Source organism: Pseudophryne corroboree, chromosome 12 (genome assembly GCF_028390025.1).
Source record: "Pseudophryne corroboree isolate aPseCor3 chromosome 12, aPseCor3.hap2, whole genome shotgun sequence".
Classification (NCBI taxonomy): Eukaryota; Metazoa; Chordata; class Amphibia; order Anura; family Myobatrachidae; genus Pseudophryne; species Pseudophryne corroboree.
In genome coordinates, this window is record NC_086455.1 from 163,062,944 (window position 1) to 163,176,680 (window position 113,737).

Sequence of the window (113,737 nt, forward strand, 5' to 3'; positions counted from 1 at the left end):
GAATGTGTTATACATATTTTGTCTATTGGCGGTCACTGGGATGCTCGGTGTATTTTATGCCAGTCACTGGGATGTTCTCTGTAATTGGGTATATGTTGATTGGATGGGTGTAGTACTGCTGACCAGCGGTCTCCTGACTGCCGGTCAGCTTACCGACGCCGGGATCCCGGCGGGGAGGGGCGAGTGCAGCAAGCCCCTTGCGGGCTCGGTGGCGACCTGTGGTCGCCACGGGTTCTATTCCCCCTCTATGGGTGTCGTGGACACCCACGAGTGGAAATAGTCCCTGTTGGTCGGCATGCCGACCGTCGGGATAGTGACCCGTCGGGCTGGTGGAGGAGGTCATGTGACTGTCGGTCAGCTGACCGGCGGTCACATGAATACCACCCGATTGGATATTAGGGGATAGCCCTGGAGCCACTTAGCTCATGTCTTTCCCCATTCACCGCACACTGTGATAGGACTGCAGCAGACCTTGTCATTGTGCCCACTCCCATAGTGATAGGGTGACAACTCAGGCATAGTTGTCCACCCTCCCCTATACTGCGGGAGACTCCCGGCTCACTGCAGAGTCTCCCCTACCACCACACACAGCAGCAAGGTAAGAGCTGGATAGGAGGGGGATGGGGCACAGAGACATGGAGAGTGGGGACTCTGGGGGCTGATAATACTTATATAGGGGGAGGGGGACAGAGAGATATGGAGTGTGGGGACTCTGGGGGCTGATAACACTGCAATGGCAGACACCTCTCCTTCAGCTGCTTTCTAAAACTGTTTTTTTTTAATATCAGTTTTTGGTAAATACATTTGAAGTTGCTGCTGCTACTTGGAAGGCGTGGCTTTCACTGGGTGTGTCCTATGTCCTTCTCTTGGTTCTATGGTGGTATTTTCTATTTATTCCCAGCCCCGAGGTTTGGGTCACATGATGATGGAGGCGCAGTCCAGTGACATCATCAACAGGGACCCGGCCCAGAAGTTGACCAACAGAGTGAGGTGGTCTCTGCACTACATTAAGATAAATAATGTACACTATGGGCGGGATGAACCAAGATGGCGGGCACATTCCGCCACAATTCGCATCGATATTAATCTTATACGTACTAACATTTGCGATTAGTGCTCCCTGCGTTACCTGCTGTGACGGGGGGAGAGGGTATGCGGTGGTCTGTGTCACCTCCTAGTGTCTGCAGCCAGTCCTCCTCCTCTTCCTCCTCCCTGCAGCCGGAAGGACAGCTGGCTGTGGTACTGGTGGAGGAGGTTGGGATCCGGGAGCACCTCGGGAGGCTGCCAGCTCAAAGGTATGGGGGGTCCAGCATGAGCGTCGCTGGACGGTGGAGGGATGCGGTAAGAAGCCTGTTAGAGGGTAATGCCCTTCTGTAGGCTTCTATAGAGCAATGCCCAAAATAACTGTCATTACCCACCACATCGATTAGCGGGCGGACAGAGCTTAGTACATTTGACAATGCGGTAAAAACCTAGAAAACAAGCTTTTTACAGCATTTTTCCTTTAGTACATCCCACCCTATGTATTATACAGCTTGATGAAAGAGTAAGATCTGAAACGTTGCAAATCTGCGGTGGTGAGCAGTTGATTTTGTGATGTCACAACTCACAACTCACAAGCCCTGTGAGTGCTGCCTGTTCTACGGGAAATTTTGGATGCATTTGAGGAGAGCACCAAGGCACATTTTCAACGGATTAAGTAGGAGTGCCAATCTGATTGTGCACTTTGCACTGATAGTAAAAAAAAAAACGTTGCACTGACAGTATAAAAGCACACACACTGGTCCCCACAGGTAAAACAAAAACACACACATAGACATTGATAGGAAAAACCACACACATATGGGTTCCGATAGAAAAAAAATAATACACACATAGCCCCCCCCCCGAAAAACAACAACACACACACACATAGGCCCCCAAGGGGAAAAATAAAAACCACACATGGGCACCAACAGGAAAACACACACACACATAGGCCCCCACAGGAGCAACACCATACATTCATTTTGCCTAGATTTTTAGTCTAGAGTTAATTAATAATCATTAATGGTGCACAAGAATGGATTTTCCCTGCTTGTCAAGGCTGACTTGTCCCTTTCCTTAATGGAAACACGTTGTCGCTCTTAGCCAGAAAGAACTGTCATTTTGCAACTTTCCAGTTAATTGGTGCAACAAACGTATCCCTTACTCAGCTCCAAAAGTCCCTATTCCTGACTGTAACGTTAACTCTTGGCCTGACTTGGAATAACAGTACACAGTATACTGCCGGTCTCTGTGGAGCAGAGTCTTCTGATCCCTGTGATACTGACGCAATTACTGCCTGTGCTGTGTGCTGCGTACCAGAGATGCCTAGGGGCTCTGAGGAGGAGGCGCCAACAGGCCCGCCTGTGCTGTGAGATAAACAGCTGCGTAACCACCATTGAGGTTAACTGGACGATGGTTATCTCGCAATCTCCATTGTCGCGGACGCTATTGATTGCAGCCGCTATTCACCAGGAACCTCACAGCTACAGACAAAGGGGGTCATTCCGAGTTGTCGCTACCTGCTTTCGGTCGATACCCAGCGATCAGGTAAAAAATAGGCAGTTCTGCGTATGGGGCGCAATGCGCACGCGCGTCGTACTATTACAACGAACGATGTAGTTTTGCACAGGGTCTAGCGATGCTTTGTGTCGCACTGCTGGCCGCAGAGTGATTGACAGGAAGTGGGCGTTTCTGGGAGGCATTCAGGGAGTGTTCATAAAAACGCAGGCATGCCAGGAAAAATGCAGGCGTGGCTGGGCGAACGCAGGGCGTGTTCGTGACGTCAAAACAGGAACTGAACAGTCTGAAGTGATCGCAAGCACTGAGTAGGTTTTGAGCTACTCTAAAACTGCACAAAATTATTTTGTAGCCGCTCTGCGATCTTTTAGTTTGCACTTCTGCTAAGCTAAAATACACTCCCACTGGGCGGCGGCATAGCGTTTGCATGGCTGCTAAAAACAGCTAGCGAGCGAACAACTCGGAATGACTACCTGTGGGAGACGGCATAGCGTTTGCGCGGCTGCTAAAAACTGCTAGCGAGCGATCAACTCGGAATGACTGAGCCATAACTATGTTTCTGTTGCAAACAGGGCAGATAAGCCATTTTTATGTACAATATGTATTTATACAATACACTTCCTGCTTGTGGTGTGCTGTAGCTGTATCCTCCATTCAGATGAATCCACAGCAGTGTGTTCTATTACAGTACAGTAAGTCTGCATGCTGGCACTTGTTCTCCCCTCATGGTATCCGGATGACTGGTCTACATTAATGGTCTATGATCGGAAGGTTGACTGTGTCTATACAGACTTGCAATTAGGTCAACAGTGTTAAAAGGTCGACGCTGAAAATGTCAACACAAAAATGTTGGCTTTTTGGTGATTTTTAGGGTAAGGTTTAGGCTAAAATGAGCAATAAAAGCACGTCAACATTTTTGTGTCTACCCTTTCAATGTGTCAACCTTTTAACCTTGTCGGCCTAATTTCATGCCTACATAGACACTGTCCATTTAATGTCCGTCGACCTTCTGATTGTAGATCAAGGTAATGTAGACCAGACATACCACCCCTGACTGATCCTGGTCTCCGGCCACAATGTCTGCGGTGTCCTCTGGGCACTTGTATGCAGCACTTTCTGGAACGCTTTGTGCACTCCGTAGTGCTGGAGTGTGCCGTGTTGTGAGACGGTAGCCCTGGCATCTCCCATTGTGAAACACAGTCTCTCAGATAATGGCCCTCATTCCGAGTTGATCGCTCGCTAGCTACTTTTAGCAGCCGAGCAAACGCATAGTCGCCGCCCACTGGGGAGTGTATTTTCACTTTGCAAGTGTGCGATCGCCTGTGCAGCCGAGCGCAGCAAAAACAGTTTGTGCAGTTTCTGAGTAGCTCTGGACTTACTCAGCCGCTGCGATCACTTCAGCCTGTCCGGGGCCAGAGTTGACGCCAGACACCCGCCCTGCAAGCGCTTGGACACGCCTGAGTTTTTCCTACCACTCCCAGGAAACGGTCAGTTGACACCCACAAATGCCCTCTTCCTGTGAATCTTCTTGCGATCGGCTGTGCGAATGGAATCTTCGCTAAATCCATCGCCCATCACTGATCTTCTAAGTACCTGTATGATGCACCTGCGCATTGCGGTGCATGCGCAGTTTTGCCGTTTTTTTACCTGATCGCTGTGCTGCGAAAATCAGCAGCGAGCGATCAACTCGGAATGACCCCCAATATGTGGTCTGGCACGTACGCCTCTGGCCATGTTTTGCTAGGCATGGCATGGTCCATCACATGTTTATTTGCCTTGTCCATTACATTACACATTTAATACGGCTTACTAATGAGTTTATCCAGAAAGTTACATAATTTGGAAAATGAATGACTGCACTATATATATATTGTCCTGCATAATTCAGACTAATGTGCCAGATTGGATTAGCATCAGTTAGCCTTCTTCTTTATTGTGGGGATGGGGCAGACTACTGGGAGGTCATGTGAAGGGGTGCACAATGTAGTGGAAGGTCAGGCGAATGGAGCACTGTGTAGAGGAAGGTCAGGTGAACAAGGGCACTGTGTAGCAGAGGGTCAGGTGAATGGGGCACTGTGTAGCAGAGGGTCTGTGTAGAGGGTCAGGTGAATGGGGCACTGTGTAGAGGAAGGTCAGGTGAATGAGGACACTGTGTAGCAGAGGGTCAGGTGAATGAGGACACTGTGTAGCAGAGGGTCAGGTGAATGGATGCACTGCGTAGCAGATGGTCTGTGTAGAGGGTCAGGTGAATGGGGCACTGTGTAGAGGAAGGTCAGGTGAATGAGGACACTGTGTAGCAGAGGGTCAGGTGAATGAGGACACTGTGTAACAGAGGGCTTGTGTAGAGGGTCAGGTGAATGGGGCACTGTGTAGAGGAAGGTCAGGTGAATGAGGACACTGTGTAGCAGAGGGTCAGGTGAATGAGGACACTGTAGCAGAGGGTCATCAGCGCACTATGTAGCAGAGGGTCAGGTGAATGAGAACACTGTGTAGCAGGGGGTCAGGTGAATGGAGGCACTCTGTAGCAGAGGGTCAGGTGAATGAGGACACTGTGTAGCAGAGGGTCAGGTGAATGGGGGCACTCTGTATCAGAGAATCAGGTGAATGAGGGCACTGTGTAGCAGAGAGTAAGGTGAATAAGGGCACTGTGTAGCAGAGGGTCAGGTGAATGAGGACACTGTAGCAGGGGGTCAGGTGAATGAGGACACTGTGTAGAGGAAGGTCAGGTGAATAAGGACACTGTAGCAAGGGGCACTGTGTACAGGAAGGTCAGTTGAATGAAGACACTGTAGCAGAGGGTCAGGTGAATGAGGACACTGTAGCAGAGGGTCAGGTGAATGAGGACACTGTAGCAGAGGCTCAGGTGAATGAGGGCACTGTGTAGAGGAAGGTCAGGTGAATGAGGACACTCTGTAGCAGAGGGTCAGGTGAATGAGGGCACTGTGTAGCAGAGGGTCAGGTGAATTAGGGCACTGTGTAGAGGAAGGTCAGGTGAATGAGGGCACTGTGTAGCAGAGGGTCAAGTGAATGGATGCACACTGTAGCAGAGGGTCAGGTGAATGAGGGCACTGTGTAGCAGAGGGTCAGGTGAATGGATGCACTGTGTAGCAGAGGGTCAGGTAAATGGATGCACTGTGTAGCAGAGGGTCTGTGTAGAGGGTCAGGTGAATGGGGCACTGTGTAGAGGAAGGTCAGGTGAATGAGGGCACTGTGTAGCAGAAGGTCAGGTGAATGGATGCACTGTGTAGCAGAGGGTCTGTGTAAAGGGTCAGGTGAATGGGGCACTGTGTAGAGGAAGGTCAGGTGAATGAGGACACTGTGTAGCAGAGGGTCAGGTGAATGAGGGAACTGTGTAGAGGAAGGTCAGGAGAATGAGGCCACTGTGTAGCAGAAGGTCAGGTGAATGGGGGCACTGTAGCAGAGGGTCAGGTGAATGAGGGCACTATGTAGCAGAGGGTCAGGTGAATGAGGACACTGTAGCAGAGGGTCAGGTGAATGAGGACACTGTGTAGCAGGAGGTCAGGTGAATGGGGGCACTCTGTAGCAGAGGGTCAGGTGAATGAGGACACTGTGTAGCAGAGGGTCAGGTGAATGGGGACACTGTGTAGCAGAGGGTCAGGTGAATGGGGGCACTCTGTAGCAGAGGGTCAGGTGAATGAGGGCACTGTGTAGCAGAGAGTAAGGTGAATAAGGGCACTGTGTAGCAGAGGGTCAGGTGAATGAGGACACTGTAGCAGGGGGTCAGGTGAATGAGGACACTGTAGCAGGGGGTCAGGTGAATGAGGACACTGTGTAGAGGAAGGTCAGGTGAATAAGGACACTGTAGCAGAGAGTCAGGTGAAAGGGGCACTGTGTACAGGAAGGTCAGGTGAATGAGGACCCTGTAGCAGAGGGTCAGGTGAATGAGGACACTGTAGCAGAGGCTCAGGTGAATGAGGGCACTGTGTAGAGGAAGGTCAGGTGAATGAGGGCACTCTGTAGCAGAGGGTCAGGTGAATGAGGGCACTGTGTAGCAGAGGATCAGGTGAATGAGGGCACTGTGCAGAGGAAGGTCAGATGAATGAGGGCACTGTGTAGCAGAGGGTCAGGTGAATGGATGCACTGTGTAGCAGAGGGTCAGGTGAATGAGGGCACTGTGTAGCAGAGGGTCAGGTGAATGGATGCACTGTGTAGCAGAGGGTCAGGTGAACGAGGGCACTGTGTAGCAGAGGGTCAGTTGAATGGATGCACTGTGTAGCAGAGGGTCTGTGTAGAGGGTCAGGTGAATGGGGCACTGTGTAGAGGAAGGTCAGGTGAATGAGGGCACTGTGTAGCAGAGGGTCAGGTGAATGGATGCACTGTGTAGCAGAGGGTCTGTGTAGAGGGTTTAGGTGAATGGGGCACTGTGTAGAGGAAGGTCAGGTGAATGAGGACACTGTGTAGCAGAGGGTCAGGTGAATGAGGGAACTGTGTAACAGAGGGTCAGGTGAATGGGGCACTGTGTAGAGGAAGGTCAGGTGAATGAGGACACTGTAGCTGAGGGTCAGGTGAATGGGGGCACTGTAGCAGAGGGTCAGGTGAATGAGGGCACTATGCAGCAGAGGGTCAGGTGAATGAGGACACTGTAGCAGAAGGTCAGGTGAATGAGGACACTGTGTAGCAGAGGGTCAGGTGAATGAGGACACTGTGTAGCAGAGGGTCAGGTGAATGGGGGCACTGTGTAGCAGAGGGTCAGGTGAATGAGGGCACTGTGTAGCAGAGAGTAAGGTGAATAAGGGCACTGTGTAGCAGAGGGTCAGTGAATGAGGACACTGTAGCAGGGGGTCAGGTGAATGGGGACACTGTGTAGAGGAAGGTCAGGTGAATAAGGACACTGTAGCAGAGAGTCAGGTGAAAGAGGCACTGTGTACAGGAAGGTCAGTTGAATGAGGACACTGTAGCAGAGGGTCAGGTGAATGAGGACACTGTAGCAGAGGGTCAGGTGAATGAGGACACTGTGTAGAGGAAGGTCAGGTGAATGAGGGCACTCTGTAGCAGAGGGTCAGGTGAATGAGGGCACTGTGTAGCAGAGGGTCAGGTGAATGAGGGCACTGTGTAGAGGAAGGTCAGGTGAATGAGGGCACTGTGTAGCAGAGAGTCAGGTGAATGGATGCACTGTGTAGCAGAGGGTCGGGTGAATGAGGGCACTGTGTAGCAGAGGGTCAGGTGAATGGATGCACTGTGTAGCAGAGGGTCAGGTGAATGGATGCACTGTGTAGCAGAGGGTCTGTGTAGAGGGTCAGGTGAATGGGGCACTGTGTAGAGGAAGGTCAGGTGAATGAGGGCACTGTGTAGCAGAGGTAGCAGAGGGTCAGGTGAATGGATGCACTGTGTAGCAGAGGGTCTGTGTAGAGGGTCAGGTGAATGGGGCACTGTGTAGAGGAAGGTCAGGTGAATGAGGGCACTGTGTAGCAGAGGGTCAGGTGAATGGATGCACTGTGTAGCAGAGGGTCAGGTGAATGGATGCACTGTGTAGCAGAGGGTCTGTGTAGAGGGTCAGGTGAATGGGGCACTGTGTACAGGAAGGTCAGGTGAATGAGGACACTGTAGCAGAGGGTCTGGTGAATGAGGGCACTGTGTAGAGGAAGGTCAGGTGAATGAGGACACTGTGTAGCAGAGGGACAGGTGAATGAGGGCACTGTGTAGCGGAGGGTCAGGTGAATGGGGACACTGTGTAGCAGAGGGTCTGTGTAGAGGGTCAGGTGAATGGGGCACTGTGTAGAGGAAGGTCAGGTGAATGAGGGCACTGTGTAGCAGAGGGTCAGGTGAATGGATGCACTGTGTAGCAGAGGGTCTGTGTAGAGGGTCAGGTGAATGGGGCACTGTGTAGAGGAAGGTCAGGTGAATGAGGACACTGTGTAGCAGAGGGTCAGGTGAATGGGGCACTGTGTAGAGGAAGGTCAGGTGAATGAGGGCACTGTGTAGCAGAGGTAGCAGAGGGTCAGGTGAATGGATGCACTGTGTAGCAGAGGGTCTGTGTAGAGGGTCAGGTGAATGGGGCACTGTGTAGAGGAAGGTCAGGTGAATGAGGGCACTGTGTAGCAGAGGGTCAGGTGAATGGATGCACTGTGTAGCAGAGGGTCAGGTGAATGGATGCACTGTGTAGCAGAGGGTCTGTGTAGAGGGTCAGGTGAATGGGGCACTGTGTACAGGAAGGTCAGGTGAATGAGGACACTGTAGCAGAGGGTCTGGTGAATGAGGGCACTGTGTAGAGGAAGGTCAGGTGAATGAGGACACTGTGTAGCAGAGGGACAGGTGAATGAGGGCACTGTGTAGCGGAGGGTCAGGTGAATGGGGACACTGTGTAGCAGAGGGTCTGTGTAGAGGGTCAGGTGAATGGGGCACTGTGTAGAGGAAGGTCAGGTGAATGAGGGCACTGTGTAGCAGAGGGTCAGGTGAATGGATGCACTGTGTAGCAGAGGGTCTGTGTAGAGGGTCAGGTGAATGGGGCACTGTGTAGAGGAAGGTCAGGTGAATGAGGACACTGTGTAGCGGAGGGTCAGGTGAATGGGGACACTGTAGCAGAGGGTCAGGTGAATGGAGGTACTGTCTAGCAGAGGGTCTGTGTAGACCCTCTGCTACCCTCCTATCTAATCGTGCTCATCCCAGAATGCCATGCATGACGTCATCACATCTGGCATCTGAAAGAGTAGGAAATCCGGATTTATATCACTGTGCCGATTTATGCCACGACCAGACAGCGCCGAAGGTGCTCTAAAGCCGCAGCGCCACAGGCAATAACCTTATCATCCCCGCTGTCTCTCAAAATACATAAAAAATAGTAACATTTTATAATTGTTTTCTTTTTTTACTAGAAATAAAATGTTTATACTTCTCATTTACTGTGTGGCCAAGTGTGTGGGCAGCTAGTTCCCATCATACTGTCATGGTGATTGGCCTATTCTGGAGGAGGTCTGGGACAGCAGCTCCACCCACCCACTGTTCATCTGGCCCCGCCCTGCAGGAGGTGAGAAGTGAGCACACGTTGGGGAACATTTATCAATGAGTTTTAGATATTTAAAACTGGTGTCATATGATAAATGGAGCCCAGCTCCTGTCATGTGTGGTGCCAGTTAGTACAAAAGCTTGTTGCTGAGGCTGCCGGTCCATCCAGAAGGAACCCGACCCTGAGTGTGACAGCTGATGACAGTCAAAGTTGGGTGGGAAAGTGTCACAGGTAATGGGCTCGGCTGGAGATGTCAGGCTGGACCCAGATGACTCTCTGTAAGACCTGGTACATTGAGTCTATGGTTACAGACACTGCTGCCCTAGGTCTTCAGAGTGCCGGAGGTGGCGCTAGCATGGCCATCGGCACATTGGAGGTGGAAGCCCCAGGTGGCACGAGGTCAGCGGTGTCCCGTTCTTATGTTCCCAGCCGAAGCTGAAAATAATGATCTCTGAGAGTAAATGCAGACACAGGGGAGGGAGACCAGGCAGGGGGAATAGGATATCTTGTCTCTCTGGGGCAGCAGACAGCGGGCAGGTAGCAATGTCATGGGTTGTGAGTGGGAAAAGGCAGGAGGTGGCGCGGGTCAGCAGGGAGGTGGCGCGGGTGTGCAGGGAGGTGGCGTGGGTGTGTAGGGAGGGAGGTGGCGCAGGTGCGCGGGTGTGCAGGGAAGTGGCACGGGTGAGCAGGGAGGTGGCACGTGTGAGCAGGGAGGTGGCGCGGGTGAGCAGGGAGGTGGCGCGGGTGTGCAGGGAGGTGGCGCGGGTGTGCAGGGAGGGAGGTGGCGTGGGTGTGTAGGGAGGGAGGTGGCGCAGGTGCACGGGTGTGCAGGGAAGTGGCACGGGTGTGCAGGGAAGTGGCGCGGGTGAGCAGGGAGGTGGCGCGGGTGAGCAGGGAGGTGGCGCGGTTGAGCAGGGAGGTGGCGCGGTTGAGCAGGGAGGTGGCGCGGTTGAGCAGGGAAGTGGCACGGTTGAGCAGGGAGGTGGCGCGGTTGAGCAGGGAAGTGGCACGGGTGAGCAGGGAGGTGGCACGGTTGAGCAGGGAGGTGGCGCGGGTGTGCAAGGAGGTGGCGCGGGTGTGCAAGGAGGTGGCGCGGGTGTGCAGGGAGGTGGCGCGGTTGAGCAAGGAGGTAGTGCGGGTGTGCAGGGAGGTGGCGCGGTTGAGCAAGGAGGTGGCGCGGGTGTGCAGGGAGGTGGCGCGGTTGAGCAAGGAGGTAGTTCGGGTGTGCAAGGAGGTGGCGCAGGTGCGCAGGTGTGCAGAGAAGTGGCGCGGGTGAGCAGGGAAGTGCGGGCAAGTTGGCAAAGAAATGTCAGGTGTTAGAAGGCCGGAGGTTGGAGACGTGACATTGGTTTGCTGGACAAATAAAGGGCAGTGTTGTAAGATGAAAGGATGGAAATGGAGCAAGATCTCATCCATAGAAACATAGAATTTGACGGCAGATAAGAACCACTTGGCCCATCTAGTCTGCCCCTTTATTTATCCTTTAGGCAATCTCAACCCTTTTTGAACCTTAATTCTTTGTAAGGATATTCATATGCCTATCCCAAGCATTTAAATTGCTCTACCGTCTTAGCCTCTACCAGCTCTGATGGGAGGCTATTCCACTACCCTTTCTGTGAAGTAATTGACGCTAAGCTCGGTGACAGCACTTTGGCAGCTGGAGGATCACTAGAGGTTGCATATGGCTCTCTATATAACCATGGATATCCTTAAACCCTGGACTGTTAGGTTGCCTTGAGGACTGAGTTTGGGAACCACTGACATAGGCCATTCACACAGTCCATTGTGGTCATCAGGAGACCAGATTTTCCTGCTCATCCAGTGAAACAGGACAGGCTGCAGACTTATTGCTCCCAGTGGTGTGATGTGTACACTTAGCAATAAATGTCTGATAAGACTGCGCATCTAGGGCCTAATTCAGATCTGATCGCAGCAGCACGTTTGTTAGCTAATGGGCAAAACCATGCTGCACTGCAGGCGAGGCAGATGTAACATGTGCAGAGAGAGTTAGATTTGGGTGGGGTGTGTTCAATCAGCAATCTAAATTGCAGTGTAAAAATAAAGCAGCCAGTATTTACCCTGCACAGAAACAATAGAACCCACCCAAATCTAACTCTCTCTGCACGTTACACCTGCCCCACCTGCAGTGCACATGGGCCCTCATTCCGAGTTGTTCGCTCGTTATTTTTCTTCGCATCGCAGCGATTTTCCGCAAACTGCGCATGCGCAATGTTCGCACCGCTCCTGCGCCAAGTAAATTTACTAAGAAGTTTGGTATTTTACTCACGGCTTAACGGAGAAATGTCTTCGTTCTGGTGATCGGAGTGTGATTGACAGGAAGTGGGTGTTTCTGGGCGGAAACTGGCCGTTTTATGGGTGTGTGGGGAAAAACGCTGCCGTTTCTGGGAAAAACGCGGGAGTGTCTGGGCGAACGCTGGGTGTGTTTGTGACGTCAAACCAGGAATGAAACTGACTGAACTGATCGCAGTGGCAGAGTAAGTCTCGAGCTACTCAGAAACTGCAAATAAATTTCTATTCGCAATTCTGCTAATCTTGCGTTCGCAATTCTAAGCTAAGATTCACTCCCAGTAGGCGGCGGCTTAGCGTGTGCAATGCTGCTAAAAGCAGCTAGTGAGCGAACAACTCGGAATGAGGGCCCTGGTTTTGCCCATTTGCTAACACATTTGCTGCTGCAAATCAACTCTGAATTAGGCCCTTTATTGGTGGTCATTCCGAGTCCTGATATTCAAATGGCTGTTCTGATTGTACGCTGGTCTAGGACATTTATATCAGGCTTCACGTAATTGTCCGCCACCTTGATCGGAAATGGGAATAAAATGATAATCTGCACTTCGGTTTAGGAGATGAAGAAACTGCAGCATGAAACAGAATGTGTCATTCGTACAAGATGTTGCATTGGATTTTTAATTTGTTGCTATGTGCTGTTGCGTGCCCGCATCTGTTTGCTTATTTACTAAAGCTTCCATGAAGCGTTAATCAATATTGTTATCAGTACAGAGGACGTGGTATCTTAGCAACATTGCCGGATCCAGCCAAACGTCCGTCCTGTCGTTTCATTGTAATTGCATCTATGTAGAAGTGTCTCTGCTCCGGCCAGTGTTGTGTTGCGCTTATTGATCGAGTCATTTGTACACAAGTGTTGGGCTGGGCAATTCCTATCACACAAGGAAATATAAAGGATTAGGCAGCATCGCAGCACAACCGGTTCCGGCTAATGTAGTTTGCACAAACACTGCAGGCAGGGAAGGTTTGTTATAGGGAATATACAACAACAAAAAAGGGCTCAGTGGGTTCCTTGCAGGGACGTGCGGTGAGCTAAATAGCTCAGGAGGCACTGGCTAGTACCAGAGCCAGATTTACACCTGCTTCACCCCACCGCACCTCACTGGTTGCTTGCATTAGTACAAAACATAAAGACCAGCGCTCTAACCCATCCAGCCATCACAATGTGGCCCTCGTCAAAAAGTCGCTCCGATCTTTACTGTTGCCCATTTTCCTGCTTCCAACACCTCAGCTTCAAGAGCAGAGGGCCTGATGCTTAGGTAGACGCTGATTCCGCCACGATTGCGTCTTTAATTCTGCTAATGCACAGCCACTGTGTTTTGTACAGAGACGCCCACCCGTTGGCTGCTGACAATGGGGGGTCATTCAGAGTTGATCGCTAGCTGCATTTGTTCGCAGCGCAGCGATCAGGCTAAAAAACGGCAGTGCGGCGCAATGCGCATTCGCGACGTACGGGCACAACGAACTATGCAGTTTTACACAGGGTATAGCGATGCATTTCAGTCGCACTGCTGGCCGCAGAGTGATTGACATGTAGTGGGTGTTTCTGGGTGGCAACTGAACGTTTTCAGGGAGTGTTCGGAAAAACGCAGGCATTCCAAGGAAAACGCAGGCGTGGCTGGGCGAACGCTGGGCGGGTGTGTGACGTCAAATCCGGAACTGAACAGTCTGAAGGGATCGCAAGCGCTGAGGTTTTGAGCTACTCTAAAACTGCACAAAAATGTTTTTGCAGGCGCTCTGAGATACAACCGTTCGCACTTCTGCTAAGCTAAAATACACTCCCAGTGGGCGGCAGCATAGCGTTTGCACGGCTGCTAAAAACTGCTAGCGAGTGATCAACTCGGAATGACCCCCATTGTCCATTGGAACTAAGACTCCGGGACTTGTGAATCTGCGTCCAAAGACGCGGTCACCAGCAGCAACACGCCCATAAAATGCTTGCGTTTGATTAGCCACACCCCCTCCCCCATTACCTCCAGTAGATGCTCACTATCATCAGATACTAAACAGCAGAGTGACCTTGCTGCTGAAAACGATATGGCCTTTGCTGATTGATCTGTAGCTGCCTAGTGTTACTTTTTAATTATCCAGTAGTCCTGTGTTCCAGGAGCTATCATTTGACTCATTGTGTCTAATATTGACCCAGATCCTTTTGCTGAAAGTGTTTTGGGCTAATGAAAATAGCTTACATCTGCGCCTACCAGCCTCCTGACGAAGTGATATACGAAACGCGTTGGGACGTGGTCTGTCTGACGTCTCTCTCCTGCAAGTGTACTGGTGGATCTGCTCGATTCCTCGGCACGGTGGCTTGACGGGTCCTGGTCTATCTACGGCCGGACACGGTGCTTTGTCCCGGACTGCGGTAGGCGATCACAGCTACAACCTTGTGGAAATTTTCAAATCATGTGGTAATCAGCCCACAGTGTGGGTAATTAGGGTACGAGTCTTTGAATTACCTGTCCTGGATGTTACATATTGCTGTCTTATCCATTAAAGTATTGATTTGCACTATGAGCGCACCTTCTCCTCATCTTTATTTTTAGAAAACTTATCTCCTGGAGTTCGGAGTGAATATAGGAGAGACGTGCTGCGGTAATTAGACTTACCTGTGCTCCAAACCCGGACTGTTGGTCTGTGGATTGCCTATCATAGAGTCACCAGCGCACCTGTACATGCTTTTCTAAATATATATATATATATATATATACATACACACACACAGACATGAACGAGCGGCACTCACAGGACTTACATAAATGAATGGGACCTCAACCCATCAATTGCAACGTTTCGGTATTTATTACAACCGTCGTTCATGCCTGTATATGATTCAGGGGAATTCCCTATTTGAGAAGGCACCGGGCATTTATTTTGAATAACTAACTGGAGTGCCGAATGCATATCTATCTATCTATCTATCTATATATATATATATATACACACACACACACACACATCAGTTGCATTATATTATATATTTAGAAAAAAAGAAGTGGGACATTTTGGGGGCTTGCCAGCTAACGAAATCTCCTTTATTCAACTAACAACATGGAATAATGTAAACTACGCAAGAGCCTTCTGTAAATGTACTTTTCTCTAATTTATATAATGAGCAGATCAGACTTCCATGTCTCGTGGTTCCTGAAAACATTTTCGGAAATATTCTTTAATCTCTAAAACATTTATGTACAGTATTATTCTTAACCTAAAGCCATCTGTGCGGTCACAAGTTGCATTAAACCACAATGGACGTGCTATAACGTTCTTATTGAAGCTAAACAGTTCCGATATGTTGTTGAAGAGATAAACCTATAACTGACTTAATTGCATCAGATTTTAAATCATATTACTTTCAAGAAAGCTCGACCGCATATTATTTTTATGAATCAGTAAGAAAAAAAAACTAGTAGAAATACAGTAATCTTATTACATCTGAACATTTCAGTGGAATTCATTGCAAAAATGACTTATTGTGCAATAATAGAGTTACCATACTGTCTCTTTAAAATCGGGACGCTTATGGATCACACAGGTTCTGTGGCTGATTAATACCATGCAGGCTGGAACGGACGGGCATGGAACCTTCCGTACTGAATTGCCTCATATGAGGCTACCATCTTGCACATCAGGAGGATGTAAAGATGCACCGAGATTTTCAGAACGGAGCGCACCACTGACTGAATAGTCAAGGCCTTGTCCATAGGAAGGAACACCTTCTGAGACACCGTGTCCAGGATCATCCCCATGAACTGAAGCATTTGCGATGGTTCCAGGTGTGATTTCTGCAGATTGAGAATCCACCCATGATTCGTCAGTAGCCGTGTAGTCAGGGGTGATGCTTTCCAACAACCGAGCCTCAGACACCGCTTTTATGAGAAGATAGTTCAAGTATGGAATGATGTTCACACCCATCACGCAGAGTTGTAGCATCATCTCCGCCATCACCTTCGTGAACACCTGTGGTGCTGTGGGGAGACCAAAGGACAAGGCCTGAAACTGGAAGTGAGTATCCTGCAGTGGAAACCGGAGGTAAGCCTGATGAGGTGGCCATATCGGTAAATGAAGGTACGCATCCTTGATATCCAGGGATACCAGGAATTCCCCCTCCTCCAGGCCTGAAATCACCGCTCTCAGGGATTCCATCTTGAACACCCTCAGGTAAGGGTTCAGGGATTTGAGGTTCAAGATTGTTCGGACCGAACCGTCCGGTTTCGGTACCACGAACAGGCTGGTATAAAAGCCCTTGTTTCGGAGTAGAGGGGGAACTGGAACAATAACCTGCGTTTGTTGCAGTCGCTGGGTGGCCTCCAGCAGGGTGACTCTGGACACCGATGAAGCTGGTAAGCCTGATTTAAAGAATCTGTGAGGGCGCTGTTGAAACTCCAGCCGTTACCCCTGGAAGATTAGGTCTCTAACCCAAGGATCCCAACAGAATTTCTCCCAAATATGGCTGAAATACCTTAGGCAAGCGCTCCCCTGAAATACCCCTTGAAGCCGGGGCCAACAGTCAAGCGGATAGTTTGGCAGAGGCAGAGTCTGAACTCTGTTCCAGGGAACCAGCGGCTGCTGGTCTGCGTGGCTTACCTCAATTTCCTCGAGCTGCATTAGAGGCACCTCTGGCTCTGCCCCTAAATCTGGCCACACGAAAGGACTGGAGAGAGGGTCTCTGATACGCAGGTCTAGCCAGAGGTATATGATCCCAGACCGCCCTCAACCATGGTGAAGGCAAGCTTTTTTTCTCTTAAGGGGGGTACACACGGAGAGATCCGTGCTTAAATTCCCTACTCACCTGCGCCACCTACCTGCTCAGAAACAATATAACCCACCCAAATCTAACTCTCTCTGCACAAGTTACATCTGCTCCCTGCAGTGCACATGGTTTTGCCCATTAGCTAACAAATTTGCTGCTGCGATCAGGTCTGAATTACCCCCAATGTTAGTGGCACTACGTTGGTTCAGGTAAGGTTTATAGTCTGGAAACAAGGACATCCTTTACAATTCGGTATTGCTTTTCAACTGTAAACAGGACTAATTGTGACAGGGAACACTCACCAGAGGCCCAAAATTCACCAGGTATGGAGGCCACATATGGGTTCTACGGTTTAAAAAGGGTTTAGCGCTAGGCATGGAGGCCACATTTGGGTTTCTGCGGTTTGAAGAGGGTTTAGCGCTAGGTATGGAGGCCACATTTGGGTTTCTGTGGTTTGAAGAGGATTTAGCGCTAGGTATGGAGGCCACATTTGGGTTTCTGTGGTTTGAAGAGGGTTTAGTGCTACGTATAGACACATTTGCATTCTTAAGAGGGATTAGTGCACTTAAAAGGTCTCCTCTATGAGGGAAGTGGGTGGAATGGGGGTGGGGGGGGCTTCACTATGGCTGCTGAAACGTATAAACATGAATCAAGGATGATCAATATACCTAGGTAAGGTTCAGCAGCGGTCAATCTTAATATGTAGTCATTACCTCAACAGAGGCAATTTTGAAGGCTCAACAAATTATTCCTTGGATTGGGTCATTGCACAAGATGGCTGCCACCACTGCAGAGGTGGCAGATATCCATTAGAATATTGGGGCTAATTCAGACCTGATCACTAGGGTGTGTTTTTTGCATCCCTTCGATCAGGTAGTCGCCACCTGCAGGGGGAGGGGGAAATCACTGTGCAGGGGTGCGATCGCATGTGCAGGAGAGCTGCACAAACAGGAGTTTGTGCAGTCTCTGCACAGGCCAGGACTTACTCAGCCGCTGCGATGATCGGGGCCGAAGCCGACGTCAGGAATCCTCCCTCCAAACGCCTGGTACCTCCTGCGTTTTTACGGACGCTCCTCAAAAAGAGTCAGTTGCCACCCACAAAGGCCCTCTTTCTGTCAAGCTCCTTGCGTTCGCCGGTGCGATGGGATTTTTCGCACCATCCCATCGCTGCGGACCATCACACCTGCGCCATTGCAGTGCACACAGTTCAGACCTGATCGCCTGCTATGCGAAAACACACAGCCACGATCAGGAATGATTCGGCCCCATTGCCTGTTAGAGCAGTAGTACTTGCCTCTAATCCTTAAGTACCCCCAACAGGTCATTTTTCTGTGGATTTCTTTAATTATGCGTCAGTAATTATCCTACCTTCTTCCACAGCCAGAAATCCACAAACCATGACCTGTTGGGGGTTCCTGAGGACTGGGGTTGAGAATCACTGATTTAGAAACTTTAAAACACACATTGATCCAAAGTGTATTTATGTACAGTATACACTCGTTCAGATAGTTGAATGGGGATCAGCAGATGAATTGGGACAAGTATTCCGTGGAGAATTTGGTCTTTTAACACCAACAATTGGGGCGGCCAGGACATCGGATGAGCCTGGGCAATGGGTGGCATATCATTTGAGTTCTATAAATGATGAGTTTTGAAAGGAGGCTGTTGCCAGGTTTTCTAGGACAAGATTAAAAAGCTTTGATACGAGAATGAATCCTTTTAGCTGCTTGAAGAAATCTTCTAATAAGATCTTCAGACATTAATCTAAGAGCCTGCTAAGTGCCAAGACCTGCGTCTTCAGAGTACTAAGGGACGAGCCCTTGTGTGTTCCCTTCTTGAAGAAAACTCTGTACCTGATATACTACTAGACACTGGCTCAACACATCTGGAACAGCACCATATACTGAATAATATTACTGAAGGATTTCTAACTGCAACTCGGTTGTAACATAGTATCTACGGTTAAAAAAAAAAAAAAAAGACAATTGTCCATCGAGTTCAACCTATTTGTGGTCTCCTATGCAGGATTATTTGGTATAAAATTTTGACTGATGCTGATGTCTGCCGTTACGTTTTATCCCTCTTTTTATAGTAACCATAGCGCGTGATTATGCACCATAACCCTGGATATCCTTATCCATTAGGAGTTTCTCTAACCCATTCTTAAAGGTGTTGACTGAGTCCGCCATTACAACTCCCTCAAGCAGGGAATTCCAAACACGTATTGTCCTTACCGTGAAAAAGCCTTTACGCCGTATTGTGCGGAATCTCCTCTCCTACAACCTGAGCGAGTGTCCACGAGTTCTCTGTGTTGATCTAACCAAAAACAGGTCCTGCACAAGATCTGTGTATTGTCCCGATATATTTGTAGATGTTGATCATGTCCCCTCTTAGTCTCCTCTTTTCCAGTGTAAACATGCCTAGTCTTGCAAGCCTTTCCTCGTATCCCAGCGTCGCCATGCCCTTAATTAGTTTGGTCACCCGGCTCTGAACCTTTTCTAGCTCCAGGATATCCTTTTTATAGTATGGCTAGTCTTTGCCTTCTGTAGTATATGGACAGATCTCAGACTGTGGCCTGATTCCGATTTGTACGCTAAAGCTGCCGCAAATGCGATGGCTTACTCAGAGTGCTAACACGCGGAAACACTAGTTTAAACAGACTCAACGTCTATATGAGAGAGATGGGTGAAACCGGCTGCTTTACTTATCTAAGTATTGGGCACATCCGCCGGATGGACTGTACACACTGCATCATCAGCTAAACATCGGTGGCTCGCGTAGGTCCTTAATCACGCAGATAGAACTCTAACTTCCAACAAATATTCCCACTGTGGCAGCGGTGCTGCTTGAGAGAACTCCCCCTGCCTGCACAAGCCACGCCCATGACACTCCCACAGCACTGCCCCGGACACTTCCAGGACACACCCACAGCACCACCTCTTTTTGCGTTTAGTTTTGGTTACCACACAGTGTCCAGCCATATTGTCAAATGCCTGCAATGGTCTTCTCATGTACTTGCGAGTAAGTATGCAGCATTCGCTAATGCAGTTTGTGTGCACAAGAAGGGTTTCTGAGGATATTCACGCATGTGCAGTAGCAAAACGTCCACATTTGCTAATCATCAGCACTGTGTACAAATTGGAAACAGGCAATGTGTTCTGCCCAAGTTATCAATAGCTGCCCTTCATTCATTAATCGCCAGATTAGAAATGCTACTATAGTCTAATTGAAGGGGGGAAAAAACCCTCTGGAGATGTTAACGTTACCTAGGAGGTAGAAAATGGTGGATTACTCACCACAGTGTTCTTGCTTCCTTGCTCCAACCGGTCAAAGCTTTTCAGCCTCCCAACATGCAACGGGCCCGTTGCATGCTGGGAGGCCGAAAGCTTTGACCATTGGTGCAAATCCAGTGTCGCATCATCATATCCCAATGTTATTCTGTGGATAACCGGTGGACCCTGCGGGAGAAATTTATTGCATAATGTATTATAATTCTAATGAGTAATGTCTGAATAGTGCACCTGCATCTTTTTGCTTTGTGTGTGGCACTATAAGCCTCAGCAAGTTAGCAACTCTCATTGGAATGTAGTTACGCGACTGACAGTTGTGATCCCGGCGGTCAGCATACAGACGCCAGCATCCTGACCGCCGAGCTGAAATGCACGAAAAGTGACCCGTTTGGACGCCCAAACGGGACTTTTCGCGATGGCGCCCATGACTTTAGTCTGGTTTAGCTGCTTTGCGTGGCTAAACCCGTCTCTTATGGGCGCGACTAGCGCGATAACAGGGGGCCATAGAATATCGCCCCGCGATCTCCCGTCACTTTAGACGGGAGATCGGGGGCAATAATAAGATTTTACTTACCGATAAATCTATTTCTCATAGTCCGTAGTGGATGCTGGGGACTCCGTCAGGACCATGGGGAATAGCGGCTCCGCAGGAGACAGGGCACAAAAGCAAGCTTTTAGGATCACATGGTGTGTACTGGCTCCTCCCCCTATGACCCTCCTCCAAGCCTCAGTTAGGTACTGTGCCCGGACGAGCGTACACAATAAGGAAGGATCTTGAATCCCGGGTAAGACTCATACCAGCCATACCAATCACACCGTACAACTTGTGATTTGAACCCAGTTAACAGTATGATAACAATGAAGTAGCCTCTAAAAAAGATGGCTCACAACAATAATAACCCGATTTTTTTGTAACAATAACTATGTACAAGTAATGCAGACAATCCGCACTTGGGATGGGCGCCCAGCATCCACTACGGACTATGAGAAATAGATTTATCGGTAAGTAAAATCTTATTTTCTCTAACGTCCTAGTGGATGCTGGGGACTCCGTCAGGACCATGGGGATTATACCAAAGCTCCCAAACGGGCGGGAGAGTGCGGATGACTCTGCAGCACCGAATGAGAGAACTCCAGGTCCTCCTCAGCCAGGGTATCAAATTTGTAGAATTTAGCAAACGTGTTTGCCCCTGACCAAGTAGCTGCTCGGCAAAGTTGTAAAGCCGAGACCCCTCGGGCAGCCGCCCAAGATGAGCCCACCTTCCTTGTGGAATGGGCATTTACAGATTTTGGCTGTGGCAGGCCTGCCACAGAATGTGCAAGCTGAATTGTACTACAAATCCAACGAGCAATAGTCTGCTTAGAAGCAGGAGCACCCAGCTTTTTGGGTGCCTACAATATAAACAGCAAGTCAGACTTTCTGACTCCAGCCATCCTGGAATTATATATATATTTTCAGGGCCCTGACAACGTCTAGCAACTTGGAGTCCTCCAAGTCCCTAGTAGCCGCAGGCACCACAATAGGTTGTTTCAGGTGAAACGCTGACACCACCTTAGGAAGAAACTGGGGACGAGTCCGCAGTTCTGCCCTGTCCGAATGGAAAATCAAATATGGGCTTTTGTAAGACAAAGCCGCCAATTTTTACAATCGCCTGGCCGAGGCCAGGGCCAACAGCATGGTCACTTTCCATGTGAGATATTTCAAATCCACAGATTTGAGTGGTTCAAACCAATATGATTTGAGGAATCCCAACACTACGTTGAGATCCCACGGTGCCACTGGAGGCACACAAGGGCTGTATATGCAATACTCCCTTGACAAACGTCTGGACTTCAGGAACTGAAGCCAATTCTTTCTGGAAGAAAATCTATAGGGCCGAAACTTGAACCTTAATGGACCCCAATTTGAGGTTCATAGACACTCCTGTTTGCAGGAAGTGCAGAAATCGACCTAGTTGAAATTTTTTCGTGGGGCCTTCCTGGCCTCACCCACGCAACATATTTTTACCACATGTGGTGATAACGTTGTGCGGTCACCTCCTTCCTGGCTTTGACCAGGGTAGGTATGACCTCTTTCGGAATGCCTTTTCCCTTAGGATCCGGCGTTCAAACCGCCATGCCGTCAAACGCAGTCGCGGTAAGTCTTGGAACAGACAAGGTCCCTGCTGGAGCAGGTCCTTTCTTAAAGGCCGATGCCACGGTTCCTCTTGGAACAGACATGGTACTTGCTGAAAGCAAATCCCTTCTTAGCTCCCGAGGCCATTAGTCCTCTGTGAGCATCTCTTGAAGTTCCGGTTACCAAGTCCCTCTTGGCCAATCCGGAGCCACGAGTATAGTTCTTACTCCTCTATGTCTTATAATTCTCAATACCTTGGTTATGAGAAGCAGAGGAGGGAACACATACACCGACTGTTACACCCACGGTGTTACCAGGACGTCCACAGCTATCGCCTGAAGGTCTCGTGACCTGGCGCAATACCTGTCCCATTTTTTGTTCGGGCGGGACGCCATCATGTCCACCTTTGGTCTTTCCCAACGGTTCACAATCATGCGGAAAACTTCCCGATGAAGTTCCCACTCTCCCGGGTGGAGGTCGTGCCTGCTGAGGAAGTCTGCTTCCCAGTCGTCCACTCCCGGAATGAACACTGCTGACAGTGCTATCACATGATTTTCCGCCTAGCGAAAAATCCTTGCAGTTTTGCCACTGCCCTCCTGCTTCTTGTGCCGCCCTTTCTGTTTACGTGGGCGACTGCCGTGATGTTATCCCACTGGATCAATACCGGCTGACCTTGAAGCAGAGGTCTTGCTAAGCCTAGAGCATTATAAATTTGCTCTTAGCTCCAGTATATTTATGTGGAGAGAATTCTCCAGACTTGATCACACTCCTTGTGTGACTGCTCCCCAGCCTCTCAGGCTGGCCTCCGTGGTCACGAGCATCCAATCCTGAATGCCGAATCTGCGGCCCTCTAGAAGATGAGCACTCTGTAATCACCACAGGAGAGACACCCTTGTCCTTGGATATAGGGTTATCCACTGATGCATCTGAAGATGCGATCCGGACCATTTGTCCAGCAGATCCCACTGAAGAGTTCTTGCGTGAAATCTGCCGAATGGAAGTGCTTCGTAATAAGCCACCATTTTTACCAGGACTCTTGTGCAATGATGCACTGACACTTTTCCTGGTTTTAGGAGGATCCCGATTAGCTCGGATAACTCCCTGGCTTTCTCCTCTGGGAGAAACACCTTTTCCTGGACTGTGTCCAGAATCATCCCTAGGACCAGCAGACGTGTCGTCGGAACAACTGCGGTTTTGGAATATTTAGAATCCACCCGTGCTGTCGTAGAACTACTTGAGATAGTGCTACTCCGACCTCCAACTGTTCTCTGGACCTTGTTCTTATCAGGAGGTCGTCCATTTTCTTTGAAGACGAATCCTCCTTTCGGTCATTACCTTGGTAAGGACCCGGGGTGCCTTGGACAATCCAACGGCATCGTCTTGAAACTGATAGTGACAGTTCTGTACCACGAACCTGAGGTACCCTTGGTGAGAAAAAGCAAATTTTGGGACATGGAGGTAAGCATCCCTGATGTCCCGGGACACCATATAGTCCCTTTGATCTTTGCTATCACTGCTCTGAGTGACTCCATCTGGATTTGAACCCTTGTAAGTGTTCAAATTTTTCAGATTTAGAATAGGTCTCACCTAGCCTTCAGTACCACCATATAGTGTGGAGTAATACCCCTTTCCTTGTTGTCGGAGGGGTAATTTTATTATCACCTGCTGGGAATACAGCTTGTGAATTGTTTTCAATACTGCCTCCCTGTCGGAGGGAGACATTGGTACAGCAGACTACAGGAACCTGCGAGGGGGGAAACCTCTCGACATTCCAATCTGTACCCCTTGGATACTACTTGTAGGATCCAGGGGTCCTGTACGGTCCCAGCGTCATGCTGAGAACTTGGTAGAAGCGGTGGAGGGCTTCTGTTCCTGGGAATGGGCTGCCTGCTGCAGTCTTCTTCCCTTTCCTCTATCCCTGGGCAGATATGACTCTTATAGGGACGAAAGGACTGAGGCTGAAAAGACGGTGTCTTTTTCTGCAGAGATGTGACTTAGGGTAAAAAACGGTGGATTTTCCAGCAGTTGCCCTGGCCACCAGGTCCCATGGACCGACCCCAAATAACTCCTCCCCTTTATACGGCAATACATCTTTGTGCCGTTTGGAATCTGCATCACCTGACCACTGTCGTGTCCATAAACATCTTCTTGCAGATATGGACATCGCATTTACTCTTGATGCCAGAGTGCAAATATCCCTCTGCGCATCTCGCATATATAGAAATGCATCCTTTAAATGCTCTATAGTCAATAAAATACTGTCCCTGTCAAAGGTATCAATATTTTTAGTCAGGGAATCCGACCAAGCCACCTCAGCTCTGCACATCCAGGCTGAGGCGATCGCTGGTTGCAGTATAACACCAGCATGTGTGTGTATACTTTTTAGGATATTTTTCAGCCTCCTATCAGCTGGCTCCTTAAGTACGGCCCTATCCGTAGATGGTACCGCTACTTGTTCTGATAAGCGTGTGAGCGCCTTATTCACCCTGAGGGGTGTTTCCCACCGCGCCTTAACTTCTGGCGGGAAAGGGTATACCGCCAATAATTTTCTATCGGGGGAAACCCACGCATCATCACACACTTCATTTAATTTATCTGATTCAGGAAAAACTACAGGTAGTTTTTTCACCTCACACATAATACCCTTTTTTGTGGTACTTGGAGTATCAGAAATATGTAACACCTCCTTCATTGCCCTTAACGTGTGGCCCTAAAAGAAAATACGTTTGTTTCTTCACCGTCGACACTGAAATCAGTGTCCGTGTCTGTGTCGACCGACTGAGGTAAATGGGCATTTTACAGCCCCTGACAGTGTTTGAGACGCCTGGACAGATACTAATTTGTTCGCCGGCCCTCTCATGTCGTCAACCGGCTTGCAGCGTGTTGACATTGTCACGTAATTTCCATAAATAAGCCATCCATTCCGGTGTCGACTCCCTAGAGAGTGACATCACCGTTACAGGCAATTTGCTCCGCCTCCTCACCAATATTTTCCTCATACATGTCGACACACACGTACCGACATACAGCACACACATAGGGAATGCTCTGATAGAGGACAGGACCCACTAGCCCTTTGGGGAGACAGAGGGAGAGTTTGCCAGCACACACCAAAACGCTATAATTATCCAGGGACAACCTTTATATAAGTGTTCCTCCCTTATAGCATTTTAATATATATACATATCGCCAAATCAGTGCCCCCCCTCTCTGTTTTAACCCTGTTTCTGTAGTGCAGTGCAGGGGAGAGCATGGGAGCCTTCCCACCAGCCTTTCTGTGAGGGAAAATGGCGCTGTGTGCTGAGGAGAATAGGCCCCGCCCCCTTTTCGGCGGGCTTCTTCTCCGGAGTTTTAGATATCTGGCAGGGGTTAAATACATCCATATAGCCTCAAGGGCTATATGTGATGTATTTTTCGCCATACAGGTATTATACATTGCTGCCCAGGGCGCCCCCCTCCAGCGCCCTGCACCCTCCGTGACCGCTGTGTGAAGTGTGCTGACAACAATGGCGCACAGCTGCAGTGCTGTGCGCTACCTGATGAAGACAGAGTCTTCTGCCGCCTGGTTCCGGACCTCTTCATCTTCAGCGTCTGCAAGGGGGGTCGGCGGCGCGGCTCCGGGACGAACCCCAGGGCGAGCCCTGTGTTCCGACTCCCTCTGGAGCTATGTCCAGTAGCCTAAGAATCCAATCCATCCTGCACGCAGGTGAGTTGAAAATCTCTCCCCTAAGTCCCTCGATGCAGTGAGCCTGTTGCCAGCAGGACTCACTGAAAATAAAGAACCTAAAAACTTTTTCTAAGTAACTCTTTAAGAGAGCCACCTAGATTGCACCCTTCTCGGCCGGGCACAAAAACCTAACTGAGGCTTGGAGGAGGGTCATAGGGGGAGGAGCCAGTACACACCATGTGATCCTAAAAGCTTGCTTTTGTGCCCTGTCTCCTGCGGAGCCGCTATTCCCCATGGTCCTGACGGAGTCCCCAGCATCCACTAGGACGTTAGAGAAAAAAGATTTGAATCCCGCCTAACAGTCCACGCTTTAAGGAAATTCATGCTTGAACACAGACAAGGCGCTAATTTAATCACTTGTGCTCAATATGGCTATCCTTAAAACTTGGATTGCGAGTATACCTTAAGGCAGTGGTTCCCAAACTGTGTGCCGTGGCACCCTGGGGTGCCTCAGGACACTTGCAGGGGTGCCTCGGGTTGGTGGTCCAGGATCAATTAAAATGATTTATGGTTAATGTAATAGGCAAAGCCAGTGCTGGGGGCTGCCAATCATAACATGTTTGGACAAACAGAGGCAAATCCTGTCCCTCAACACACACAATTGACCCTAAGGGTGACATATAAGCACAATTTACTTAATTTAATATTTCTTTCTTAATTTATCAATAAGAAACCTTTGACCTAGGGGTGCCGTGAAAACAATTCTGATGCTCTAGGGCGCCGTGCTTGTAAAATGTTTGGGAACCACTGCCTTAAGGACAAAGTTTGGGAAACACTGGACTATTGGCTCTCTATTAAGTGTATCTGTGAATTGCAATCACTCCCAGGAGCAAAGCGGGTGGTAATCGGTGTACACTTACTCTCCCAATCCGACTATCCTGGAGAAGATTCTCTCTGTGGTTGACGCTATTGCAATTATCACCAAGAAAAGGAGATAGAATTGTCCTGGGTGGTGCATAATTAGACCTTACTAAAATAGAACGCACATTAAACCAAATATATCTAGTGTTCTCTATGCATCTATACAAGTCATTGTACAAATCTTTATTTACAACACATTTAAACTTTTCTTTAACAATTATGCTTCAAAATCCATGTACAATAAGCCGAACAAATACATAAAAACCAGATTACACAACAAAAGGAAATACATGAAGTTTCACATTGAATAGTGAACAGATAAATGCAGTATTGTTGCATTTACCAATACACTTGTGTGATGATGTCACCGTGCTGTCACAGGACAAGCGCACAGCTATCCTGGTGCTTTGCATTATCTGTGAAATACCATTAGGATAAGACCGCTGAACATCTGATTATACCAATACTTACAATACAATTGTACTGCAGTCATTTACTATTACACAGGTTGCACCATCTAACTCGCATGCTAGTAACCCCGCCGCTGTGATGCAGTAATTCAGTGGCTACGGCCTTAGCAGCCATCGTCAAGTATGCTGTGACCAGGCAGAAATTTGGTAGCGGTTTCTCAAATGGTTTTAGTGGGTTAATTCTGCCTCTGACCCGTCAGCAATCCCGCTGCATGGGATGACTTACACATCTAAGTCCTTACGGAGCTTGCTAACTGAATCCATGAAACACATCCATTGTTTAAGGTATGTGAACAGGATGTGAAGAACAGACGGAATCTTCTACAGACTGAAGACAAAGTTCCACCACAATTCCGCTCTCACGTAAACAGACAGGACAATCGTTCTTACAAGACATCTTAGTCCTTCTTAAATGCAAACGCAGACAGCTTGCTATTGGTGGACTCTAAAGGCTTGTGTTTCTTGCCCAAAGTGGCGGCCTCCTGTGTCTCTCCCTCTGGACTTTCCGCGGCCTTCCCATTCTCCGGCTCGTCCCGTTTCCTCTTCTTTGTGTCTGTGGAATCATCACCTTTGGCATTTTCTGTCCACGTCTAATAAGAGAAATTAAATTCTATTTTTTATTTCATTATTACACCCTCCCTGGATCCGAGATCGTTTACACTTCAAAATATCCGACTGATATTTATATACTGGGCTTTTTCCCCGCCGTGATATAACAGAAGGGAGCACGGGTGGTGTAATGGTTAGCATTACTGCCTCACAGCAGTGAGGTTATGGGTTCGATTCCCACCACTGCCCTGTGTGGAGTTTGTATATTCTCCCTGTGCTTACGTTTGTTTCCTCCCACATTCCAAAAATATACAAAAATTAACCTAGTGTGTGTGTGTATGCGGGCAGACTAGATGGGCCAAGCTGTTCTTATCTGCCGTCACATTCTATGGTGTAAGTTCAATACCTGACCTTACTTGTGCAGTCAACGGTCCACCATACACTGGAATAGCTCCACTTACCATCCTCTCCTCGTTAGTTAGTGCCCTGAATCGGCTCATCCCCTCCTTGATAATTTCAGACTCCTCAAGCTCAGAGTTCTCAGACAATATACTCTTCCGATTCTCATCCAACCAAAGCTGGAAGCCGGTTTTGGGTCTGCAAAGAAACGTAAAAGCATTACCAACCCCTTACACGCACACTATATATACATCCTGTGCAATAGGAGACTTTTCACCAGAAGCACTCGCGTATATTTTTAATGAGAATATGGCTAGATTAGTACTGACAAATACACTTAGGGGGAGATTCAAATGTTTGAAAAGTCGGTTGGGTGTCTATTTTTTCCCGTCTATTAGATAGGAAAAAAACAGACTCCCAACTGACTTTTCAAACATTTGAATCTCCCCCTTAAGAGTTCTATTTATTAAGCCTTGGATGGAGATAAAGGGAACTGAGATAAAGTTCCAGCTAATCAGCTCCCAACTGTCATTTTTCAAATCCAGCCTGTGACGTGGCAGTTGGATGGAGGTAAAGCACCAGCCAATCAGCTTCTAAGGCTTAGTAAATAGACCTATTAATACTTAACATATGGGAGGATAGTTATCAACCCTTGGAGAGAGATAACGTACTAACCGATCAGCTCCTAACTGCCACGTTACAAGCTGTGTTTGAAAAATGCCAGGAGCTGATTGGTTGGTACTTTATCTCTCTCCAAGGGTTGACACATCTCCCCCAGATTCATTTAGAGCAGAGGTTCTCAAACTCGGTCCTCGGGACCCCACACAGTGCATGTTTTGCAGGTCTCCTCACAGAATCGCAAGTGAAATAATTAGCTCCACCTGTGGACCTTTTAAAATGTGTCAGTGAGTAATTAATACACCTGTGCACCTGCTGGGTTACCTGCAAAACATGCACTGTGTGGGGTCCTGAGGACCGAGTTTGAGAACCTCTGATTTAGAGAATTAGAAGCCAACTGGGGTTCTATGGGAAAACAATGCACCGAGGACAGAGAAGATGAAATTATAAATTTCCAGTTTATTTTTGTCCCTTCAGCTGCAGAGATAATTCACTGACAAACACAACAGTGATGCAACATTGTACACATATGAAGCCCCGTCTCTAGTCCTTTCATGTCTCCACTGCCCATTATATTAATGTCAAGCCGCAGAGTGTTCAAATTACATTTATCCGTTACACATGTTGAGTGCCAGGCCAAAATCTGCTCCGAATTAGGGTGCGTACAAATTGTTTATGAACAGAAGTCTTGTGTCTGGGACAGACACACATTTAGCTTTAGAAAGTGGACAGGCACCGCTACGAGTGTTCCCTTAAGGCTGTCTTAGGTTACTTTCCTATTATGTAAGAGTCTCAAAAAATGACCAAGTCATCGCAGAGATACTTCATGATGAAGCCTTATCCCTGGAGGATTTCATGAAAGCTTGGAGAATAAAGTGCATCCTACCATAAACACATCTATATAAAAAGTTAAAGATTACAGTCACGCGTACGATAGAGCATTGGATGGAGTATTATTATATGCATTATCTATAGGTTGCCTGCATACACACAATGAACAGGAAAAACAGGTAGCAGCTTAATCAGACAAAGGTTAGGAGGAGGGTCCTATAGGGGAGGGAGCTGCTCAGCCAATGGGTAAAGAGGATTCACCTTGAAAGACAGCATGTTATTGCATACACAGATTTGCAGGGGCGATGGCCAGGAAACTGCTGCATATAATATTAGATGTATAACAGTAGAGGGTGGGAGAGTGGTACAGGTCGCAGGAGTGGTGCAACACAACACTGATATAAAAATAACACACAACAGAACAAGCGTGAAACCACCAGCAACACAGGGGAGTAAATAAAAAGGACATTAGAATGGAGATCTGGCAGGGAGTGGGATCAACCAACCTTTTTGGCTCTGCGCTCTCCGGGGCTGAGCTCGGAGATGAAGCCGGAATAGTTCTCTCTTTATCCTGCGTCTGTTTCACGGTGGCTTTAGGTTGGACATTTTGGAATAATGTTGCCTGGCCCTAAAAATAGAAAGAAGATACCTTGGGGTTTGATTTCCTACAATTAAATTACTGAGCACATAGTAACTGGCCCACAAATAATTTTCTGCTTCTAGGCTGGGGACAAATATAACCGATTACCAGATTAGCTCAGGTCCCTGCTGCAATAAATGGCCACATTCACCATTTTGCAGGGTAGAGATTATTTAAAAAAAAAAAAAGGACTGGACACAATATATACATATATCTCTCTAAATAGCTTATTAAAAGCGTCAAAAGAGCTCTATCTGCTTAGTTGCTCATTGCACCTGGTCATATTTCTGAGGGTGTACATGCCCTTAGCCACCGACTCTGACCTATAAACGGCAGACATTTTTACTTCATTTAGCTGCAGCAAGATCCTATTTTTGAATAACACAGGAACTGTATGGTCGGAAGTTTATAAAAATTAACACCACACTTCTAGTTTACATAAAAATACTTGCCAGGTGGGTCTCTCCGTAGTTTAAAGGGGGGGAAGAATAAGTATTGTAAAAGATTTTGGTTGGAAAACACAGAGACTTTCTCATTAATGGAGGACGCTGGGAGCCCAGCTTACAGCACGGTCTGTACGTTTGCGCACAATGACAAGACATTACGGCAGCTCGGACCAAGCTGTAAGTCTGTACAGATCACGTGTATGGAGAACACTTGTGTATATGGCATTTACTATACTTGTTTACGTTCCTAGCTCTAGAACATGTTGGAAGACGGCAAATCTAAAGAACAGAACAGTTCTATGCAAATTACCTTCTTAGGCTTCGCCCGTGGGGCGAGCGGCTTTATGACCACAGAATCTGACTTGTTCGCAGTCTGCTTTACAGCTACCGGTGGTTTCTTGGGCAGCTTACTCATGTTATCTAGGATGCGAGTGGAGTTTCCAGCCAGGGCCGGGCTTTTCTGACTTGCAGATACCTTGTGATGTACAGAAAGTAGTATAAATATTCTAAGAAATGCTGCAGAAGTGACTAAAATAATTATATATTAATATGCACCGTTACACAACAGGAAGAGACTGAATCATGACCGAGCTCTTCTTCCAGCCAAGAAGCTTGCAGTTACTGGACTAGCACAGCCCCAAGGCAGAAGGCATAGAGAATGAATGAGAGGACATGTGAGAAGTAAAAAGTCCTATTAAAAGACATCAGAGATAAATTTTGACGCAGGAATAGTCCCAGAGATATTTCCCTGTTTTAATGGAAGACTTTCACTGATGAAGCAGAAGGGCTGCCCCCGAAACGCGTCAAGCCTCACTGGAACTCTTCAATCCCTACAGGGTTACTGCATCAGGGGTCATTCCACGTGAGCCATACTAGACTGCTAAGGATTTAGCCGCTTATTGAAATTCCCAATGAGATTCCCCTTCTATTAAATACATTTCCGAAACTTTTTGCAGTAGATCGTCGACGAGCCATCTGGGCCAGGACCACACAAATTTTAAAGACATTTTAATTTTACTTAAGCTGTAAAGAAGCATTGAGGGCTGCAGAACAGGTGGATTTGTTGCTACAGAGCCCAGGAGTGCGGCACAGGGAGGGGCAGGTCTCTCTCACGTCACGTGGGTGTGCTATGACATCCCTTGGGACGCAGCCTGGGGGTCAACAAACAGGCAAAGGAAAAGACACACACAGCTCTGTAACGCGCACAGAAGGATGGGATTACACAATGGAAGCAAAGCACCTAATACCTCAATTTGCCATGTTAAAAAATAGAGACAGCTGCAGGGGTAAATGGAGGATTTTTAGAAGGGGTTTTTTCCAAACATCTGGAGTGTTTTCAGTCATGAAGATGGCAAAATCAGCTATTTAGTCTGCTTCATACAAAGTGCAGTGTATGCAATACTTCATACATACTATAACCAGTAGGAAACATAACTGAGCTTTCTAAGCACAGATTCTCCCACCTCATGGTAAGACCACAGTCTCTTCCTGCTGGCAGATGCTCTCTGGTCCGGTGCACTTATTGAGCACTCAGATTCTTATATACAGCAGACTGAGTAGGAGACGGTTTTGCTACAGCGGCTCTCTTCCATCCCTTATACTGCATGCTGTGGCCGCAGCACCACAAAATCGTTTTACAAACAACTGCTACTGTAGTCATGATTCCAGCTTATGGCCAGGTCAGGAAGGGGGAATTGCGGGCAACTGGAGTGGACTGCCCAAGTGCTGGGAGAAGCAAAAAAATAATTGGAGTATGAATGGAGTTCAGTAACACTCCAAGCTCTCAAGAATTTGGGCCAAAAGAACTCAGTGCAGAAAGGTGTTGGCCACAAAATGTGTGGCCACGGTCCGCGTGGACTTTTTGTTGATTCTAGTATAGAATAATACATCTATATTTTCAAATCAACCATGTTCAGTTATTTCCGAATGACGAAATACATCCAATTTGTTCTGCACTTTGTCTTCATTCTAGGTGAATAAATGTCTCTCAACAATAACTGCTTAGTAGTGGGCAGTGTATTACCTCTGCCCATATATTTCATTTGCTGCATTTCCTGCGATGATGCAGCCGTGCCCGTGCAAAACCCCTAAGTACAGCGGACAAGCGGCTGCATCCATAGGAAACTTATCTACGGACAAGATCATCGTGTGACGCATCTGAAGGCTTCAAAATGAGATTTCTTCAAGTTGATATCATGACTCATTCTTCATCTGACATTTCCCAGGCTAATAAATCCTATTCCTCCTGTACATAAATCATTGCAGCCTCCTCCGTCTACAATATGTATGAACGATGCACTCGATTCAGACATGGGCGCAATGCGGTTGGAGCTGCGATCCTGCACACATCAGTATATGCAACAAATGACGCAGCCACCGGGATTTGGACTGGGACGCCCACTTGCTGCATCTCAGATCTGTCTGTGCACGAAGACGCAACCATCGGTCACGCATGGCTCTGTTGAGCAGACCTACGGACGCGCCGAACGGCCGCTGGAAGCAAGACGTCAGAGCCACTTCAACTGCGTACGAAATCAGTCGCACGCTGTGACACACCCCAACATGATCGTGGCGTTCCTGTGTCTGAGTGGCCACTCCCCATTGCCGCCCACAAAACGCTCCCTGACAATCACATTGTGGATAAATTCTCGCTGCGACACCATGCGCGTGTGCGGCTTAGATGCATGAGTAATTGCTAATTGAGTAATCCCTGTAACGTCTTCCCACACTGAGCGATTATACTGGCCTGAGGTAATTTTTGCAGCAAACAGTGGGTTAGACCTTGAAAGCTTGTTTGACAAGTGTAGGGTATCGCGCTGGCCCAGGACACCCCTCACAGCGCTGTACAGTGTGCCGCTGAGCCTTCTGGAGCGCAGCCTGCCAGAGCTGCGCTCCCAACCCTTGTGCCGCCATTCTCGCCGGGGACCCGCTTACTGGCGGGCGTCAGATTCACCAATCTTCTTTCTTCTGGCTCCATTAGGGGGAGGCGGCATGCTGCGGGAGGGAGTGGTCGCCTTGGGCGGCTAATGATCATCACCCTCAGGAGCTCAGTGTCCTGTCAGCGGAGATAGTGGCCATTAACCTCTCTGGGTTGGACACTACTCCCCCCCCCCCCCTAAGTCCCACGAAGCAGGGAGGCGGTTGCCAGCACCCTGCCTGTAAAATAAACTCTAGAAAACAATAAAACTAAGAAAACTCCTATGGAGCTCCCCTAGCAGTGACCGGCTCCACCGGGCACATTTTCTAAACTGAGTCTGGTAGGAGGGGCATAGAGGGAGGAGCCAGCCCACACTGTTAAACTTTTAAAGTGCCTGTTGCTCCCAAAGGAACCGTCTATACCCCCATGGTACTAAATTGAACCCCAGCATCCTCTAGGATGTAAGAGAAAAGAGAATTTTTGGTACTTCCTGATAAATCCATTTCTCTGAATCTACTCAGGGACATTGGAGATCTCAGACAGCTGGGGGTGTGAAGGATGCAGACCGGAGGTAGCACAATATAATAAAAAAAAATTATGCACAGCTGGTTCCTCCCCATTCACAACCCCTAATCCCTCCAGTTTGAAAAACTGACGGAGAGAAGAGGTAATATGAAAAATCAGAGCCATACGGGAAGGAACCAACCGTATTAACGCGTCCAGCCACCCGGAACTATAAACATAATAATCAAACAGTTGGAACTAAATTTAACAAGAACACGCAGGCTGACAGCACCGAGGTGGGCGTCCAGTGTCCCCGAGTGGATTCAGAGAAATGGATTTATCGCTAAGTACCAAAATCCTCTTTTTCTCTTTCATCCACTAGGGGACACTGGAGATCTCAGACAGCTGGGGATGTCCCAAAGATACTCCCATGGGCGGGAGTGCAGTCCGAAGCCTGAAGAACCAACCGTCCAAACCTTTCATCTCTAGATGCAAACGTATCAAACTTGTAGATGCAAGTGAACGTTGCAGCTCTGCAAAGTTGGGTAGTGGAGGCTCCTCTAGCCACAACCCAAGAAGCACCCACTGATCTAGTGCTATGAGCACCTACCCGAAATGGAACTCTTACCACTATAAAGTGATATGCCTGCTTTATGATTAGTTGTATCCATCTGGCCAAAGTTTGTTTCGAAGCCGGCCAGCCCTTCCTGGAACCATCATACAAGACAAACAAAGCGTCTGAATTCCTAATGGAATTTGTAGCCTGTACGTATACCCATAAGGCTCTGACCACATCCAAGGCCAAGTCCCCGTCTGCCAATCCCTGGAAGGAGGGGACCACAATCGGTTGGTTTATGTGGAAACCGGAAACCACCTTAGGTAAAAACTGTGCTCTGTCTTCATGAAAAGCTAGGAAAGGACTTCTACACGACAGAGCCCCTAACTCTGATACCCTCCTCGCTGATGCTAAAGCTAGGAGTAGGGCTACCTTCCAGCTCAAGTATTTCAGATCTGCCTTTTCCAAAGGTTCGTAAACTGACGATCTCAAAATTTCTAACACCAAATTTAGATTCCACGGGGCCATGGGAGGACGAAAAGGTGGTTGTATTCTCAACACTCCCTGCAAAAATGTCTGGACCTCCTGCAAGGACGCCAGACATAGCTGAAAAAGGATCGAGAGGTCTGAGACTTGGACCTTCAAGGATCCCAATCTCAAACCACCATCCAAACCATTTTGGAGAAACCTCAAAAGCCTAGTAAGGCAGAACTCTCTGGGGTTCCAACCCTTAGACTGGCACCAGGCCATGTACTTCTTCCAGATTCTATAGTAGTGTGCTGCAGTGACTGGCTTACTTGCAGCTAACATGGTAGGAATAGCCGATTTCGGGATACAGTACCTCTGTCTCTTAGTATCCTGGTCTAAAGAACCATGCCGTCAAACGTAGATGGTTCAGATCTCGGTGAAGGAATGGGCCTTGTGACAACAGGTCCTCCCCTCTGTGGCAGTTTCCAAGGGTCTTCCGCCAGGAGTCCCCTCAGGTGCGAGTATCAACTCCTGCGAGGCCAATTTCCCGTTTGACCTTTTTTAACACTCTTGGTAAAAGGGGAAACGGCGGGAAGATGTACACTAGCTCGTATGCTCAGTGAATCACCAGTGCGTCCACCGCCAATGCTGCTGGATCCCGCGTCCTGGCCACATATCTTGGCAGCTGATGTTTGTTCCGAGAGGCCATTGGATCTATCTGCGGTAGACCCTATCGTCGTACTATTGCCTCGAACACCTGGGGGTGCAGACACCACTCCCATGGATGCATATCCTGACAACTGAGGTAGTCTGCTTCCCAATTTTCCACTCCTGCAATGAAGACTGCCGACAGGATTATGTTGCGCTCTTCTGTCCAAGACAGAATCTTTGTGGCCTCCTTTAAAGCCATGCGGCTTCTTGTTCCTCCCTGACTGTTCATGTATGCTGTCGCCGTCACATTGCCAGACTGCACTCTCACGTGCTGAGCCCGTACTAGGTCCTCCGCCAGAAGAAGTGCATTCTAAATGGCTCTTAGCTCCAGCACATTTATTGGGAGATTGGTATCCTGTGGGGACCATCTTCCCTGAAACTGATGGGTGTCCATTGCTGCTCCCCGTCCCCTGATGCTGGCATCTGTTGTCAAAATTTCCCAATTCCAGATTCCAAACCTCTTTCCCGCTGCTAGGTTCCTGTGGGCCACCACTAAATTAACGAGTTCCTGGCCTGGGGCGACAGGCGAATCCTTCGGTGAAGAAGTAAATGCATGCCTGCCCCTTGACCAACCAGATACAGCTGAAAAGGTCTGGAATGTAGTCTGCTGTATTGGAACGCTTCGAAGGATGCCACCATCTTTCCTAGAAGCCGTACACAAAGATGCAGCGAGACCATCTGGTTCTGTAGAACCTGACGTACCATTTCCTTGATGTCTCGAATCTGGTCTTCTGGGAGAAACACCTTCACCTGAATCGTATCTAAAATGAGGCTCAGGAATAGAATCCTGTTCATCAGTCGCAGATTGATTTTTTGAAATTCATGATCCAGCTGTGTCGAATCAAACTGATGAGTCATCAGACCGTCCAGATCAACTGGTCCTGAGGGGGGCCTTGATAAGGTCGTCCAGATACGGTATTATCGTGATCCCTAACGATCTCAATTTCGCTACCATGACTGCCATTATCTTTGTGAAGACCCTCGGGGCTGATGATGATAGGCCGAACGGTAGAGCTCTGAACTGGTAATGAGTGTTGCCCACTGCAAACCGTAAAAAGGCTTGGTGCGGGGTCCAAATTTGGACATGGAGGTACCATTAACTCCTGTTGCTCCAGGCTCGCAATGACTGACTGTATCGATTCCATCTTAAATCTGTAAACAGTCAGGAATTGATTTAACGCCTTTAAATTGAGGATTGGTCTGACTGACCCATCCGGTTTTGCCACTACAAAAAGATTTGAATAAAATCCCGTTCCTCTTTGAGAAGTCAGGACAGGCATAATTACTTCCATCTAAAGTAACTTGTGAATAGCCGTGTCTAATGCTTTTGCCTTCTGAGGGCACCGAGGAAGGCCCGTCGTAAAGAACAGACTGTGAGGTTGGTTCAGAAATTCTATTTTGTATCCATGGGTAATATTGTTGATCCAGATTTCTGGTGAGGTTTCGGTCCAGGTGTCTTGAAACCTTTCCAACCGTGCACCCACCATAGGAGACCCAAGGTGAGCAAGGAGACCATCATGCCACGGTCTTGTCAGAATGAATTGACACCATTCGGATAAGGTTTACGATGGCCAAAAGTATGCATTATAAACTCGAATTTACACGAACGCAACACATATAGAAAACATGTATCCCATAACCTAAAACCAAAAGAAAGCACCTTGAAAGGGTTGACTCTGCCTTGGCTGCTGGACACAATTGCCCCTGAGGAGAGAGAAGAGGAAATGGTAAATCCATTGTGTGGAGAACACAAGGCCAAGAGTGTTACTAGAGAAACCGCTTACCAGACATTACAGCGGGCTGTTCCGGCGATGTGATATTCTTGTTGGAAGAAGTTATTGCTGTGAAAAGAGGAGGGATATACAATTACACCAGCAATACGGTCAATAAACATATTGCTTCTAATTACAATAGCAGCAAATCAGCCTGCTGAGACCCAACGGGAATGAAGACAACTCAAACCACCATCCTTATACTGGAGCCTAAGTCGCAACAGTCAGACGCACGGATGTACACCACATAAGTGACTGTAGTGACATCAGCATAAAAATGCAGACGCGAACGGGGCAAGGGACGCACCGCGTCCGCATCAGACTCAGAATCAGCAATGCGTCTTAATGTTTAAGTACTAAATTACAGTTTATAAGCGATTCTAGCATTCATCATGTGTCAATTTTAATACAAAACAATTGGACTTTGATATAACAGGTCAGACATGAAAGCAGGTGGGTGGAGGAAATGTAAATATGATCGCCACTGTTGGACAAGTGATTAACCTTACAGAAGAGAGCATTACAGAAGACTTAGTGGTAGTTGCAGAGGAGCACAGCCGTGACTCCTGGAACAGACCTGTCTTTGCTCTCAGTTTGGGGGTTTCTGGAGGCTCCTCTTGTTCCGTTTCCTCATCGCCTCCCTCTCCATTCATATCCACGTCCTGCTCCTCCTGTGCTACTGCTTTTGGTTGTCCCCACTCGGTGGCAGTCCTGTTGTATCTGGAAGTACAACACAGTATTATGTTTAAAATTAAAAATACTAGTGTAGCCCGTTTTTCTGCCCGAAAAATTGACCCATTTCTGGGCGAAAACATATGGATTCGGGATAAGGTCCCAGATCCATGTGTTTTCGCAGCCGCAATCTAAAAAAAAATGGGTCAGTTATCAGAGATTTTTTGTCACCTGCCTCCGGGCTTTCGGTGTTAATTAGATAGCCCCCGTGGGATCAATTAGCTGCGATAAATTACTGTGGCTAATTGAATCCCCCCTTTGTCTAGTTTCTACAAAAGAACTATTTTTATTCAGTACAGTTTCCCTTAAATGCCTTCTCTTCCCCATAATTATCTCCCCTGTATTATTGAGTGCAAGAAACTTCTCCCAATCTCACAACACAATGACTTGACGATGTAGGACATCACCACCACTGTGGGAGGACCATTAAGTTTCCAGCAGGATGGTATTCAGCAAAGATACAGGCTCATCTAATGCTTTTTTTGGTGAAGCCAATAGCTTGCGCACAAAGTTTTATTCTGGGAACACAAAGTGACACACAATCTCTGTCCGTGCACAGGCTAGTGTAGTGCTTTATGTAATGTGCTAGCTGTAGACCGAATATACATTCTAGCCATTTGGGCAGTTAACCATATTACAGTTTATGCAATTATTCGTTGGCATGACGAGGTAACTAATGGGTATAAATCCATTAAACTTCAATAAGCACATTTTTAATGGCAAATTGCTGGCTATGAAAGAGCAATCCTACCCAGAGATCATTGTGCACGCTAACCAACTTGCTCCAAAAGGTTTGATACAGATAAAGAGATCAGTGATGTCACATTTTGAATAGCACAATTAAAAGAATGCAGGTGTACTCCAAGCTTGTTAGTTCTATGCCCCACCTCCTTTACACTGGTCAGGCAGATGAAGTTGAAACTTCGGTGAAACGCGTTACAGATGGACAGTGTAAGAAACAACAAATTTTATTTTTATATTATGCTTTATTTAATTTTACTTTTTGTATTTTGTCTTTGATGTTCCGCTGCCTATATTTAACAGCACTGAAGATTTGAAGTGAATATGATACCTTTAGTACTTTTAAAGTTGTTTTGTATGTCTATAATAGGAGTAACAATAACACCAGGAAATTGCAATCATGCGTTCCGGAAAAATGTAAATAATACCACTACTATTATAATGAAATATTTCACCGAACGGACATATAGGGGGTAATTCAGAGATGGATGCTTGTGCTCAGCGAAAGGACACAGCTGCCGTATGACAATGCGTAACGCTGCAGGCAGCGTCTGAAGGAAAAAGACATCTCCTGTCAGCATCTAAGATCAGAGAGCTGCATCCGAAGCCTCTGCATTAGCTCTGCGCCCATCGGTGGCGTTTTTGCGGCATCTCTCCAACCTAAGCTTATTTCTGACCAATCTATTTTCCCCTCACATTTGGAGGAACCAGTTCCATGAAATGAATGCGGGGGTTTCCATAAAGGGTGAGCAAGACGGACTTGTCCCTCTCTTGAAATGGACAAAATCACGCAGTTCAGGACATGATCATTCAGAAGTTGCTCGCCGCATGCAGCCATTTTTTACTGAAGACTACCCCACATCTCTTCTCCAACATGTATTATTCATGTATGCGTCAGCATTGATCATTTATCATGTCCAAAAAAAACAAAATAATGATAAAGAAAATTGTTTAGAGCCTTAAAATGTTTTTAATTGCGAAAAGACTCAACTGAATAAAATCATGGGCAACGTCAGGTAGATCCTGTACTTACAACGTCACGAAGACCAGAGACTCACACACACCTGGGAAGAGGATGACAATCCTGACGTGACAGGGATCAATAGAATGGTCTGCGCTTACATTGGAGGAGTACAGATTATCTCTAATCCCCAATCTACTAGAAACACAGCCACAGATCCAGCATATGTAATGGAAGTGGCTGCGGCAGCCGTCTTGTTTGTGGAATTAAGTGTTCTTAGTAAGCAAACGGCCTAATCTGATCAAGCATGCCTGCGAATTGTACCGAGGATCACGTGGAAGATGGAGAATTACAGCCACACGGAACCCGGGAGGGAAATTATAAGAACTGAAATGAAAAACGACAAGCATTTATTCTGTAAAACGACCTGTATACATGAGGATGTTCTGCCCACTAAAGGACACAGATACAGCCATGCCTCCCTTATAATCCGAACTCGCTGTATATCTCCCTGATGCATAGAGGGTACAGAACAGTGCCCACTGTCACCTTTCCTATATATCAGTTTATGGGGTATATTCAATTGAAGTCGAAAACTGCCGTCTGTCGAAAAGACGTCAGTTTTCGACTTTTTAAGGTCGAATCCTGATTCGACTTATTCAATATATCCCTAAATTTTTCGACAAGTCGATGAATTCGACTTGTCGAAAAGCACGTGGATCGGCGGAATAGCTGCCGATCCACGTGCTTGTGTCGAAAACGGGGCCAAAACAGACAGGTTTTGGCCCCTTATTCGACCATCTCAGTCCGACATAAAAACATGTCGGACTGAGATGAGGGATTAGAGCAGGAAAGCCGCAGGGAGACCGTCACGGGCAGCCAGGGGAGATCAGCGCTACAGCAGGATGTCACACAGCCGTGCCGCTCACGGCAGCTTCCACCCGGCTCCAGCAAGTGAGATCACGCTTGCTGGAGCCGGGTGGACACTGCCGTGAGGTCGGGCGGCTGTGTGACATCCTCCTGCAGCGCTACTGTAGCGCTGATCTCCTCCGTCTACCGCGTACCCTGCTGGTCTGCCCGCGGCTCCCCCCCCCCCTCCTCCTCCTCCTCCTCCTCTGGGTCCCTCATCTCAATTCGACTTGAAAAAGTCGAATTGAGATGAGATTTGAATAGGGGTTGTCGGATCCATTCCGACAAATGCATGTCGGAATGGATCCGACGCCAATTGAATATATCCCTATAGAACTAAAGTATGGAAAGAAGCTGCTACAGTTTTGGGGTGGGGTCACTTAATGTTCCTATCTCATTCAAACAATGTACCTTCTTAGTAGCTATTGTCTGGTGAGCTGTGGATCATTGGCTCTAGCAAAATAGGTTGACCCCATATGGTCAGCACGCAGAAGGTTGACATAAAAAGGCAGACACCACAAAAGGTCGACACATGAGTTTTTTTTAAAAGTCCTTTTGTACGTTTAACCATGATTAGTGGAATTGTGAACTCTAGTGGGCTCGCTTAGCTCACCGCGCTTCGTGCAAAGGTTTCTCGTTGCGTTCAACACAGGTTTTTATTCCCAATCGCAGTCCACGTGAAAGGTAAATGATGACTAAATTAAAAAACAAAAATGTAAAATTTAATTTTAATTACATTTTTATTAAAATTAAAAAGACTGGCTTGGAGGGGGGACATAGTGTTAGAGTTTTAAAGTGCCAGCTCCCAGTTACTGCCCACTATATCCCCATTGTAACTGCTCTCCAGTGTCCCCTAATGGATGAAGGAGAAAACAAAACTTGTGTCGACCATTTGAACCCGTCACACAAGTCGTCCAGCAGTGCCACAGGATCAGAGTTTGTAGCCCCTCACACACAGACTGTCACATGAGGTTTCCGCACGTCCCAGCCAAGAGGGACTCTCTGGGTGCACCTTATTCTTCTCCTCACCAGGGACTCTCACAGCCTCCACACTGCTGCTTCTGCACACACATAGCCAAGCTGCCTGTGCAGCCACGCCACCCAAACTATGTGGGCACTTCAGAGAGACCTCTACAGGACATGGCATAATGGGGGGGGGGGGGGGGGGGGGGGGGGGCTCCTAAGAATGCCACCTGGCTTGGGGAATTCTCACAGAGGACTCGTGGACACTCGCTCAGGTTAGAGGAGATTACGCACAATACGTCGTAAAGGCTTTTTCACGGTAAGGACAATACGTGTTTGGAATTCCCTGCCCGAGGGAGTTGTAATGGCGGAATCTGTCAACACCTTTAAGTAAGGGTTAGATAAATTCCTAATGGATAAGGATATCCAGGGGTATAGTGCAGTGTCATGCATTATAGTTACTATAAATAGGGATAAAATGCAATGGCTGACAGCAGCATCAGTCAGAAATTTTAGTCAAACCATCATGTATAGGAGACCACAAATAGGTTGAACTCGATGGACAATTGTCTTTTTTCAACCTCAGATACTATGTTACTATGTTACTTCCATGGGATCCACACCTTTCAGCATTGTGGGGCAACTTACTAATGCGGGCTCTTATAGGGAGTTCTTTATTATACATGGGCTTCCATTCCTGCTGTTCCCCTGCCCACCCCCCTCAGTGACCGACAGCGGACGCCAATGGGGGACGGGGCTTAAGCCCGGAAACACAGAGTGCTAAACGACCATATAATATCTACACGTTTCACTTAAACTAAGGCCTGGACTTATTAGTCAGAAACGTGCGGCTCCTTAGAGCCTATTTAGTAGAGATGAGTGGGTTCGGTTTTACTCAAACCTCCTTATTGGCTCACGGACGTCACGTGTTTTGGTTAGCCAATAAGAAAAATCCAGGAAAAAAAGAACTTGCGATAATTCTGGCGTTAAGAACAGAGTAAATCCGAACCCGCTCATATCTACTATTTAGAAAAATTCAAAAATGTTCCAATTTTACACATCTATTTCACATAAAATTGTATACATGAGAAACGGTGTCCGTTCTTACAGATCCTTCTCTCCTCCCCCTGTTCTGAAGATCGGAGATCACACTTGTATGAATAACAAGGGTTTATCAGACAATGGTGATCTCTGATCTCAGTTGCATCATTTGAAGAACTTATCCATAAGCCAATTCTAAAACTGCAATAAAAAAATAATTCCATCTGCCGGATCTTTTACTTGGAGGGATAAGCTACTTCCCGGAGACTTCCAGACAGGGAGAACTGTAAGGAAGACACTAAATCTGTGTATTTTATGACTTTATTAAATGCGACTTTCCAGCTAACTTCTGCACAGCAAGAGGCTGATTCAACTCCAAGCAACGTATATTCACCATGCACGTATAAGTAGGGGTGGTACGGTGACATGTTCTGCGCGTCGACAGAATGTTAACATGTACAGAATTTTGGCGCGTAACATGTCAACATACAGCTATATCAACACGATCATTATGTTGGCAGTGAACATATCGACATAATTTTTCACTATTTTAGCCTAAACTACCACTAAAATGCTATGGTGACATTTTGACTGTCGACACACACAACAACGACGTACAGTCCTGAGCATTTCTGTATGTCAACATGTTACATGTTGACAGTCTATGTCAACATTGTGACTGTAGACATTCAGTATATGGTATTCTGTACCGTACGCACACATTGTCTGGAATCACTATAGAGCATTACTCCTCTTACCTCTTTGGGGTGCGAGGCATAACGTAAGCGGTCGCGGTCTGGGAGGCCATTGTTAGGAGTGTACCGTCGGCACATCTCTCGGAATTGTCTGGTTTGTAAGAGGATGATCCGCGCAGAATATCTTCCAAATCCTGCTGGCCAGACACACAACTACTGTAGGCTGGGACACGTGTCGGCAACCCAAAGGCAGAGGCGCTATCAGACATACCCAGAAATCCGGCCGGCACTATAACCCCTTTATTTGGTTAATGTTGATCTCAAGCAACATGAATATCGGATTATAGTTATGCTGTGGTTACATTTGTATTGACAGCCATGATACGCTCAGGTAACAGGTAATCAACCTGCTGCTGTGGAACTGCACATCCCAGCATGACCTGTCACAGATTTGCTGTTAGGGAATGCTTAAACTGTGGCAGGACATGCTGGGATGTGTAGTTCCACAGCAGCTGAATACCTGGCAGTAGTTTTTTACACATGTAACGTACTTAAAACCTTTACCACTGACCACCGAACAATCATTAACTTGTATCGCAAAGTAGTCTTTATTCCTGTATGCCGCCTTAGTAAATACTGAATGACACTATGACGGCCATTACTGATAATAGGGCTGGGAGACGCTAGAAAACTTACCCAGCATTCAGCCTGCTGCGAAAATCTTCCTCCTCCTCCTCATCGCTCTGTGGCTGGGCAGATGCCAACTCTGCAGCCTTCTGCAGAACCAGCTCTCCTAGCCGCTGGGCCAGTATTAGCCTCTTAGAGCGCGAGGCGTACTTAATAGCCAGATTCATCACGTTGTGATTCATCAGCTCGGCCAGCTCCATACAGCGGAATTCACGCTCCAGTTTGCAGGACAACTGCAGAGGGTAAAAAAAGAGAAGATGACTGACTGCGTGCATGTGCAGAGCCAACCCAGAAACTGCCCAGACCAGCACGGTGCCCCCTCATACAGCCGACACTTTCAAAGAAACCCCGTACTTAAATCCCCGTACAACAATAGCACAATGCAGCCGTAGCGCTAACGTGTCCTGCTACAGAGAGGATGGAGCAGCCGCACAGAACCCTGGGTAACGGCGACTGCGGGACCCTGCTGAGCACTCAGCTAGCCAATCAAATGCAAAATAAAAGTTCTGCCAATGCATTGTAGCTTTTATGTAAACCTGTGTGAGCCCTGTCCGTCTCCTCCTGTAATACAGATTTATATTATACCGGACGTAATTATACTGACCGCAAACATCTTCATCAGCAGCTCCTGCTGCTCTTTTTGGGCCTCAATCTTAATACTTTCATCACACTCGTACCCGTTCTTGGACAAGTAGTCAGAGTGGTTAGTGAAGATGTGAGACCTCCAGTATTGCTCCTGCGCAGGGAAGAAGAAGAGAGGAAGTATCAGAGAAGAGCGGAAAAAGACAGGTCACGCCGTAGACGACTTTTCGTGTTCAAGGGTTTACAAAACGCGCTCAGCACTAGGTCCGTTATTCAAACTTGTATTTCATCGGAGAGGCCCTGCACATTGAGCTCATCTGAGAAAAGGTAATAATCTCAACGGGAGCACACAAAGCTGAAGGGGAACGAATGCTGCATAAATGACACAAACACAGGAGCCGCTCACAATGGTTCAGGAGCGTAGCAACAGAGACGTTTATTGCCGATACAAGATTAGCTAAACACCACTATGAATGGAGATCCTGCAGAACTAGCCATTGCTTCGTGAGCCATTAGACCAAGATACTGAGAAAGTAGCGTATACTCCAGACGCTTACAGTACCCATGTACATCCCATACAAGGAATAGTGTTATTTACTTGGGTGCACGGACAAACACCTGTGCTAAATAGACCCTTCTTCTGCTTTGCAGACTTGGGAAAGATCCCAGCAGTCACTAATCTTGCTGGGTTCCCCCAGGCGTGTGTGTGTGTGTACACCCCACTGCTGAGGACACACTCATTCCATACCTCCATCTGCCCCTTCTCAGTTGTGATTTGACAGTAAGGAAGCTTGAAGGGCAGTATAGCCATCGCAGGTCGGGGTAGCGTGGGGGGGAACCTGGATCCTTTGCAAGGAATGCACCTTCAAATGCAGAAGAGAAGAAAATGTAAATGAAGCAGAAATCTTATTATATCTGTAAGCGCAGCACAGTCTGGGAGAGTCGCTCTTGTCTGCCATTACTGAGAAACTTTTCTGTGCCTGAGCACCGCCATCTACAGGCAGAAAGGCAGCACTGCACCCAAACTAAACTGCAACCAACAAGAATTATGAATTTACATAACAGGTACATGCACGGAGACTATCTAGAGTATTATACACATGCAGACATTTTATTATATAAATAATACAAACATATACTGTATAATGACCCTATTGCAAGTGCATTTTCTATTTAATAATCATCTTTAATATACAATGCATTTCATCTAATAGCAAACTACTCAATTGTACCATTGCTGATGGATATATGACTCAGCTGCAAGGCCTTGCTGCATCTTGCAAAGCCCGATTACTAACCTCAGCTGCTGCGGGTTCTCATGGACACCCACAACCCAGTAGTGATCAGACTTCCCCTTGCAGTGATCCCGGGTGTTACCTACAGGTGACCAGGTATCTCCCAGCGATCTGTTCAGCAGCCGCACCACGCCTTCAGAATCTACATAACACGGGCTACCTGATCAAAGAGATGCACAAGACACACCACAGTGACCAGCATGTACTAACTATTCAGAGAGACCACACATTACACTCATTACCAGTGACCGGCATGTACTACCTGATCACACACACCACACATTACACTCATTACCAGTGACCAGCATGTACTACCTGATCACACACACCACACATTACACTCATTACCAGTGACCAGCATGTACTACCTGATCACACACACCACACATTACACTCATTACCAGTGACCAGCATGTACTACCTGATCACAGACACCACACATTACACTCATTACCAGTGACCAGCATGTACTACCTGATCACAAACACCACACATTACACTCATTACCAGTGACCAGCATGTACTACCTGACCACACACTACACATTACACTCATTACCAGTGACCGGCATGTACTACCTGACCACACACTGGGGGTCATTCCGAGTTGTTCGCGCTGTAAATTTCTTCGCATCGCAGCGATTTTCCGCTTAGTGCGCATGCGCAATGTTCGCACTGCGACTGCGCCAAGTAAATTTGCTATACAGTTAGGTATTTTACTCGCGGCTTTTTCTTCGTTCAGGCGATCGGAGTGTGATTGACAGGAAGTGGGTGTTTCTGGGCGGAAACTGGCCGTTTTATGGGAGTGTGTGAAAAAACGCTACCGTTTCTGGGAAAAACGCAGGAGTGGCTGGAGAAACGGAGGCGTGTCTGGGCGAACGCTGGGTGTGTTTGTGACGTCAAACCAGGAACGACAAGCACTGAACTGATCGCACTGGCAGAGTAAGTTTCGAGTTACTCAGAAACTGCACAGAGATGTCTTTTCGCAATATTGCGAATCTTTCGTTCGCAATTTTAAGAAGCTAAGATTCACTCCCAGTAGGCGGCGGCTTAGCGTGTGCAATGCTGCAAAAAACAGCTTGCGAGCGAACAACTCGGAATGACCCCCACTACACATTACACTCATTACCAGTGACCGGCATGTACTACCTGATCACACACACCACACATTACACTCATTACCAGTGACCAGCATGTACTACCTGGTCACACACACCACACATTACACTCATTACCAGTGACCAGCATGTACTACCTGATCACAGAGACCACACATTACCAGTGACCGGCATGTACTACCTGATCACACACCACACATTACACTCATTACCAGTGACCGGCATGTACTACCTGATCACACACACCACACATTACCAGTGACCGGCATGTACTACCTGATCACACACACCACACATTACCAGTGACCGGCATGTACTACCCGATCACACACACCACACATTACACTCATTACCAGTGACCAGCATGTACTACCTGATCACACACACCACACATTACACTCATTACCAGTGACCGGCATGTACTACCTGATCACAGAGACCACACATTACACTCATTACCAGTGACCGGCATGTACTACCTGATCACAGAGACCACACATTACCAGTGACCGGCATGTACTACCTGATCACAGAGACCACACATTACACTCATTACCAGTGACCGGCATGTACTACCTGATCACACACACCACACATTACACTCATTACCAGTGACCGGCATGTACTACCTGATCACAGAGACCACACATTACACTCATTACCAGTGACCGGCATGTACTACCTGATCACAGAGACCACACATTACACTCATTACCAGTGACCGGCATGTACTACCTGATCACAGAGACCACACATTACACTCATTACCAGTGACCGGCATGTACTACCTGATCACAGAGACCACACATTACCAGTGACCGGCATGTACTACCTGATCACAGAGACCACACATTACACTCATTACCAGTGACCGGCATGTACTACCTGATCACACACACCACACATTACACTCATTACCAGTGACCAGCATGTACTACCTGATCACAGAGACCACACATTACCAGTGACCGGCATGTACTACCTGATCACAGAGACCACACATTACACTCATTACCAGTGACCGGCATGTACTACCTGATCACACACACCACACATTACACTCATTACCAGTGACCAGCATGTACTACCTGATCACACACACCACACATTACACTCATTACCAGTGACCGGCATGTACTACCTGATCACACACACCACACATTACACTCATTACCAGTGACCGGCATGTACTACCTGATCACAGAGACCACACATTACACTCATTACCAGTGACCGGCATGTACTACCTGATCACACACACCACACATTACACTCAGCACCACAGAGCACGCCAGGCAGGGAGAGCGAGCGACAGGCATATATAACCTTTGTGGCTCTTGGTTAATGGGGTATGTTTGCAGTCCTGCCAGGCAGCTGTGGGAACTTCTTTTACGACCATAAACAGAGTGACCGTAGCAGATATCTGAGACCTGCTGCGGAACCTCCTAGTTAAATGACCACGACACTTGAAAATGCAACAATGATCAAAAAACGGGCGTGTCTAAAGGATTGGCCTCTTTTTTTATTTATTTTTTAAGCTTAATAAAACAGTCTCTTAGCGTCTTCAAGGAGGCAGGATGGCTTATAAACAATTCAGATAAACAGGGTTACTTTAATCCAAAGTACCAAAACAATAAAATTGCTCAATAATATTAAATCCCTCTCTCTAGACACAAACGTTTCTCCTAGCTGTTAAGGTTTTCATGGGAAACAACCGCTTGTCTATTTGTTGCAAGCTGTTGTTTAAATGACTTACAGTAATTATTCAAAATATAACTATAAGCCAAGCCAAATAGGAAAGCACGCCATATGGATTCATCTGCCACCTTGTGGCCAAGAGCAGAACTGCTAAATCGCATTGAACATACGAGTAGACAGGATATCACTCAGATACGCAGACAGCACTGCAGGCGCACTTGCTGCCACTTCCCGGCTCATGGTCCAGAGATGGTTAGCCAGCTAGCCACCATCTGGTTTTGGCAGTACTGAAGCACTACTTAGCAGCCTGCATCCTTAAGCCGAATGTGCGCCGTGGCACAGGCAGCTTTCCCCCTCCCTACAGAAGGAAAAAGATATACATTTAATTTTCTGGAGGGAACCCGATCTGATCTTACCTTCAGCGCTGAAGCCGAGCCAGGAGAGGTAACTCTTCTTAGACAGAGGAAGGGGTTCTCCGCGCAAGATCTGCTTCTTTCGTTTACCCAGCTCAAGAAGTTGTACCCCAAGGCACTGGTCACCATCAAAGCCGGTACCTGCAAACCGTTGAGGTGGGCAACAAAACCAGGGAATAACTGCAATGTGTTGCCCATAGAGACTGCGCTTTTGTAATTTGTTTTTTTTTTTCTACTGCAGATTATAAACTGAAAGCAGACATCTGGGCACCAACCTTAACTTTGCACTATTTCTTATAAGTGTAATCCTGTATATCTAGCAGCGCCCAACAACAAAATGGAATTAGATGCATAAAGAAAACTTATACTGTTCCATCCCGTCACTCTACAACAGAGCCACCGTCAGGCGAGCGGTAACTCTAACCAGTAGATTTTACCCATGAAATCCCAACACTTTGGGCTAGGAAGCTTTTTTACTAGTAACTATATTTTATGTTGCTCAAGAAAATTTAATGTGGTCCCTGCAACATCCTTTAAGGGGCGTAAAGACTAGGGTGGCCAATCACGGGATAGGGATCGGCAGGATCCCGGCCTAAAATTTGCTGGGATTCAATCCCGGCATTGGATCTTTCAATCCCGGGGATTTCCGGATTGGCCACCACATTAGAATTTTCTATGCTGAGCAGCACTGAGCATTGATTCCTGGGATTGAAAAAAATGTCCCAGGACTGACCACCCTAGTAAATACAAGAATTCAGGCGCACAGGAAACAGCCCTAAACCCACAACCGTAGCATGATAAAATTATGTAAAAGCCGGGAAAAAACCACTGAAATATCTGGTTCTGTGTGCAAAAGATCTTGTGATTTAGGGGGTCTATGTACGAAGCCTTGGAAAGAGATAAAATGGACGGAGATAACCCAGCTGCTGTAATTTCTCGAACACAGACTGCGACATTAAACATTGCTGAAGCATGAAATACTGTTCTGATCGCTTGCACAAGTAATACCTACCTGCCAACGGACCATACAGAATACCACCAGCATGCGTCTGAAGGTAAGTTTACTACTCAGCAGAACACAGGCACTACAGAAGCTGCTTTGTTTCTCTAAGGCCTAAGAAGCAGAACTAGACGAGGGTCCTACCTCTTTGATAGACAATGAGAAGCTGTTCCCCATGGGCTGCCATACACACAACAGGGCCGAGAAGACTGAAGATCTCCCTCTGTACGCCACCCACAGAGAAGAGGCGAAGTGACAAGGCGGTAGTAGCACAAGCCACCCAGCCCTGGCCCAGACACACAGCCTGGATGTCCTCTCCTGGGGGCAGGTCCACAATCCAATCCTTGCTGGTGTCCCAGGAGCTGAAGTGCAGGCACTGGAGTTTGCTGTATAAAGGAGAGGACAGTCAGTCAGAGCTGAAACCTTTTACAAACAGCAATAAAAAGCCCAGTCCCTATGGGGGCAATTCAATTGTTTATGCATCCTTTGCTCTACCGGGAGTGGCTGTGGGAGGTGCAAAGAGAAGGGGTTAGAAGTATACTGCTAAGGGGTGCTGGATGAGGACAGGTCTCCTTGTTGTACCTCCTGCTGTATCAGAGGGCCTGTCAATCTATGACCCAACGAGAAACATGGTTAAATAAAAACCCATTTTAAATTGAGCCCAAGCTACCCATAACTCTGCAAAGATATCACCCACCAAGAGTAACAAGTACCATAGAAGGGTCATTAAGACTGAAAGGTTCAGGACATGTACAGCAAGGTGCAGAAAATATCACTATACGTGAGGCTATGGACACAGGGAGGGATGTACTAACCTCTCCCCTGCCGCGTTATTTGGATTTTCTCAGCGCTCTCTGTATTATCTTCGCGGCTACTGGTCACCGCCCCGCTGCCCGGCGTTAGCCGTTGCTCTCCGTCTTCATTCTCCTCTCTGCCATCCGCATCATCACCGCCGCGGCCACAGATTCCTCCGCTCTCCGTAGAACTTGGTCAGCGCTGCGCTCCCCCTGTTAGCTGCGCATGCGCCCTTGTTACAGCTTCCTGGCAGGCAGCTGACAGGGGGAGCACAGCGCTGACCAAGCTCTACGGAGAGCGGAGGAATCGGTGGCCGCGGCGGTGTTGATGCGGATGGCACAGAGGGGAAAGAAGACGGGGAGCGTGGGGGAGCAACGACTAGCGCCGGGCAGCGGAGCGGTGACCAGTAGCCGCGAAGATAATACAATGAGCGCTAAGAAAAGCAAAATAATGCGTCGGGGGAGGTTAGTACATCCCGTCCACAATGTTTAAACATTCAAGGGTAGATGCATCAAGCATTGGAGAAAAAGAAAATGTAGAGTAACTTATAACATTTTTAAAAGGAAATACACAGAGATTATAGGCATGATAGAAACCCCTCAAAGTAGTCCCCAGAACACTGATCGGAGGCGGAGAAGACAGGAGCAGCTCGGGAGAGTGCAGTGCTGACCAGATGCTCACCTGGCCAGCTCATCGGTGCCCCTGCAGGCCAGCAGTACAGCTTCCTGGGAGAGATCTGCCACAGTGTGGTTCAGCGTGTTCGACAGGTGGATGGCATGGTGTATGGAGGTGTCGTGGAATTCCACGTCTATGGCATTATCCTGCTCGTCAGTGTAACAGCGGATAACTCCAATGGAATTCCACATCTGGGGAGTGAACAAGACAGGGGTTACACATCACTGAATATACCAGTGCCCTGAATGTGCACTGTGCTGTACAGAGTCACGCAGATATAGCATTTCACCATTTATTGGCTAACGTCACATTACAGTATACGCCAGTAGCGTGCGTCCTACGCTATGTGGATGTATTACATTGTTACAGCTCCCGATCTCCTGCGCTGCTCACCATAAACCGGTGCGTAAGATGTGCTGGGGTAGAACCGGGCTGGAAAGGCTTCTGCGACGGAGTTGGCATGGGGCCACAGTAAGACGGCTTGGAAGGAACAGCTCGGGCAGCGACGGAAAGCGCGTCATCATCCCCTTCCGGCTTCTCCCCATTGGCGGCTTTCAAGGATGGAACATCTTAAACAACAAGAGTCAGAATAAAACTACTACCTCCGACCAATGTCCTTGTGTCTACAGTAAGATTATAAGAGATACAGATAAACCCCCCCCCCCCCCCGCTGTTGTGGAACTACAAATTCCAGAATGCCCTGCGCAGTTTTGCTATCCGGGCGTGCCGAGATGTGTATTCCAGTGCAGCTGGAGGCGACATGTCGAGTACACTTGTCTCGCACTATACACCGTACATTTCCAACTTAAATCTGCAGCAGGCATAACGTTCCGGCTATAATGCACAATACAACGGGCCGGCATTAAATGTCAGTATAAGACAGGTGCCCTCTAACTGCCGTGTTACAGGCCGTGTATGAAAAATGACAGATAGGAGCTGATTGGCTGCTACTTTATCTATCTCCAAGCCTTAGTACATAGACCCCTGAGTCACTAAGCTGTGACTCTTGTACAGGGACCGTTGGCCTCTCTCTGGCTCCCTCGCATGTCATCCATATCAGGAGCTCTGCATACGACTGACCTGTACGGCCAGCACGTCTGGAGATTGCCAGAGAACACCAGTGACCCAGCTAAAGTGTGGGAAAAGATTCCATGGTCAAACGAGACACAAATGTAGATTTCCGATCCCAATTTAAAATACTGTGTGTGTGACGCAAGCCTAAAATTACCCCATTCCTCAGCAAACGCGCCATGAAAGCGAGGTCTGGGGGTGGCAGCATCATGATGTGGAGATGCTTTCCCTTAGCATCTTGTAAACTGACCCTTTATTTTCCTTCAATGCGGAAACCAAGGTTCTCTCCTCCCTTGTAGGAGCCACAAGACCCCAGTGATGAAGATGGCAACAGGTAAGGGTAGACCTGGCAATGACCCTGAGAGAGCATGAAACTAGGCGAAAGATAATGGGTCTGATGCCAAGTCGGACACAGCCGCGTCATCAATCTTAGTAGGGGAGGAGCTAGCCACAGTGTTAGAATTTTAAAGTGCCAGCTCCCAGTTACTGCCTACTATATCCCCATTGTAACTGCTCTCCAGTGTCCCCTAGTGGATGAAAAAGAAAAGGACATAAGAAAAAAAAACATATGCAAAAGTATTGTTATACCTATAGAGTTGTCATCGTCGTCCAAGATCCTGCTTCTTACACGGCTAGCAGTCGGCGTCAAGTGGTTGTCATCGTCTTCATTACCCTCAGATGCCTGGTGATCAATCATATCCCTATTCAAGAAGTCTTCATCATCATCATCATCGCCGTCAAAGAGCGCATCATAATCCTTGGTTGCAGCACTAGTCGCCTAGAAGTAATATGAATACAAAGGCTCATATTTTATTTTACTTACACAGATCTCCTTTCGTACATTCTGAATAGCTAAGTAACAAATACAAGGATTAGAAACATTGAATTGTGTCTATCCTAAATGTTTATTTTAGAAATTAAATCACGTTCTCCAGGTATCTGCTGAGCAATATAAATATTTTTAACAAATCACAAATTATTGATTTAGGTTTAATATACAAACAAATACAAATAATTCCTTCTAAAGCTATATGGGAGCTGTTAGCTGAGCAAACTAAACAACTGCGCCATCTGCAGGTTGTGAGTTGGCATTGCATGACAACAAAAACAACCTTCTGACAAAAAATTACAAGAGCAGGACGTTGGTATCTTCAGTGCAAAATTACTAAATTTTCATGATTACTTTTATTATTCAACAGCAAATTGGAAATGCACAGCACACTGTATATTGCTTTGTAGCTGACATACACTATGGGGTATATTCAATAAAAGTCGGATCCCTTCTGACATGCATTTGTCGGAATGCATACGACGACCCCTATTCCATGGCCGGCCAAATCAGACTGTCGGATTTGGCCGTACCCGGGGTGCTTTTCTGCCACTGCTGTCAGCGCCGGGTGCGCTGACAGCGGCGGTGGGGGGAGCAGACAGCAGCGGCTGGCAGGGGGTAGGTTACTGCAGCAGTAACCCAAGACTGCAACAAGGTATGTCCAAGGGCAGAGTCTCCCAAATCTGCATCAGCCCCTTAGAGCTGCCCCATGTCATGTCTGAGCAAGGGTGCCTATCAGAGAGTACGCTTTTCACAGCCAGAATTGCCCCAGGTAGACCGCCGTGACCTCAGCGTGCAACATCTGGAGAGAAGGTGACCTCACCTACATACGCTAGGGACAAGAGTAAGCCATCAGGGGACTATTTTATCTACCTGTCTAACATAGGAGGGACGCTCCCAATGGTAACGGCTGGATGAAAAGGAGAGGGTTCCACTCCAATGACAGATCTAGCATGACTTACCTTAGCACTGGCCGGCTTGCCCTCCCCTTTGCAGACATTCTCCAGCAGTCCCAGATTACCCTCGTTGTCGGTATAGGCCACTTGAGCCAACGTTGGGTGCCACGAGAGGCCACAAATGGTGAATCCCTTTTCATGCTTAATCCTAATAAGATCAATGCAAAGAGGTGGTGGTGAATGTTGGCGTTACAGAATAGGCACAGTGGGTAGAAATGCTGCCTTGTAACACCGGGACAAAGGTTCTAATCTGTATGTTCTCTCCATACAGCAGGTGTTCTCCAGCTTCCTCTCAGTCCAAAACTATATTCTGGAGCTATATACATGATGAAGATGAGACTTCCTCAGTGAGTTCAAGAGAAGTCTCCTAACATAAGGAACCTACTTGTTTCTTCTTAACTATACTGTAGCTTCCTGCTGCCTCCATTCCCCTCCTCACATCCTGTCACTGCCCCTGTCACATGCAGCCCTGTCCTCACTGACACATCACTCATCTCCTGATATACTCTGTGCTGCTGGGGACCCTGCTCCTCCCACTATATAACTCTCAGTCTGTGGCTGCTGCCTCCATTCCCCTCCTCACATCATGTCACTGCCCCTGTCACATGCAGCCCTATTCTCACTAATACACATCACTCATCTCCTGATATACTCTGTGCTGCTGGGGACCCTGCTCCTCCCACTATATAACTCTCAGTCTGTGGCTTCCTGCTGCCTCCATTCCCCTCCTCACATCATGCCACTGCCCCTGTCACATGCAGCCCTGCCCTCACTGACACATCCCTCATCTCCTGATATACTCTGTGCTGCTGGGTACCCTGCTCCTCCCACTATATAACTCTCAGTCTGTGGTTTCCTGCTGCCTCCATTCCCCTCCTCACATCATGCCACTGCCCCTGTCACATGCAGCCCTATTCTCACTAATACACATCACTCATCTCCTGATATACTCTGTGCTGCTGGGGACCCTGCTCCTCCCACTATATAACTCTCAGTCTGTGGCTTCCTGCTGCCTCCATTCCCCTCCTCACATCATGTCACTGTCCCTGTCACATGCAGTCCTGTCCTCACTGACACATCCCTCATCTCCCGATATACTCTGTGCTGCTGGGAGACCCTGCTCCTCCCACTATATAACTGTCTGTGTCTTCCTGCTGCCTCCATTCCCCTGCTCATATCATGTCACTTCCCCTGTCACATACAGCTCTGTCCTCACTGACACATCACTCATCTCCTGATATACTTACCTTACAATATTCTGCAGATATATCTATGGGTGTGTACCCACCTTTACAGTTGGTATAATGGTAACTGTGAGCTTGTATCACAGTAACTTACGCTACACGTGAAGTCATAGGGACTGGAGAGAAAGCATATGGTGGATAACGCAGGACTGGCCGGAGTAACCAGCTTTTAGCTAGGAATAAGTGTTATACTATACCTAGGGGGCTAGGACAATATGTAAAAATTACCTTTCAAAGCAAACTTTGCTGACCACGTTCCAAGCAACAATGCAGCCATCGATACTTCCTGCTACGATGTACTGTCCACATGGCGACCAGGTCACCACATTCAGAGGCTGAGACATAGAAGACAAGCATCATGAGACTGTGACCAAAGACACCCCACGTTTATCACAGCAGCCCTGAAGGCTCTCTCAGCAATGTTACCATTACGCTACATTACCACCTAAAGGGGCGATTCCTTTTGCGCTCCCTAAAAACAGCTGAAACTTGGGGTTGTGAACAGGAACTTTGTACTTTGGGATGGACAAACCCGCCCCTACCCCATAGAGTGTAATTCTGTATTATAGATAATTTCGCACGTCGGCTGGCTTGAAGCATAACAGCGCTATTCTAAGACCAGCTCAGCTGGCTGGCGCGGTGTAGAGTGGGCTGAACACGAAGTAACCGCTCACAGATTTAATTAGAAATGTAAAGATTAAACCCATTAATAGGTGTATTTTTAGCTTGATATTCTACTCAGACGGTTAATGGCATCTCAGGCCGAGTTAATGACAGTTCTGCACTTAGGAAATCTCTGGTGAAACAGCCCAAATAAGTGCTCTCAGTGTAATGATGTGTGAAAGGACAGTCACAATACCAACAATCACACATAGGAAGCGCTCATTACTGTAATTAATCTCCTGACGTCAAAGCATGACTGATGTGCTTGGCAGGTTAAGGGGGGAAAAGTCTGGGATGTGCCCTACAAAGTCAGCATTATGCATATATGTATATTGACGTAGTATCACACGTATGGGGCGTCGTCGCAACAATTAAGGACTAAGCATAAGGAGTTGACAAATCTAAATTTATGCAAATAAAAAATTTTTTTAGAAATACATTATATGGCATTAAACGAGGGCGACTTCCACCGCAATGATTCGATTTCAGTTTGTCGAGACATAGCTAAAAGCGAGGCAGAAGTGTGTACCAGATAAGAACAGGGGAACATTTGTTTCTAAAAGGTGAAATTAATCTATAAAATCCACAACCCAACATCTAAACTGTTCATAACGTAGCTGGAGTGTAAAAGGTGTGTGTGTGTGTGTGTGTGTGTGTGTGTGTGTGTGTGTGTGTGTGTGTCTTGCCATCATCACACACCACAGAATGCCCATCAAAGCAGACACAACCACCAATTAAAATAGTACCATTATAAAGACAAACATCTAAAACTAGCAAAGCACGACAAGTCAGTTAATGAAATTTCAAAGTGCCGAGACATGACTAATCACTAAAACGTGCAGCTCCACACAAATCTACAGATCATTTCTGCTATCTATGAGCCCGGACACCGGTCACTCACCCCGAATTCTGCAATTCCCTAGGCTGATGCAAGATAGAAACTGACAGCAAAGTAACGAGACAGATGTAGTAGGACTATGACGACACTGGATAAAAGAGCCCTTGGCTCATAATGCACATGATCCGAGTGTAAACGTTTCTTGTAAGTGGGGTTACTTGCCTTCCCAACTATTCCACTACAGCAGGGAAAAAAGTTAGTGTACGCATTTTATACAGTTAGATTGAGAAGACGCTGCATCCTACAGTAAGCGTCATTTACCTGAGTTATAAAATTATCCGATAGAGAAAACGTCATCTTCCAAGTAAATCTCTCATAAAAGTGAACGGTTTTGTCAACTGGAACAGCGAGCAGCTATGGGGAGGGGGAGAAAGGAAGGAGAAAATGTTAGAAACACAACAAACACTAAAATCTAAAACTAAAGCTGCATATACACTAGACGACGTGGTTTGTGAGCGACGTCGTCTAGTGTTTCCCCCTCCCGGACCGGGCGGCCGTACACACTGAGCAGTATGACCATTCATATCGCTCAGTGATGTCACGCAGCGGCCGGGCAGGCAGCTCCTGGACAACAGATGCACGCACGGCCGATAGCGAGGATTGATGACGGGCCGCGTGGCCGCGCATTGCTCGCCGCTGGTGGCATACACACTTGCCGAGAAAATGAGCGACGCCGCTCAGGAAGGGGGAAAAATGAGCGACGCCGCTCAGGAAGGGGGAAAACGAGCGACGCCGCTCAGGAAGGGGGAAAACGAGCGACGCCGCTCAGGAAGGGGGAAAACGAGCGACGCCGCTCAGGAAGGGGGGAAAACGAGCGACGCCGCTCAGGAAGGGGGAAAACGAGCGACGCCGCTCAGGAAGGGGGAAAACGAGCGACGCCGCTCAGGAAGGGGGGAAAACGAGCGACGTCGCTCAGGAAGGGGGAAAACGAGCGACGTCGCTCAGGAAGGGGGAAAACGAGCGACGCCGCTCAGGAAGGGGGAAAACGAGCGACGCCGCTCAGGAAGGGGGAAAACGAGCGACGCCGCTCAGGAAGGGGGAAAACGAGCGACGCCGCTCAGGAAGGGGGAAAACGAGCGACGTCGCTCAGGAAGGGGGAAAACGAGCGACGTCGCTCAGGAAGGGGGAAAACGAGCAACGTCGCTCTGGAAGGGGGAAAACGAGCAACGTCGCTCTGGAAGGGGGAAAACGAGCAACGTCGCTCTGGAAGGGGGAAAACGAGCAACGTCGCTCTGGAAGGGGGAAAACGAGCAACGCCGCTCAGGAAGGGGGAAAACGAGCAACGCCACTCAGGAAGGGGGAAAACGAGCAACGCCACTCAGGAAGGGGGAAAACGAGCAACGCCACTCAGGAAGGGGGAAAACGAGCAACGCCACTCAGGAAGGGGGAAAACGAGCAACGCCACTCAGGAAGGGGGAAAACGAGCAACGCCACTCAGGAAGGGGGAAAACGAGCGACGTCGCTCTGGAAGGGGGAAAACGAGAGACGCCGCTCAGGAAGGGGGAAAACGAGAGACGCCGCTCAGGAAGGGGGAAAACGAGAGACGCCGCTCAGGAAGGGGGAAAACGAGCGACGCCGCTCTGGAAGGGGGAAAACGAGAGACGCCGCTCAGGAAGGGGGAAAACGAGAGACGCCGCTCAGGAAGGGGGAAAACGAGCGACGCCGCTCAGGAAGGGGGAAAACGAGCGACGTCGCTCTGGAAGGGGGGAAAACGAGCGACGTCGCTCAGGAAGGGGGAAAACGAGCAACGCCGCTCAGGAAGGGGGGGAAATGAGCGATGTCGCTCATTTTCTCGGGAAGTGTGTATGCACCTTTAGACACTACTAGAATCAGATAAATTAAACACAAAACAAAAACAAACTACATTATATATTAACAGACAGCTTATATTTACACAGAAGGTAAATCACGAACGGCGATAACAAAATTATTGTTATTCATATGATCAGGATTGTATGTAATGTGCTTTCATATCTGCCCCAACACGTTCCCAACTCTCAGACCCCGGCTGCCAACTCACCCTTCCGCTCTTCGGCTGCCACTGCAGGCGGCAAATGGACTTGGCGTTGATGACATCATTACATTTCGGTAGAAGGGCCAGGTTGGCTTCACAACTCTAAAGAAAACATAAAACAAAGCATGAGGTTTATGAAAATGCAGCAGCTTTGATATTAGAAGATCATCATAACCATTCAGCTAAATCTTCCAAACTTTGTCCTGACCTGATCATCGATATTCCAAATTCTCACTGAGCCATCGCAGCTTGCTGACGCCTGGAAAGCACAACACAATGACTTGTAGATGTTGCATTTTCTGCATTCACTGGGTAACTATGTCAAAATTAAAAAAACATCCTGAAGGGTAAAGGGCACACAGGCCGTTATGTCTGCCCTGTGTGCTTCAGATCGCCCAACACTTTTCTTTTACACAGGTAAGATATGTACTACGAAGGATATGCAGCTATTAAACTCTACATATCCAGAAACCAATCCCGGACGCACAATCCATGACAAAGCATATGATCCTACCAATGGTAGCGATGGTCCAATAACCTGCCATACACTGAATGAAGGATGGGGACAACTCACAGTTCTCTGTATAAAAATCGTCAGAACAACGACCAGGAGGATCTTACAGGTTTGATGCTTGAGTCAAATGAACCCAAGGTCGCTGAGAACGGTTGTGCATCAGCCGGAATAGAACCATTATTGTTCAGAACTTGGCCGGAATAACAGTGGCTGGATTGGGGAAGCATTGCTACACCTCCACTCCCATCTTTCTACAACAGGCCTGGCCAACCTGTGGCTCTCCAGCTGTTGTGAAACTACAAGTCCCATCATGCCCTGCCACACTTTTGCTATTATGGAATGCTAAAACTGTGGCAGGGTATGCTGGGATGTGTAGTTTTACAACAGCTGGAGAGCCACAGGTTGGCCAGGCATGTTCTACACTAATAAGTCACAGATATCAAGATAAGACAGGACAGCGGCACCTCTGTGGTAACAGGCTCATTTTCTATATAGACCATCAATATAAAAGCACTGTCTAAATTTGGATCTATGTGAATGTCTTGTGTCTTCTACACAACACATGGGGGGCCATTCAGAGTTGATCGCTCGCTAGCAGTTTTTAGCAGCTGTGCAAACGCATTGTCGCCTCCCACCGGGGAGTGTATTTTCTCTTTGCAGAAGTGCGAACGCCTGTGCAGCAGAGCGCCTGCAAATACATTTTGTGCAAAACAAGACCAGCCCTGTACTTACTCTTCGTGTGCGTTGATTCTAACAATGGAAGGACGGCTTTTGACGTCACACACCCGCCCAGCCACGCCTGCGTTTTTTCAGCCACGCCTGTGTTTTTCTAAGCACTCCCTGAAAACAGTCAGTTGACACCCAGAAACGCCCACTTCATGTCAATCTTCCTACGTTCGGCCGTGCGATAGGAATGTTCGTTAGACTCTGTGCAAACCCACGATGCTCATTGTACCTGTACGACGCGCGCCTGCACATTGCGGTGCATACGCATGCCCAGATATGCTGATTTTTAGCCTGATCGCTGCGCTGCGTACAATGGCAGCTGGCGATCAACTCAGAATGACCCCCTTGGTCATTGGTACAAACAAGTCCTAGGGCGTTATGTACTGAGCAAGACAACATTGTAAAGACCAGATTAAGGTCCTAATTCATGTGCACTGCAGGGAGGGCAGATGTAACATGTGCAGAGAGAGTTAGATTTGGGTGGGGTGTGTTCAAACTGAAATCTAAATTGCAGTGTAAAAATAAAGCAGCCAGTATTTACCCTGCACAGAAACAATATAACCCACCCAAATCTAACTCTCTCTGCACATGTTATATCTGCCCCACCAGCAGTGCACATGGCTTTGCCCATTAGAGAATTTTGCGATCCTTGCTGAATTAGGCCCTAAACCTACAACAGGCTTAGGTAACCTCAATTGTTAAAGTACTAGTCCCCCGATAGCCTCTGTATTGCAGTGCATGCTGGGACCAGTGGTTCCACAAGAGCAACCAATTCAAAAGTTGCCTCCCTCTGTTTAACAATCATCATGATTTTTGTCTCCAGGACCCACGGTGCTATTAATGGTTTTCTCTAGAAAAGTATAACAAGGATAATTGCAATTTTCCCATTTTATTTTCGATTTTGCATCTAGTAAGAAACGTTCTCTTATTATCTAAAGCAGCGATGCATTCCGGACCTCTGTTAATGCTAGGTTCTGCCTGAGGCTTCACCCGCGTTGAAGTTGCCCTGTTTAGTTTTTATTTGGCTTTATATACTGTAATTGAGCACTATCATATAGGTTTCTTTGTGCATAGAGTGCACAAAATCTACAGCAGCTCATTCTTCCGATAACGCTGCATTTATTTTTGCAGTAAGCGACTCCACTCATTGTTGTCCGCCTGCATGGCACAGACAGCTTGGCATAACTATCAATGGACCGCTGGCTTCACGATTTCCTCGGCAGTCTTCCAAACAGAAAAACCGCTCATGTGAGGGAGCGACGGGGGCTGAACAATGCAACAGATTTGCAATTGCTCCAGTGAGTGAGATTAGTCATTTACCAGTGAGCAGCTTATTTTCCAGCAACCTGCAGCCTTACATAGCAATTCACACAAATTGTTGTTTCCCTTGCAAACTGTTGTTTCCCTTGCCTCTGCAGCGCTGCAACTGAAACTTGTCGCCTTCGCTGCAAGCTGTTCATCGCACTGACTATGATGGAATGAGCGCGTCATCGCTCAGACTACAGCTGTGTCCACGTATAAACTTTCCTCGTATCGCTTATGGCATAGTTTAACAGTTATGTGATGTAATAACTGTGGCACATTAGACTCCACGTAGTACTGCATAAAACGTACTACCTTGTGGCAATATTAGTGTTCATTCTAGCACCCTGCACCTTTGAAAATCCGTGCAGTTCCTCCTTCCTGCTTGGGGTGTCACTCTCTGGTGTGAAGCTTCTCAGCACACTCTGATCTGTTACTCAGTGCTGCGATACAGACCTGTGTGTGCTGAGAAGCACCAGAGCAGAGAGCGACACCCCAGGCTGGAAAGAGGAACTGCACAGGATTTGAAAAGGTGCAGGGTGCTAGAATGAACACTAAATATTATTTAGAATACTGTCAGAAAAGCTTAATCAGGGAGTTCAGCTCAGATTGGGTTTTTCTATTTGCCTCTTATCTGCCTCCTGTGTCCATTGTGTGTGTAGTTCTTTCAGCTATTGTAAATACAAACTTGCTACTTTACACTTGTGGCCTGAAGACTCTACGGCAAAAAACCCAAACCTGACTGGGCTAAACTACAGAACTTTCCTTACACGAGACCTATAATGTAATAAACCTCACCAGATATTTGTCCTTCGGATCAAAGGAAACGCTCAGAACAGGAGCCTCATGTCCGCGGAACGTCTTTTGCACACTGCTGTCGTCCACCTGCACAACTTTCACCAAGAAATCACTGAAAACAAGACGGACAATTAGTAAGAACGCTCATTAGGTCACAGCAAACGTGTGCAAACAATGGACAGAGAGAAGGCAGACAAAGCTGATATTTGTGTCTGTCTGCAAACATGCAAATTCGCAAAACACATTTAGACACAACGGTTTACCTCCGGTCACTATTTCTGTATATCTTTTATTTAAACCACTCTACATGCTGGCATTTCCGTTGACGTAACGCCTCTGTCACTTGGTGCCCTCTCGCAGCCTGTGCTAAGACAGCAGTTGGGGGTCCTCACTGACCAATTAGACACAACAGGGAAAGATCTCAGTTTTCGGTATTGCCCTATGAAATAATGGTGACCTTCTGACATCACCAGCAGATCCTGTATGCCAGGGGTATTTGACACGCCGCCGTCCAGCTGTTGTGTATCTATATATCCCAAAATGCACCGCCACAGGGCACGCTGGAATGCGCAATTCCACAACCGCTGCGGAGCCGTGTGTTCCGTACCCCTGCTGTATGTAATAGATAAATCTGGGTTTTGAAAGCTTCAGAACAGACCAAGCCCTAGATGTCTATATACAAATTTAAAAATGGATAGTTGAAACCTCCGTGGATTTTACAATACATCCCCCTCCATCTGTCTCTGTCTGCAAAAGAACCATGGCACTTTCTTTGGCTGCTACAATGTCCAGTTGAGAAAGCCAAACCTCTCCATCAGGAGCTTCCTGTTGTACAGACCATTCCCCTGGAATAACCTTCCTCAGGCAATCAGCTGCTGCATTCATTCCAATAGGGACCTTAGGTTTCTTTCTGCCCAAGATACCAGTTTGGCTGTATCCACCATCATAGCTTTACTTCTGGTGCCTTCTTGGCATTGTCTGAAGACCCCTCCGGTTCATCGCTTCTCTGCCATCTATGTCAGAATGTTCTTGGTGGTCCGGATAACCTAATGTTGTGAGATCTAAGGGGAGGTGTATCAAGCTTTGGCCAGAGATAAAGTAGAGCAGCTGCCCGACAGCAGCCACTGCCTACGTAAAGCATTGAGCAACAACAAGTAGTATCTAGTAAGACAGGCGATCAATGGCTGTATAACTAATATAAGTAATATTCATACACTCAATGCTCATACTATCAAATATGGCACAAGGGAGTCCAGCAAACAGGAACACAGGGACGGACCACGCCCTACCCAATACAGTTGTGTTTCTCAGTAGTTTATCATGCAGGGGGTTAGAGGACCGGTGCCCCAGGACATCCTTCTTAAGCCCTGAAAACTTTTTATACAGCAGGACGCCTCATACGGCACACTCGGTCATTTCAGTTTTCAGCATCTTAAACACCAGTCAAACTTTAACCCACAGTATTAACAACATATCGGAATCAGCTTTATTGGCCAGGTATACTTGCGTACACTAGGAATTTGATTTCGGTTTACAGTGCAGCAGCCAGGGGAGAACACGTAGACAAGAGGGGGAATGGGGAATATATGGAGTATACAGCTTAAGTAAAAGACCACAGTGTCCATTACAATCAGAAGTTCGGAGTAGAGCGACTGGACAGTCAGCCCAGCGATTTGGTAGGAGTTCAGCAGGTGGACTGCTTGAGGAAAGAAGCTTTGGAGGCTTCTATTGGTTCTGGTGGGAATGGCCCTGTATCTTTTTCCTGATGGCAGCAGGTTGAGCTCGCCATAGCCCTGGTGAGGTGGATCATTGACTATCCTGGTCGCCCTTTTTTTTTTGGCTCTGGACCGGTACAGATCGTGGACAGGCGGGAGGTCAACTCCGATGATCTTCTCAGCAGACCTTACCACTCTTTGGAGCCTGCGTTTGTCTCTCTCACTGGCGGAGCTAAACCAGACGATAATCGAGGAGCACAGAACAGATTCTACAATTGCGGAGTAGAAAAGGAGCAGGAGATTCTGTGGGATATTAAACTTCTTAAGTTGCCTTAGGAAGAACAGCCTCTGCTGCGCCTTTCCGATGGTGGCATCTGCATTTGGTCCCCACTTGAGGTCTCTAGAGATCGTGAAATAGAGATTTTCCTGCTACCAGCTGAAAATGGCCATTTTACAAGGGTGGGAGGTTGCATCCCGATTACCCACTGGCATTTCCTATGTGTGTCACACATCGGAGTCTTAGCCCCAGTTACTTGGTACGGCAATGTCACGTCACTGCCCTCTGTGCCTCTCCTGTTCATGTCTGGCAACCTTCAGACCTGTGCTGGTACATCTGCTAGCAGGCCTGGCATTTCCCAAAGGAAGCAGAGCATAAGCGCCACCATCTTGGATTTGCTCACATGACTGCATCTGCCAACTGGGTTTCTATAGTCACATTCACACAAACCTCCCGGGCCAAGAGGTGCAAGGAGAGCCCTATTTATATTTATACCTTCTCCTGCGCTACGCTCATTGCCGGAACAACACTCATCTCCCAGAGATCAGTATCCTGGCTTTTTAAAAAAAACAGGGACGTGACACCCCCATTATCCGACAGTGCCAAGGCCAGTGGCTGTGTCCTAGTATGCAGTTTTACTGGCCCCCTGAGTAACCGGATGGTTACTCAGATGAACGATGTTCATGCAGAGTGATCCAATGCTGCAGCGGATCACAGAAGCCGGTAGGAGGCGTATATTAACATCAGACGCCTACAGCGGCATTTGAATATTTTAGCACAGCGACTGTGCAAACGCTTCATCTCTGAATCAGGGACTCCGTCCACAATTATTCTAGATGTCTACAACCATAGTGTTCATTCTAGCACCCTGCACCTGCTACAACCCGTGCAGTTCCTCTTTCCTGTCTGGGGTGTCGATGTCTGCTCTGGTGCTTCTAGCACACTCTGATCTGTACCTCAGCACCGAGTGTGCTAGAAGCACCAGAGCAGAGCGCAACAGCCCAGGCAGGAAAGAGTAACTGCACGTGTTGTGCTAGAATGAACAGTAAATGAGGGCTGTCCTGGATTTCACACCCTGTCCAGTAGGTGTCCCGCTCCACGCAGGTGCATCTATATCTACGTGGATCACTAAATGTTAAAATGTTTCAATGACTACAACCAGCTTTTCAACACTCACACGTCATAGGAACAACTGGAATCTAGAAACTGTATTACTCCCTTTGGCTCCTCATGTGTCACCTAGTCTTACGTTGTGCTGCAATTATTTTCCGGTACGCTCATATCATATCGCAACGGACGCAAACACTTACCCAGAGCCAGCTGCGATTTTGGTGCCATCAGCGTTAAATACCACATGATTAGCACAGGCGGTGAAACGCGTCAGTATTCCATCTGGGTCACCATCTGGAAATGTGTGCATCTGAATCGCATTGTTGGACGATGCAGTGACTACTTTGCCATTCTGTGGGATATAAAAACAGACAGGTACATGTGTACATACGAGTACAATCAGAACTTTGCATAGGCTTGCTAAAAGAAAAAAGAAAAATTCTGTCAACCCTGGCACTGTGCTACATGTAAAATATAAAAGGATAAACTAGAATGCCGCAAAAAGAAAACAACCAAAATACAGAACTCTTTGAAAAGCGGCCTCTTGTTTCTGAATGACTTCTGGATTGCTCTAGAAAAGTTATTTACTAATTTCTCCTCATTTACCCATCCTTCCTGCGCCATATGAAGCAGGACGCATGGTGCTACCTTGATTTTTCATCATAGGTAGTAATACCCAGACTTTATGACCTATATCTTAATTGTGTCGCAACGCAGCCCCATTTAAAGTCACTTGTAGTGTGTTGGGCACTTAGGACTAGTATTTTAGTTGCTTTATCTGTTGCACGCCTTACGGGGCTATATGTCAGGATTTGTATATGGACAAATCTGTAAATACAAATTTAATCCGCCCTAGCAGCTAAATCTGCAACAGCTTGTTGCAGTAGCTGAGTTTTCTGTACATTAGCAGAGAGCTGGGATGACATATCTGACATCATAGTTTTTAGAGACCCTAGCCAGTGGGGCTCTGGACCCTCTCCCCCAGCCCCTTCACTGACTTGTGAAGATTGGCTGCATTGTTCACATGAAATAGAATCAGATGATAATGGGGAGAATCTGGTGTGGCATACACTGCACAGCTTGTGTTTACCCATGTTTCACAGTAAGCACAACATACACATACAGTGATATAGCAAGCCTGCCCTACTGTATGAGAGGAGACAGAGAGAGGACACCAGCACACCCTGAGCTGTACAGACCCAGTGAGGCTGTCAGCTCACTATATTACAGTAAACACAAATTCTTGCCCTAAAGAGGACCCAGATAGTGTACACAAGAGTCTCTCCCCCCCTTTTCTACACCCTGTACCAGATATCCAGAGTGGCTAAGGAATCAGGAAGCGCCTTGTGTGCGGAGAATGGCTGCAGTAAGCAGAGGAAGGCGCCAAAACGCTTCAGGTCCCGCTCTGATGTAGCTCCGTCACCTCCAATGGCGCCGGAGCTACAGTGATAGATTATACTGGCACAGTCTCCATTTAGCTTAAAAACATCACAAGTGCTAGTCAAAGCGTTTTTGTGACAGCCAAGGCGCAGTGCCCCGTTGAACAACAACCCCTCAGGACGTTGGTCCTGCAGCGGGGAAGCGGCTCTGCACCTCGCAAGGCCGGTGACTGCCCCCCTCCCCCACTAACTCCCACGGTGCAGGTATGCTGTTGCCCAAACAGTATACCGAAAATATCAAACGTTTAGAAGAAATTTAAGAAGTTTAAAAAACTCTCTGGAACTCAGAGATGTGCATCCTCTCCTGAGGGCACTTTTCTCTAAACTGCCAGTGGGAGGGGGCATAGAGGGGAGGAGCCAGCACACCCAGTTGAAGAAATTTAAAGTGCAGCGGCTCCTTTGGACCCTGTCTATACCCCATCGTACTAGATTCCCCAATATCCCTTATGGACGCTCGAGAAACAAAGTAAAGCAAAGCGTGCTTACCTTTAACGCCAAGGAATACGCCTTTTCTCCAACACTGATCGACTTTGGGTCATCGTCATCCAAACTTTCCCAGATCCTAATGTCCCCATCACTCCCACAGGTCACAAGGCAACTGGGGAAGAGACAAGTTATTTACCGGAAATAGGTTCTTCCTGTATATATGTGTATTAACATGACCAGAGCAAACAGATATGTGTTATACAACCAAGTACTTCTATCTGTTCGTGATCTCTATGGTGACTCGCGCTAATCTTTAGATATATAACGCAGGAAGACACCATTGAATAGGCTATTCTACATTTTGCCTAATGTAAATATTAATGGAAATATTTATAATGATATTTTAATTAGAAAAATTTTACCTAGTGTCTCAAGACGTCGCTAGTAATTCTACCTGCAGAGCTCACCATTCAGTACAGTTGCTATTGCCTACCCTCCCTTCTCCATTATCTCGTCTTAATATACTTGGAGCAGTGGTCTTGTGGTACAGGATGTGACATTAATATAATGGGCGTATGAGTTACTGGAGGCGGTACAGATACATATTTGAGACAGAGTAAGGAATGAGGTCACAGATATAACCTGGTGAGTTGGCACCTGTATATGGGGGAAGGGGGCACAATAAAGCCAATAATTACAGGAACAGTTGTTACCATTAAAACAAAAACACATCAGGGACACCACTTATAAGGTGTAAACTCACCACCTTTTGTGGCCATTGAGTGGCGAGAGGCACAAGTTATTTTGTTATATGGTATGAGATCTCTGACCACGGAGAGCAACTTCGCAACAAATGGCCCCAAACCCAGCAGCACCGGTCATGTTGCCCGGACGGGACAGACGTGGGGCTAAACCGTCAGAGTCTACCGCAGTGCACCGTGACGGCCCAACCTCCGCTCCTCACATCTGTAGTTTACACCAGGCTGTGGTACATTACTCACAGAACGACTCACCTTCCAGTATCATTAAACGTGACGTCTGTGTGACCTTCTGGATGTCCATACCGCATCGGCTTCTTCTCAGCAGGCATTTCTATATGATAACAATGATGACAGGCTTAAGAAAAAAAACAGAGAACACGGACCGTAGCTGAGGAGTCACCATAATAATCCAGGGGTGAATAGACCGAACAAGCATTCCACCTTGCTTACCGATAGGGAATGTAACGTTATACCCTTCAATCTGGAGGATCCGATGCTCATGGGAACGCACATCGGATCGGAAACGCCTCCAAAATGCCTGATTTCATCCGATATATCGGGACAAAATCGGATGAAATCGGGAATTATCGCTCTAGTGTATGGGGCCCTTAAGAACTTGTCAACCTAGAACCACAAATCAGATCAGAGCGATGCCATTGTTATACCATTAATATGAAGATACAGTCAGAACTGTTAAGCTAAATACTGGACGGAAAGCATCCGCTGGCTTTTGTAATAGAAAAAGGTTAGAATAAAACACAGCCTTATCAGATGTATGGATGGACATCGGAAGCAGACGGTTAGCATCCACCGATGTTCTCGGCTTGATGTATTTCCATGTGATGTCAGGTTTGCAATGGTCGCTGACCACTGCAGGCCTCATTACGATGCACGCGGAATCTGTGTCCGCAGCACAGTAGCTTTACATGTGTGTTTCCGCGGTAGACTGCCGATGCACACAACCGGGCAATCGATGGCTAAACCATCAATGGCTGCCTTGCGATGGTGGCATCTATGCCACTATTGGTGCGGTACAAGGATAACTACAACTGACGAAGTTGAATTGTTGGTATAGGAGAGAGCTAATGCGCATACTTTATCTCCGTTCTACCCCCGTATGTATAGAGGGTATACAGTACACGCACAGGCTGTATATAGAGCTCATGTAATACATACCAGCTTCATAGAATGTATACACCCACTGTAGTGCTTGTATAGTACACATGGGCTGTATACAGTGTATATGGCACACACCGTCTATACAGTATGCACGTGTCGGGCTATATAATTGTGTGTATAATATACACCCAGTATCACAGTATCAATATATATATATATATATATATATATATATATATATAAATAAAACAAATATAGACAGGGGTAAGCGCTGGTTATTGCTTTGAGATATCAATGAACAATAAAAACCACAAATGTGTTTGTAAAATCAAGTGCATAAGAATAAATGCTTAAAAAGTCACTAGGTCCTCCTTCAAATTTTCACGGACCGCTGCTCCCCTTTGATCAATCCGATTCCCACGGATGTAATGTATCTGTTAAAAAAGCATATATAGGGGGCGCTCCATAGTGCATAAAAGTATTTAATAAAAATAGACAGACGTACAGAATAAGATTAAACTCGTACCGCAAGGTAACCAGTGTGGGCTGGTTACCACATGATTTCACAATAATCTCCCGACAAAGTCACCTAGTCCGTTTTGGAATCCTCACCTCGCTGTTAGCTGCTGCCTTTTGAGGGCCGCGAGTAGGAACACATCAGCCGTGGACTTCGAGATTCAACAGCCCCAGCGAGTACATGCGTCAATTAGCTCCGCCTTAACGCGTTTCGTCATCGACTTCGTCTGACGAAGTCGATGACGAAACGCGTTAAGGCGGAGCTAATTGACGCATGTACTCGCTGGGGCTGTTGAATCTCGAAGTCCACGGCTGATGTGTTCCTACTCGCGGCCCTCAAAAGGCAGCAGCTAACGGCGAGGTGAGGATTCCAAAACGGACTAGGTGACTTCTGGTTCCAGCCTTTGTCGGGAGATTATTGTGAAATCATGTGGTAACCAGCCCACACTGGTTACCTTGCGGTACGAGTTTAATCTTATTCTGTACGTCTGTCTATTTTTATTAAATACTTTTATGCACTATGGAGCGCCCCCTATATATGCTTTTTTAACAGATATATATATATATATATATATATATATATATACCCAGTGTAATGTCACAGCAGAGATCCTATTGCCTGCTCCCAACCCCCAGGACTGCCCCATCTGCTTATTCCCTCCCTACCCACATCACTGGCCCCAGTATTGCCTGACCCTTAGCCCCTCCAAACCACCAGTATTGTCTGACCCTTACCGCCTCCCTGCCTGCCCTCACCCCACTTAATATGTGATGGGACCCAGAAATAGGATCCCAATTTTTTTTTTAAGTGAGGGGTCCCTGGGATCCACAATTTTATTTTTTGGCTCAGCACAACCACTGTGTATAAGGTATACACAATGTATATAGGCCCTCATTCCGAGTTGATCGCTCGCTAGTTCCTTTTAGCAGCCGTGCAAACGCATAGTCGCCGCCCACTTGGGAGTGTATTTCTGCTTTGCAGGAGTGTGAACGCCTGTGCAGCAGAGCGCCTACAAACACATTTTGTGCAGAACAAGACTAGCCCTGTAGTTACTTATCCTGTGCGATGATTGCTGCAACGAGTGACACGGTAATGACGTCAGATACCCGCCCAGCACCCGGCCACGCCTGCGTTTTCCCAAACACTCCCAGAAAACGGTCAGTTGCCACCCATAAACGACTCTTCCTGTCAATCTCCTTGTGTTCGGCTGTGTGATTGGAATCGTCGCTAGAACCAGTGCAAAACCACAAAGGACTTTGTACCCGTACGACGCGCGTGTGCACATTTCGGTGCATACACATGCGCAGATTAGCCGTTTTAACTAATCGCTACTCAGCGAACAACTCTGATTGAGGGCCATAGTACGGACACCGGCTATACACCATGTACAGTATATAGTACATACCAGCTGTATACACCATTAATATATAGCACACACTGGCTGTATATAGTATACACCATGGACAGTATATAGTGCATACCAGCTGTATACACAATGTATATAGATTGTAAGCTTGCGAGCAAGGCCTTCCTACCGCTATGTCTGTCTTTGCCCAGTTTTGTTCTATAATTGTTGTTCTAATTGCAAAGCGCAACGGAATATGCTGCGCTATATAAGAAACTGCTAATAAAGGAATAAAGTACACACTAGCTATATATAGAATACACCATGTACAGTATATAGTATACACTGGGTTTATATAGTAGACACCAGGTACAGTACATACTAGCTGAATATGGAATACACCATGTACAGTATATAGTACAGTCAGTGTGTACTATATACATTACCAGCTGTATACACCATGTATATTGTACAGACACCAGGTATAGAATATATAGTATATACCAGCTGTATACACCATGTATATATAGTACACACTGGTTGTATATAGAATACACCATGTATAGTACATACCAGCTGTATACACCATGTATATATAGAATACGCCATGTATAGTACATACCAGCTGTATACACCATGTATATATAGAATACGCCATGTATAGTACATACCAGCTGTATACACCATGTATATATAGAATACGCCATGTATAGTACATACCAGCTGTATACACCATGTATATATAGAATACGCCATGTATAGTTCATACCAGCTGTATACACCATGTATATATAGAATACGCCATGTATAGTTCATACCAGCTGTATACACCATGTATATATAGAATACGCCATGTATAGTCCATACCAGCTGTATACACCATGTATATATAGAATACGCCATGTATAGTCCATACCAGCTGTATACACCATGTATATATAGAATACGCCATGTATAGTCCATACCAGCTGTATACACCATGTATATATAGAATACGCCATGTATAGTCCATACCAGCTGTATACACCATGTATATATAGAATACGCCATGTATAGTCCATACCAGCTGTATACACCATGTATATATAGAATACGCCATGTATAGTCCATACCAGCTGTATACACCATGTATATATAGAATACGCCATGTATAGTACATACCAGCTGTATACACCATGTATATTTAGAATACGCCATGTATAGTACATACCAGCTGTATACACAATGTATATATAGAATACGCCATGTATAGTACATACCAGCTGTATACACCATGTATATATAGAATACGCCATGTATAGTACATACCAGCTGTATACACCATGTATATATAGAATACGCCATGTATAGTTCATACCAGCTGTATACACCATGTATATATAGAATACGCCATGTATAGTTCATACCAGCTGTATACACCATGTATATATAGAATACGCCATGTATAGTTCATACCAGCTGTATACACCATGTATATATAGAATACACCATGTATAGTATATACCAGCTGTATACACAATGTATATATAGAATACGCCATGTATAGTATATACCAGCTGTATACACCATGTATATATAGAATACACCATGTATAGTATATACCAGCTGTATACACAATGTATATATAGAATACACCATGTATAGTACATACCAGCTGCGGGATCTCCGAGTCCTCTCCGGGATTTTCAACTTTGGCGGGTAATGCGTCAGCTGCTGGCGGGAAGCGGAGACCGGGCTATGGGGCTGAGCCGGGGACAGCCCGCAGGAGAACGGACACTGCTCGCTCACAGAGGGCGGGAACAGCTCCGCCAGCGGCCGCTGCACACCGCGGGGGGGACCCAGCAAGACTCGGGGGGGGTGACAGCACTGAGGTAGCTACGGGAAAGGGGCAGGAAGTGCGTTCCACGACTCACAGCATGGTGCGTTCCACGCCTCGCTCCCGGCAGCCACGCCCAACATGCAAACGAGGACGTCTGCTTGATGTGAATGGCGGGAGCTCCCCAGCAGCTGCAGTGCTAGTACAGTGTCAGCTCCCTGCCCGCTCCTGTCAGTCTCTTGCCTCTGTTATCTGCCTGGGGCTGTAAGCCCACAGCCAGTGCTTAAAGTGGTCCCCGAGAGGTGGTGGAACTAGTATCCCCATTTAAAATTATGCCACACAGTAGCACAATCTTATTCACAGTACATAGTAGTGTCCCTTATTCATGGTATGACACACATTAGTGTCCCTTACACGCAAAGCCCACAGTAGTAGCACCCCCTAATACACATAATGCCCACAGTAGTAGCACCCCGTAATACACATAATGCCCACAGTAGTAGCACCCCTACTACACATAATGCCCACAGTAGTAGCACCCCTACTACACATAATGCCCACAGTAGTAGCACCCCGTAATACACATAATGCCCACAGTAGTAGCACCCCGTAATACACATAATGCCCACAGTAGTAGCACCCCGTATTACACATAATGCCCACAGTAGTAGCACCCCCTAATACACATAATGTCCACAGTAGTTGCACCCCCTAATACACATAATGCCCACAGTAGTAGCACCCCTAATACACATAATGCCCACAGTAGTAGCACCCCGTAATACACATAATGCCCACAGTAGTAGCACCCCCTAATACACATAATGCCCACAGTAGTAGCACCCCGTAATACACATAATGCCCACAGTAGTAGCACCCCTAATACACATAATGCCCACAGTAGTAGCACCCCGTAATATACATAATGCCCACAGTAGTAGCACCCCTAATACACATAATGCCCACAGTAGTAGCACCCCTCATACACATAATGCCCACAGTAGTAGCACCCGTAATACACATAATGCCCACAATAGTAGCACCCCTAATACACATAATGCCCACAGTAGTAGCACCCCGTAATATACATAATGCCCACAGTAGTAACACCCCGTAATATACATAATGCCCACAGTAGTAGCACCCCGTAATACACATAATGCCCACAGTAGTAGCACCCGTAATACACATAATGCCCACAGTAGTAGCACCCCGTAATATACATAATGCCCACAGTAGTAGCACCCCGTAATATACATAATGCCCACAGTAGTAGCACCCCGTAATATACATAATGCCCACAGTAGTAGCACCCCTAATACACATAATGCCCACAGTAGTAGCACCCCGTAATATACATAATGCCCACAGTAGTAGCACCCCGTAATATACATAATGCCCACAGTAGTAGCACCCGTAATATACATAATGCCGAGTGTAGTAGCACCCGTAATATACATAATGCCCACAGTAGTAGCACCCCGTAATATACATAATGCCCACAGTAGTAGCACCCCTAATACACATAATGCCCACAGTAGTAACACCCGTAATACACATAATGCTCACAGTAGTAGCACCCCTAATACACATAATGCCCACAGTAGTAGCACCCCGTAATATACATAATGCCCACAGTAGTAGCACCCCATAATATACATAATGCCCACAGTAGTAGCACCCTGTAATATACATAATGCCCACAGTAGTAGCACCCCGTAATATACATAATGCCCACAGTAGTAGCACCCCGTAATATACATAATGCCCACAGTAGTAGCACCCCATAATATACATAATGCCCACAGTAGTAGCACCCCGTAATATACATAATGCCCACAGTAGTAGCACCCCGTAATATACATAATGCCCACAGTAGTAGCACCCGTAATATACATAATGCCCACTGTAGTAGCACCCGTAATATACATAATGCCCACAGTAGTAGCACCCCGTAATATACATAATGCCCACAGTAGTAGCACCCCTAATACACATAATGCCCACAGTAGTAACACCCGTAATACACATAATGCTCACAGTAGTAGCACCCCTAATACACATAATGCCCACAGTAGTAGCACCCGTAATACACATAATGCTCACAGTAGTAGCACCCCTAATACACATAATGCCCACAGTAGTAGCACCCTTAATACACATAATGCCCACAGTAGTAGCACCCCGTAATATACATAATGCCCACAGTAGTAGCACCCCGTAATATACGTAATGCCCACAGTAGTAGCACCCGTAATACACATAATGCCCACAGTAGTAGCACCCCTAATACACAATGCCCACAGTAGTAGCACCCCGGAATATACATAATGCCCACAGTAGTAGCACCCCGTAATATACATAATGCCCACAGTAGTAGCACCCGTAATACACATAATGCCCACAGTAGTAGCACCCCTAATACACATAATGCCCACAGTAGTAGCACCCCGTAATATACATAATGCCCACAGTAGTAGCACCCCTAATACACATAATGCCCACAGTAGTAGCACCCCGTGATACACATAATGCCCACAGTAGTAGCACCCCGTAATACACATAATGCCCACAGTAGTAGCACCCCGTGATACACATAATGCCCACAGCAGTAGCACCCCTAATACACATAATGCCCACAGTAGTAGCACCCCTAATACACATAATGCCCACAGTAGTAGGGCCCCTAATACACATAATGCCCACAGTAGTAACACCCCGTAATACACATAATGCCCACAGTAGTAGCACCCTGTAATACACATAATGCCCACAGTAGTAGCACCTCTAATACACATAATGCCCACAGTAGTAGCACCCCTACTACACATAATGCCCACAGTGGTAGCACCCCGTAATATACATAATGCCCACAGTAGTAGCACCCTGTAATACACATAATGCCCACAGTAGTAGCACCCCGTAATATACATAATGCCCACAGTAGTAGCACCCTGTAATACACATAATGCCCACAGTAGTAGCACCCCGTAATACACATAATGCCCATAGCAGTAGCGCCCCTTATACAATGCCCACAGTTGTAGTGCCCCTTATGCAATGTCCACTGTACTGGTAGTGACCCTAAAATAGAGCCCATAGAAGTGGTGCCCCTTATGCAATGCCCCCAGAAGTAGTGTCCCTTATGTCCCCAGGAGTGGCGCCCATTATGAAGTGCCCCCTTTACAATACCCTCATTAGTAGTGCCCCCAGTAGTAATGCCCTTAATAGTAATGCCCCCTGTAGTTATGCCCCTGTAGTTATTCCCCCAGTAGTTTAGCCCCCATTGGTAATGCCCCTGCGGTTATGACCCCAATAGTTTACCACCCCCCCCTTTAGTTTAGCTCCACAGTGGTAATGACCCCAATAGTTTAGCCCCTGTAGTTATGCCCCCAGTAGTTTAGCCTCCCCGTAGTTTAGCCCTTATGTAGTTTAGCCCCCAGTAGTAATGCCCCCATGTAGTTAGCCACCTGTAGTAATGCCCCCTTGTAGTTAGCCCCTTGTAGTTAACCCCCTTTTTGTTTAGCACCCCAGTAGTTAGCCCCCAGTAGTAATGCCCCCCAGTAGTAATGACCCCCAGTAGTTAGCCCCCTTGTAGGTTTGCTCCTTAGTAGAAGCACCGCTAATACACTCAAACATATGGAAAAAAACCACAATACTCACCAAGCCCCGCTCCTGCATCCGACCGCTGCAGTCCTTCCGGCGTCCGCTCCTCAGCACTATGGGAGAGATGTCATGACGTCTCTCCCATAGCACACACTGACAGAGCCAGAAGCCGGAGCTCAGTAGTGATCTCTTGCCTCTGGCTTTCGCTGTGGAGAGAGAGTCGGGCGCCCGCTGGTAACACAATTTCAGCGGGCGCCTGGCATCTCCCTACGGCGCTGGGCACACATCGGGTTAGGTGAGACAGAGGAGGCAGAACTGCATTCCGTCTCCAAGTGGAACTGACGGAATGCAGTTCCGCCCTGCTCCGGCTCACTTTAACCCCTGCTCACAGCAGTATTTGGGAGTGAAAACATATAAAGCAGGTTAGAATTGCCTGGGCCCCTCAGTGCCCACTGGGCCCTATGCGGGACGGTAGGGTTCCTAATGGATGATCTGACTCTGGAAGACCAGTCAGCTTTTCAGGTGCCATAGATCGAACCTTGGGGTTGATGTATCAATCAGTGAACAGAATGGAGAAAGGGACCAGTGAGGAAGTGTCCCGTAGCAACCAATGTGCAGCTGCTTCTTCATGGTATGACACACATTAGTGTCCCTTACACGCAAAGCCCACAGTAGTAGCACCCCTAATACACATAATGCCCACATATATATTGTATAGTATATGGGGGTCATTCCGAGTTGATCGCTCGCTAGCAGTTTTTAGCAGCCGTGCACACGCTATGCCGCCGCCCACTGGGAGTGTATTTTAGCTTAGCAGAAGTGCAAACGAAAGGATCGCAGAGCGGCTACAAAATATTTTTGTGCAGTTTCTGAGTGGCTTCAGACCTACTCAGCGCTTGCGATCACTTCAGACTGTTCAGTTCTGGATTTGACGTCACAAACACGCCCTGCGTTAGCCCAGCCACGCCTGCGTTTTTCCTGGCACGCCTGTGTTTTTCAGAACACTCCCTGAAAACGGTCAGTTGACACCCAGAAACGCCCACTTCCTATCAATCACTCTGCGGCTGCCTGTGCGACTGAAAAGCATCGCTAGACCCTGTGTAAAACGACATCGTTCGTTGTAATAGTACGCCGAGTGTGCGCATTGCGCCGCATACGCATGCGCAGAAGTGCCTTTTTTTTGCCTTATCACTGCACAGCAAACGAATGCAGCTAGCGATCAACTCGGAATGACCCTCATAATACAGTGGGAAAATGCTCCACACAAATATACTATTTTTGGGTCTGGTCCTATGATGTATAACTGTAACGCGAATTGTCCCATTTCCTGTCACTGTAAATCGGACACATAAAGCAGAGCATGGATCCATTTTTCAGCAAATTCCTGGTACTGTCACTCCTCTTTCCTCTCGTAATTGAATTCACAAGGGCTGACTCAGAACCTGTGACATTCAGAGTGAAGATCCTTGAACATTTCTTTCTGTGACCGGTGAGGTCAGTCAGATTGTCTGATTTAAAAAAAATAAAATATCATCTGGATGCGGTCGCTGGTTGAGTGGAAATCTTATTATGACAATTAAACTTTTGGTTATGGTGGTCATTCCGAGTTGATTGCAGCCAGCAACTTTTTGCTGCTGCTGCGATCCACTAGTCCACGCCTATGGGGGAGTGTATTTTAGCTTAGCAGGGTTGCGATCGCTTGTGCAGCACTGCTAAGCTAAAAAAATAACAAGCAAAAGAAGACCAGCCCTATACCTACTGGTACTTACCCTGTGCAACGATCCCTGCGATGCTGGAGCCGGCTTTGACGTCAGACATCTGCCCTCCGTTCTCCTGGACACGCCTGCGTTATACTCACCACTCCCAAAAAATGGCTACAAACGGTCCGGATCCACCCTGGAACGCCTTCTTCCTGTCAATCTTCTTTGCGGTCGGCTCTGCGACCGCTTCCTTCGTTAGCCGCGACGTAACCACCAGGCAACGTTGCGCACTGCGGCCACCGCACATGAGCATTCCATACCCATTTGCAACGCAGCGATAAACCGCTGCGTGCGAACAGGTCGGAATGACCCCCCATGTCATTTATAACGCTGCATATACTGTGTGTTCCATAAAACACCCTAGCACTGCATTTTGGGCCTGATTTGGACGCTTCTCGCAACTCCCAGCAGACCGCGCCACACATATGTGCGGTTACGTGGGCTGGCTCATTCCACATTGCTCTGTCTGTAAAATGAGCGATTCTAGTGGCACATGGGTGGTTACTGGACTTAGCCTGGACTTAAACTGGATGAAAAACTGAAAGAAAACATCAAACAACAACAGATGAACTACTTATCAATATCAACTGCATATGCAAATTTATCACCCTCCAACTTTCACTCTGTGAACACTATGCAACCCATTGCAGAAAAGAACATATGTAAGATCTGGTTTCAGGATCACAAAGATCTGCTTTGGGAAAATTGTGAGTTCATCTTCTCATCTACAAACACTTAAAACATCTAACATAATTACCATTGCTTCTTAAACCTTTCACAATCCTTTCATTTCTTACAGCCCAAATACATTTCTGCACCCACTTTATCTACGCTTTTGATTTCATACAAAATCTACACCCATTGAGACTACACTGCTTTTCTCACCTGCATTTCTGCAATTCCTCTGCTCTGATTCCCTTACAGTCTCCTCTCCTACTTCCACTTTCCCTCAACCTATTTACCTACTTAACACTATGTCAAGGCTTTCTTATACTCCCCATATCACTCAGTGTCTACCTAATAATGTATCTTTATCCTTCCCCCCTAGTCTCCTACACCTCCTCCTCTCTCCCCTCCTCTGTCTCCCCTCCATCCCTCTGTTTCCTTCCCCTCCTTTCCTGTTACCCCACTTTCATTTACCTCTGCCCCATGGTCCTGCTACCCCACAACTCAGCCCTGCTCCCTCTCTCCCTTCCCTGTCACCTCCCCACACCCCCATCCACATCACACTGACCTCCCTCCCTGCCCACCTCTTGCAGTTTCCCCTCCTAGCTCAGGCACCCCCACCATTACCACTCTCTCATCATCCCTGCCCTCAAAGTTAATCTCACCTCATCGCTACAGCAACCCTGAAAATCTCATTCACATCTCTCCCACAAACTCATACCCCCTATCCTGTGCCCTCTGGAATGCCAGATCTGTTTGTAACAAACTGGTCCCCACTCATGACCTTTTCATTTCCAACTCCCTACACCTACTAGCCATTACTGAAACTTGGATTACGCCCTCTGACACTACTTCTGCTGCTGCTCTCTCTGCTGGGGGCCTCACATTCACACACACACACCCCGACCTGGGGGTCGCCACGGAGGTGGTGTTGGGGTCCTTTTACCTTCTAGTTACTCCTACCAACTCATACCACCAGAACCATCCCTTACATTCTCTACATTTGAGGTCCATGCCATACGCCTCTTCCAACCAGTCCATCTTAGAGTAGCTGTCATTTACCGCCCCCCTGGTACTGCTTCCAAATTCATCGACAACTTTGCTTCCTGGCTTCCTCACTTCCTCTCTTCTGACATTCCCTCCATTATCCTAGGCGATTTCAACATCCCTATTGACATCCCCACACAATCCCCTGCCTCTAAACTCCTTAACCTCACCTCCTCACTTGGTCTCTCCCAGTGGACCTCCTCACCCTCCCATGTGAATGGGAGCTCACTGGATCTGGTCTTCACTTACCGCTGTGATATTTCTGATTTTTCCAACTCCCCATTTCCCCCCTCTGACCACCACCTGCTCTCCTTTAACCTATCTCTCTCGACTTCCCCATCTCTACCTCCCAAGGCTACCTTTACAAAGCGTAACATTGAAGCTATTGACACCACATTCCTTTCCTCCTTGTTTGACTCACTTCGCTCTCCTATTCTCTCTCTCTCTCATGCCCTGAACAAGTCACTTCCACATACAATGCATCCCTTACTTCTGCTCTTGACTCTGTTGCTCCACCAACCACTATTCACCCTCGCAAATTAACACCTCAACCCTGGCACACCAAATGCACCAGATATCTGCAAAAATGCTCACGTACTGCTGAGCGACACTGGAGGAAATCACGCTCTAAGGCAGACTTCCTCCATTTCAAACTTATGCTCTCATCCTTCAGTGCTGCCCTTTCTCTTGCTAAACAGTCATACTTCAAGAACCTCATCTCCTCCCAGTCTTCCAACCCCCGGCGCCTCTTTGCCACTCTCAACTCACTCCTCTGCCCACCTCCACCTCGGCTCCCTTCCTCACTCTCTGCTCTTAACTTTGCCACTTACTTCACATCCAAAATTGACTCCATACGTCAGGACATCACATCACACCAGACCACCAGTAACCAGCTTTCTCCCATCCCTCACCAACCCTCCCCATCCCTCGCACCTACTCTGACATCTTTCTCCCATGCATCTGGAGAGGAAGTCATGGCCCTCATTCGTTCCTGTCCCCTCACCACCTCCCCACTTGACCCTATCCCCTCCCGCCTCCTCCACTACCTCTCTCCTTCTGCTTGTTCCCATCTTTCCCACCTTCTCTATCTGTCCCTCTCATCAGGCACTGTCCCCTCTGCCTTCAAGCATGCACTCATCTCTCCTATTCTTAAAAAAACTACACTTGATCCAAACACTCTCTCCAACTACCGACCCATCTCTCTCCTCCCTTTTGCCTCCAAAGTCCTTGAGCGTATTGTCTACAACCGCCTTACTTCCTTTCTTTCCTCACACTCACTGCTTGACCCATTCCAGTCTGGCTTCCGTCCTCTACACTCCACTGAAACTGCCCTTACAAAAGTATGCAATGACCTCCATGCTGCTAAATCTAAGGGACACTACTCTATACTTATTCTACTTGATCTCTCTGCTGCTTTTGACACTGTGGACCATCCTCTTCTACTGCAAATTCTTCACTCCATTGGTCTGCGTGACACTGCCCTCTCTTGGCTGTCTTCCTACCTCTCTGACCGTTCATTCTCTGTCTCTTCTCATGACTCCACCTCCCCCTCACTTCCACTAACTGTAGGGGTACCCCAAGGTTCTCTCCTTGGTCCTCTTCTCTTCTCTCTCTATACGTCCTCACTAGGTAAGCTCATTAGTTCTTTTGGTTTCCAATATCACCTCTATGCTGATGACACCCAAATCTATCTTTCCTCTCCAGACCTCTCCCCTGCTCTCCTCACTCGCATCTCCAGCTGTCTCTCTGCTACCTCTTCCTGGATGTCCCAGCGCTTTCTTAGACTTAACATGTCTAAGACAGAGCTGATCATCTTTCCTCCCTCCCGCATTACCTCACCTCCTACAATCTCATTATCTATTGATGGCACTACTATCTCCTCTAGCCCACAAGTGCGCTGTCTTGGAGTAATCCTTGACTCCTCCCTCTCCTTCAAACCACACATTCAGCACCTCTCACAAACCTGCCATTTTCATCTAAAAAAATATTTCCAGGATCAGACCCTTTCTGACCCAGGATGCTACTAAGACTCTTATCCACTCACTGGTCATCTCCAGACTGGACTACTGTAATCTGCTCCTGACTGGCATTCCTGACAAATACCTCTCTCCACTCCAATCTATCCTCAATGCTGCTGCCCGGCTCATCTTCCTCACCAAACGCACTACGTCCACCTCTCCTCTCTTACTAGACCTTCACGGGCTCCCCTTCCCTTTCAGAATCCATTTCAAACTTCTCACACTCGCTTACAAAGCCCTCACCCACTCCTCTCCCATCTACATCTCTGACCTTATCTCCCTTTACACTCCCACCCATCCTCTTCGCTCTGCTAATACATGCCGTCTCTCCTGCCTACGGATTACTTCCTCCCAGTCCTACCTCCAAGATTTTTCACGTGCTGCTCCATTTCTCTGGAATTCCCTACCTCTCCCCCTCAGACTCTCCACCTCTCTACAACACTTCAAACGATCTCTCAAGACCCACTTCTTCACCAAACCCAGCCAAATCTCATCCTAACCCTCTGTTCTACACTCTCTATGTACCCCATCTGTGTCACCCCTGTCTGTCTACCACTCCCCTTTAGAATGTAAGCTCTCACGAGCAGGGCCCTCTTCCCTCATGTGCTTATTCTTTCTTAATTTAATAATCTCCAACTGCACCACATCCAGCAGTCTTCTGCCACCTGATACTTATTCCAGCGTCATCTGCTGATGTAGCTATGTTTATTTACCCTGTACTTGTCCTATACTGTCATCAACTGTAAGTTGCTGTTTTCCTGTTTGATTATTTATGTACTCTGTAATTGGGCGCTGCGGAACCCTTGTGGTGCCATATAAATAAAGGATAATAATAATAATACTGTGCGGGGTATCCGGACTCTAGGTCGACACCCATTAGGACGATGCCTATTGGTCGACAGTGAATAGGTCGACACCAGAAATTGGTCAACACTACCATTAGGTCAACATGAACAAGGTTGCCATGGAAAAAAAAGGTTGACATGAGTTTTTCACATTTTTAAAATGTTTTTGAACTTTTTCATACTTTACGATCCACGTGGACTACGATTGGGAACGGTAACCTGTGCCGAGCGCAGCGGTAGCGTAGTGAGGCACCTTGCCCGAAGCTCGCGAGCCATGCGAGGGGACACTGTACACTAACTGTGGTTCATGGTCACTTTATGAGGAAGACAAAACAAAAAAAAAACATAAAAAACTCATGTCAACCTTTTTCTATGTCGACCTAATGGCTGTATCAATCTCTTTCTGGTGTCAACCGAATGTCTGTCAACCTGGACACTGTCGATCCTAAGGGGGACATTTACTAAGCAGTGATAAGAGCGGAGAAGTGAGCCAGTGGAGAAGTTGCCCATGGCAACCAATCAGCACTGAAGTTACATCTATAATTTGCATACTATAAAATAATTCAGAGCTGCTGATTGGTCGATGGGGAAATTTCTCCACTGGCTCACTTCTCAGCTCTTATCACTGCTTAGTAAATGTCCCTTTAAGTCCCATACCTACTGTGCGGCTACTCGGAACAGATGCATTTTGTGGGAGTGATGTCGACTTCCGTGCTGGTCTGAGCGCCTGTATGGAGATGGGACACCTGTTTCAGACAAATTTTTTTACTACAGGACATGTGCGGATGGACAGAACAGTGGGCGGAGCATGAAGATGGCCGTATACTCGCAAAGTCGAACGAATACTTGCATTGACACAAGGCTGTAAATCTGGTAGCCGGGGATGTTCGCATATCCCAGCACTGTAAGACCAACCCATATACAGGCCCTTTTGCAGAATGTGGAGCTGAAAGACACCTGCTCCTCCGGCACTTTGCCCCTTTCCAGATTTCAGCACAGCCAGATACAGGGGGTCATTCAGACCTGACTGCATGCTAGGATTTTTTGCTGCGCTGCGATCAGGTCAGAACTGCGCATGCCTATGCACCGCAATGCGCAGGCGCATCGTACGGCTACAAAGCGGATCGATGCTGAGCGATGGATTTAACAAAGAATCCATTCGCACAGCCGATCGCAAGGAGATTGACAGGAAGAGGGCACTTGTGGGTGTCAACTGACCGTTTTCTGGGAGTGGTTGGAAAAACGCAGGTGTGTACAAGCATTTGCAGGGCGGGTGTCTGACGTCAATTCCGGCCCCGGACAGGCTGAAGTGACCGTAGTGGATGAGTAAGTTCTGGGCAACTCAGAAACTGCACAAAATCTTTTTTGTACCACTCAGCTGCACATGCGATCGCACACTTGCAAAGCAAAAATACACTCCCCTATAGGTGGCGACTATCTGATCGCAGCGCTGCAAAAAAATAGCTAGCGAGCGATCAGGTCTGAATTAGGCCCACAGTTCTGTTCTTTCCAAAGAGACTCCACTCTACTATTCAGAGTTATGATATAAGGGAGAGGGAAAGGAACAGGAAGGAGAGTCCCCTGAATTCAGCAGATGTTTTACTGCCTACCTCAGAGCATACCAGGGTTGTTTCTTGCCAATTTGGCTCCCAGTGCCAACAGTAAAAAAAATGCCCCCCCATATCCCCCGACATTAAAAATGGCCTAGTCAAAATGGCTGTGGTCTTTCGCTAAAATGGGCGTGGTCTCGCAGGAAAATACTACCTTAGACCCCAGTTTTTGACCCTGCACCAACAGACATTGTCCACCAAAGGAAGAAAACAATGTCAAGATATTAAGCTCCACACAGTAATGCCCCTTGCATCATATTATGCCATACATTGCAATGCCCGGCTTCTAATTACCTGCTTGTTGCCAGGGGTTTCATGCTCTGGGTTCCATGCTCGTTGCCAGGGGTTTCATGCTCTGGCTGTCATGCTCGTTGCCAGGGGTTTCATGATCTGGCTGTAATGCTCATTGCCAGGGCTGTCTAATGCTCGTTGCCAGGGGTTTCATGCTTTGACTGTCATGCTCGTTGCCAAAGGTTTCATGCTCTGGCTGTAATGCTCATTGCCAGGGCTGTCTAATGCTCGTTGCCAGGGGTTTCATGCTTTGACTGTCATGCTGGTTGCCAGGGACGTGTAATGCTCGTTGCCAGGGGTTTCATGCTTTGACTGTCATGCTGGTTGTCAGGGATGTGTAATGCTCGATGCAAGGGATGAGGCTCGCTGGCACCAAAGGCCGACAACAACGCCTCTTTGCTATTACCGGCTTTCCCTCCTCCCAGCCATAGTACTCTGCTCGGTGGGCGGAGTTTCATTCAATGTCCAAGTTGCGTCGTAACGTCCCGACGCAACCGCATCATTTCTTGAAACTCCGCCCAGTGAGCAGAGTACTATGGCTGGGAGGAGGGGGAGACAATCATAGCAGCATTTAAGTGCCACGGCGGGCGCCCTGTGCGATCGCAACAGCTCGCCTGCTGCCTGAAACAGCACCGGAGCATACAAACCCCCCCCCCTGTGTAATTGCTGCATGTTACTCATCCCTGTCCATTATGTTGAAGAAAAGTTGTATTTAAATTTTGCTTCTGAATTCAAACTTTTGTTTACGCTCTGTCTGATGACTATGAGAAAATACACCTGTGTTTTACTTCCCACAAACCGTCAGACTCTTCACATCTTACCGTTCCGTAGAATTATATCGCTCCTACAGTACCCATGGGACTATGATAGTAATAAGGGGGGGGGGGGGATTCCATTGATAACACTTAATGACAAATTCTGCAGTTGCACAGACAAATGTAAGGTAACCCCTTCCTCTAATGTCAGGTTCCAAACAATGCACTCAAGTTATACATTATAACTCTATTAGAGGGTTAGACAGGTGTTCTATACTGGCCGTCCAAGCCTCTGTCGGGGCTGGCCTCAACCCGTTATAACTAGCTACACCCCTTGAGGATGGATCCTTAGCACTGAATTCCCCCGGTAGGCCCTTCATGACCCATTCCAGCACCTTTCATAGAAATGAACGTAAGGACAAAATTTGTACACACCTTCAGCCTTCCAAGAGCTTGGTGCCTGAGGTAAATGCCCTCTTTGGCTGGATTCTGAATGTGGATGGATTGCTAACAGAATGCTGATGCAACTATACGTGCGTCTTACTGCCCAGCTCTCATCACCGGTATTGGCCACTAAAGGCCCCCCATCCACTAGTCCGATTTGGGCACTTTTAATCAGATTTCAACGCATTTGACAGAGAAATCTGATGGAAAGTGTCACGTCGGACGGCTCCTCCGATCCTATGAGTGGTCCCGTGTCAGATATGTCTGAGCTATAGATCTGTGGCGCTGCACCAAGGATTTATCTGAATATGAAGAAATCAGGCGCACATCAGAGTTTTTTATTTTTACTTCAGATGCATCGTATCAGGTTTATCTGAGGCGTCACTTGACTGGCATCTCCGATCTGACTCCCAGGAAGCTGCCGGGATAGTTCAAGAGAAATCTGATGCGACTTGCAGCTCAGACAAGTCAGCCTAGTGGATGGGGGCCTTGCGCCGGGATGTAGTTAAGATGCCGCCGGACGGGATCCCGGTGCTCGAAATACCGACCAACAAATAGTGACGCCTGGATCCCGAACGTTCTTTTAGCGGGAGGCGCTCACGTCCTGCCACGGGGGGTTCGAGGATAGGTTTAGGCATTAGAAGGGGAGTTAGGGTGCAGGGACGGGAGGGGAGGTTAGGCACTTACAAGGGGAGGTTAAGGTTAGGCAGTGGGTAAGGGAGGGTTATGGTTAGGCAGCGGGTAAGGGAGGTTAAGGTTAGTCAGTGGGTAAGGGAGTGTTAGGGTTAGGCACCACCGGGGAGGGTTAGGGTAGGGGGCACGGGAGGGTTAGGGTTAGGCAGTGGGTAAGGGAGGGTTAGGGTTAGGCAGTGGGTAAGGGAGGGTTAGGGTTAGGCAGTGGGTAAGGGAGGGTTAGGCAGCGGGTAAGGGAGATTAAGGTTAGGCAGTGGGTAAGGGAGGGTTTGGGTTAGGCAGCGGGTAAGGGAGATTAAGGTTAGGCAGTGGGTAAGGGAGGGTTAGGGTTAGGCAGCGGGTAAGGGAGGTTAAGGTTAGGCAGTGGGTAAGGGAGTGTTAGGGTTAGGCACCACCGGGGAGGGTTAGGGTAGGGGGCACGGGAGGGTTAGGGTTAGGCAGTGGGTAAGGGAGGGTTAGGGTTAGGAAGCGGGGAAGGGAGGGTTAGGGTTAGGCAGTGGGTAAGGGAGGGTTAGGGTTAGGCAGCGGGTAAGGGAGATTAAGGTTAGGCAGTGGGTAAGGGAGGGTTAGGGTTAGGCAGCGGGTAAGGGAGGTTAAGGTTAGGCAGTGGATAAGGGAGGGTTAGGCAGCGGGTAAGGGAGGTTAAGGTTAGGCAGTGGGTAAGGGAGGGTTAGGGTTAGGCACCACCGGGGAGGGTTAGGGTAGGGGGCACGGGAGGGTTAGGGTTAGGCAGTGGGTAAGGGAGGGTTAGGGTTAGGAAGCAGGGAAGGGAGGGTTAGGGTTAGGCAGTGGGTAAGGGAGGGTTAGGGTTAGGCAGCGGGTAAGGGAGATTAAGGTTAGGCAGTGGGTAAGGGAGGGTTAGGGTTAGGCAGCGGGTAAGGGAGATTAAGGTTAGGCAGTGGGTAAGGGAGGGTTAGGGTTAGGCAGCGGGTAAGGGAGGTTAAGGTTAGGCAGTGGGTAAGGGAGGGTTAGGGTTAGGCACCACCGGGGAGGGTTAGGGTAGGGGGCACAGGAGGGTTAGGGTTAGGCAGTGGGTAAGGGAGGGTTAGGGTTAGGAAGTGGGGAAGGGAGGGTTAGGGTTAGGCAGTGGGTAAGGGAGGGTTAGGGTTAGGCAGCGGGTAAGGGAGATTAAGGTTAGGCAGTGGGTAAGGGAGGGTTAGGGTTAGGCAGCGGGTAAGGGAGGTTAAGGTTAGGCAGTGGGTAAGGGAGTGTTAGGGTTAGGCACCACCGGGGAGGGTTAGGGTAGGGGGCACGGGAGGGTTAGGGTTAGGCAGTGGGTAAGGGAGGGTTAGGGTTAGGCAGCGGGTAAGGGAGGGTTAGGGTTAGGCAGTGGGTGAGGGAGGGTTAGGGTTAGGCAGCGGGTAAGGGAGATTAAGGTTAGGCAGTGGGTAAGGGAGGGTTAGGGTTAGGCAGCGGGTAAGGGAGATTAAGGTTAGGCAGTGGGTAAGGGAGGGTTAGGGTTAGACAGCGGGTAAGGGAGGTTAAGGTTAGGCAGTGGGTAAGGGAGGGTTAGGGTTAGGCACCACCGGGGAGGGTTAGGGTAGGGGGCACAGGAGGGTTAGGCAGTGGGTAAGGGAGGGTTAGGGATAGGCAGCGGGTAAGAGAGATTAAGGTTAGGCAGTGGGTAAGTAGGGTTAGGGTTAGGCAGCGGGTAAGGGAGGTTAAGGTTAGGCAGTGGGTAAGGGAGGGTTAGGGTTAGGCAGCGGGTAAGAGAGGTTAAGGTTAGGCAGTGGGTAAGGGAGGGTTAGGCAGCGGGTAAGGGAGGTTAAGGTTAGGCAGTGGGTATGGGGAGGTTAGGGTTAGGCAGCGGGTAAGGGAGGGTTAGGCACCACCGGGGAGGGTTAGGGTAGGGGGCAGGTGAGGGTTAGAGTACTTTCTGGGTAGCTGTCGGGATTCTGATGGTCAGGATGCCGCTGTCGGTCTTCTAACCATTAACATTCTGTCCATCGGTGTATCATACCGAATCCTTTACACCTACCCCATGTTAAGTACATGTCTCGGAATATGGGGGGTCATTCCGACCCGTTCGCATGCAGCGATTCTTCTCTGCGGTGCGAACAGGTCGGAACTGCACATGCACGGCGCCCGCAATAGGCATGCGCGTCATTGCCCGGTGACAGCCATCGCCGGGCAACGACCAGAAGAGAGAAGAAAGTGAACGCTAGCGCGATCGCAAGAGGATTGACAGCGGGGAGGCGTTCCGGGGCAGATACTCAACGTTTTCTAGGCGTGGAGATCCGAACGCAGGTGTGTCCAGGCGTTTGGAGGGCGGATATCTGACGTCAATTCCGGGACCTTTGTCGCTGGATCCGTCGCACAGGGTAAGTAAGTCTGATTCACCTCTTGTTTTGCAGGAAACTGTTTTAGCATAGCAGGGCTGCACAAGCGATCGCAGCCCTGCAATGCAGATATACACTCCCACATAGGCGGCGTCTAGTTGATCGCACCAGCAGCAAAAAGTTGGTACGTGCGATAAACTCGGAATGAGGGCCCATGGTGTCTTGCCGCTGTCACAGCTTCGGAAACGAGGTCATCTGGCTCGTTTATAATTATGCCTAAACCTGATGTTTCTGGAAACACATCTATACAATGTCATTTTTGTATAATCCGGTCTATTATGTATACATGTAAATATTTTCATAATGATCCCATTGTTATGCCTGGGGGCATGTTTTACCATAACACATCATTACCACAGCCCAGTAGAATTCACATTAAGAAGTATTCACAAAACAGGGAATTGACATCCTTAAGTTTTCAGACAACATGAAAGAAATGAAGTTATCAGTTGTTATGTCGCTGTTGGATGAAGCCGGGCTTTGTTCTCGTGCCGACGTAGGTCGTGTAAAAGGATCATTTAAAGGCCTCTCTGTGGCTTAATTTCAGCGGGATGCTCCCCAACAAACCCATAGGCATTTATTTTCTGGCCTGAATAAACACTCCGATCAAGTGACATCAGTGAGGTACATGAGTGAGGTATGAGGCACTTTATCATATTGCAAGTGAAATTGACTCAGTATCCCAACATTATAAAAATCAGAATTGGGAAAGACGAAGCAAGGCCGCATCAGAACGGATGGGGGGTCATTCCGACCCGATCGCTCGCTGCAGTTTGTCGCAGCACAGCGGTTGGGTCAGAACTGCGCATGCGCGCAGTGCACCGGCGCATGGCAGCCGTCGTTGCCTAGCGATCGCCTCTGAGACAGAGGCGGTCACTGGGCGGGAGGGGGCGCAGTCCGGCCAACGCAAGCGTGGCCGGACCATTGGGGGGGCGGGCCGCGGCGGCTGCGTGACGTCTCACGCAGCCGCTGTGGCCAGTGGCAGCGACAAACAACTCCCGGCCAGCCACAGAAGCTGCGCTGGTCGGGAGTTATTCCACAAATACTAAAGCATTGCCGCTGTGCGATGCTTTCGTATTTGTGCGGGACTGGCAGCACTGACATGTGGGGCGGACTAACCCTGTGCTGGGCGTCCCCCCGCATGTCAGGGAGGATGATCGTAGCTGTGCTAAATTTACCACAGCTACGATCAACTCGGAATGACCCCCTGGGTCAGTCAATCCTCCACATAGAGGGTATGCTTAACCATTCTGCAGTGCCAGAATGCCCCCAACCTCTCTCGCTGCGCCAAAAACAGGTCTACAGAGACTGGCCTGGTGAGGCGGGAAGTCATCCCATCCCCAGTGACGAATTTCCCGTTAGGCACATGACCAGGGGCTGCACTTGTTTGGGCCGGCACTGGGATGCTTGTGTTTGTACTGTCAGCCCAAAATGTACCAGTAACTACAAAATATATCCACTATATTGTACACTGGCTCTCATTCCGAGTTGTTCGCTCGCAAGCTGCTTTTAGCAGATTTGCACACGCTAAGCCGCCGCCTACTGGGAGTGAATCTTAGCTTATCAAAATTGCGAACGAAAGATTAGCAAAATTGCGAATAGACACTTCTTAGCAGTTTCTGAGTAGCTCCACACTTACTCTGCCACTGCGATCAGTTCAGTCAGTTTCGTTCCTGGTTTGACGTCACAAACACACCCAGCGTTCGCCCAGACACTCCTCCGTTTCTCCAGCCACTCCCACGTTTTTCCCAGAAACTGTAGCGTTTTTTCGCACACACCCTTAAAACGGCCAGTTTCCGCCCAGAAACACCCACTTCCTGTCAATCACATTACGATCACCAGAACGAAGAAAAAACCTTGTAATGCCGTGAGTAAAATACCTAATTGCATAGCAAATTTACTTGGCGCAGTCGCACTGCGGACATCGCGCATGCGCATTAGCGACTAATCGCTCCGTTGCGAGAAAAAAATAACGAGCGAACAACTCGGAATGACCCCCAATATGCCATTTAAATGGGAGTATATATATATGGAGTATATATGGGTAGGACATGCACATACTGCCGCTGTAAGCTGTCCTAATTAGTAAATATGAATACATAATTAAAAATACAAAAATGTCATAGTGCCTTTTTTATTATTCTATTCAATTTGCTATAATCAAATAAGGGCTTCTAAGTAACCAAGCAATAAAAATAATACAATCAGGCAACCATGACTGTTGTGCCTAGGGGCACCATCACCCCGAAATCCACCCCCGCCCCCTCCCCCCATTACACTCCGGTATAGCAGGCGATATTTCCTTGATATATTGCAGCAATATAAAATGAAAAATAATAAAACTGAGAAATCTGTTAGGAACAGCTGTCATGGAACCATAAGTCCCAGCATGCCTTACCCACTTCCGCAATAAGATTGTTATTTGTAAGATACTGACTGAAGCAATGGTAAGCAACCTGTGGCTCTCCAGTTGTTGTGGTACTACAGGTCCCAGCATTTCCCAGCAGCTAGTGTCTTTTACGTCATGTTTGGGACTGGAGAGCAGCAGTTTACATAAATAAACCATAAAAAAAAAAATGTATATATATATATATATATATATATATATATATATATACACATATATATATATATATACACAATGGTCTGACAGCTGATCAATATCTTCTTTTTTTTTTTTCTCAAGTGTTGAGAGTTTTGGTCTCAGCAGCTAAGAGGTTAAAGTCCCCTGCTGCAGTGCATGCTGGGAGGGGTGACTCTGGGTAATGTAGTTCTGCTGTGCACAGGAAATGGCAGCAGCCTGGGCTGTGAGATTTCTGCTTCTCTTCCTGTGTGGTTGCAAAATTCCCTTTTTCTTTGTTCTTTCTGTTACACAGACAGCAGTTTGCACTTGCTGGCTCAGCTGAGTGGTGAGGTAAGAGAGCAGGTCTGGTCCTATGCAGGGGAAGGATCAGGGCTTTTGTGGATGTGATAGTTGCCTGGGGTCTCCCTATCCCTCCCCTCTCCCTGTCCTGTAATGTGCATTATTCTGTACACTGCAGGCTTCTGTCTTCCCTGTCTGGATACACCTGTTATAATGTATCAAGTCTGATCCGAATGGTACTGCCTAGGGGCTTCCACTATAACCTGCTTAGAAAATAGTATATTTATTTATTTATGTATGTATGTATGTATTTATTTACATTGTGATATCAGTTGCACTATTGTGTCAGCAAACTGATAATTGTTAAGTCAAGTTTAACTCTGTAGAATGCTGTCTCTTCCATGTCACTCTGTGACAGAACCCTGTCTGTGTCATTAATGTAACTGTACAAATATCACAATGTGTCATATGAGCATAGATTTAGCAGTATAAGGCAGTTTTTATTTATTTTGGCAACTGACTGATCATCATTCTGTACCTGTCTATACATCCTGGGGGAGATTCAGCTGTAGCATAGCCGGGAGACTGGAATACCCCCCCCCCCCCCCTTGCTGCAGATCCTCTCTTGTACCCAGAGCTGGCAATCATATTCGGCATGGTGAGAGGAATGATTGTCAGATGATGTAGAGTGTCTTGTATTTTCCTGAGCTGTGCATATTATGGTCAGTGATGAGAATGAAATGTTGGATCAGTGTTTATGGAAGGAACCTGGGAGTTCCCTGTTTGGTTATCGCATGGAACTATACTGAAAATGTAATTTTCCAACATTTGTAGAAAAATTACTTTTTTGTTGTATTTATGTATAGTCTATATTTAATAATGTAGAAATGATTGATTATTGTGTTATATGCATTTTGTTATTTATTTTTTTTCTTTTTGTTTCGTATTATTATTATTTTTTTTTAGAGGGGGGACATAAAAGCCCCTCTGGCAGAGTAGCGTTTACAGCATGTCTGTGCTGCATCAAATCTATACAGGTTGTCTGGTTTCCGGGAATGTGGGGTTTGCAGTGGAAACGCCACATGTAAATACATCTAGTTTATGTTGAACTATTCATTACAGTAAGAAAGGCAGGATCTATCCGTAAATGTATAATGTAGGAAATGGAGGCATGATTACATGTCATTTACCAACAATGCAGACGGAAGTTTATGATGAATAATTCAGCACACTTAAACTTGGAAAATATGAACTAGGTAGACTGCATGGTTTCCCAATTCCAGCTCACAGTGACCCCAGGCAGTGCATGTTTTACAGATCCCCTTGGTTGGTGCACATGTTTATTCCTTACTAGCTGGCACACTTTTAAAAGATCCACAGCTGGAGCTTATTATTTCCATTGAGGAGATCTGTAAAACATGCACTGTGAGGGCTCCCTGGAGACTGTAGATGGGAAACACTGTTGTACTGTGTCCCTGTCTTTGAATGCCCGAACTCTGAAAAGAAAAAAACATTCAGAAGTTATTCATTGAACTGTGCCATATTTCTGTAAAAGTCTGTTCTGAAATGCAGCCACTGCCACCCCCTTCTCCCCTTCTACTAAGTACCAGAGACCTTCCTATATGACTTTTGTGTCTTTTACAATTTACGATTACATATTCTTAGATACGGTATTCGGATTCCAGGTTGACACCAAAAAGGTTGACACACCTTAGATCGACACCAATTGGTCGACACACCTTAGAATGACACTTGCAATAGGTCGACATGAGTTTTTCACTTTTTGTTTTTCCAAATTTTTTGAACTTTTTCATACTTTATGATCCACGCGGACTACAATTGGGAATGGTAACCTGTGCAGAGGTAGCGGAGCGAGGCACCTTGCCTGGAGCATGGTGTGCGAAGCGAGACATACGAGGGGACACGGTGCACTAATTGGGGTTCCCGGTCACTCTATTAAGAAAACGACACAAAAAAAAAATTAACTCGGTTGACCTGTTTCAGGTGTCGACCTGGAGTCCCATACCCCCTTAGATGAACGCCACCGCACACCTATACACCTGCGTGGGGCCGGATGACCCACACTTTTGCCTATGTACCCTCATTATTAGAATAGGAGGCACTGCTGCAAAATGCTTGTTTCTAATTATCTATCTTGGGGGGGGGGGGGGGGAATTAGTAGCGAATAGAAATGTTGAATCCAGAATATACATTATGATAATAATAGATATTTATCTCTTAATCTGAGACCTGTAAATATAATTTCTCGTCCTATCCATCCAGCCGGCTGCCTCGTTGATATTCTCCGCACAATTTCTTCAACATGAAGTCACACAAAAAATAAAGGATGAATATTATTTGATTGGTGAAGAAAGGCCAATGTAGGATACTGAAGCCTAGATATCACCAGGGCCGAAACTAGGATTTTCGTCACCCGGGGCAAGGCAGTAATTTGGCGCCCGCCCCAAAAATCAAACACCACCCCCCAAAAAAACTTGTCAGACTAAAATACTTAGATTATGAAAAATTTGAAAGAAAAAAAGGTGGATACTATTGGACAATATTCCTCTATTTGCCTCAAATGCCCTATGCATCACATGCACCACTACATGCTCCCCTTTGTGTCCCCATACATTGCACTATATCATAACACTTCAATTTGAGGAGTAACTCCCGGCCAGCGCAGCTCCTGCGGCTGTCCGGGAGTTACTCGTGCTCCCACTGGACGCAGCAGCTGCGTGACACGGTCCGCCCCCCCCAACGGTCCAGCCACGCCTGCGTTGGCCGGACCGCTCCCCCTCCCGCCCCACTCCCCCTCCCACCCAGCGACCGCCTCTGTCTCAGAGGCGATCGCTGGGCACCGCCGACTGCCATGCGCCGGCGCACTGCGGCGTCGGCGCATGCGCAGTTCCGACCCAATCACTGCGCTGCGACAAACTGCAACGAGCGATCGGGTCGGAATGACCCCCTATATCGATATACTACATCCCCTACACACTGAACTACATCACTACACTACATGCCCCTATACACTACACTACATACCCTATATACTACACCAAATTCCCCCCATCTGGCAGGCAAAGCGGAGGTTGATACTGCTACCTGGGAGCACAGTGCCGATAATAAAGTCTGTCTTTAAAGTCACCACAAAGCTGCTGCAGTGATACTCTGTGAGAGTGGGAGGTTGTCCAGGCTTAGGGGGTAATTCCAAGTTGATCGCAGCAGGAAATTTGTTAGCAGTTGGGCAAAACCATGTGCACTGCAGGGGGGGCAGATATAACATGTGCAGAGAGAGTTAGATTTGGGTGGGGTGTGTTCAATCTGCAATCGAATTTGCAGTGTAAAAATAAAGCAGCTAGTATTTAACCTGCACAGAAATAAAATAACCTACCCAAATCTAACTCTCTCTGCACATGTTACATCTGCCTCCCCTGCAGTGCACATGGTTTTGCCCAACTGCTAAAAAAAAATTCCTGCTGCGATCAACTTGGAATTACCCCCTTAGTTTCCACGGTCAGGTGGATAGTTAGCAAAGTGAGCCTTTGATTTCTGTAACATCAGTGGCTGCACCTGTTAGTAAGCATAAGCCTAGGGCAGTGTGGTGTAGCCTGCAGCTTGTTATCGGTTGGTGCTGGGCAGGCAGCCGGAATCATAGCCTGCTGAAAAACACAGCACCAACAGCTCGCTTCTATAGCTTGTACAGTGCACCGCACACTAGTCGCGGCACTGCATGGCAAAGACGAGAGTTTAAGACAGTAGCTGACATAGGAGAGATCCCAGGTACTGAAGCTCACCTGCACAGCATCGGAGGCAGCTGCAGCCAGACAGGTGGGTCAGAGACATTGCCCCAGGAGCCGTCTGCTGTCTCACTGGAGCAGCACAACACTGCCGGTAAAAAAACAAAACAAAAACATGCTCCTCTGTAACTCCTCAGCGCCCCCTCAAATCCTGTACCCGGGGCGCATGCCCCCTTAGCCCCCCCCCCCCCCCTAGTTACGGCCCTGGTATCACTTCTTTCTCCCAGGAGCAGACTTTTATCAATGGGATCATTATAAATTCATAAGCTCCTGTACATTCAGGGAAACACGTTTTGTCATCCTTGCTCGGTTTTCCGTTCCTGTAGGAATTTTATCTTTTTATTTTAAGAAAATATATATATTGTATTCTTATTGTGGCTCTTCATTATGGCATTGGGGGTCATTACCGACCCGTTCGCACGCAGCGGTTCTTCGCTGCGGTGCGAATGGGTCAGAACTGCGCATGCGCGGCGGCTGCAATGCGCTTGCGCGTCGTTGCCCAGCGACAGCCGTCGACGGGCAACCGCCAGAAGAGAGAATAAAGTGATCGCTAGCGCGATCGCAAGAAGATTGACAGCGAGGAGGCGTTCCGGGGCGGATATTCACCGTTTTCCAGGCGTGGAGATCCGAACGCAGGCGTGTCCAGGCGTTTGGAGGGCGGATGTCAATCCCGGGACCTTCGTCGCTGGATCCGTCGCACAGGGTAAGTAGGTCTGACCCTGGTCTTGTTTTGCAGGAAATTTTTTTAGCGTAGCAGGGCTGCACAAGCGATCGCAGCCTTGCTATGCTAAAATACACTCCCCCATAGGCGGCGTCTAGTTGATCGCACGAGCAGCAAAAAGTTGCTACATGCGATCAACTCTGAATGAGGGCCTTTGCGCCTATCTCTCCATGTGGCTCAGTCTCATCTTTTTATCTTGTTATTTCATTTGTCTTTGTTGTTTTTTTTGTTTATGCTTCTGGCAGTGTGGACTTTCCCCCTTCTCTTTGGTCCTTCGGACGTGTCCTGACTTGTCAGGCTGGTGACCACAAATAGATATTTGAGAGACAGAGAGATTATCCCTTGAGGGTCCGGTTATTCATTGTGACTTGATATGATCTAGAAACCTGACTTATTTTAGGAAACATTGGAGACTTAAGAAAACTGCTTTTATCTTTCCAAGCTGTACTGGAAAAATGATTCGCAGGTTCTGATTGGCTGCTTTGGGCTACCCCACCACCTGCGCAGGAAAAAAAGCAATTTATTGTGTTTTGCAGACATTTGTTGTGGAAGGTAATGTAGACTCGGCACTTGTTTTATAAATCCAAGTAATATTTTTTTGATGGACTATTTTTACTCTGAATTTAATTACTGTCTCACACTTAAATTGTTGTTTAGTTAATGTCAGTTAAATAATCTGCCCATCTCTGAAGTTCTGCATATGTAAATGAAGGTGGCCGTTCTTTATTCTATTTGATTCTGTATTGTGTTGCCAGAGTCGGCCCTAACCAATATGATGCCCTAGGCAAGATTTTGTCTGGTGCCCCCTAGCACGGGCACTAGTTCTGCCTCTGACCCTGCAACCCTTTCCCGGCACCATCACCCCTCACCCATAGCAGTCCTCATTTTTTGTGCTCCTACCCCCTATACTTTAAATAGGAAAAGTGCACACATTCGGCGCACTTTTGCTCTTTATTCACATTAGACCACACAGTAGTGCCCTTTCTATACGTTACACCACACACCTTATACACATAATGCCACACATTAATAATGCATTTATACACATAATCCCACACAGTAATGCCCCTTACACATATGACACACATTATTAATGTCCTTATAAACATACACTGTGGCTGTATCTGCATACGAAATGCTATGTTACAGTGATTTCCAGGAATAAACTGTAACGTAACATTTCGTATGCAGATACAGCCACAGTCACACATGGAATATAGGCATGCCGCATATCATTTTAATCAGCAGAAGCTTCTTGTGCCCCTAGGCATGCCAAATGCCCTAGGCATTTGCCTAGTTTGCTTATGCCTAGGGTCGGCTCTGTGTATTGCGCTCCTATCCCATCTTTCGGTGCCTGACCAGAGCTGCAGGATTGGCTGATCTGTGGTCATATTTACAATCTAGGTAAGTGTAGACGCACGCAGATAGGCAGGTAGCAATGCTGGAAAAGATGACTGTGAATTATACCCTTTTCAGACAGAAACATTTGATATTCCCAGCCTTTACCCCGAATTTCAGTGCTGGGTTGCTTAGCCGGACCCAGCCTGACCGCCCTTTTCACACAGGGAAGCAAATTACCGGGTGAAGCAGTTCTACCCGGTAATCTGCGTATCAACACGGGTATTTCTTTCGCGTGAAAGGGTCAACCCAGGTCAAAATTCCCATGTCTCCGACCCTAGTAAATTCCTGGGTCGAAGTGTCAGGAATTTCAACCCGGGTTGACCTTGTCACACAGAAAATGGCTGAGATTGACCCGGCAAATTTCCAGGTGGAAACCTCTGTGTGAAAGGAGTATTATACTGTACATATGCAGCTATAATTGGGTCTTGGAACAATGCAATGAGGCTGTAAGGTGGGATTTCAGTTTCTTTTGATGACAGATGGCCACCGTTTGATGCAAGGTGAGATTGGTGGAGATCCAGAGGTAAGGAATGATCAGCGCGAAAGGCCAAAGAGGGCGGATATGCAAGGTCCCACCGCAGAAACTGTTACCCCGAAAACCCCAGTATACTAACTTAGAATACAATACTAAAGAAATGAAACTACAATCTGAAACAAGAACATCCTCTTGGCAGTGTGAGAATGCAACGTCTGCGCTGAATTCAGGAACGACGTATAGGATAGATTAAAATCGCATGCCTGTCAATTGCGAGAAATTGAGTTCTAGAATTCTCTGTGTAAGGTGCAATGCATTGTGGGTAACGGCATCAAGCACAAGCCACATATTGTCCAAACTCCCTGCATTACACATGACTAATTTCCACAAGGATATGGGAGGTTTGGGAACTGGGCAAAGTACCCACTGGAATTATTTAGTGGTTCCCTTACACCTCTAGGACTGACTTCTTGATCTGCAGTGATTAATTTTAAAGACGACCTGTGTAGTATGGTTTCAGTCAGGACTGGGACATACCAGCTGCAATGAGATATAAATGCATCACTAGGGAACGAACGTGGTGCTGTCGCTATTTTCTAGTGAACTGATTGGCTGCGACATGTAAGTAAGTGATAAGTGTGGGCTTGTGTGCTTTGCATGCAAAAGCTTGTGGGGAAAAAAAAGTCCCAGCCTGAACCTGACTATGGGAATAAAAATAAATGATATAAAAATGTCTAAAAATGCAACAGAAACAGATGTTTGCTGTTAGCAGGCAATTAAATAACTCTCTGTAACTTTTCTTATTAACAACCATTGCTACATTCATTGGCCCTCATTCCGAGTCGATCGCACGTAGCAACTTTTTGCTGCTGGTGCGATCAACTAATCTCCGCCTATGGGGGACTGTAATTTAGCATACGCTTGTGCAGCCCTGCTATGCTAAAAAGGTTTCCTGCAAAACTAGACCAGCCCTGGACATACTTACCCTGTGCGATGGATCCAGCGATGATGGGCACGGCTTTGAGGTCAGACATCTGCCCTCCGTTCGCCTGGACATGCCTGCGTTTTCCTTAACACTCCCCGAAAACAGCTCCAAACGGTGAGTTGCTGCCCCGGAACGCCTTCCCGCAGTCAATCTTCTTGCGGTCGCAGCTGCGACCGCTTTCTTCGTAGTCACCGTCGTTGCCCGGCAACGACGTGCGTGCGCATTACGGCCCCCGCACGTGCGTGTGCAGTAGTGACCCAGTCGCGCGAACGAAAGCACGCTGCGATCGGGTCAGAATGACCCCCATTGTCTGAACATTTTGCCTTATTCATTAATTCTTAAATAATGATGACGGCTGAATACCATTTAGAACAGATCTACTTACCTGGGATAGAAGCTGTGGTTCAGTCTGTCTGATGGAGTAGAACTAGATTAGTGAGCAGGAGAGTGATATAATGCTTACACAGCTCCGCAATCACTTCTGTGCAAAGACCGTTATATGGCTGCTAATTTGATAGGTCTCCAGGATGCCTGTCACAGGGATATCTGTCGAGTTCCGCCCCAATGAGTAATTCCCTGTAGGTTCTGCGTGGCTGTGCAGAAATATTAGTACAACCCATGACATAGGCGGCATCCGCAGTGCGAGGGTAGGGGTAGGCTTTAAATTAGGGTATAATTTTGCTGTCTCTCCAAACAAAACTTTAGCTGTGGTGAGGTATTGATAGAGTTGAATTTTATCTGCAAATATTAGTATTTGCCCCTTTTTATTAGGTATCATGTACTGTACATATCTCCTAACTTTCCACATTTTGGCTGGGACTGTCTGGTGGGTCAGCACGTTTACCCCATCTTACGGAAAGTTGACCAGTTTGGTAATCAGGTGACGTGTGAGCATGTGCCCCCTTTAAGAGGAGGTGTGGTCATGACCCAATTTAGATATTTGAAATGTTGGGATGTATCTGACTGTTAGTTGTTTATTGCCAGGCTGAAAACGGTTCTCTTCTCTTCAACTCTTAACTAACAATTTTATTATATCAACATACAGATACATCCTGGATCGAAAAGGAGTGGGAGCGCCATCCAGCATTGGAAAGGAAAATTTATTTACAATATTATGGCTGAAAACCTTGAGGATAAGCTCAGCAATCTTGACGTTCGACCCAAGAGTGGCCGCAGCCGAAGTGTGGACAGAAAAGATGGATACGTTTGGAGTGGAAAGAAGCTTTCCTGGTCGAACAAAAGTGGCCATTCATCTCAAGGGGACGCGGTGGATAAGACGGATGTCCCTTCCAAGAGCCAGGAAAGGACACACAGCTGTTCCTCTATTGAAATAGACTTAGACCACTCATGTGGACATAAACTCTTAGGCCGGTCTTTGAAGCAGAAATTGCAAGACGCCGTAGGGCAGTGCTTTCCCATAAAGGCTTGCAGCAGCCGCCATTCATCCGTACTGTCTTCCAAAAGGAAAATTCATATAAGTGAATTAATGCTGGACAAGTGCCCCTTCCCCCCTAAATCCGACCTGGCTTATAGGTGGCATTTTATCAAAAGACACACTGCCCCCGTCAGCCAGCCGCACAAGCAGTGTGTTGTTAAAGACGCACCAAAGGTGGAACCACTAGCCATGGCACATCATGACTCTGATGGCTCAGACAGTATCGTAACCGATGAACAGGACCCATCATTTGCTATAAACACGGGCACAATGAAGTCTATCACCATCAAGGCCTTGAGAACCAGCAAGGAGGACAGTGACCTTGACTCAGACGATGAAGTTCTCACACTGTGTGCAAGTTCCCGCAAGAGGAACAAGCCTAAGTGGGATATCGATGATGAGACCTTCCAGGAAGTAACCCCGCCAAAATACCACACCCAGATAGATTATGTCCATTGCCTGGTTCCAGACCTCTTTCAGATCAATAACAACCCCTGTTACTGGGGAGTGATGGACAGGTATGCAGCAGAGGTCCTCTTAGACGGAAAGCCAGAAGGGACATTTTTACTTAGGGATTCTGCACAAGAAGACTACCTTTTTTCCGTCAGCTTCAGGCGTTACAGCCGCTCCCTCCACGCCAGGATTGAGCAGTGGAATCACAACTTTAGCTTTGATGCTCACGATCCATGCGTGTTCCATGCACCCAACGTCACAGGTTTGTTAGAGCATTACAAGGACCCCAGCTCGTGTATGTTCTTTGAGCCTCTGCTCTCCAGCCCCCTCCACAGGACATTCCCCTTCTCTCTGCAGCACATATGCAGGACAGTCATTTGCGGCTCCACGAATTACGACGGCATTGATGCACTTCCAGTCCCTTCTTCCATGAAACTGTACCTGAAAGAGTACCATTACAAGTCCAAAGTTCGAGTCCGCAGGGTGGACCTACCAGAACGACCTCAGAAGTGATAACTAGGTATATTAATAATGATTCTTTGTTTTCAATTGTTATTGGACACGTTTGGTGCCAAGGAACCCGGTGACCTGATACCTCCTTGGGTAGGGGGATGGGGTAGGGTTATTGATTAATGTGGCATTTGCTTTCAAAGTATCCTAATGAGTGACAGGCTGGCTTTTATTGGAAAAGATCAAAGAGAAGTTGGGATCTCTACCTTTTTTTAAATGGTGTTCATAATATTATGTTTGATGGTCTCCGTTGCTATAGACCTGTATTTATGATTTTATGGAGGCCTTTTTTGTTTTATCTGAGGTACGTTGTTGCTTCTAAAATGTTATTAAACCAGGAGAGCGGTCCTGCGCCACTGATGCCATGGCTAACGTCTACAGTCTTCATTCTTATCCATATTTGTTCCTTCCAACAGAACGGCATTCTACTGTGTGTGGTCAACTGGTGCCCACTTAGGACCTCGCAGCCAGTTACAACAGCCAATAGTTTCTTGTTTAATGAAATGTTGATATATGCATATCCTCTGAACCCCATTAGGAAACACTTGTGTTTGATTGGGAGACGACTACTAGAATCTGATTGATCTGTTTGTATTATACTCCACCCATTATTTTGGGTGGAGTATAATACCTATTACAGTGGTTCTCAAACTCTGTCCTCAGGACCCCACATGGTTCTTGTTTTCCATGTCACCCAGCAGCTGCACTGTGTATCACCAACTGTCGCATTTGAGAAATCTACAGGTGACCTGCAAAACATGAACCGTGTGGGGTTCTGAGGACCGAGTTTGAGAACCTGTGACCTATTATGTCTAGAGATGAGCGGGTTCGGATTTGACGCCAGAATTAACGCCAGTTCGGTTTCATCCGGATTTTTTTCTATTGGCTGTCCAAAACACGTGACATCCGTGAGCCAATAAGATGCCGTTTTGAGAACCGAGTAAATCCGAGTAAAACCGAACCCGCTCATCTCTGATTATGTCAGTTGCTGCATTGCTTTCACAAGAATAAAAAAATGAAATCTCAACATGATCGTGACATTGGTGCGGTTATAATTATAAGAAAATAGCCCCCGCCATATATAAAACAGTATAACTGTCTCTTTAACAAGGCATCACCCAGAGATGGGAGTACTGTAGTTTAACACAGCTAAAACGAAACAGAAAAAAACCATGTCTAAACAAAGGGAGGTGTGTATTTGTACTGTATACTAGCTTTTTGTTAATGTTAAGGTATTATTTGTATTTAATAATATTAATAGAATTATGAAATGGCTTTGGAAAGCTGGGGCCTTCTCCCTTACCCAGTCATTTTCCATTGGTAGTTAAAACTTTTTGGGATTTTCATTGTTCGGTATAACCAATCACATCTAGAATATCCTAGTGGTCATTGTAGCTTATGGTAAATGTACGATGGAGTGAAATGGAGCCATTAAATGTCACGGAATTTCTCTATGCATACCCTCCCCTCCCTAAGCCGTTTCAACTCCAATAATAAAATTTGCAATCCGTCTCTGTGTTTCTCATGTCTCTCTTGCTCTCCAGCATATCTATGGGGGTCAGTCCGAGTTGATCGCTAGCTGCCGTTGTTCGCAGCGCAGCGATCGGGAAAAAAACGGCATTTCTGCGAATGCCCCGCAATGCGCACGCGCGACGTACGGGTACAAACACATTTGTGGTTGTGCTCAGGTTCTAGCGAAGTTTTCTTTCGCACTGGCGGCCGTAAGAAGATTGACAGGAAGAGGGCGTTTCTGGGTGTCAACTGACCGTTTTTAGGGAGTGTTTGTAAAAATGCAGGCGTGTCTGAAAAAACGCAGGTGTGTCTGAGCGGGTGTATGACGTCAAATCCGGACCAGAATGGGCTGAAGTGATTGCAAGCGCTGAGTAGGTTCAGAGCTACTCAGAAACTGCACAAACTGTTTTTGCAGCGCTCGGCTGTGCATGCGTTCGCACTTCTGCTAAGCTAAAATACACTCCCCAGTGGGCAGCGGCATAGCGTTTGCACGGCTGCTAAAAACTGCTAGCGAGCGATCAACTCGGAATGACCCCCTATGTCTATAGAACGTCTTCCAAGGGAGATTGCAGCCTGATCCTTTCTTGCACTGCATCTAAAGGGTCCCATACAGTAGAACGATGTATCCTATGTGATCCTGCCGCCTGAGAGGCTGCCTGGCGGTTCATGGGAAATCGTATGCGTCATGAGGGTCTGACATGTCGCTGTAGTTATGGAGCCTTAACAGCATCTGTTGACTCATGGTGGTGACGAGTATCCGATTGGAAGTAGCAGTTTGTGGTGCCCCCCGATAGGGCGCTGCTGACCCGTCTTCTTGTTACCCGGTATTCCTGTAATTCCGCTAAGATTCCTAAGGTCTATAAATGCTTCCATTGCAATGGGAAACATTTCACACTCTGTCGACTCCAGCCGGCCCAGGTTTATCAAGCCGTGGAGAGTGATAAATTGTACGGTGATAAAGTACCAGCCAAACAGCTCCTAACTGTCATGTTACAAGCTGAGTTTGAAATATGACAGGTAGGAGCTGATTGGTTTGTTAAAATAAGACTTCAGTACTTGGCAAGAAACCCTATAGCCCACGCGCCCTGCAGTTGCTGCCATCTTAAATAGCAAACTCAAGCACTCGGCCTAAAGGGGGTGCATTTGATGGTTCACCAAGAGCCAAGAATGTGGCCCATCGATGAGCCAAGGATGGCTATTATATATGAGATGCAATTAATAAAACTATTGTGTTATCAGCTGAAAGATGACCCTCTGTATTATTTGTAGCACAGAGGCCTGTCTGTCGTCAGCCGGTCCCGCTGCTTTTTTTTTGTTTGTCAGTACACGGTACATGGTACACAGATCATGGTCGGGGACCAGTGTAATGCACCAAAGTCTGGTTGAACTGACCGAAGTATGAGCTCAGAGAGAGGAAATGACCCTTAGAGGGGTCATAGATTCCATTTGTTTATGATCAATACTGACTCATTGCTTTACTGACACACAGTTTTAGAACCTCTGACCCAGCAATGAAGATTGAGCTGACTGACCAACAAGACCCCTATTACAGGAACTGCTCCCGCCTATCGTCCGGGCGCTCAGCTGCGATTGTGAAATCTCCCAAATATATTTTTAGTTTGAGGATTGACAAGTGCACGGAACTTTCTAATAGGGCCGCTCTATCCGGAACACTGCTACAGGGGAGAGTGCCTGACCAGTGCTTCAATCTCTCCGCTACTCCATGTGAATTTCTCCTAATGTTTCTGAATAAAGAATGGGGACTGATAGACAAAGGGGGCAGATGTATCAATCCTTCTAAAGAGGACCAATGAAGGTTTTACCTAGAGCAATGAATGAGAGCCTAGTTATAAAATGTACTAGTTATGATAAATGTTAGCTAGATTCTCATTGGTTGCTATGGACGATGCCTCCATTTGTCCTTTTTGGAGGAGATTTATCAAGCCCTTCTAAAGTGTGATGCAACGCAGAAGAAAGGGGCATGATCACGTCCCCTCGGGCATTACCAGGGATTTAGAGGTGCTTGCCATCCCAAGCCACTTTCCTCTTAAATCTTCTTTCCCCAACACTACATCAGTAGTCCCCATAATATTCAAAATTAATTTTTTAGATATATTTTACACGGGTTGGTAACGGGATGCCAGTGGACAGAATACAGACAGCGGCATCCTGACGCGGGTAGCAGTGAGCACTGAAGAAATCTGTGCATAGAGCACTGGGTCATTGTTCCTCTTGCCTCCTTGGACCCTGGGCAACTATCCGAAATGCCCCTACATACTGTAGATCCTCCACTTCTCACAGCAGCGTATGGCCGCAGGTTACCTAACCCAGAAGGGGCTCATGCAGCAGTCGTATATTAAATGGGAAAGGATTTATGCACATTAATGGTACCTAGAATGGGAATGACATAACCCAGAAAGGGTCAGTGGCAGATACTCCCCGTACCGCGTGCCTACTTTGTACATCGCAAGCTGCTGAGATGCCACGACAGATAGGAGGTAAGTGCTGGGAGTTTCCTTTAACCTGATCCTGGAACATGCACAGAATTTCTGTCTCTTGGGGGAGGAAGCTTTCAAATGCAACGGACGGATTAATTGTGAAGAAGTCAATACCATTTCCTTCAGCCATCCCTAGACCGTTGTGGCTTTTAAGGAAGAGGCTTCTGTTAAGACTGTAAATGGCCGTGAAAGATTACCGTCCACGTGGCCACAAGTACCCAGACTGAATGAGGCCTGGTCATTAACACACACACACACACACACACGTGTACTGGTAAGGTGCACCTGTGTGCTATGTGCAGTGGAGGTAGACAACTTGTGGACTGGACCCTACGACATTTAACACCTGTTTGTTTTTATTGTCCTCTTTGCCCTGATACAGGCCCACCGTTGCCCAGATCTGACCCATACAGGGAGCAGAGCGTTCGTTGGCCCAGACGTGGGTGGTGGAACAACCGTGGGTTGCATTGCTACATTTTCTTTGCTATTGAATGTCTTCTCAAGTGCTGTACTTGGTCTTTTGTCACCCTGGCAGCCAGGCCCTGAGCTCCAGCACCCACCCCTACCCCATTCTCTATCCAGGGGGCAGATGTACTAAGCTAAGAGAGATAAAGTACCAACCAACCAGCTCCTAACTGAAATTTTTCAAACACAGCCTGTAACATGGCAGTTAGGAGCTGATTGGATGGTACTTTATCTCTCTCCCCACTTTATCTCTCTCCAAGGCTTTAGTACGTCTCCCCCCAGAACTTTGTACAGCCACTTGAATATTTAATTATTATTACTATTATTATTATCCTTTATTTATATGGTGCCACAAGGGATCCGCAGCGCCCATTACACAGTATAGTTCAAGACAACATAGGACAGGTATAGAAAACCCGGGGTTAGATGCCATCAGAGGGAGTATGGAGTATAAGATAGTGTAAGTAAGAGAAGGAAAGTTACATGAGGAAAGGAGACCCTGCTTTTGCCAGCTTACAATCTAAAAGTTGAAGGGCTGACAAACCGGAGTGACACAGAAGGGGTAGACAGTGAGCATAGACAAGAGGGTTAGGAGGAGAGTTGGCTGGGTTTGGTGAAGAAGTGGGTCTTGAGAGCCCGTTTGAAGTTTTGTAGGTGGAGAGTCTGAGGGGGAGAGGTAGAGAATTCCAGAGATAGGGAGCAGCACGTGAAAAATCTTGTAAGTAAAGGTGAGAGGAGGTAAACAGTTGGCAGGAGAGGCGGCGTGCATTAGCAGAGCGAAGAGGACGGGTGGGAGTGTAAAGAGAGATAAGGTCAGAGATGTAAGAGGGAAAAGAGTGGGTGAGGGCTTTGTAGGTGAGTGTGAGAAGCTTGAATTGGATTCTGAATGGGAAGGGAAGCCAGTGGAGGTTCTGCAAGAGAGGAGAGGTGGATGTAGTACGTTTGGTGAGGACGATGAGATGGGCAGCAGTATTGAGGATAGATTGGAGTGGAGAGAGGCGTATATCAGGGAGCCCAGATAGGAGGAGATTACAGTAGTCCAGTCTGGAGATGACCAGTGAGTGGATAAGGGTCTTAGTAGTGTCCTGGGTGAGAAAGGGTCTGATCCTGGAGATGTTTTAAAGAGATGGAAACGGCAGGTTTATGAGAGGTACTGAATGTGTGGTATGAAGGAGTGGGAGGAGTCAAGGATTACTCCAAGACAGCGCAATTGGGGGCTAGAGGAGATAGTAGTGCCATTAATGGACAATGAATGAGTAGATGAGGTTTGTGAAGTATGATTGTTTAGAGAGGGAAAGGGCAGCAAAGTAGGATGAGAGCATAAATTTGTAGTGGAGGAAGTCGGCCTCAGAGCGTGATTTCCTCCACTGTCGCTCAGCGGTACGTGAGCATTTTTGCAGATATCTGATGTGTTTGGTGTGCCAGGGTTGAGGTGTCGACTGCGAGGGTGAATAGAGGTCGGTGGGGCGTCGGAGTCAAGAGCAGAGGTAAGGGATGCATTGTATAGGGAAGTAGCTTGCTCAGGGCAGAAGAGTGGAGTAAGTCAAACAGGGAGGATAGGGAAGAGCCTCAATGCTCCGCTTAGTGATGGTAGTCTTAAGAGTTAGAGATAGAGAAGCAGAGAGACGTTAAAAGTCAGCAAGTGGTGGTCAGAGAGGGGAAAAGGAGAGTTGGAGAAAGATCACAGCGGTGAGTGAAGACCAGATCCAGTGAGCTCCCATTCACATGGGAGAAGGAGGAGGAGGTCCAATGGGAGAGAAGAGGTGAGGTTGATGCGTTTAGAGGCAGGTGATTTTGTGGGGTTATCGACAGGGATGTTGAAATCACCTAAGATAATGGAGGGAATGTCTGAAGAGAGGAAGTGAGGAAGCAAAGTTGTCAAGGAATTTGGAGGGCATGCCAGGGGGGGTGGAAAAATGACAGTTGGGAGCTGATTGTCTGGAGCACAATTTGTCATACGCAAAGAGTTTTATCTTTCACAACGAGTCTTATCACTCGTTGATAAATAGGCCCCCAAATTGGTAATAGTTTATTATCTATTGTAAATGACATGATTCATTGGGGCTCACAATGTCGATGTCTGACGCAGTTAATTGATTTTCTACTGCGCAATCGTCTACGTCGTACTGCGCTTGTAGTCCTTGCGCACAGAGTGGCAGTTGTGAATGAGATTCACGTTATCAGAAATGTTTTGGAAACGTGCTGGGCATTGGAGGCCATAGGGGTATATTCAATTAGTGTTGGGTCCTCTCTGACACGTCACTATTCTATTGCAGGCCGTTTCCGCCCTGTTTCCCCGCTGATTCCGACCATTCATTTTTCAGGATGAAAATGAATGGTCGAAATCACGCCGGTTTTCGATAACGGCGGGGTCGAAAACACATGGATGAGCTGAGATTCCGCTCATCCATGTGTTTTTGGACTTTTCAGAATTTTCGACAGGGCGGAAAACCGGAACTTAAATTGAATAGTGAAGTGTTGGAAAGTGCCGATTATCGGCGGAAAGTGCCGTCTTTCCGCCCTGTCGAAAATGTAGACACTAATTGAATATTGGGGGTCATTCCGAGTTGATCGCACGTAGCAACTTTATGCTGCTCGTGCGATCAACCTGACGCCGGCAATGGGGGAGTGTATTTCTGCATAGCAGGGCTGCGATCGCTTGTGCAGCCCTGCTATGCTAATAAAGTTTCTAGCAAAACAAGACTAGCCCTGTACCTACTTAGCAGTTGCGACGGATCCAGCGATGCAGGTCCCGGATTTGACGTCCGACATCCGCCTTCAAAGCGCTTGGACACGCCTGCGTACGCTGGAGGACCACTCCCGGAAAACGGTCAGTTGACGCCCCGACACGCCTTCCTCCTGTCAATCTTCTTGCGGTCGCCACTGCAACCGCTTTCCTCGTGCTCGGCGTCGTTGCACGGCGAAGCAATGCACACGCCACGCATGCGCAGTTCCGACTCGATCGCACCGCTGCGAAGAAGTGCAGCGTGCGATTGGGTCGATTGCCTATAGTCTAACAGAGAATCTGCACTTATTGCAAGTTTCAATGGTGCGACCAATGGTTGCGCCCAAAGATGCTCCAATCAGTAATTGAGCCTCTAAAATATACCGGACATCTCAAAAGACACGTGCGCTGTAGTGTCTGACTCAGCAACAGGCCCCATGTGTAGTTTTATGCAAAACCCTGGCCTTTTAGTTATTATTAAGATAGTAGTGTTTGCGACGCTAAGAAGGCAGCCTGCCTTGAGCACTTGTTCAGTGGACAATTACGCCACGATAGTGGAAAACGCAGTTGTGGCTGAAGTTAAAGGCTGATTTCCCGGCACCATAGATGCTTTTTACATTCTTGCGCTGATCTGTTTATTAATATAAGTTAGTCTGAGATATGCGAGAAGCAGTCATCTGGGTACTCTACGCCGTTAGCATCAGCTGTCAGGATTCATGTCTGGTATATAACACAGCCTGCTGTCTGTTTTATATAAATACGGAATCCAAGGCGTGTTCTCTATAGACGCTAGGCATTTTCTTTCCCTTCCAGTTGTTTTACAAGAAAGATAAATAACCCAAGAAATTATTTATTTATGAACCACTTCCATTAAGATGATAAATTAGATTATCAGCTTCCTGGCCGGGTTGTGTTACAGTCATCTTTATGGATCAAGTAATGCAATGACCATTTCCTTCCTGTGAAACGGTGACCTTTCCAGACCTCTCTTGGTGAACGTAGGCAGATTTCCTCTCTCGTTCAAGCAGATTGGACTAATTATTCTTTCTGTCATTCTCATCGGTAATAGCCAGAACAAGAATGTGCTTTCATTTACTTACAGATCTGGAAAACATATTTTTTTGTGGAGGGATTAAAAACAGTGAGGATGTGAATCCAGCCCATTAATGGGAGCTAATGGAACCACATTAATCTCTTGTGCCACGAAAATATGTGTTGCAATTATAAGGGGCAGATTGGTGCTACAGCAGAGGTTCCCAAACTTTTTGGAATCACGGCGCCGTAGGGTATGAGAATTGTTCTCACGGCACCCCTCCGCCAAAAGTTTCACATTGAGGAATGTAGAAAAAAAATCGAAAATTTTAGTAAATTGTGTTTACGTGTCATCCTAAAGCCCAGTACACACGGTGCGATTTGTCCCTACGATTTTGACTATATAGTATGATCTTGTGATGCCAATGCGCACTCCCGCGGAATCGACATCCTAAGAAAAAATAGACTGTGCAGGCAGGGTTGATATTGGCTAGATCAGAGGTTCATGCCTCCGGGCAATTTCTAGCCGATATTGTCCATAAGCCGAAATCGCACCGTGTCTACGCACCATTAGGGTCAGTTATGTGGTGAAGGACGGGATTTGCTGTTTTTTGTCCAAATAGTTTATGATTGGAAACCAGAAACACTGGTTTTGACATGGGTCATAAATCATTTGAATTGGTCTTGGACGACCAATCCAAGGCGCCCCTGCAAGTGTCCTGAGGTACCCCAGGGTGCCTAGGCACAGAGGCATCTATTCATGAAGCAGTGAAAAGAGTGGAGAAGTGAGCCTGTGGAGCAGTTGCCCATTGCAACCAATCAGCTGCTCTGTACAACTGAATTTAATAGTATGCAAATTATAAATGTTACTTCAATGCAGATTGGTTGCCATGGGCAACTTCTCCACTGGCTCACTTCTCCGCTCTTATCATTGCTTCATGAATAGACTCCACAGTTTGAGAACCACTGTGGTCAAGGTAAATGATGGTTTGGGGGTGGGAGGGAGTGGGGGGGGGGGGGCAACAAGCTGCCAGCATGCCTGAAACCCGCAGTCCCGCTCCTGCTTGCCCGCTTGTGCTCTTCACAACAGAGACAGGGCGGGCTGGGAGGACTCGGAGAGGAGGGGAGGTCCGGACGCAACGTTGTGTGTGACTAGTGCAACATTATTGCACTGCACACTGGGACTAGCTGCCGGAGTTATGGACAGCTGAGCTGGGGGTAGTGAGGGGCGACCGCAGGGCACGGGGGAGGAGGGCACTGAACGAAAACCTACACAGCGGGCGGCCCGCAGCTGGCGTGATGCCGCGATTTATATATTGGACCTTTTGGGCCACCCAAAATGTCAGGGCCCGGGACAGGTGTCCCCTTAGACCCCCCCCCCCCCCCCCCCCCCCGGGTGGTGACCACTCCTCCCAACTGTCCCGATTTTCACGGGACAGTCCCGTTTTTTTCCAGTGAGGCAGAGGGACTGGGGGCATGGCCAGCAGCTCACAGGGCGCTGGCCGTGCCCCCACTGTGACGAAAATTGGGGGCGTGGCTCGCAATTGTGTCATTCTGACAAAGCCACGTCCCTTTTCAATAGGCCATGCCCCCTTTATGGCGCAGCCCGCGTCAGGAGTCCCTGCTATAAGAATCAAAATATTGGGCGGTATGGTGGTGACCAAATCCCCAGCTGGCCTCAGGCACAGGGGAGTGACCACTCCCCACTGTCCATAGGGGACAATAGTAATGGGTTCTACACACTGGGCCATATGAGTGAAAGATATGAACGTTCTCGTTCATTAATGAACGAGATACCGTTCATATCATTCAGTGTGGAGGCACCAACGATGAACGATATGCGGCCCCGCTCTCGTTCATCGCTGGTGCCGGCTCGTTTAAACATGCAGGCCAATATGGACAATCTCGGCCACAGTGTCCCTCAAACAGTTGGGAGGTTGGGCGAGTAAGCGGCTGCACCGGCAAAGGTGGTGAATAGATACAGCACGCATACACGTGGCATCTATTCACTGCGGAGTGGAGGCTGGGGGCAGCCCAGCAGCTGCCACAGTGCTGGGGTCACCCTCAGCATCATGTGAAAGGGGGCTGTGTCATTCCATTGATATTCAAGCGGAGTGGCCTATGGGACCTAAGCCACACCCACTTTGTGGGTTTATGTGTAACATACTATTCTTTTATGACTGCATCATTTGTAATATGTGTGATTAAAAAATATGATTGTTGTAATGCAACTAAAAGGTGCAAAATGCAACCTAAATTGATCTATAGGAATCCCACTAATAATGTGCAGTCTCCACTTCATAATCCCACTTCAATAATCTGACTCCACAAAATGAAAGCACATTGTTTCGCTGCTTGACAACAGAGTTGCACCACTGCAAATACTTCATACATCAGGTACTGTTTATTAGGCCCTTTTCTAAGGATTTACTGATAACCTACATTTGCGTCCAGATGTGATGCTCCCTACACACTGGGCGACGGCAGCGATTTGGACGGTGATCGATCTCAATATCGTCCAAATTGACTTGCTTTGCAAAATGATGGCATACCAACAATCAAGGGTGTAGCTACCATAGGTGCAGGGAGTGCAGCTGCTATGGGGCCCAGAGCTGAGAGAGGCCACCTTCCCTGTCACAGTTATATGTGTTATATACAGGGTGTAGCTACCATAGGTGCAGGGAGTGCAGCTGCTATGGGGCCCAGAGCTGAGAGGGGACACCTTCCCTGTCACAGTTACATGTGTTATATACAGGGTGTAGCTACCATAGGTGCAGGGAGTGCCGCTGCTATGGGGCTCAGAGCTGAGAGGGGCCACCTTCCCTGTCACAGTTACATGTGTTATATACAGGGTGTAGCTACCATAAGTGCAGGGAGAGCAGCTGCTATGGGGCCAGAGCTGAGAGGAGCCACCTTCCATGTCACAGTTACATGTGTTATATACAGGGTGTAGCTACCATAAGTGCAGGGAGTGCAGCTGCTATGGGGCCCAGAGCTGAGGGGGGCCACCTTCCCTGTCACAGTTACATGTGTTATGTACAGGGTGTAGCTACCATAGGTGCAGGGAGTGCCGCTGCTATGGGGCCAGAGCTGAGAGGGGCCACCTTCCCTGTCACAGTTACATGTGTTATATACAGGGGTGTAGCTACCATAGGTGCAGGCAGTGCAGCTGCTATGGGGCCAGAGCTGAGAGGGGACACCTTCCCTGTCACAGTTACATGTGTTATATACAGGGTGTAGCTACCATAGGAGCAGGGAGTGCAGCTGCTATGGGGCCCAGAGCTGAGAGGAGCCACCTTCCCTGTCACAGTTACATGTGTTATATACAGGGTGTAGCTACCATAGGTGCAGGGAGTGCAGCTGCTATAGGGCCAGAGCTGAGAGGAGCCACCTTCCCTGTCACAGTTACATGTGTTATATACAGGGTGTAGCTACCATAGGTGCAGGGAGTGCAGCTGCTATGGGGCCCAGAGCTGAGAGGGGCCACCTTCCCTGTCACAGTTATAT

General features: G+C 47.5%; 2 protein-coding genes across 3 annotated transcripts; one reads left to right on the top strand and one right to left on the bottom strand.

Moving 5' to 3' along the window:
• Positions 1-26,724: 26,724 nt before the first annotated feature.
• WDHD1 (WD repeat and HMG-box DNA binding protein 1) lies at positions 26,725-73,339 on the bottom strand. Its single transcript, XM_063948392.1, has 26 exons — positions 73,117-73,339; positions 68,737-68,815; positions 67,784-67,895; positions 66,059-66,210; positions 62,757-62,868; positions 59,625-59,675; positions 59,423-59,518; positions 57,664-57,756; positions 56,070-56,176; positions 54,604-54,745; positions 53,401-53,590; positions 52,135-52,310; positions 51,748-51,932; positions 50,416-50,657; positions 49,275-49,412; positions 46,047-46,203; positions 45,497-45,611; positions 44,771-44,902; positions 44,176-44,399; positions 38,015-38,157; positions 37,450-37,506; positions 37,326-37,369; positions 30,820-30,984; positions 29,930-30,051; positions 28,037-28,172; positions 26,725-27,616 (listed from the first exon to the last, which is right to left on the bottom strand). The coding sequence occupies exons 2-26, from the start codon at positions 68,811-68,813 to the stop codon at positions 27,425-27,427; spliced, it is 3,360 nt and encodes a 1,119-aa protein (XP_063804462.1). The 5' UTR covers positions 68,814-68,815; positions 73,117-73,339; the 3' UTR covers positions 26,725-27,424.
• An 18,741-nt stretch (positions 73,340-92,080) lies between these two features.
• SOCS4 (suppressor of cytokine signaling 4) lies at positions 92,081-103,510 on the top strand. 2 transcript variants are annotated; one of them, XM_063948393.1, is made up of 2 exons: positions 92,081-92,269; positions 100,646-103,510. In XM_063948393.1, exons 1-2 carry the CDS (start codon positions 92,096-92,098, stop codon positions 101,999-102,001), a joined length of 1,530 nt encoding a protein of 509 aa, XP_063804463.1. In that variant the 5' UTR covers positions 92,081-92,095; the 3' UTR covers positions 102,002-103,510. The 2 variants fall into 2 exon arrangements, with proteins under 2 accessions (XP_063804463.1, XP_063804464.1); XM_063948394.1 differs by lacking the exon at positions 92,081-92,269 and adding an exon at positions 95,947-96,049.
• Positions 103,511-113,737: the final 10,227 nt, after the last annotated feature.

Coding starts and splice junctions, on each gene's coding strand:
- WDHD1 (XM_063948392.1), bottom strand. CDS start 68,813: ATGCCTGCTGAGAAGAAGCCGATGCGGTATGGACATCCAGAAGGTCAC. Junction 66,211..67,783: donor CGTATTCCTTGGCGTTAAAG/GTAAGCACGCTT, acceptor TATATCCCACAG/AATGGCAAAGTAGTCACTGC. Junction 46,204..49,274: donor GCTCGGCTTCAGCGCTGAAG/GTAAGATCAGAT, acceptor CTCTTTGATCAG/GTAGCCCGTGTTATGTAGAT.
- SOCS4 (XM_063948393.1), top strand. CDS start 92,096: ATGCTGGGAGGGGTGACTCTGGGTAATGTAGTTCTGCTGTGCACAGGA. Junction 92,270..100,645: donor TGGCTCAGCTGAGTGGTGAG/GTAAGAGAGCAG, acceptor ATCAACATACAG/ATACATCCTGGATCGAAAAG.